This window comes from Oenanthe melanoleuca, chromosome 4, assembly GCF_029582105.1.
Source record: "Oenanthe melanoleuca isolate GR-GAL-2019-014 chromosome 4, OMel1.0, whole genome shotgun sequence".
In the NCBI taxonomy this organism is placed as follows: domain Eukaryota; kingdom Metazoa; phylum Chordata; class Aves; order Passeriformes; family Muscicapidae; genus Oenanthe; species Oenanthe melanoleuca.
Window position 1 is genome coordinate 657,693 of NC_079337.1, and position 109,225 is coordinate 766,917.

At 45.5% G+C, this 109,225-nt stretch overlaps 3 protein-coding genes and 1 long non-coding RNA gene across 8 annotated transcripts; 1 reads left to right on the plus strand and 3 right to left on the minus strand.

Moving 5' to 3' along the window:
• Positions 1 to 31,334: 31,334 nt before the first annotated feature.
• USO1 (USO1 vesicle transport factor) lies at positions 31,335 to 56,758 on the minus strand. 2 transcript variants are annotated; one of them, XM_056490585.1, is made up of 25 exons: positions 56,610 to 56,755; positions 56,285 to 56,371; positions 56,100 to 56,164; positions 51,833 to 51,912; positions 48,600 to 48,700; positions 47,580 to 47,682; positions 47,368 to 47,423; positions 47,024 to 47,144; positions 45,572 to 45,750; positions 45,040 to 45,180; positions 44,329 to 44,417; positions 43,076 to 43,230; positions 42,625 to 42,836; positions 41,515 to 41,535; positions 39,716 to 39,826; positions 38,953 to 39,071; positions 38,580 to 38,761; positions 37,626 to 37,747; positions 36,487 to 36,625; positions 35,625 to 35,788; positions 35,029 to 35,118; positions 34,209 to 34,295; positions 32,824 to 32,922; positions 32,145 to 32,360; positions 31,335 to 31,782 (listed from the first exon to the last, which is right to left on the minus strand). In XM_056490585.1, exons 1-25 carry the CDS (start codon positions 56,673 to 56,675, stop codon positions 31,675 to 31,677), a joined length of 2,913 nt encoding a protein of 970 aa, XP_056346560.1. In that variant the 5' UTR covers positions 56,676 to 56,755; the 3' UTR covers positions 31,335 to 31,674. The 2 variants fall into 2 exon arrangements, with proteins under 2 accessions (XP_056346560.1, XP_056346561.1); XM_056490586.1 differs by lacking the exon at positions 41,515 to 41,535 and having other exon boundaries at positions 56,610 to 56,758.
• A 1,171-nt stretch (positions 56,759 to 57,929) lies between these two features.
• Positions 57,930 to 58,419, minus strand: LOC130252561 (uncharacterized). The gene is made up of 2 exons (XR_008840381.1): positions 58,236 to 58,419; positions 57,930 to 58,106 (listed from the first exon to the last, which is right to left on the minus strand). It is a non-coding gene; the product is annotated as an uncharacterized LOC130252561 (long non-coding RNA).
• Positions 58,420 to 58,552: 133 nt separating this feature from the next.
• G3BP2 (G3BP stress granule assembly factor 2) lies at positions 58,553 to 79,345 on the plus strand. 4 transcript variants are annotated; one of them, XM_056490530.1, is made up of 12 exons: positions 58,561 to 58,786; positions 65,952 to 66,070; positions 66,852 to 66,933; positions 67,940 to 68,113; positions 69,011 to 69,101; positions 69,985 to 70,087; positions 71,606 to 71,786; positions 72,752 to 72,850; positions 76,519 to 76,621; positions 76,867 to 76,995; positions 77,180 to 77,298; positions 78,015 to 79,345. In XM_056490530.1, the coding sequence occupies exons 2-12, from the start codon at positions 65,976 to 65,978 to the stop codon at positions 78,282 to 78,284; spliced, it is 1,446 nt and encodes a 481-aa protein (XP_056346505.1). In that variant the 5' UTR covers positions 58,561 to 58,786; positions 65,952 to 65,975; the 3' UTR covers positions 78,285 to 79,345. The 4 variants fall into 4 exon arrangements, with proteins under 4 accessions (XP_056346507.1, XP_056346505.1, XP_056346506.1 ...); XM_056490528.1 differs by having other exon boundaries at positions 58,569 to 58,786; positions 76,864 to 76,995; XM_056490532.1 differs by lacking the exon at positions 72,752 to 72,850 and having other exon boundaries at positions 58,553 to 58,786.
• Positions 79,346 to 85,164: 5,819 nt separating this feature from the next.
• On the minus strand, positions 85,165 to 95,143 carry ALB (albumin). Its single transcript, XM_056490537.1, has 15 exons — positions 94,801 to 95,143; positions 94,031 to 94,091; positions 93,087 to 93,219; positions 92,067 to 92,281; positions 91,364 to 91,496; positions 91,094 to 91,191; positions 90,196 to 90,325; positions 89,475 to 89,689; positions 89,213 to 89,345; positions 88,309 to 88,406; positions 88,012 to 88,150; positions 87,173 to 87,396; positions 86,549 to 86,681; positions 85,566 to 85,626; positions 85,165 to 85,346 (listed from the first exon to the last, which is right to left on the minus strand). Exons 1-14 carry the CDS (start codon positions 94,883 to 94,885, stop codon positions 85,576 to 85,578), a joined length of 1,848 nt encoding a protein of 615 aa, XP_056346512.1. The 5' UTR covers positions 94,886 to 95,143; the 3' UTR covers positions 85,165 to 85,346; positions 85,566 to 85,575.
• Positions 95,144 to 109,225: the final 14,082 nt, after the last annotated feature.

Consider the following 109,225-nt stretch of genomic DNA (forward strand, 5'->3'; position numbering starts at 1 on the left):
ATTACATTGTGGCACAGCTGTGTTTCCTTAATACCTTCTATCAGCTGCCTGGCCTTTCTGGCCTCTGCCCGACACTGTGTAGCAGGAGGGAGACATGCTGCGTCCAGGCTGCACCGTTTTAGGAAGGTCTTTGGGGTTTACAGCCACAGCCTGATGAAACTGTAAAGGAAGGACAGTTAAAGCTTTGGCATCTTGGAGAACAGCAGTGTCTAAGGGCAGAGAGAATTCTATTCTAGCATGACATTTGGGTGAGATTCACAAAGGGAAGGAGTTAAAAACTAAAGGAAGCCTCCTTGGCTTGGGCTAAAGTGGGGGCTGAACACAAGAGCTTGGACAGGAATCAAAAGCTCAAGTGTACCTCGGGCTTCTCCAGAGGCCTTGACTAGAAGCTGCCATCCCAAATTGTCCTGTCTAGACTATTGCTGCCAGAGCACAGCTTGGGCCAAAGAGTAAGGAGTCAGCAATCTCAAATCACAAGTTACATTTGCATTTCTTTGCTTGTAAATGAAGTGTATTTGATAGGAAATTTCTAGAACAAGATGTCTTAACAGCACAATGTAACTAAAACCTCACTTAGAAATCACAAAAAACTCTCAGGCTTGGTATAAACTTGTTATAACATGGTATCTTAGACTAAATATTTTGTATTTATTTGCTAATCATTATTCAGAATTCAGGGGTCAAGCAGTTCAATATCTTTCTGAAACTCTGTGGGCTACCAAGGTATTTCCTTTTTCTTCTTTAAAATGAACAGTGATAGTGTCATATAATTGCTGGAGTTAACGTTGTAAGAGGGAAGGGCTGCTCTAAGAGCACTGTCACCATAGCCAGTGACACCACAGACTGTTCCCTGGGAAGTGCTGGACTAGACTCCCCCTCAGCTTTCTGGGAAACACAAGTTGTTGGTTCCTTTTTGTGGTTTTGTTTCATGACATTTCTCTTGTGTGTCTGCAGCCTGTGTTTTCCACCCACCCCTGAAACTGGTGACAGTGCCAGCCTGAGATGTGGGGAGCAGCAGCAGCAGGCTCCGAGCAGGTAAGCAGACACCCTGATGTATGTTCACCAGCTCTGTCCTCTCTGGCACAAGGATGGATTTTTTCCTGAGGGCTGCAGCATCCCTTTGAGCTGCATTGTACATTGATGTCCTTTAAACAAGTATCATTGCTGTCATTGTGATGTGGCCCTTCAGCCCCATACCCAGGGCAGGCATGTGTCTGTCTAGGGCTCCTTCTCTTGGAGCAAATGAAGCTCTGGCTCTATCTCCATCCCAGGGAGATATCACCCTCTGGGAAGGACAGCTGAAGCTTCCCTGGTCATTGAGACAGCTGTCCTCTTGTTCCTTACCCCTCCCCAGCCACACAGGATGAGAAGCTTGTTTCCAGTTCCTCTCTGTAGCAGAGATTTTGAGGAGCATGAGGTGGGTTGTATTCTGTTGTCACACATGCTCAGCACCCTCTACAAATGGGCAGAGTGAGAAGCTCTGGGGGCCTGAGGCTGGTTTCTCTGCACACAGACAGACCTGCAGTCTTGCAGAAGAAAACTCTTCTCCCTGTCCTTTCAGTCAAACCCGAGCTTTCTCACTCAGCTCCAGCTTTCCTTTGTATAGTCAGAGTGACCTCTCACCAGGGGCTTGCCTGTCCAATTTGTAAGCCCTTTAATAATGGTAATCCTTTATCCTGCTTTGCACATCAAAACACATGCAGGCTCCTCCCAAACAAGAGAACTTGGCAGATGAGCCGTGGGTAAAAAGCACAGTAATTTATACAAATTATGCTGTTCAAAGGTGTAATTTCTTTTTCTCCCTAACAGAAGGAAAAGCTCCTCCATCCCAATGTTACAGAAGCAGTGTTTATAATTAATCACTGCAGTATTAGGTTTATCAAGGCACAAGACCACTCTGCTGTGGATGTACCATGCAGTAAGGGTGCACTGGCAAAGCCTCAGTGTGTCCCAGTGCCTCTCCAAACCAGGGCCTGGAGAGGGGGGCTGGGTCAACATTTCCCTTGCTGCAGTATTGCCTGTGGTTGTCTGCACTGCATCACAGCCCTGTAAGTGTTGCATTTTGTTCCTCTCTAAAGGAAGCTCATGCTTCCTGTGATTATGGAGCATCTCACGCAAGAAGTCTCTAATTTGAGCTGAGGATTATCTATATGTCTGTGGCAAATTCCTCTTGGAGAAAATGAAATCATTGTAATGTGTTCCAGTGTCTCTTAGAGGTGATGGCTTCTGGTGTCGTTGCGGAGGGGGGCAGTGAGTTTGTACACTTTGCAGTCCCCCATGAGCCACAAAAAATGTTTATGAGAGCTCCTTCACTCCTGGGAGTGCAGGAGATGCAGGCAGAGCATGCAGTGGAGGTGCTGTACCCTGCCCAGGACTGTCACTGGGAAGGATTGTCACTGCAGACACGTGGGCCCTGCTGCACTGTCCCTCTTCAGGGCAGCAGGCCACTTCCATTGACACAGCTCCTCATTGCCACAGAGAACCTGTTGGCATCTTTTAGACCTATGTAAATTCTGGTGTTAATGAATTCAGCAGCTTCCTCTTGAAAACCTTTATTGGGTGACTTTCACACTGCCCCCACAGAGCCCTGCTCCTTGAAGTCACTGGGAAATCTGGGTGTGGTGAGAAGTCAAGATCAGACCTGTAAATCAGATGATAAAGAGAAGTGAATCAGTAGGAAATGCTTTTAGGAAGCAGTATATTTCTCTCCTGTCAACTAAAAGCACAGAGAATGGCCCAGAAAGGGGTTCCCTCTGACACATAAGGGGCTGTATTTCAACAGCATAATGATCTAATAGGGCTTTCTGGTAGGCTGAGGGCATAAAAGCACACTAGTGCCAAATACATTGGTCAGGCCATCTAATAAAATCCATTTCTGAAGATGGATTTGCAGATCTGTGTGGTTCTTCCAAGGATTCATGGAGACCACTTGTGCAATATTCACATACCCCATGGCAGAGTCCAGTCCCCAGCAAATAGGCATGCTGTCTGCTAAGGCCCAAAAATGCCTGATGTGACTATTCAGGCTCGGCTCTAGAGAACATACTCTGCTGTGTACAGATCTCTTAGGTACCCTGAAAGCCTTCCTTATTCACTGGCTCCTCCTGAAACATGTATGGCACCTCACTGTGAAATTATGTGCCACCTCTGTCCTTTGGGTTGCTGAGTTTATTTAATTAATGTTATTCAAACTTTCTTCCTGACTTTCTTCTTCCTTCATTGTTTCATAAGCCAGTGGTACCTAGCATTCTGTGGGTCATAAGTCATCAAAAGGTTGCCTCTGACATCATTGCAAATAAAACAAAAATGCATTAAAACAAGCCTGTGCTTGCGGAGAGCCCGAGTGGAGAGACAGCAAGGGCAAACAAAGGTGCCAGCTCTCAGTGCTGCCAGCTGCAGTGCTCCTGGTGCCAGGCTCAGGCTCAGGTGAGCTGTGCTGGCACAGGGTGAATCCTAGCCTTTGTCCCCAGAGGCTGGGGAGGGCTTCCCTGCAAACACAGGCTGGGAAATGCGGCTGCCAGCGCTGGGCATCACCACTGCCATTGTCCGTGCTCCCAGCATTTGCTGTGGTACTCCCTTGCCCCTGCACCGTGGCTGTGCTTCTGCCACCACCCACCCTGGCACTTGCTGTGCTGCTGGGGCAGTGTTTGGGAGCTGAGTGCCTTTCGTGAGCTGTTCCATCTTGTTGCTTCAATCACGAACAGCAGCGGAGCTAATAAAAGAACTTTGGAGTGCTCTGCAGATGGAACATGTCATACTGGGAAAATCAATCCACAGATCTGCTCTTTGATGGAATCTAGCTGCAGGCATATGCTTTCATGTGAAGCAGCATCTTCCCAGACAGATTATTTCCTTGCTCACATTGTGTACAGACGTGCAACTCCTGGCATAAGCAGCTTTGTGCTGCAGCACTTTTCTAAGCACAGTTAGAGCTCCTTTCTCATGCAAGCCCCTTCCCTTTGGGGGTGTTTTGGAATGGACAAAACAGAAAACTGACTGGCAGTTCATCTGACTGGATAAATGTAATGCCAGGGTAGCAAGTGGCAATGCACCAGGGGATCACAGTAGAGCTACAGCCATACCTCCAGCCAGCCTCAGCATGGGGCACAGTAAGGTAAAGGAGAAGAGAGAACAAATATCTGGCACATCCAGTTGCTCAGAAGAAAAGGCAGGAAGTTGGTCTGTCAGCATTTCCATCTCATTTCCTCAACGTTTTTAAAGTGGGAAAATAAAAGTACAGCCACCTCCATTGCAAGGAGCAAAATTACAAGGATCAGCTGGGAGCTCTGTTCAGACAGCTGTGCAGAAATGGTCTAGAGTTCTCAGCAGACAAGGAGACGCATGGGAACATGTTGTGATACTTTTTTCTATTACTCGGTATTGCATTTGTACCTAGAAGCAGCATGAAACTCCCAGCAGGCCAAGTGTCCCACATGGCAAACTCCAAAGAACCTCCGTAAAAAGAGAAAAGGCTCCTTTTATCCGTCACTTCTCTTATTGCCCACTGAAACCTCAATAAACCCAACCTGTGAACTTGTTACATTTTTATGAGCCTACATTGGGGCAGGTGTTTCTTTTTAGTGAGGTTGTGTTTGGTATCCAACAACTAAAACTAAAAATAGTAAATTGCACCTAATCTAACCTTGCGTGACTGAGCTACTTTCTCCCAGTTCTATTTGGTTTTTATCTCAATGTCAATTATTGACTATTAACAGCTCTCCACAGGACAACTTCTGGCCAGATCCAGGGTGAGCACAGGAAAATGCAGTGGAGTGTGAGAGCTTGAGAACTTTGAGACCTGAGCTGACATGACCTCTTGAAGCACGTCCCCACCTTTCTGCTTTTGTAACCCCCTCCCTTCCACACACCTTGTGGCAATAAGAGAAGCCATTTATTTACACGGAAAAGCACCACTGGAATAGTGCCAGTATGTTCTACCTTTGGTAGGAAAAGCAAGTGGGTTTTGCCCTTAAAAAAAAAACCAACTTTTTTTTTTTGGCTTTTTTTTTTTGTTTTACATCTCATCACATGTTTTTCTCCCTCCCTTGCAACCCACAACCCTAGGAGCTGGTTTCCATCAGAAGGGGCCACTGTGCCTTTCCTGAGCTCTGGCTCTGCTACACATCATGCCCCAGAAGGATGGCTAAAGAAGAAGAGGCATAGTGAAATTTCACTCAAAGCAGTTCCATTCAGCCATTCACAGATCTCCCTGTAAGTCTTGGTAAAATTTACTATTTGGCAACTCTGGCTGTGGGGCATGGCTCTATCTATCTATCTATCTATCTATCTATCTATCTATCTATCTAATCTATCTATCTATCTAAATATCTATCTAAATATCTGTCCATTTTTTCTACACAGAACTTCAGTGACTTCCTCATAACAAATTGGTCTCTTAATTGTTCTGCTGTTCATTCTTCCGAAGTGGAGAAAGATTATTCTGCTTCAGATCTCAGAGTTAATGGCAGACAAAAGGAAGTGGGTGTGAAGTAGCTTATATGTGCACTGTGAAAGACTGCTGCTCTTTCTATTTATAGCCCTGCTTGAACTTTCATTCATTTAGTTGCTATTTTGGTATGATAAACATTCCATCTCCTGGGGAAAGTACGTTAGCAGTGCACGTGAGCAGCAGGGAAAACACACTGGTCATGCAGGCAAATATTGAATGGCCTGGAAGCCAGTGCCATTCCCAGAAAGCATATAGAACCAAAGTGATACTGAAGAGAAGCTCACTCATTCAGCTGACAGGCACAGCAGTGCTTTGAGGTAAACCCAAACCTTTTATTGACTTCCTATCTTTAATTCCATTTTAAATCAAAGGAGTTGTTAATGTATCTGTTCTCAGTGGCATAGGTTTGATAAAATGAACACCCTTGGTCACTTATCCCATGCTCTGCTTTCTGGGTAGAGAGCTGGCTGATGAGCACTAAAAAACCTCAGGGGGCTTTCTAGTGCTGGCCAAGGGGGTTTCCTTGGCTGGTCAGTATCTCACATCTGTCTATTACAGAAATTGTTTATTCTCACCACCTTTTCTCTTTTTTATCTAACATGAGTTGTACCCACCAATACAGACTTTGTGTACTAAGTCAAATGAACCCCTTTGTGGATGATGTTTACCTGCTGAACAGGTGAACAGTCTGGCCATTGGCTTCAATTAAAGCAAATTGATGAAGGAAAATTCTGGGCATGGCCAAGTGTAGCCTGTACTGGGAGGTCTTCCATGGGCCACATGTGCAAGGAGGCAGAAGGAAGGTTCATTATGGATTGGGAGTGCTTGGTGTGACAACTTCAGTCTTGTGGAAGGCTGTTAATAGTCAATAATTGACGTTGAGATAAAAAACAAGAAAATGTGTGTATTTACACACATAGTTTCTTCTGGTTAGGGAGGCAAATTGAGAATTCTTGGCCTAGTCCTGACGAATACCAAGGACACAGATGGAAATGGTATTTACTTCAAGCTATTAGGTGTTTAATGAATAAAGAAGTTGGATTCACTCAGTGATTTTGACCCAGAGGAGCTGCTTTCTGTTTAGAACAGGGAAGGTATCTCAGTCATTCCATGGTACAGAGTGGATGTGCTCAGTTCCTATGACCACTGGCAACAGTGAAGCCACGAGTCTCATTTTGAAGGAAACAGAGAACCCGTTACTTTGACCTCCCTCTAATTGCACATGAGTTTATCTGAAGAGATGGAAGGTCTTCCACAAGATGGAATAATAAAAGAGACTTTCCTTAATCCTTCTCTGCATTTGGTTTGCAGAAGCAAAGAACTTTGCAAGCTGGTTGTTCGTCAGGCATGGTGCTTTCCCTCTGTTCTGGGGTTAAGATCTGAGGGCAGCAGCAAGCCTTGAGGAGAGTCCTGTGACTATGAAGGAAGATGTGTGTATTGATACTGACATCTCCTCTGGCTTGGGTAATCCTGGACGTGGGGCGAGGTCATTCACCCTTTCATGTGCTAGCCAGCAAGTTGGATTCTCACACCCTTATCTATTATACTGGCTAAGGCGTCGCTCTGTTTTCTCTTCTATCTGCATAACCGGGTGTTGAGCAACTGGAATGTCATTCCAGAAATTCTGACTGCCTTGGGTGTGTGCTCCTCGCAGGAATAACTTCTGGGAATCACTTTGGAGGGCCAAACAATATATTTTCAAAAATTCTGTTACTCTACAGTGTGCATTTGAATGAATTACATGACATAGCCAAGCACGATTCCCCTATTGCAGAGTGGCAGACTCCTCTGCCTGCTGCTTCAGAGGGTGATCCAGCTGCTAGGAGCTGTGTGCTGTTCGCATAGTTATAATGTTTATTCATACTGCCTATATGTGCCAGCAGGGAGTTCAAATTGATTTCATATTTTCTGTTGTTTCATATTTGTAGAACCATTCTTCATCCTCTCACAGCCTCATGTCTTGGTAATTCAGCTCGTCATTTGTTTCACTCAGCTCCAACCAGGACACATTCCCAAATGGAAGTGACACTGTAGCTAGCACAGAAACTGTGAGGGAGCAACTTTCAACACAGCTAAGCACTGTTTTCTATGGCTCTGGGCAAGGAGTCCCCTGCCAAGGGCCACAGTCAGGGCAGGCTCTGGCCTGAGTGGGGGGCAGGATATACCGCACATCCCACCACAGTGGCAGCAGAGCCCCCCAGACAGGGGGAAGGCAGGGAGCATCCCCGAGCAGCCGAGTGTGTGTTGTGTGTTGTTGCTGCATCGTGCCAGGTTGGTATGGTCAGTTCAAGGGGCAGGGCACAGAGAAGTGTCTCCTGAGGGCATTACCCACCACAGTTCTGCTGGCAGGGGGCAGCTGGTGGAAAACTGTGTGCTATAGAAACTAAGGGCTAAGTCCTGCTTGTATATAGCGAGCTCCATTGGCTGTTATCTGATGGCCCTAGGATACAGACAGCCTTGGATTTTAAATATGGTCCAGAGCTTGTTTGTCTAAAGACTGTCAAAAGCATTTCAGTGAGGCTATGGCAGAAGAGGAGAAACAGGGCCTTAAGAAGGCACAGTTAATATTCTCATGGCAAGCCAGCTACAGATGAGACAGCTGCTCTGAGTCATGGGAACTGACCAAAGCTGCAGAATATGAAAGAAATCAATTCTGCATCTGTGTGCAGCACACCAGGCTATAGCAGTTTTTGTAAAAGTTGAGATTTCCATTCTATCCCAGTGCTTCAGGGCTCCTAATGATTAAGGATTCTAATCCCTTTCAGTTAGATGCAGTGACTGACCAAGGCCCTTGTGGACATCTCCTGAGGTTCTGCTCCTGAGGTTTTGCACAGAAAGTGGTGTCAAGGTGAGCTCACACCTCCTTCCAGACCATGGCCACTCATGCAGCGTTTAAGCAGAGAATTATGCTAGAATTGGCAGCAAAGCTTTTTGATATCTGGAAATCTGGCCTTTTCAGAGCATTTATAATCAGGGATAAATTCAGCTGTGAAGGCAAAGAAAGCTGTCCATTAGAAATTTTGCCTGGCAATTGTACCTTGTGTACCTGGGATATGTTCTTTGCTCACTGTACAACCACATTTCAGCTGTGCGTTATGCAACTGCTATTAGCATTAATGAGTTACAAGGCTCATGTACTGGTACTGTTCCTAGAAACAGGCTGCCCAGGGATGCACTCCTTTGGATTAGTTTGAGGAGTTAGATGGAGCAGAGGGGCCCTGTGTACTTGGGTTCTCTCTTGGATACCTGGATCCAAACCCAGACAAGGGTCTGGTCTTCAGCTCTGGATTTCAAAAGTTAAAAAAAAAAAAAAAAAAAAAAAAAGTTGCCTCTGGGGTCAAATTTGGATTAATGTCTCCCAAATGCTTGTGAGTTTGATATCCAGCCTGATATAAGGATCGAGGGGACAAAAGCAACTATTTAAAACTTACTAACTAAAAATCAAAATAAAATTCATCCCCAGACCATGAAGATAACCTACTATGGAAACCTCATTAAATTCTTATTTTGAGTAAAATGAAAATAACTGTCAAATACTAATATTTCTGACACTGATATATAGAAAATGCACTTAGAAGCAGGCAGAAACATCTGCAGGGCCGTGAGTGCAGCTTTGCCCATCTCTAATAGGTCATTGAAGTCAAGAAATTAGCACTGGTTTCTAGTGACTGAATTTCTTACTTGTTTTTGGGCTAGTGAAGTAAACTCCGCTTTTCTGGGCTGACAGGCATGAAGTTTAGTGCTGTCTCCCCAGAGGTGTGGTTGCTCTCACCAAGGGCTATCTGCATGGCCAGACTAGGCAGTGATGCATCCATGGGCTGAGCACACAAACTGGAACTGACTTTGCTGGTGTAAAACACAAACCCCCTCAGTTACCTGTCAAAAATCCTGGCCAAGGCTTGAGATCTGAGGTCTGCTTGGATGTGGCACTTCCTGCCACGTTCCCTGGCAGCTGTGCAGGGCTCCCTTGGGAGCCTGGAGGAAGGCAGGGGGAAGATGGTCGGTGCAGTTGAAAGGAACCGGATCAAAGGCGGGTGATTAGCATCAGGACGGGGTGTCTGAGCACAGCCTTCCCCGGGTGGCACCCAGAGCTGGGTCACTCCTGTTTGCACGAGGCCTTCGGGTGAGGGGCACACGTTAAACAGCACAGGCTGGAGCCAGACCAGCAAGTGCCGCTGGAGATTCCCGGGATGCTCTTGGCCAAACGCCAGACCTGAACGACTGGTGGGAGGGAGGTGGGCAGGGAACCAGGGAATAAAAGCCGGGGTTCCCAAGCACCTGAACAGTAGAAACCACAGAACAGTCACACCTGCTCTGGAAAATGGTACTGCACTTTTGGGGCTGACAGCTGGCCAGATGCTCGAGCTTGAAAGGCAGTGACACAAAGCCAGTACCAGCCTTGGATTCACCATCTTGCGTGGAAGAGCCACAACATCCTCAAAGCTGCCAGAGAGAAGTGTTGAGGAGAAAACTGCCCTGTTGTCTGCATGCCAGGCTGCAGTGCTGAGCCTAATGCTGATCTGTGGATATGGATCAGGAAGAGCTTGGGTAGAGTAAACTATTATTCCAGAGTAAACTGGGAACAAGGAAGAAGTCTGCAGACTTCATTCTCACATTCTCACGGTGTTTTGCAAGCCTGAGCATTCCTGTTCCATAGCCAGACGGTAGAAGCACATTTAGCTGTGTACACATAACTTAGTCTGTGCCACCCAAGGACCCTGGGCTGTTTTGGGATGTTTGTAGAGATTTAAGGGTGAAGGAATAGCCAGGAGATTCTTTCAAGCACCAAAGCAGGTGAGGCACTTGGGGGCTCATGAAGGGCTGTCTGCCACATCATGCTGTAGGAAGTGGTGCTTAGAGGAGACTCCCTGGGTATATTCACTCCTTCTTGCCTGTTCCCCTGGGTTAGGAGGAACATCTTTCAAAAGCCACACTGTAAGCATGGCCCCCCAGGTGTGCCTTTCTCCAATTACCTGCTTTAGACTCTGTAGCGACAGTAGTCTTTTCCAGGTAGATATTTAGCTGCTACTGTAAACATGTTGTCAGCCTTAGCTACATTCTGTCACTGTTGTTGTCACAGACTGCTCGCTTTAGGGGGCTTAGGGCTGGACCACTGCAAGGATGGAGGGAACTCTGCCCTTCATCATCACTTCTCCCAAAGTTGATGACCAAAGCATTTAGTGGACAGCCAATGGTTTCTATACCTGGCAATGAGGAGCCTGTTCTGAGTTGCAGCTTTGAGTTTACCTGTGGTGGCAATACAGGGATCCCAGGCAAGTCCTATCACCTCAGGTAGTTACCAGTCAGGCACCTCTTCACAGACATCTCTTCCCTAAACCTTACCCATTGCTTGAATTTGTAGTCTTCTAGTATCACCACTTTGGGGCCTGAGCAAAAGCCCTGGCTTAAATAACAAATGCCCTGTGACTAAGCAATCAGCTGCAATTCTGGAGTGAAGGTGTTTTAAAGATTAGGACACGTTTGACTACACGGAACAAAGACAAGTGTCTCCTCACTCATGGATTTAGCACTTAGAGAGCTGCATGTGGCAAATTCTTTTGCTTTGTATCTCTTGTTTTCTCTGTCATGGGCATGAACTTGTCGGTTTCCTTGTTTGTTTTTAAAGGCAGTGGATGGAGTTGGCAAAGGTTTTCAGTTTAGGAGGCCTGAGCCTATTGGTTTAGCTCTGAATAAGGGGATTATAGAGTCAGAAACTCAGAAACATGGGGAAACCCTGTTCTGGTAGATCTTGTACACACTCCTTCAGACTTTGGCATCTCCCCAAAAACAATGGTAATACAAATTATGTAAGATGCTGTGAGAGAATAGCAGGAGTGTGAGTATGCATCTACCTTTGGGTAAGAGGGGAAAATATGTTTGCTATTTTGTTCAAGCTCACTCAGGCAGGCAGGCGTAATGCCGAATACTAAGGCAGGTGTTGTCAGTGTGCACTGAGGAAACCAGGGTGTTTTCTCATATTAGCACTGGCTCCTTCTCATTTTCAGCTTGACAGTGCCTGAGACTGAGAGCTTTGGGCAAGCAGTCCAGTGTCATAGCACAAAACTACAATGCTTAGGAACACCTTGGGTTTGCGGGATGCAAAGGCTGAGGCCAGGATCAGCTAGACCATTCCAGCTGTACCATGTGAAGAGGCTTCTGCCCCTATCACTCAGCCCTGTCCTGCTCAGGTGGAGGATGCTGGTCCTCACCAAACTGTTCCCTTGGGGCTGGCTCCTGTTCTTGGCTCTAGGAGGAGGCAGGCTGAAATCAGCGACTTCCTTCGTGGTCAGGAGTGCCTCACCTCTTCTGTGGCCAGATCCCACTCCCCTAGTTTCTCCTTTCACCTTCCTCAAAGACTGAATGTTGACTTGCATGATAAAGGTGTTCCCCTCTTTGTGGGCTTGTGAGTTACATCCCACATAAAGCTCTGCTGGATTCTCTTCTCTGCCCAAACTGTCCCAAAACACAGCTGTCATGGGTTCCATTTTCATCCCTGTACCAAATTTGCCCCTAAAAAATAGGGAAAGACTAAAGACTACACTGCTTCTTCTTCTTGCTTACACTATGAATGGGCAGTGATTCTGTTGATCCAAACCACTTCCAAATTGCCAAACCCATTCATTTTGTCTTTTTAGTTACACTGGTTATGATAAAGATCCTTTGGAACACACTGGAGTCAGAGAGGCAGCACCTCCTGGGCTGTCAACTGCAGCCAGCCCACCTCATGTCCTCAATGCCCAGTGATCCCCCAGCACCTTTCTCAGGGTGAAGACTGCCACCTACTGAGTCCCCAGAGCTGGCTCTGGGGACACCTGGCTGTGCCTTTGAGGTTTCCCAGCTGGCACACTGCTGGAGGGGAGGATCTCAGTCAGGGTCCCTTGGATCTGAAGTTTTCACAAGTGTCATCAATCTCTTGCACTGTATTTATATTTAGACATACTGCGTTTAGATACCAGGGCTTTGGGATGAGTTTGCTCCATACAGTGTTTTCTTGTAAGGAAGATTCACCTTCAAAAGCAGCCCAAGGATGTTTCTCTGTATTACCCATTCATAGCATGGGGCTCCCCCATGAGCTGTTGAAAACTGCTGCTGCTGGGAGCAGCCAAATTGGGTTTGGTGCCTGTCCATTCACTCACTGGGTCAATATGGGGTGGATGAACATGTGTTAACTTCTACAGATATTTCAATACTTCAGAGCCCACTGAAATAAAAAAAGACTTCAAGGGATGGACTGACTGTGTTTAGCAGCAAATATTAGCAACAGAAGTCTCTAATAGGAGTGGTACTAGAGGCCAGATTTACTAGAATCACATTCTTAAAGCAATTAAGATCCGATTGTATAATGAATGAATTGGAGGTCACCACAAAGCTGCGAGTTTCCCACCCTTAATTCAAGTTGCAAAGACCTGGGATCATCTCATTTAGGCATCTGTTGGAAGTACAGTTTATCGTGCTGTTGCTGGGAGGATTATGATAAGGGAACAAAGCTGCAGAGTTAATTAATTAGTGGAACTCGGCAGTGGGTGGGGAGGTTTGGAGGCCACAGGGTACCTTTCACAGGGCTCTTGTTGCCCTGGAATGTGCTCGTGGCTGCTGCTGTGAGGTGGGATCAGCTTTGATGTGCAGTCACAGGCCTGCTCACAGCCAGTGGGTGTCTTAGTGCTCCCCTGTCAGGCCTGATGGCAGAAGCAATTAAACCCCATGTCTGTAGGAGAGAGCCTTGAAAGGAGAGAAGCCAACACCCCAAACTCCGCATGGCATGGCCTGTGCTGGACTTGAGGGGTGGCTGGAAAGGTCTTGGTCTGCAGCTCCCATCCACTGGGGGAAAACACTCCACTGCTCTTTGTATTAAGGTAACGTGCTCAGGAAAAGGTTGCTGTCCTTGTTTTATCCAGTGCCTGTTTTTAATCAATGATCGCATACGCCCAGATGAGTTTTAGATTTAGTTGAATGCAAAGTTTAGTCTGACTACCTGCTGACACAGGCAAGGCTTCAGAGCTCTGAGTGACAACACTGAAAGGGAATGATAGTGAGGTACTGCCTTCAAAACTTCAAACACGTCCCTTTATCACAGTGTGATATAAGGCATCACTCAGCAAGTTGCTCCAGGTGTAAGTTATCATTTGAATACCAAGCACATTCCAATAGCTGCCTCTGAAACCAGGAGAATACATTTCTCAGTATTGGTCAATATTACATCCTTCCCCTTTTGAACAGATGGGAGAACTTTTTCTTAGCAGAGATGATAGTTCTGGGATCCTCAAGTTCGGGAGCTAGCAGCAGTGTCTAGCAAGAAGAGCTTAGCATTTAAATATGTGCCTAGTTGTTCAGAAAAAGAAACATGGAATATTTCCAAAAGCTCCAGCAGTCCAGTGAAGAGTCTGGAGTTCCAGAGGCAGAGGGGAGCCATGGGACCTGCCTCCTCACGAGTGCATGTGGACTGGTTTACTCCCTGCTCCCTTCAAGAATAGTTTCCTTGGATTCAAAGCTGAACTGCGCAGAGAGGGAACTATGTTGGATGGAATTGCATGAGCACTGCAAGCTTGCCTCAGAGAGCCAGCTCTAGCTCTAGCTCTAGACACCAACCCAGAGGAAACCTGGCATCATGGGTTCCTGGGGAGCAAGTCCTTTAAACAGGCATGGAGGGGACAGACAGACAGAGTGGAGCAGATAAGAAAACTGTAGGATAAAGCCTTTCTAAAGCTCAGCCCATCCTTCCTTAATTCTCGCTCTGATCCCAGTGTTATGCAAACAATGATAAGCCTCAAGAAGCTGAACCGGTTGGCTGCTGCCATAAGCAGCTGTCAGCGCCTGGCTGAGGGGTCAGTGTGAAACCAAGGGCTGCTGTCACACACCCGGCCTGTGTGGGCAGCACAAACCAGAGCCAAGGCCAGTGGTCACCTGTGTTATTGACAGGGGTCAGGAAGCTCACCTCAGCTGCAGAGCACCATGGAAAGAGGTCAAGAGGGCATTTAGCTACTGCTTTATGTTATGGATCACACCAGGCATGTGAAAAATAAATGACTCAAAATATTGCCAAAGTAGCAACACCTAGATGTTCTTCGTTTAATACGTTGGAAAAGTTTGCATGCATTGTGCATCTTTATAGTTAATGCTATGCCAAATATTTTATCTCCTGCCCTGCTTAAAATTTAGTGATGCCTGGAATAAAGCTGCCTGCTCATTTCAGCAAATCTGCTTCAAACACGGCTAGCAAGTCCTGGGCACCCAAGGCCTGTGAAGGCCTGGCCAACATCCTCTGGCTCTAGAAGCAGACTGCTGTGAGGCAATTCACCAAGCAGCATTGGCTCTCCAGTTGTCTGGAGAGTGTACTGGAGCCTTGCTTCTTCCTGGTAACATACATGGGAAACCTTGGATTCCTTGACTTTGCCACTAGAGGCAAATTTTCTGGATCAAGGCTCTTGTCTGTTCTTCTTCTCCTTCCGATTTATGAATAGCAGAAATCAGCAGCATTCAAACTATGCATTTGGTGGGTGTAAAAGAATGACTCATTAGCTTAATGGAGAGTTATCTGGGCAATAAATGCATGAATAAGGATTGTGACAATGAGTCACTCTTTTATTGTATACCTTGGTGGAACAGATTCAGGTACCATTTTTCTAGGGATTGGTGTAGGGCAGAGTTCAGGATTGGTTCCAGGGAGGCAGGATGCTTTTCTCAGAGCTTATTAAACTTTAGCTGTAAGAAAGTTGTCAAGCTTCACTGGGTTCACACTTCCTGGACAAGGGTCAGTCTCGCTGGATGGAAAGGTCTTGGAGCTGCTTAGCTAGGTGTGCCCTGCAGGGACTATCTGCAGGATCCCACAGAGAAAGCCCAGTCTTGTCCAAAGCATGTCCAAAACAGAACTGGCTTCCGTCAGTCTCTCAGTGTTCAGCCCTGCCCTGTGTCCATGTCGCCCTCACATGTTGCCAGCTGGTTTTGAGTGAGAGCTTCAGAGGCTGGCATGAAGCTGAGAGTGGTTGTGTTAAGCCTGTCAGCACTGCCAGGAGTTGTAGCCTCTGCCACAGCCCTCCAGCATTCCTAGGCTGTGCCCCTTGTGCCTGTGGCACCGCTGCACCTAAAGCTTGGATGTGGTTCCATAGCTGAGGGAAGGGTACATGTGCTCCCTGATGGGATCCTGGGCAGGGATCTTCATCTGGGGGCAAGGGCTGGCATTTTGGTTCAGGAGAACTTTTGTGACTCATCTTGAACAACTGTTAACTCCACATCATAGCCTGGGTAGGGTTTTGATGTCTGTTCTGAGGAAGAGGTTTAGAAGACTCTGTATGTTTGCCAAGGTGCTTCAGTTGAAATGTTTAGCAGTCATAAGATACTAAGTCATTAGTTGCTCTTTAAAGCTCTGGCATGGAATTTCTGATGGATGGTAGATGCCAGAAAGTGAAATTGCTTTTTTGATCAAATGAATCCTCCCAGTGTGTGAGGGAGTTACAAAACTTCATTGGCACCATTACACAACAAGCAATTGCCAGCTGGGTTGGGGAGAAGAGTCTCCACCCTGAAGTATGGTCTGTACAACTTGCTCCACTCACGTTTTTCTAGGGACTGAACTGGATCTGCAGGTGCTTCTCTATGTGAGGCCATACAGTACAAGGGACTGCAGTTGGCCTGGCTGAGTTTGTGGGTCTTCTGAAGAGAGGGCAGCCTAACCTGGTGATGCAGATGTGGATGTAGCACTTCACTCCTGTAAGGTTATGAGGTATTTCTTCCCTCAAGCTTACAGCTTGTCTTCTATGTGTCTTCCACGACCCCACTGTGGCCAGTACCAGGGGCCTGGGGTGTCTCCTGCAGTGGTGGTATTACCCAGAATCACTGTGCTCCCCACATTAACCCCGTATCATTTCTGGAGATCCTTCCCATCACGCCATCATCTCGGAGGGTGATCTTCCCCCAGAGGCCCGACCTGCCTGGATGGCAGCAGGGAGCAAACAGGCAGCACAGTCCCCGTGCGCCTCCGAGCGCGGGTGTTTGATGTGGCTCCCTTCCCCAGGGCCAGCCGAATTCCCAGCCACCACAGCATCGCAGCAACAGGACAAACAAGCACTACCAACGTGGCAGCCCTGCCAGGTGTTTTGACACCAGGGAGATGGGGGATTCACAGTGGAAAAACAAACAGCACCACCTGGAAAAAATATTATCCCCTCTGTCTAACAGCTCTGGAAAAGACAACGGACTGTCAGTCCAAAGGGCCATGAGAACATTAGGCTTTGGTAAATGCATGAGATCATATGGCATCCTCATGACAGGCCACAGCAGTCTAGGGGCACAGTGATCAACCCTCCTGACATCTCTCTAGATCTGGAGTGGCTCCTTTTCTAGGCCAGATCTGCCAAAGGTGTCTAGCAAGGAAATGGCCAAGCTAATATGGCTGCCTTCAATTCAACCTCAAAATGCAGGTCAGCATCTACATAGAGCAGTCCTGTAAGTTGTAATGTTAGTGTAAATATCTAATGAGTTAACTTTGCATACAGACAGTCTGATTTTTTCCCCTCTGTGCCACATCCATGGAACATCCAGGGAGATCAGAGAGCACTTTTATACAAGACTGGAAAGTAATTCAGTGCATCAACTCCAGACACTGACATGGCAAACTAACACTTTATATAATCCAGTTAATTCATTTATCATGCTCCAGTTTAAACCCACTTAGTTTTCCTGCCTCAGCTTCCCTGACTGAAGGATCCCATCAGGATGTCAATGTGCATCCCTGCTGAGTGCCTGCATGCCTCTTACTTTCTGCTGGACTGGCTTTGGGCACAAATTTGGTCCTTAGCACATTTCGCATCACCTTGCTGGTTTATTATGGACTCAGAACCTTGGAATATTTGAGCTTAAGAGTTCGGAAATCCCTTCTGAAAAAAAAAAAACCAAAAACAAACCACCCAAACAAATGAAACAGAACTGTACAGGCCACAACAGCCTGTAAAATTTGACATTGATGTTTGTGAGAGATTCCATTCCAGTTCTTGATTCTGGTTTTGTATTAGTCTTATACTTCAAAAATTAAAGAAGCCTCATGGTGAAAAATGAAAATCCTTAATTTCTACCAAGCCAGTAGTCGGTGAAGGTGAAACAGTTTCTGGCTTTTGTGGTGCTTTGCATGAGGCAGTGCCATAAACAGCATTTAGTCTTTGGGTGACAGAAGCCACCAACAAGAACCTGCAAGGTAACATACCAATTAATGGAAAATAAGCTTTTCCTTGTCCCCTGGGACTGTGAGCCTGAAAGCTCAGTAAATGTGGTTCTTATTTAGAGTTTTGAATATAAGAGTAATGATTCCCCTGTAACAGTCTTGTTCTCCTCTCCAGATCTGATTTTCTAGCTGCTTTATGTCTGTCTTTCATGATGATCCCTTGTTCCCTTTGTTCGGCAGATCACGAGTTAATTGTCTGTAAGATGCTTGGTCCTGAAAACCACAAAGGACATGAAATGCTCTTCTTTTGGCAATTATTTGGGAAGGTTTTTTTGTTGTTGTTTTTTGGTGGTGGTGGTTTTTTACCTGTCTTGATGTACCACAAGAGACGTTGTGGTTTGTCGTTGTGGGATCTTGTTTCTGACTCCTCAGAGGAACAGTGATAACATCAGCAGGCTGCTAGGGAACAACAGCATTTGATGTGTGCCACGGGGCTGGTGGAGTGTCAGGGTACAGCTCTCCTGGAAGTCGGTACAGAGGTCCCCACTCCTCTCCATGAGGATCGGAGCAGGTGTTTTGTTCTTTTCCCAAGGACCGGGCTGAGTGTTTAACGTGCAGAGCCAGCAGCCATGGACAGGCCATTTGTTTGTGCACACAGCTGCAGAGCAGACACGTGATGGCACAGCTAATTACGGGTTCAGATCCAGCTGCTCTTCAAGTGGGCATTTTCCACTTAGATTGAGCCTTCCTTGTGTGAGCCAGCCTGAGTCCAGCAGGCAGCATCCCATCCACAGCCCATTTCATTCCCCCCTCTGCCCTTCTCATGTGCCACGGGGAGGCCAAGAGAAGGAGAGAGAGGCACAGCCACTGCTTGTGCTGCGAGCATGTCCCGAAATCTGTAGCAAACCCCAATGACTTCAGGCTTCCCATGGTGTCAGTCAGGCCCCTCTCCACTGAGGTTGGTGGGCACACATCAGCCCTACAGTAGCAGATGTAAAATAAAAATCAGGGCGCAAGTCTGAGGATCAGCACTCTTCCCAGAAAAAAAAAAGAAAAAGAGCTCTCCCAGTGCTACGCCCTTCCTTTCCAACCTCTCCCCTAAAACCAGGTTACCCAATTCCAATATGATTTACCTCACAGCTGCCACTTTGAAATGCTTTCTTCCTGTCATCCTTGTCTACCCCTCACTATTAACCACCCTGTCACATGCCTTGCATTGCATGACTTAATCATTTGAGACTTTGGACTCAATTTACATATATAAACAAATAAAAAACACACACCTGCATTCGCTGTGGCCAGCTGGCAACTGCCTGAGCAGTAGCTGCATTCCTAGATCATGACATTGAACAGAGACACAGATGGGACTTGCATGAGGAGCTCTTCACTGAGATCCGTTGGCAGCAACCAGTGCCTTTGTTCCCTGTGGACCTGCTCCCAGGAAGATCCAAATTCAGCCAGGTCTGCACCTTCTTGTGCAAGAAGCTTGCATCTGCTCCAGCACATGGCCCAGGAAATCCTGCCAGCAGTGAGGGAGTGGCTGGGAGTCTCCACGCAGGAGCTGAGATGCAGCTGGATCCTGGTCGTACACACAGGTAGCGCACCAGGCCTGGTCCTGACACCTCTCTGGCTCTGTCCGATAGCTTGCAATAGGAAAGGAGAGCTGCAAGGGCAGGATGGGGGAACGGATTCATGTCAAACCCTGTCTTCCTTTAAAGAATCAGCAAGCCTCCCTTTGCCTTCTGCACATGAGCAAACGCCTCAGCTCTGTTGTCCTTGCAGCGTGAGCCAGGTGCAGTGGTCGCCCAGGCCGCCCACTTTGTGCCTAGCACGTAACCTGCCGGAGCCTGGCACCTCAGCTGCAAGGCCTCTACAGCTTGTTACTGCTATGTGCACTGTCAAACATCCTGGTAGTTCAGTTTCATGTGAAAGTGTCCAAGCTTATCTCCTGTCTTGGAAACTTCAGCAAAAATAGTATTAGTTCTTGATATTAGAGACCCCAGCGAAGGGTGGCTCAGAGAAACCCAAAATCTCTGGATACCTATTGCCCTGACAGAATCCGGACATTTCTTCCTTTAAGTCCTAAGGGAAAGAAAGATGGAGTCAAAGCCCTGCTTTGACTAAGGGCACATTAAATGTTCATGTGAGGAACTAAGGTTAATAAATGATCAAACATGGTTTTAACAGTTAACATTTCTTGGCGTTGCATGAAAACCATTGGTAGCTCCTGTGGCAGGAATGAGAATGCTGGCATGTTGTAAGTCAGGCATGTGTTTAAACACTTGAGTCAATTAAAACTCCAGGGCAGCACAAGTTTCATCAGTAATAATCCAGTGTTTCACCACAGGATACTGTAATTGTTCCTCATCGGGATCCCAGGGACAGAAGATTAACCTTTTAAGAAGCTCAAATGATAACATTCAAAGCACTACTCGAAGTGATAATGGATTGCCTGCTCATCTTGTAGACTTTGATGAGAGCAAGCAAAACAACGTACGTTGGATAGCTGGTTTGGGGGCAGACTTCCCCTACATTACAACAAATTTTTGGGATAACAATTTATCACGGTTTAGGACGTCATGATACCTCGCTTTTCCAATCCAATATTCATGAGACCCTTGGGAACTTTGCAACCCAATAATTAAGCCTCTCTGCTCTATTGGGAAATAAGCAGGTAGGAGCAGCACAGCATCTCAGCATAAGCCAGGAAAAACCCAGATGATTGATGTGATCTGGGAAATCCCATGTTTAGATGGCCTTGGTGCCTAGTCCCAGGAGGGGAACTTTATCCACCTTGATCCAACACGGGCCTCCTTGCCACGTGATAACTGTGCAGGAGGCACTGCCTGTGGAATTGAAAACAGCAAATTAAAGCAACAGAGATCACCCAGAGAGATCAAGACTGTCTCACAGACACCTGAGGAACACTTTGTAAGTCTGGATTTGTTCTCTTCACCTAACCCATAGCCACCCTGGCCTTCTCTCCACACTCTGCCACTTGTGACTCAAACACCTTTAGCCAGGAACCATGCAGCAAAGATGTCTGGAGCCAGTGTGCAACCACACGAGAGACCAGTGTGTGGAATCAATGGAGCACTCGCCAATCTGTGGCACCAAGAGAGCACTTGGTGTGGCTACAACTGGAGCTTTGAATCTTAGCAAAGTAATTAACTCTTTCCAAAATTCAGGATTAACACACGATAGAAGCTGATAGGAGCATAGGTGACAGAAAGCAGATGAGGAGACAGATGCAGCCTAGGTGAAGGGTGGTCGTGGGATATACTCGGAGGAGTTGGCAAGCAGTACCCTTTCCATGTGCCCTGTCACCCTGAATAAAGAGGCCTTCCTGTCCAGCCCTCCTTGGGATCTATCTTTATTGGTGGGCAAGACCAGGAGCACTTTAATCAGAAGCCATCTCTGGAGCACTTGGGCTGCATCCAGCGGAGGAGCAGCTGCCTGCTGGGGTGCTCGTAATGGGAGGGGCAGCCCCTGGAAGCAGCACCGGCAGCACCTCGGCGTGTCAGCACAAAGCACGCAGGCACCTGGCTCTGGTGACTCACTGTGACAGCAAACGTCCCTTGTGCACTGAGAACCGAGGGCATCAGCCCCAGAGCCCAGCGGCTGCTGTCCCCAGGGCCACTCGCCCGCTCCCGTCCCTGCTCCCTGGCAGGCAGGAGGCAGGAGCTGCACGGAGCCGGGCACTGCACGGGGCTCTGCCTGGGAGCAGAGATGTTATCCCAGGGCGGGTTAAAGCCGGACAGAAAGTCAGCACTAAAGACAGATCCACAGATAAAAAAGCTCAGATTTCCATCGATTTGCTTGGCCACATCATTCGCAAAAGCACTTTGATCTTGAGTCATCTGTTGCTATAATTACTGAGCGACGGTTGGTGCAAACACACTTCCCACTGCGGCTGGGTCACTGCACTGAGGACTCTCTTGCTCGAGCACTGACCCAATCCTGTGTTCCCATTCCCTTCTCTGCTCCAAAGGCTTCACACTCAGGGTTTTCTTTTCTTTGGAGATCAGAACTTGCTGGCTGCCGTGTGCGTGGAGCAGTCACCATGGAAAGGGGCGCTGGTACAAGGGCGGGCTGTAGAGAGAGCTGGTGGCGGGCAGACGAGATGCTGAGCTGTGCCTGGGGATAGCTCAGGATCAGACAGTTGGGGTGCTTATCTGTGGGTGATCGCTTCACCTTTTGATGTTCCCCGGCTGCTGTTTGGACAAGCCCATTCGGGAGCTGTTCCAGAAAAGCCACTCCACTGTACGGTTTTAGCAGAGTGAGGCAGGATCTGATCCTTGATGTAAACACGCCTTCAATAAAACAGGTGCATTTTATCTTCTGCAGTTCCCTGCCTCCAGCAGCCAGGTCAGTCCTACGAGCTTCCCGCTGCTCCCTCTGCTCCCTCTCCCTGTGTATGGCATTCCTAGGGACAGGCCACAGCTTGCCTTAGGTTCCTTTGATGCTGCCTGTGCAGGGTGCAGAGGATGAGTCGATGCTGGGGACAAAATGATGCTTCATGGAAAAGGGAGAGGGGAAATCTCTGGGAGCAGGGATGACAACAGAAAAGCTCCTAACCTCCTAGGGACAGGAGAGAAAGGAGGGACTTTAAAAATGATGTCTCCCCTGAACTTGCTTGCAGACATTCAGGGGCAACTGGGATGCCACTGCCTTCCTCCAGTCTGGTAGGTGACATCCCATCCTTTTTAAGTGAGAAGCTGCCTTGGTCCTACGTGAAGTTTCTACCCTTTCTTTCTTTTCATGCCAGTAGCAGGAATGAACTCCGAGGCCCTGAGTCACGGACAGCCACATCAGCCCAAACCTGTGCCCTCTGGTCTTTAAAAAACTCTTCCTAGGCAGGTCTCTCATCCATATTTAAAGGCCAGTTGAACCAAGTAAGCTGTTGCCAGCTGGAAAGGACTTCTTATTGGTTTACCAGTTTGCACTTTGCCATATCAGTGATTTCCATTTTCACTTACTTGCCCTCCTCATCCATGGAGTTTCACTTGCTCCTGGGGCAGTTACAGTCAGCTTCCATATCTTAGCAATTGCCACACGGTGATTTGACTTAAACAATTAACGTAACAAGTAGCACACAGGAAATGAGAGGAGAAAATATTTATGGGAAATGGAATTTTTGAGGAACAGGCCACTTAGTGAAGTTTGTCTCAGATGCTCTGCTTGGAGGTTCTTTCGCTTATATGTCACACAATTTCTTAGGCAGGAGATGGAGCAATTTCCCTGTGTATGTAACTGTAAGTTCTTTATAATAGAACTACAGGGGGGGGTCAAATGGGAATGCTGACTTTGAGAGGCTGAGCTTTCAGGAACTGAAGATCAGTGTGGGAAGTTCCAAGATAAGCTTTGCTGTTGCAGTGGAGATACAAATTTAAAGAAGAGGAGGCTTTCCACGTTTCCTTTGCAATGGATCAAAATCTGACGAGCTTGTTCCAGTAGGTCACAGTCCAAAAAGCCTGCAGCTTGTCCCAGGCCTCCAACATCCTTGACATCCTCAGCCCTGAGCACCACTGGTGCCCAGGCTGGGTGTGTCTGCTCATCAGCCAGCCTTTTGGCTTCCCAACCACACTTGTGTGCAGGCCATTCTCCCTCTTCCTTCCCTTCCAGCTTCCTTTACAGAGGGACTGCTCCCCTTCCCTTATCCTAACTCCAAAGTAATACCCGTAATTTTCATTCATTTCTTTGTGTTGAAATTTGCTTTCACAGTTACATTTATTACCATCATATCTTATATGCAATACATCATTACTGCCTTTTGACAATGAAAGTATTGTCGCTATTGTCAGATTGAAACACACTCATGTTATGGCAACAAAGCAATTGCTTTGCCCAGACAGCAAGTTCATGTTCTTTAGGATACCTGTTCTGTGGGAAATTGACAGCTCTGGCATTTTGCTCCTACCTAGCCATAGAAAAAGCTTCAAAATACTGCTGACTGGAAAAAGGTTCAAGTGACTATTAATTCAAATCATTCCCCAGATAATGGGAAGTGCTTTCTGGAAGGAAGGAACACCTGAGACCTCTCATACCTGAGAATAACTCAGTGTTAGCATCACTGAAGCACTGAGGGATTCCAAGCTACATGTGACCTCTGTCCCATCAGCCTGGTTACCAGCTCCTGGGTGGGAAAGCAAGTGGAAAAGTACTGCTGAGGTGGACTTCCTCACCTCCTCCTCAGGAGCCAATGGCACGGCGTAGCATGCCTGGTATCCTGCATTTCCTAAGCATCCCTGTGCTAGGGAGGGACCTCGGATGGCTGCAATAGATGGAGCTGATAACGTGTGCCCACAGCACCTACCAGCAGTAGGTCACATGAGGCATGGCTCGGGATGGCAGCACCAGGAATTCTGTCACGTCTCTTGAGCCACCTTGATTGCAGAAAGGATCAAAGCATCTACAAGTAGCTTAAGTAACCTGTCCCCTTGTGAAGCACTGGAAAGAATACTGGGGTTTAGGTCACAAAACAAGCAATTATGTGCCAAGAGGAAATTGTCCAAATATTCACAATGCATAGTTGCTTTTCTTAAGTTCACCTTCATGGTGTGTCAGTTTCAAAGGGTCAGTCATATTTCCAAAAGACACACATTTCTGAATGACAGTGTGTGTCCAGTTAAACCAGGATGTACCCTGCAATCTGAGCCTGACCTGGGGAATGTGGTGGGCACAGGGACAGCAGGCCAGGAGCCCTTGGGCATCCTCCTCGAAGGCCTGACTTCCCTTGCAGTAATACTGACTGGGACAGAGGTGAGCAGCTCACTCTAAGCCCCCTCCCCAGAGCCTTTTTGTATTTCATTAGGCTTTTCTGGTAGGAAACAAAGGAAAGAGAAGCCCACCCATGGGGAGACTCCTGATGGCAGGAAGGAAGTGATCAGACTGTGACATTCAGAGCTCCCACTCGTAGCCAGCCCTTCCTTACCAAAAGGAAGTGCTCCTGCTTTGAAGTTTATTTGGAAAGCTTTAAAAATACTTATTGATTGAGGAACACTTTGCAATGTAAATATGCTCCCTTGGTACACTAAGAATTAGATAACAAGCTCGTTTTAGGAGCACAGCTTGTCACTGCCAGAGTATCCCTCAGAGGCTTGGGTTATCCTTTTCCCTTTATTCACAGTGAGTGGTTTCTGTGCTGAAAAAATGCCACGTGGAAGTGCCTGTGCTGGTGTCTCTCTGACCAGTTTAATGTCCCATCTGTAGCAATAGTCAAAGAACTCCTAAATTTATCCAGCACAGGCTGCCTTTGCCAGCAGACAGTTAAAATGAGTTCCCATTTCCAGCAGAGGCACACCTGTGAATCCAAAGGAGTTACTGGCCAGTGGGGAGGCAAAGTCCTTCCCTGCTGTGTTGGAGGACCTGACTGAGTTGTTGCTGATCTGGGGATGGGAGCAATGGCAGTGTCTCCATGAGGACAGGGAGGTCACGTAACATGACAAACCATAGTAGAGCCACGTGCCAGGTGGAAGAAGGTCAATGAACCACAAAATGTAAGTGATGGATTGCTTTTGTGGCATAAATACATGTAGAGTTGGCTGGAGCCTGTGTGAGCTAACGAGGGCATGCTGGGGCAGGGGGAGGGGTGGAATAGGGAAATGAAAAATTGACTACTTGAAGGGAGGAGTGCTCAAGCAGAGATTCAGGCCTGGTGAAATGGCAGGCCAGGGAGAAAAGAATGGGTCTCGTGTCCCAGCCAGCTTCCTCCTTGTGAGTATTGTCCATATTTGCCTTATCTGTAAAATACCCACCTCTAGGTGTTGCCCTGTAATCTTTCCAGCTTTTGGATCGCTATGGAGGAATAGTAAAGGTGGGAGCAAACATGTTTTATGTAAGCAGCAATCCTTGAGACATCCCTGTCTAGTTCTGCCAACTGAATTCCCTTTGCACATCCCTCAGCCAGCCCTGGGTGCCCCGTGTGAGACTGTGACCCAGCTGTATGGAGAGAGGCTGGCTGGCAGGAGCGCTCCTTTGGCACTTGCGTCATGACCAAGTGACTCAAGGAGGTCAGGAGCAGGTCTCGAGCACCCAGGGAACCTTGTGCTCAGAGGAAACCAGCACAGGAGATACCGAGGGCTGCCTTTTCACTCCTTTGATAGTGCCACTGTAGAGCCAAGCATGAACGTCACTCGCAATCAGTCATTTGCAAATAATCCATCTAAAGTAAATCATCCAGTTACTTTTCCTTCAGGTGTAGACAGCTTCCAGGTCCTGGCTGGGTGGGGGATTTCCTGTCTGCGTTTGGTTTGTACCTTTTCCAAGGCCTGCGGTTTGCCAGCTGGTTCGTGCCTCCCATTAGCACCTGCTGCATGTTTAACTCATGTCTAATTTTATGACTGGGGGAGTGAGGCCTGCCTTCTGCAACTGGCAGAATCTATCCTGGCAGCTGTCTGTGCCTTATTCTGCCTGCTGTAAAGCCACAAAGTTTGCTCAGTTTTGTTTTGCCAAAAATTACCTTGAGAGTATAGAAAGGGAAACGAAATAGAAAGAAAGGGAGCAACACGGAAGCACAGCTTCCAGGTTATCTCTGCTCATCTGCCAAAGGGTTCCGCAGAGCCGTGCATTCCTCTCGAGTTCCCTTTGCCCCTTGGTCTCTTGGTCTGACACCTTCTTGAGAGAGAAGCCATCTGAAACGGGGATTTCCATCCCTTCTTTCTTTCCTGAGGAGTCTAGGATTTGAGGGATTCTTTGGGGGCCTAGACAGGTTAAACAGCGTGTACCTGAGAAGTAAATATTTTGGCTAATGTCCTGTTTTATTCCCAAGCAACAGGGAAGGAGGAATGTGACAGTCACATTATCTGCTGAATCAGAAGTCTGCTCCTCTGATGAGGAGCTGGGAACACCACTAGGAATATTCAAGCAGGAGTTGAAGGTTGAAAAAAATTTCCACATAGCCATGCCATTGTAAAAGCTGCGCTGAAGGGTAAAAGCAGAAGTAGGGGGGGATTTCTCCCTTGTTCTTTTCTGCTCTCTGTTGAGGTCAAAGCTGGAGATTGCTAGAGCAAAGGGCAGAGTGACTCAAGTGTACATGAAACTTTGCTGGGAAATTGTCTCAAGTGCCACAGTACTGACATCAGAGCACTTCCCCTGAGCACTGGGCCCAGCTCAGGCCGTCACACGCTCTGTGTGCAGGGCAGGGGCACTCACTTTAGGTGGCCAGTCAGGGATTGTCGGGGTGATGCACCCAGAGTGCCTCAGAGTGCACAACCAGCACTCAGCTTCGGGTGAAGGGCACCCGATGGAGCTCACTGGGACCAGACACTGCTGTGGACTTGAAGAGCACATGGTAGCTGAGGGCAAGGGGAGCCCCCGTGGCTGCCTGCTCCCCTCTCACAGGAAGGGAGCATCTTGCTGGGTGTTTCCAGCAAGAGCAGGGAGTGATGGGGTACCTGCAGCTGAGGGTGCTCCCAGCAGAAGTTTGTATCAGTTGCCCAACAATTGCCCCCGTCGTTCCCAGTGAAGTACATAGCGTGTAAGATAACATCAGCTGCAGACAGCTGATGACAAGGTGAGTGGAGGTGTCTAAGAGGTTTTAAAAAAAAACAACAAAGAAAGTTTGTTCTTATCCAAGCGGATTTCCTGTAACGATGAGTGAGCCTGGCATGTTTCCACTCTACCTTTGGCATATGCCTGTACATTTGGCAGGCTGACACAATCTCATTCATTTCCAGTGAGAAAGGAGCAGTTAAAAATTCTGTGTTAAAGCCTGCTCTGTCCCTGCCTCTGCTGCACCAGCTCCTGCCCTTGTGCCCTCTCTGGGGCAGCTCGGTGGGAGGGAGCAGGGGAGAACTAACCTCCATGGAGAGCATCTTGCTGCTGCCATCTTGGCATGCCATGCCTGCTGTCTTTGCTTGCTGCTTTGCGCCAAAACTGCCTCCTACCTCAATCAGATCCGGTAAGTCAGACCCTTGGTAGCCCCTCCTATTCCTGTACTCATTTGTGGCTGAGACAAGGCACAACAGCCTTTTGCCCCTTTGCTCATCACCAATAGATCTTAGTTTTATCCACCTTGGAAAATGTTTTTCCCTTGTTTTCAATAAATTTACATCCTGACACTGAGCCAGCTACTAGAACTATTTTGGGATGAGGATTACCAGGATTAGATAGCAGGAGAGTAAATTATATTATAGCTGTTTGCTGACAGCCCTGTTCAAAACCAAAAGCAGCCATCTAGTCAGCTTGGAAACCACTCCACTCCTGTCCTCTCCGCATCCACAAGGCGTCCATTGCAGCCCGCAGGCGGCTGGGCTTGGTCCATCCGTGAGTAAACCCTGACATCTGCTGGCCACACCCGAGCTTGGCAAGCGCTGGGATCCCTGCGAGCAAAATCGCCGGGGCAGGCCGTGATGGATACAGAACCATGCCAAGGGAGAAACAATCCCCGTGGCAGCTTCCTCGCTCCCAGCTGCACACATGTCCCCGAGCCACCGGGAGAAGGGCAGCCTGGGGCAAACCTGCTGGCCTGCTCTGTTTAGCCTGAATGTCATTGTGAGTGTTCAGTGGTAAGAATCTGTCCCTGCTTGAGGGCCAGGAAGGCCTGCATCAATAAGCTTTAATCTGTGCTTGTCAGGACTCCCCTGATTAATGTGAAAGCCCCATTTCTCCTTTGCCTTTGAACCATATGTCTGTCTGGGGAATAAGTTCTTAACCCAGTGCCATGTCCAAGTGTGGGATGGATTTACAGGTATAAACACTCCCCAGAGAAGGAACCTGCAGAGTGAGAGATGTTGAGCATGCAGTAGCCTGGCCCCACTGTGCATCTACTTCGTGTCTTAAGCTGCAAATAGCAACTCTGTAGATTCTTTGTTCTGAGAGAGAAGGTAGGAACAGACAGGGCAGGCTGAAACTTGGACTCCTGATACAGAATGATTCAGAATGAGTGAGGTCTTTCAGGTAACATCCATAGAGATATGTTAAGGTAGAGGCAATAAATATGTCTGCAGAGGAGAAGTAGGTGACTTGCAAGTTCAAGGAACAAATTTAGAGTCATGCAAGTGCTGACAAAGCTTCTCCTTAGACTTGTGTGCTTCTGGTTGGATCCTATTTTGTTGGAAATCTGGGGTTAGCATAACTGAGAAGGGTATAAGCACCAGGTCTGTCTTTGGCCCCAGCATGGCTCCAGTGTAGAGCCAAGAAGCCCAAGAGGAAGTTGGTTTCCTGTTGTGGATGCAGAACTTGCCTTCCTTGGGCTCACCACATGGCTCCCTGGTATAAGACAGGGTGTTCAGGATTTCCTCCCTTGCCTACAGCCCTGCTGCACCTGACAGCTGAGGGAACAGGGGAGCAGGGGAACAGGGAATCACAAGGAGCACGTCTCTGCCCTGTCACGTAGCCTGGCCACCCTGTGTCACGCAGAGATAGCATCAGGCTGCAGGGGCTGCACCTGCTGACAGGCTGGGGGTCCCAGCTGTGCTGTGCCTCAGCTCTCACCAGGGCTCAGGGCTCATTCATCTTTCTTGGTCACTTGCTGTCCCGGGGCCGTCCGAGGCCTCTCTGTGACACTAAGCCTGGAGCACGTTTTTTCTCATGGACCTTCCCGTGTGTAGAGGCTCCGGCCTGAAGAGCCACATCCCTTCTTTACTGGCACTGGTGCTTCCCTGCAATCAGCGGGCTGTCTGCCCCGGGGTCTGTTCTGCCGCTCCTGGTACAGCACGTGCTGCCTGCCAGCAGCGTTAACGACCCCGACTGTCCCCTCCTTGCCCAGCAGTGACACTTTCAGCCTCAAGGCACAGCACTGCACCAATGGCCTGACCTTCACATCAGCCTCAGCCGATGCCGTTGCAAAGCCATTGCATCATCGTTTGCTCCCAGTAGGATGTCCTTTATCAAGAAGTGTCATTAGGTTATTGGTTTCTTCTAGAAGCAATAGGACTTGTGATCAAGCTTGTTCAGACCCAGTTCTTGCTTCTGAAATAAAATAAATATCATGCTCTAGCATCTGCTTCATGGAGAAAAGGAGCTGGATATGTAGACTAAAACCCAGAGCCTGCACAATGGGGCTATAAAATGAGGGAAGAGCAGCTTGGAAGTACCATAGCTACCTAGGTAGTGGCAGATTCACCACCTGCCTCCACAGAGAGGGCCTGTGGGTTTTCAAGTTGTTTTAGCTGGGTCAGCATACCAGGTGAGCATGGGGACTTGAGCTGTAGAGGCCACTGCCCACAGCCATTTCTGCAGAGGGAGGCTTTGAGGCTGTTCCTCAGCGGTGCCATTGGGTGTGAGGTACAAATGGGCCAAGTGGCATTAGTCACACCTTCAGGAGCAGCAGCCCTGCTGTTAGCACATCCTCACAATTCCTCTCTGCCGGTGCTCTCTGCAGCTCAGCACCTCTTTCTGTTTCTCTGCATCAATGTAAGCACATGCAACAAGCAAAGCAGAAAGCTGAGATGGATTTCCCTTCTTGCTGGCAGCAGCTGCTTGCTTTGACAGAGACCCTGTGCAAGGGATCCAGACACTGTGCAGAGTGAGGAAAACCACCTTGTGTTCATGATATCCCAGTCACCATAGGACAAGAAAAGATTTCAAAGAACTAAGAATAAATCTGATTTTCCTAACACAGCCGAGAACTCAGACAAGTGAATACCTCTATTTGACAGTAATAGAGTTATCATCAGACACATCTGCTACCAGCAGGAAGACAGACCAGTAGGATGGTGCAATGAAATAATCCACAAAACAGGTTTTCTAATTGGGAAAGGCACTTTGAACAAGCTTTTTTACAACCTGTTTGGAACCAGTTTGTCTGTCTCCTGAACTGCCTACCCCCCACCTCGTTACCTGCTTCCTGAGCCAGCTGCCAGTGATGGGGAATGGGCTCCAGCAGCCACAAGTGCCTGTGGCTACCTCGTTCAGGGACGGGTAAAGCAGCAGCAGCTCCCTGAGGAGGACACTGCTGCCAGCAAGGAACAGCCAGACAGCACCACTTGCTGCAACCCACAGGCTCTAACTACTATTTATGCCAGTGAGTCCTGATCTTCTTCAAACTAGCTGTTGATTATAGAATGATTTCATTTAACCTCCTTGGAGCATTCTTAAAAATCAACCATCAGTGAGGACAGCAGTGTTCCAAAAAACAAAAACTGAACTCCCATCCCTCTCTACTCACATAGTGAAAGCATCAGTATGTGGTGTATTATTACCTTTAATCCACCTGAGTAGACTGATAGTAGATGGTCTTAGGCAGATTAAAATGTAGGTTTTTAAATTAGGACAAGAGAATTAAATGAGGACAAAGTAGACATATTCTCTTTATTACCAAAAAAAAGAATTTTATGCATTTACCATTCTCCTTTCTTTTAAAATTTCATCTTTTATTTACTCATAAAGAGCCAATAAGTTATATAAATCAGAGTAGTGTTCATTTCTTTGCTGAAGTAGTCAATAAGATTTTAACTTATATTTATGCTGACTCAGTAGCACCTTAGATCTTTAGAGTGTACTGGTCTTTGTTTTCCACAGCAATTCTTCACCCCAAGGCTATGTTTGTTGCACAGCTTCCAATGCAAACTCTTCCATGGTATTAGCAGAGCACTGGTTCCCTGGGAGGTTCCAAGTGCAGCCAGGGCAGTGTCCAGGCACACACCTGTGTGCAGGGCCCCTGGCACCCCCAGAACCACAGCCCGGGCTGGCAGAGGCCACCCCAACCCTTCTGCCTCCCTCTGCTCCTGAGAGGAAGCCAAAACTACACTCCATGCTGAAGGCAGGGGGAATGACTCCATGTGACAGATGTTAAACCAAATACTTTTGTATTTAATTATGTTATGAGCTCAAGGAAGTTAAAACCATAGACAAATGCACAGAACTGCAAATGACAATGAACCGAGGCAGCAACATTGTCATTTCCTGCTTTAAACAGTGTCTGAAGCAACTTCTAAACAAGTACAACCTGGAATATTCATGTAGAACTGAAACTGTGGTTTTTGTTTGCTTTACCTAGTACAAAGGATTTTCCAACACTTGAGTAACTTATAACTAGGCCCATGGTTGTCATTTCCCCATCTGCTTCCCACAAGCAGATGTTTTCCTTTGTACACCAGTAATAGATTTTCTCCCCCAAAAACAATGCGATCTAGTTTTCATGGTAACACACAGCAGCAGTCTCATCTTGTTCCTCTTCATCCCCATCCTCATCTTCATCCCCTTGATCTCCAGATTCAGTATCATCTTCATCTTCAACCTGAAATACAAGATCTGTTGTGAGGAGTCTGTTCTGTTCCAACCTTTACAAGGCAAGACATGCTGAGATCAAATAACCTTACAGATCACCTAGAACAACTATGACACATCAATTAATGCTCAGTAAATGCAGCTGTCATCTCTTAATGTCCATTACTCCTCTGCTGAAGATGCCTGACTACTGGGGACAGCAGGCAGTGGTCAACTGTCATTGATGGCCGCCAGAAGTTGAAAAAGTAACTGATACATTCAACTCCCCTCTACTTAGAGGAAGGGGCCTCCCCAGACTTTGTGGATCAAGTATTAGGGTGCCCAGACCTGTCTCAGACCCAGGAACTCACTGGATCCCATTCCTTGGCTTACCGGTACACCAAGGTCCTTCAGTTTCATCTTCAGTGCAGATATTTTCTGATCCTGGTCAGCCAAAAGCACCAGGAGATCATCCTGTTCTTTCTTGGATTCTGCAACTTCTCGCTGCAGTTTACTTTTCTCATCTTGCAATATAGCAACCGTGCTACTGGATGAATCCAGCTGCTGCTTTAGGGATTCCTTCTCCTCAGAAAGGGCTTTGACTTCACTCTGGCAATAGGGAAATCCCACATCAAATTACATACAGCATATACAAGCATAGGTAAAAATCTAAAGCCCTGTATCCTTCCAACACACTCTACACACAACCTTTAGCAGCTCCAGCCCACCGTTGTTTCCTATAGTCTTGTTCCCACACACACCTGCACATTCCTACACAAACTATTACAGCTTGGATAAAGTAGGAACAGGTTTATTAGTGGTTACCTTCCTCCCAGTCCAACTGGGCTGTCTGTGTCAGAGTAAAGTACCACCCTACACTGCAATTCAAAGGCAGACAACTTTTCATTTCCCAAGTGAAAAATGAAGGAGACATCCAGCTTCCCTTCCAGAGCCTGAAACACTGTGGATGCTGAGGAAACAAACCACTTCCTCCAGCCCTGGCTACTGCAGAAGCCTCCTAATTGAAGGCTGACTATCCAGTGGCTTGGCTTAGTGCTCACTCACTACTCACCTTCAGTTCTTTCATTTCTTGCTCCAGTCGTCCCTCCAATTCTGAGCTCGTTGCTGCTGTTGCACCACTGTCTCCTAACGCGGGATCTGCAGTTGCATTCTGTGGACAAGGAATTCCCTCTCAGTGCTGCACACAGCGAGACAGCAAGCTGAGACATTACACAGTCAATTTTAAAAAGCATATCCTCTTTTTACAGCATAGCCAAGGTATGGTGATTACACACACCCCATGCTGCAAGGCATCAGCAAACAGATCAGCAAACAGATCTCGGGTCTCAGGCTCGTACACACCAAGAAGAAGACAAAGTGAAACCTTTATTTCATAGCAGCTGCAGTTGAAAGACTTGTAGGTTTTTTTCCTAGGCAGACCCTATTTCAGGCAATCCACCTCTGCTCTGACACTTCTGAAGTGCCACAGAAGTCTTTTTATTAGGCTAGATATGCAATTCTTTGCATAAGACTACTAAAAGTAGCAACAGTTTCATCTCAATCAGCCTTACACAAAGTCATTTCCAAAATGTGCAGCTGCCTGTCAGCTACAACTGCCGCATGGCACAAATTTGAGACCAGTGCCTCTCCAGCTGGAGCACACTTAAGCCAGTCCTCCAAGCACGGGAGGCAGTGGGATGTAGGATGGCAGTGACAGCTGGAGGGACACTGGGACACACCTCTGCCTCAAAAGGCATCCTCACAAGCACACATGGCAGCACCTGTGCAATGGCATCTTCCTCCAGCAGCTGAGTCTGCATCTCTGAGCAGTGTACATTGAACACTTGATTGTCAGCTGGCTGTGGGGCCCTGTTCCTGCAGCACCATTTGTTAGCTCTGCTGGGGAAGCATCTGGAACATTTTCAGACAACTTGTTCAGGGTCTGTAGCCCAACATTCCCTTCCTACAGCTGTTCATTAGTTTTGAAGATACTCACATTTATTTAGCCACAAGGCTTTACTGCCTCACTGGTTCAGTACACAGCCAAAAAAACCTCTGCAGCATTTGGAGGCCTGTACACACAGATGCCCCTATCATTTGCCCTTCAACTACACATCACCTTTTCAACTAGTATCCTCAGCTGCTTGTAAGAATAATGATCTTGCTCATGTGTATGATGTCACAGCTGTGTCTCACAAAGACTTTAATTAGAGCATAAGCTTGGAACAGGCAATAGTTTATAGTTGTTTAAAAATAGCAAGGACCAGTGGCATTGACTAAAAGTCCCCTGTATGCTCATGAAGGATTTGTCTGGGTAACTCATTACTGAATCTGAAACCACTTGCTGATGTGTGCACTTAAAACAAGCTTGGTTTAGGAAATCAGCTACAGACAGTAGCAGGAAGGCAAGTTTTGAAGGTTTAGTTCCAATAGAAAAAAGAAACAATTCACTGGTACCATTACTTGGAGCTTTTGATTCTCCATCTGAAGCTTAGAGATTTCCGCAGACTGGAGCTGTATCTGACTCCTGAGCATTTCCAACTCCTTCGGGAAACAGAGACAAAACTTTGCAGTTAATTTGATCAAACAAAACATTCACGTGAAATTCTCCTGGTGTTAAATGCTCCCAGACTAACTGCTTCATACTAGCAAATCTAACAGGAAAGCTGCCTCTCAATGAGGCCACAACAGCTCTTTCCATAAATGACAAGACTTGACAGCAATATTGCACACCCTATTCTTCCAAACCCTTTCTGTGGAATGCCCAACCAAGGCACCTGTCTGAGCCTCAGTCACTTCTCTAAAGGTGTTTCATACCAATTGCACTCCCACTGGTGTCTTCTGCACATTGCCCCTCTTGGTGCAGAAACCCACAATGACTTACTGATCCAGGCACCATTAGTTCTCCAAAAAGAGAAACTCTGCTACATATTTTTTTGAGCAACAACTAGCTTAAAGAACTGAATCGCCAGTTATTTATTCTGTGCTGTACATCTAATGCCTGGAAACTTTCATATCAACATTTAAACATATGTTTTACCCTGGATAAACACATTTTGCAAGTCAGTCTAAGTGTCTTCTGCTGGTTCAAACCTGCTTAGTGAAAACAACCATTTTTTGACAAATGACCTTGATGCTCCAAGATTAGGACCATCACAAAGATATCTGGTATAAAACAGCAACACTTTCAGGAATCCCCTCCCTGAACAGTAAACCTCCCTTCCCATCCCAAGCTACCCCTGTTCACCCCAGCTGTGCTGAAATACCACAAGTTCACCTTCTGTATCTCATTACTGTGCTCCAAGCCACCCAATTTGCTGATCTGTGAAGCCTGCTCTGTAGTTCCCATTTCCAACTGGGAAGAACTCTGTAAGAAAAACAGGGGGAAAAAAAAAATCAGAATTCTAGAATTCTAAATGTAGTCATGTCAAAAAACCCTAGCTTGCATGATCCAGTTCCCATCAGAGAAGTGGTAAGCAGGCTGAGCAATGCACACCAAGGCTCTCTGATGAGAGCAGCTGCATGTGTCCTCTGAGGGGGGTGCAGAAGGACCTTGCACCAGAGAAATGCACCAGATAAACCCTGCATTGTGACAAGGCACTGAGCTCCCAGCAGATCTCTACCATTTATTCCCCATGCTTTGAAAACAGGCTAAAAAATGATTCTACGGCTGCAATGATTGTTCCTGGCAACTGTGCGAGGCAGACAAGGCTGTGCTCAAGCCATCTCCCACCACATTCCCTATTTCGGGCATGCACTCAGCACGAGGATGGCTTGGCTGCCACCACAATGGGGACATGCACAGCTTAAGGCAAGTTACACTTGAAACCAGGAATTGGCAGCTGGATCAAGTTCTGCTGAGACAGCACTTACCAATTTTTCTATCACAGAATCCTTTTCCTTTAACTGTCCTTGCAGCAGCTCATGCTTGTTTTTCCACTCTTCCAATTCCTCTTTCAATTTGCTCACTTCTTCTGTCTGAATGCCATTCATCTGAAATGTGTCACCATGGGAATTATGATGCTGGGTGTCCTTTCCTAAACAGCAAGAGTTTACAATCAAGGTCAAACAAGCAGTTCTACAACTTAGTTTCCAGCACACCAGTCAAAGTACTTGCTAGACATCCTGCTCCTGCCTCACAAGGCAATACAAGCCCTTCTCATTCTAACTAAAGGAGCAAAGTACAGTACAAGAAATCTCTGCCTATAAAACAGAATAAACAATGAAGAGCTCTCATTTGTCATTCTTTCAGGTATGCATGCTGCCTGAATAATGGCACAGACAAATACTGAAAGTAACTGATTCCTTAGATGTTTTTAATCCTAAGTAATTACAAAGGCAGTTTGGGTATTTTTAATCATGTCATGTGCACCTTACCAGGCATTTTGACCTTGGGATAAGGAGAACATACTGCCCTGATTTACACACTAAATTAGCAATTTCTCTAGTGACAGTAACAGGCTTCATCTTCCACATCTGCCATACAATCTTCCCCACCTTACACTTTCATTCCAGCCCACTCCAGGGCCCATCTGGTCATGCTCTGAACCTGGAAGGCAGCAACTGGTTTGAATTAACTTGACCCAAGGCAGAGGCAGCCTCCCTCAGCAGTTCCCACAGTAAGTGTGAGCTCTTACACCCACAAGGCAGTCTCTGCTGGAGCTCTGCTGCAGCTTGCCAGAAATCACAACATCTTTGCACAAGCAAGATGATTTTCTATTGTCGTGAAGCCCACCTAGCTGTACTTTCAGGAGATTGTATTGGTCCTTATGCTGCTGGATCTGAGACACTTGCTGTGTGACTGTAGCCTGGAGCTGTTCATTTTGAGATGTTAAAGTGTTGATTCGTTGTTTTAGTTCTTCAAGCTCCTGGTCCTATGAAAGAAAAAAAGGCACCATATTATATACATACAGTAGTCATATATATATACATATACATATACATATACATATACATATACATATACATATACATATACATATACATATACATATACATATACATATAATTATACTAGTAACTCTTGAATACAATTGTGTCAGGAAGGTGAAGGAAAGCAGCAAAACCTGAGCTCCACCACTCGGTGCTACCTGGGGCAGATGAGCAGGAAAGCCCCCTGCAAACCTAGCTAGCTATGCCTAGGAAAATCACCTGGGAAAGACAGCAGCAGCCTGTCACACCAACAACAGGAGGAGAAGGGGAAAGGTGGGAAATGTGCTGATTGTAATTTTTATCTAGCATACTACAGCCTGCATTTGTTTAGTCTACTGCTTCAGGAGGCTTTAAAGAAATCATGGTAGCTAGACATCACATGTTCAGTAAAGCCTCTAGTTGTTCCAAAGCATCCCTAATGCCTCATGTACCCCATGCTTTGATTTCAGAACACAAAACACCTGCTTCAGTTTCCCTTTAGCAGTTTAAGTTAATTAAACTCTGTTTCATTTGTTCCTTCATCTAAGCTGCAGCAACCACACAAGTTAACTACTCTGGAAAAAGGTTCTGAGAGTTCAATCCCAGCAGGTATAGCCAAACTTCACCAACAAATAATTTCTTCATTCGGCCCCATTTCATCTGTCACCAAAGTGAGAGCACAGAACTAAGAATTGCATCTCTGGAGGGTTGCGAGTTCTCTGCTTCCTCATTTGAAATGAAACAGGTAAGAGCATGGAGCCCAGGGGAAAAAATACCTTAACTAGAGTTGCAAACTCTGACATTTCAGTTGAACCTTGACATGAGTGCTGTTAGAAACATTTCTGCATTGCTAGATTCCTTGTTACTGTTATGGAACCAGAGGGATGGAAGTGCACAGCAGTGCCTCCAGAAGACACACCCGACAGCTTTTAGAGGCATACCTATGGTCCAGTTCCCTCTTACCTGCTCTCTAATGACTTTTTTGTAGTGAGTCACAATGTTGTCATGCTGTTCCAATGTCTTCTTGACCTCCTCTTCCTTTTTATCTTCCTCACTGGACTTGTAAATGGCTTTGCTTATGACACCTGTCAAAAACAGTTTCTGTCAACTTGAGCCCAGTTCACATCTTTGTCCTCAAAACAGTCTCACAGCCTCACAGTTTGAGTTCACCACATTACAAGCTCAACCTGCACATTAAAAAAGGGATTGTCACAAAGGTTCAATACAAATGGTGACTTGATTGCACTTTGCACATTTACTAATTTTTTGTTTCAGACAAGTAAATGTGTGAACTGGGTGTTTTGAGTACATCCTATCAAAAAAGCTGTGTTCTACTTGCACTATGGCTCCACTACAGCTGCAGCCCAAAACTTTCTGCAAATAAGTGAAAGACTTAGGATTGCAAAGCAATGTGCAGATGAAACTGCTTGGGCAAATCCATTTTTACCATTGCTGCTTTAAGGTTTTTTTCTTTCTTTCTTTCTCTAGAATGATTTAAGTTTAGAGCAATATTAATAACCAGGACACCAGTCAGATGTTAGACTGATGACAATCCCTGCAGCACAGACTAAATCAAGTGTGCATTTCCTTAAGCCAAGAATTTCAGCATTCACCTTTTTAAATTTATCAATTATAAATGGCAAATATCTGGATTATGTACTTCAACAAATGAAGTTTCTATGTCCATTGTATGTGCTCGATACTTGAGTTTCCGTGTGACCTCTTGGCCAGTGTGATAACGCACAGAATCTGTTGATCATCATCTCCTACACTTAAAAATATTAGGTAATCCAGTTAGAGTATTACCATAACCTTTAGTATCATCACACTGCTTTCAAGAGTAACACAACATGTTTGTGATGGTAGCTCATCCATCAGTTTATGACAAAAACTAGAGAAATGTGTGTAACGTCTCACCTTCCAATTCCTTTACCAGCTTTGTAAATTCATGGTCAAACATCATGTGGTCTGGGCTAGAGAAACTAGGCTGTGGTTTCTGAGCAGCTCTGGAATAAAGTTCATGTTTGCTAATGAAGCCAAGCTTCTCAATGAAATTCTCCCTGCCAATCCTCTTCTCAATCAGCTGCTTCAGTTTCTCTCTACAAGGAAGAGAAAACAATGACAGTGTAACAACTGGACAAGAAGCGAACCCATCATTCCATCGAGGTGAGTTCTGTATTCTCTGTCTCAAGTCTTAATCCCACTGCTGTCTCACTTAAAAGCCTCTTGAACCACCATCTGCCTTTCAGAGAACTTTCCCTATAGCCCTTTATTTCTCTATCGTACTTACTTCCTGTAATTCTCAAGGGAATTGTCGTTGTAGTAGATGGAGATGCCAAGCAAAAGTGCACACAGGCCTTGGACAAGCTGCTCCTCTTCTCCAAGGTTTTCAGCTATCTGCCCTGTGAGCTGGAACTCTTGATAAGGATACTGGATATTTGATAACCACAACATATGTAACACTTGTCCCTGTATACATTTCCCTTTTATTTACCCACAAACCCAAGACTGTTGGGAATTAAGACAAAAGAGCTGACAAAACCCTTGCAAAGTTAACTACTGTTCTGAAGGACTGATCAGTGGTTTCCCATATATTTCCCAGTAACTGTCTGTTTAACCTGAGAGATTTACTTGCTCCGAAGCACACCTGCAGTGTAGATAAAGGTGCCAGTTTAGCTTTATATGCTCATGTATGTGACTAAGTTTTTCCTGAAAAGCAAGCACAGAAATTAACAGAAGCACAAAGCATTCTTCTTGCCTCTTGAGTATAAGTTTAATTCTCACTAAAAATACCAACAGGCTTGTTGCACTAAAAACTCACTTGGCTGGCAGACTTGAGACAGTTTTCCACACTACTCTGGTATGTGCCTCTTACACACAGCTCAGTGCACACAGAGCACTGGCAACAAAAGACCAATTTAGCCTCTTGGCCCCCTGCATTTTCTGTTATGCAGATGCCCTGTAAACTGATCTAAACCAACATTTAACTTGACACAAATAACCCAAGTCATGTCTAAGCGAGGGGTTCCACTCCACAAGCAGGTCAAGGATACAAAAGGCACATTGGCTGGATTGTGAAGGAAGTGGGTGACAGCAATGGAGCAGTTGCTCAGCCAAGTACAAAGCAACATCAGTAGTCCAACCCTGGTCTGGACTTTGCTGCCCTGTGAAGAACAAACACATCCATCATAACCTTTCCACAGAGAGAGCTAAAATACAAACCCAAGCTGTATTGGATCAGAACTCACCTACTTCCACCCTGTCGTTTTATAAACTACAGGTCATGTCTTTCCAAACACCCATTCGTTAGTTATACTGAACAGCCTGAATGCTTGGATAAAACAGGATCAAACCATTCGTGTCAAACTGTTTTCAGAGCAAACCAGCAAGCAGCACAGATGTGAAATATTACTCCACACAAATCAGCACCAATATAAAACCATACCGTGTTAGTTCTGCATGTTTAATACAGGGTGACATGAAGGAACATACACAAAACCCCTTTAAAAGAAGGAACAAGGTGTACATTTAGTCACCTAAGGATTCCCTGGAAAAGATGCATCACCAAGACCTACCCTGCTGACTTAAAAGTGTCAGGTCTTCCTAGTATTATTTTCTGAGTAAAAGAACAATAATCCTGTAGTGGCCTTTGGTTCACACATTAAGGTGGCTGTGCACATTAAGCCAGCAAGGCAAATGCTAACTGCAAAATTTATTTTTGTTAGACAAAGTTTTCATCTCCAAACTGACTCTTACCAATTGCATCTCTGCTGCAGGTATTTGGGCCCAGCTGAGCTAAGACAAGCATCCATCTCTTCCAACAGTCAACATTCAGATGGCAACCAGGGAAAGTGTTCCCTCCCCCATGTGCAAACACTGGCTCTAATTGTCCCAGCAGGATTGGCCAGCCCATGCACACTGGGAATAATCCCTGTATCTGGCAGTGGCCCTACAGCACGTGGCCATACTTCAGCCTTCTCCAGCCTTGGTACCAGTGGCCCTTCCCTCCTCAGAAACATGGAGTTACTTCTGCTTGTGCAGCCCAACACTTCAGCACACCCATATGCTGGGAGCAGCTGCAAACCACATTTATTCTCAAGCACTGCTTGCTGTTCAGAGATAAAATTGATGTGTTCTGCCTAAGGATTTTCACACAGCCTAAAACATCCTGTCTAAAAAATGGCTATTTTCTAGGCATACCATGATAGTAACACCTACTCTGACAGATGACAGCTCCCCATTGCTGCTGTTCCATGGTTCAGAGCTGGTAAAAACCCTCAGCTGTGATCAACAGGGTAAAATACAACACAATTCCACAGCAGAAATACTTTTTTTTTTTTTTGTGCCACCAATACCCAACTCAGCTGTGTTTTAAGTAACAGCCTGGAAATCAAACAACTCTTCAGGGGTCACCTGCTCATAACAAGATCCCTGCTATTCACATTTAGGCAGGCAGGCAAAACAGTTTTTCCTCTAGCACTCCCCACTTCTAATGGTACCAGCTGTTTGCTCCACACCTTCAGAAAACACTATTTCTAACAGTTTGAGTTTTCCTCAGAAGAAATCCCACCTCTTATGTGAACAGATGGTCCATTAGTCTGCCCCCCAGGAAAGCAAGCACCCGTGCTGCCCAAGATACGTGTCCCATAGTTTTGGGGAGCATCCCCAGAGATTCCCCTGGAGGCACCAAGAGTTTGTTATGCCAGGGAAAACCCAAACCACTGCAACACAAAGCTGTAAGTGGAAACACATCAAAAAGCAGTTAAAGAAATCCTCCCCAGCAGACCCCAGACAAGAGGGAAAGGCCTGCTTTTGGCAGGAAAATGCACAAGCTGTGCCAAAAAATACATACCCGTCTGTCGATCTTATCACCCTGCAAGTTACACACATAATACTTGAGAACCTTCAAGTGAACGTGTCAGAAACAGCCCCCCATATCCAAATCCCTTCTATCACACAGTGCTGAAGAATCACAAGCATTTTTACCTTACACAGAAACACCAGGAATAGGATAAAGATGAATACTGGCTATTTTTAGCTAAAGCAGGAGAAAAGTCATAGGAACAAATTCAGAATTCCAGCTGTTATTTTCACTTGCAGCAAAGTCTAACTGCCACCAGAGTTAACTAACTCCCTACTACTACACAGGCTTTTTCCCTGGAATGGTTCCAACACAGGTTAGTGTCACAGGGAGGCATGGGCCAGGATGTGAACTTCACTCATTTGACATTTGCCAAGCAAGGTATTAACATGTTGAACAAACTCAAAAAAGTTTTATCTTTGCATAGCAAAGCCAACCATTGGTTCATGACAGCCTGTTTTTTCATGATGTTTCCAGTTAGCAGGTTCAGGTTAAACACCAATCAGGCACTTTAGCGAAAAAATCCAACATGAGTAGGGATTCTGCCAGTCGGCCTTGTCATTTAAACCAGGTTTAAGGCCTGGATGCTTTGGAGCCAAAGAACAGGCAGCATCAAGCAGGAGTCTGATGGAAAAGCAAGATTTGCTGCTATTCTCCTCCTCTCAAAGGAGCTTCAAACAAAGCTTAAAAAACAGCCTGCAAAAGAGAACCCTCCATCTCATCAAGCTAATACTAGTGTCCCCATGATGGCCCTGCCCAGGAGGGACACTGGTCCTGCCAGGAGGGACATTCCCCTGCACACCTGGGCTGTGTCCCCAGGATGTCCCTGCCAGGAGGGACGTTCCCCTGCACACCTGGGCTGTGTCCCCAGGATGTCCCTGCCAGGAGGGACGTTCCCCTGCACACCTGGGCTGTGTCCCCAGGATGTCCCTGCCAGGAGGGACGTTCCCCTGCACACCTGGGCTGTGTCCCCAGGATGGCCCTGCCGGGAGGGACGTTCCCCTGCACACCTGGGCTGTGTCCCCAGGATGTCCCTGCCAGGAGGGACGTTCCCCTGCACAGCCCTGCCCTGCAGCGCCAGGCCGCCTGCCTGTGCCGTACCTGCGAGAGGATGTTGGTGCACTGCTGCAGCAGCGACACGGGCGGGTTGCCGATGCTGGTGGCCAGCTGGACCCGCAGCAGCTGCTCCTTGAGCGTAGCATTCTCCTGCAGGGCGTGGGCCAGCGCCACGGCAGCACACCAGTTGGACAGGGAGTCCGTGGAGAAGAGGCCCCCGCAGAGCAGCTGACCCGCCGAGACAGAGTTACCTGTAGCTGCCAGAGCGGCCAAGAGGAACGAGGGAGATTAAAACAAGCCACATCACCAGCAAAATATTTCAGACAATGCAGCTAAAACACAGAAGAAAAACTGATGAGGTTTGAGACAAACAGCCAAACCACCCTGCCCCAGAGCAGTCACTGAACAGCAGGGAGATAGTTCTCCATGAGACACCGGGTGGTGCATGGAACAGGCGCCAGTTCAGAGCTCACGGCAGAGGCGGTGCCTGGCCTACCGTCAATGGTGGATGGCAGGAGCGTTGAGACAATCTCTCCTTGTCCCTTCTGGTTTTTGTACAGGAAGCACTGGAAGCAGTAGAGAACAGCACAGCGTAGCACGAACGGCTGCCTCTCGTTTACCATGGACATGAGCAGCACTACGATTGCAGGCCTGTTGGGAAAGCAAGGAAAACCAGGGAGCTAAGAGCAAGGAGAAGCGGAGAGCTAAGCTGCAAATGAAAACAGCTGCAGGTACATGATATGGATGTGTTCCACAGGTAAGGAGAGGTACTGTGGCTATCACTGCATCTATTACTATTTCAAACAAGGGTGTTAAACCCCAAGGTGTTGCCAGTTTATCAGTTATTGAGACACAGAACAAGAGATTGATTATCAGTCTCCCTTGCCTCCAAATCCTCCTTGGACTGCAACAGCAGCTCATCCTGATGGAGGAATTTCTCAGCCATCGCTCATTTGTTGTTCAGGTGCCACATAATACCAATTCTAGCATTATATAATATATGACATCTGTTATATATTATATTATATATATCATATACCAGATAACATATTATATACCATATACTATATTATACATCATTATATGTAATATATAATATAAAATGTGATACGTGATACATGAAATATAGTATGTGCAATATATATAATATACGTAATATATCCTATTATATAAGTAAAATATGTATTATATGCAATATATAACATAGTGCATATATTACATATATCATGGTATATATTATAAATAATATATTTATCATATAATGTATATATCATATACCATAAATTATCTATTATCTATATATATATTATACATTATTACATAATATATAAGTTATATATAATATACATTATATATTAGATTATATATAACACATATCATAAGTGATATATCACATGCCCTATATATGTGATAAATAAGGTATTACTAATCACATATGTGATAAATACAATTACATATCACGTAATAAATATTACATGTGACAGATAAAATATTACATATGTGATAAACTATTATATACGTGATATATTAAATGTACTATCCATAATCTAACATAATCTAACACCAGTTCAAGGCCTCGTCTCTCTGCAATCACACCTGACCCCTTAATGCTGTATCCAATACATCCTACAAGAACTTGAAACTGTTACTCCAGATCATAATCCCAGGTGTAGAATTTAAAAAATTCTTTGGATTGCCCATACCAATACCTCATCACCCAATGGAGTTAAAACACTTTTCTTCCTCTACCTTGGTGGATTAGAAGGTGCATTTACAGAGGCAAAGTAGTCTTGATTTGTCTGGCATCCTCGGATGACCTCCGATACAGTATTAATGGTCTAGGGAAAGGGCAGAGAAGACAGTCAAATCCATGGTTAAATCTGAGCCAGGGTCTACCACCTAGATCTTTCCAAGTGACTCCATTTACCCTGGCAGTTCAGTATTGCAAAGCACGAAGTCTCAGCTCAGAGACTTAAGTAAAACCAGTGTGCATTAAATCAAGGCATTTAACAGCTTTCAAAGATGCTGAACAAAGGTCAAGGGACACATAGCTCAGTCCTCTCCAGCTTCATTTTGTATGCCAGATCAGTTTTTCTATTACAGCAAAATAACAGATAAACTGGACATTTTTGAAATGTGGAAAGGTGAAACCTTTTAAGAAGTTAAGAACTGGTATAGAGCAGTCCACACTCAATCCAAGCACATGGTTTTATCAAGGGAAAAACCCCTTATCCTACAATGCTGGCAGGGCTTTCCAGAAGCTAAAATCCCTCGCCACTGGAAGCCTATCGAATCAGAATATTTGTAGACTCTCCCAGAAAATCGGAACAGCAATAAACCCACCCCAAACCAGGAGAAGTCATTGATCAATGACTGTCCCCACAGCAGCTGGCTGGCCCTGCAGCCTGCTCCCATCAGCCACAGGGTCACTCCCACCCCTCCCACCCACTGCCCACTTACTTCAGTGAGGATATCAGCAGGAACCCCGGTTGCCATGAGGATGGTGCAGAGCTGCTGCAGCAGCCCACAGTGGAACATGGCCTTCTGACAGCTGCTGGTGGCACCAGGAGGGTTTGTGGGGGACACCAGGACCCGCACGAGCTGCAGAGAAGGAAACACTGCTGTGTGAGCAGAGCCTGGCACCTTCTGAAACCAAACCAAACTCATTTATGGTTTCACTATAAAACAAAACTGATTCTTAAAATAGAGACAACAAACAGAATCTCATTTCTCTCACTGCTACATATGGCTGCTTGATTTTATACCAGGGGATTCTTTACATAGAACAGCCCTAATCATGCTTTTAGTTTAGATTTCTGTTACATCTCAGGTAATATCAAGTTATGTGACAGGGTTTGTGCTGAAAGCAGCACAGCTCCTGAGCACAGGTAGCTGATTCTGAGCTGAAGAACTGGATTGCACAGTTGTGACACGACACTTCTCACTGCACAAGAGCTGGCATCAGCAATTAGGAGTTGTAATGGCATCTTACCTGCAGCATCAGGTGAAGATTAGTTACTTTCTGTGCAGACCACCCACAGTTGTCATCTCCAACCTCAAACCAAGGCTTCATACGCTGAATGTATGAACCTTCCTTGAAGAAATTCTGATTGGAATTATTATTCTTCAACAAGTTTTGCAACAGGAGGAGACAGTCTTCCACCACTATGCCTGATGAGAAGGTATCACACAGTGAATCAAAATATGCCACATGGAAACAAATTAGTTTTTCCATACACTGAGAATGTTCTAGATGGAACAGAGCACGCATTTCTGAGCTCTTCATTCTTAACACACATTAGGCTTGGATCAATAACTAGGAACCTTGTGAGCGAAACCATAGCTGCTTTTCTTCCACAAGCCCAAAGCAAGTTTCCAAAGCATGTACAGCTCCTATCAATCCAGTGGGTAAATGGGAAAAAACTGCCAACAAAACCTCACCAACACTTTGTGTTCACCCGCTTCACAATGAGACTACACTGTCCCTATCAAAAGCAGTCAAATGAAGTCCCTCCTGAACTGCATCATGATTTCAAGGCAGCAACCCTTCCTGGCTCACATATTCATTCTCTACAATTACTGGCTACCATCTTCAACTTATTTCAAAGTTACTTTTTAGTTTTCAAATTACAGTCAGATCAAGGCTGCTCCTATCAGAGGAATGGATAAGTAGTGGGGGGTAAAGCAGAGAAGTCTTAGCACACAGGAATTTACATAACAAGTCTCCTAAGAATATTAACTGCCTAAAAATAGCAGCTTGAAACCAAAGATTTGCTGAATATTTCCATGCCAACATACCTGGAATAATATAGCTGGGAGAGGAGCAGTAACTGCTCCTGCAGCCCACAGAAAGGTCATGGAACAACAACCTGTCATACTACTGAAATAGACTGTAGTAAACTCATCACATATTGCTAGTAAAAAAACCCAAGCCCTCAAGTGCTGCATTGTTTTTTGCTCCTTTTTAAAATTCTTTTCTCCTCCCAATAGGTGACTGATGTGTCAAAAAGCTGACCAGAAAATTGAAGTTGTTGGTGCAGCTGAAAGAGCTCAGCAAGCTGTTACTTCCAGCCACTCCAAGCATTCAAGGATCTTGTGGGAAGAATGCAGATGCTTAACTGGGTAAGTGACAAATACAGCACACACATCTGACACTGCCATTCCAAGCAGACACATGCACAGGCCTAGGTCAGGCAACAACACAGGAACCCATGTGCACATGCTCAGAGGAGTGCCCTGATGTTTTCACTAAGTAGGCCAGTTTTTCAAATGACATGAAACACAGCTACCTGGTCCATCTGGTTTTGCTTATTTTGTTACAACCAGTCTAGAAATTGTAATCCTTTTACCCACTGACAGAGCTCCAACCACCCACTAAGGTAAGCCTGGAAACAACAGCTCATAGTTGCAGAAGCACAAGGCTCAGTCTTAGATTGCACTGTACCTCCATCACTGTTTCCTTCCTCTGTTATGATATCCAGAAGTCTCTCAAAGGCATTTTCAAAGGCAACAATCTTCTGTATGGCTGCATTACTTTTGGTCAATTGCTGTAACAACAGGACTCCCTGGACAGGTGGAGGAGAAAAGGCATCAAACCTGGGTTTTAATAGAAGCCCACTGCTTTTTCACAATTCACATCTGCTGGGAAGATGCTGAATCAGCAGCATAATCCTCAGGCAGGAGCACAGGCACACCCCATGCCCACCCCCATGGAGAGCAGGCTCTGGCTCCCCAGGCCCTGCAGTGACACAGAGGCTGCCAAGGGACCTGCAGACCCTCAGCACTCACGTCATTGCGGATCACCTCCCTGGAGTCTGCTAGCAAATCCATCAGGCGGGAAACACCTGCAACAAACAGGTTTGGTTTTGTTTAAAAAGTGAAAAGGTGCAGCTTCTCATGCTGGAGGTCTTTAAACATCTTGCTCAAGGCTCCTCTAGGCCTCTGCCATGTCTGCTGAGCATCAAGCTCCAAGTGTATCAGCAGTGGGTTGGAGCACTTACCCATGGGGCTGACCAGAATGATCTGCTGCACTTGAGGCCCTTGCTGCTTCAGGAGAGATGTCAGGAGCTTCACTCCAGGCCAACGAACATGGAAATCAAACTCCTGAGAGGATGGAGAGCAGCATGTTCAGTAACCAACTCCTCAGTATTTAACTCATACACTGACAGTTCCTTTATACTGCTCAGAGCACGACATAGGTTCCACATGGGAAAAGTTGAATGTCATGTTTTTTACTGAAGTTGGACCCCATAAAGGGAACAAAGAAGAGAGTATTGTATTGTTGTCTCTCTCAAGCACAGTCATATTCTTAGTTTGGGAACAAAAATTTTAACAGCTCAAAGTAAAAAGGCAGCTCATGAGGACCAAGCCATTGGAAAATGAGTTGTGTATGATGCTGCTGGAAAGCAATCATCCTTTCCACTTAAACTGCATCTCAGACATAACTGTCTCTTGATGATTTCATGATCATCTGAAAAATAAACCTTGCCCAAGGAACAAGCACAGCTGATTGGGGAGCAATAATTTTATTGTTTCTAATTAACTAACTAAACCCCTTTCTCAAGCAACAGGATCAGAGAAAATGGCCACTTCCCCACCAGGGGAAGTTCAGATCAGATATTCATGGAAATCTCATCACTGAACAGGTGGTTGGGCATTCTAAAGACTGCCCAGGGCAGCAGTGGAGTCATCCCTGGAAGTGTTCAGGAAACGTGGATGTGGCACATTGGGACACAGTTTAGCAGTGAACATGGTGGTGCTGGGTGAACAGCTGGACTCTATGACCCTGGAGGCTTTTTCCAACCTAAGTGGTTCTGAGACTCTCTTCCACGCTGCCCTGCTTTAAAAGCTGCACCAACAGTGTTGAGCCAGGTCAGTCCTGGCTCAGCTGCAGCCCCACCTTCGCTGGATCCTGGCACAGCTCACCCCTGACACCAGCCTCACTGGACAGAGCCGTGACTCTCCCATTAGGGAAAGCACCACCCATTTCCCAGCAGCCTGAACATGACACAGTTACTCACCTCCACCAGAGTCAACAGCAGAGTGATATTTTCTTGCTGTTTAATGAAAATCTCTGTGAACTGACTCCCCAGATCATCAACTTGTTTGGCTGAGTTTTCTTCTGCAACAGCAAAAAACAACATATTACAACATGACTGGAACAACTTCAGTAACTGTGATTTTTATTCTTACTAAAATAAGGCCATGGGTGACCGTAAGATTCTGAGTCACTGTTATAAATGTTAATTGAATTATTTTCAAAACAAACACCAAAACGAGCTTTTCACAAAACAAAACCCATACATTCTTCCAAATGTAACTTTTGAATCTCAGCAGTTACATCCCCATATAGTTCCACTAATCCAAGAGAGCAGCCCTTCATGAGTACCCTGCACTGATGGGCAAAAGCAAAGTACACTTCACACCAACAGCCTTGAAGACTAAGGAAGATAAATCATCTAAAGCTAATTGGTCCAAGTATCTTAATTATTCTATTGGGTTTATCAATAGAAAAAGTCCTAAACATCAGGAAGGGAAGAGTCACACAGATAAACATCAAAACCTCTCAGTCTTGGAATCTGAATTGATTTCAGAAGTGCCAGAATTTAGTGCCATTTCGTTCTTCACTCTACAGTTACACAGAATGGGGCTAGCACATTAATTGTCTCACCTAATTATTTCATGCATCACTGTTGCATGAACAAAAAACAAATGCAAAAGTATCCCACAAAATGACCAAACCCTATGCAAGCAACATCTCTGCACCACTGCAATTTTTCTAGGCTGTGAGAATTTACATAACTGTTCCACAAAACAGTGGCATGTAGGTACTTCTGGTTGACATAATTAAGGAACGTCAGCTGAAAAACTGAGCAAGAGCAATTCTAACTCAAAGGGAAAGGGTTTGTTTTAATAGAAATAAACAGCAAAGCAAATGAATTTTAGGACCAAATTCAGAAGTCTTTGGATCTTCTCTGCCAAAAAACTCTCTGCTCTAAATTTCTAGCTGCAGAAATAATGATCCATCAGAAAAAGTGTTAAAAGGGAAGACACATTACATGCAAAAAAAGCTCTAGCCCAGGCACGTAGCACCTACAGGACAGAAGTCCTACTGTGACTTCTCTGAAGCTGAGGGTCTTATCAAGTCTAGGCCATTCCTGAACTGACAGATATTCATTTACAGAAATGAAGATTTAAAACTCCACACAAGTTCAGCTTCTGCACTTGCTGCTGTAGAACAAGAGGCAACTCAGCTGGGAATCAATCACACATGGATTGCACATCCTGTAGCTGGCTGCAGGCCAAGGAGAGAGAGCCCAGGAAACTTCAGCATTTTACTTTCAAAGTTCAGTCTAAAAGTTGGACTTTTCCATGGGCTGTGACTGAGCATCTTGTCCTTGTCCCACCCTCAGCTGCAAAGAGCAAGTGTTCAAGCTCTTGATGCCAACTGCTGCCCTCGCACAAGCTGCAGGTTCCAAGGCAAAACCTGAGCAGCATACACAACTGGCACAGCCTCTCCCAGGCTGCAGTTAGCTTTTCTTACTCTGTATTCTTCTATCAAAGGGCCAAAGCACATTTTTTCTTTTCAAGTATTTCTTCTATTGTGCTTAATATAAAAACAAACAGGCAAAGGGAAACTGTTCTCCACTTACACCAGAGATCTTGCAACCAGCCTTCTACCCATAATTGTTCCTTAAATCATTGCCAGGGCTATCTCAAACCAAGCCAACAGCTTCCACCTAGTAAGATCAGCTCTTATCAATTACTACCAAGCAGCAGTGCAGACTAGAATTTAGTTTTGAAAAATAAAATCAGTTTTAAAAAGGGAACATGCAAAGCATTAGTGGTAACCTACGGTAGAAGTGAATACTGTATTTTAACATGCATTGCTTAAAAGAGACACTGTGAAGGATGCTCTTGTGCAGCTCATGCACTGGTGTCCAGCTTCAGGGCTTCTTGCAAACAGAAACTGCTCACAAACTTTGGTCTCTTAGAATCCTACCAGTTTGGGGCTGCACATCTTTGACAGCCTTATCAAGAACTGACCATCACTGCAACCTCTGGGGATCTGCTGGCATTCAACATGCCAAGTCACAGGAGAATTCAAATTGGAAACACACTGGAGCTCCAACGAGTAAGGATGGAGCAGAAGGCAAAACACCTTCCCTGAGTTCCAGTGCAAGGTTTTACAGTGTCCTTTTTAAACAGCAGCAAGTGTTACCAGCAGGAGTAAACTAGGCTAAAACAAAGTGCCATATTTATATAAGTAAAGGTTCTTTTACCTTCAGAGTCATCTGTCAGTGCAGGTAAAATAAAAAGAAACAAGAGACAGGTTTACCAGTTGAACAGCTTGCCACACAGCACAACCAATTATAGCATAAGCTCAGTTCCCAAAGCAGCCATCCCAGCTTCCTACAGCAGCTGCACTCCTGTGGGAAGTGCTTCTGGAAGGGCTCAAACTGAAGCACACCATAACCCTTACAACTCTGGTCATCTCTCACACACAATTGCAGCTGGACAGTTCTTTGCTCTTTGGAAAAACTTGCCAGCTCTTCTGTCCAGTCCATAATCAAGGCCTCTACCACAAAAATGAATTCACCAGCACTATCAAGTTCTGATCTTGTCCTAAACCTTTATAATCAAGATGGGGAACTGGAGGAACATGGGAAAGAAAGTCAAGTAAGCCAAGCACAATTTGAAACATGGTTTAAAATAACATTCACTGGCCTTGGAGACCAGTTTAATGGCCTTCAAAAAATGGATTTTCACAACCCAGCTGTACAAACATAAATAGAATCTTTCTACATCTCTTTCTCCACTGCCACAGCAGGGTTGAAAAAGGCTTTCACACTTACATGTGGCACCTTACCACTGGTACCTGAGATTTTACATCTCAACATCCTTGTTAAATCATGAGATGGTAATGTCTCATTTGACAGTTAGAGCCAGAACTACCCTTTCCCAACAGCAGAGAAGGACTTGATGCTTAATTTACAAACTAGAAAATAGTTATCACATTCCAACCTGGCTCCTGTTCAGAGAACAAAGTTTTTTTAATTAATAAGCAAGAGGTCCAGTGTTACTTTAATGCAAGCTGCATACAAGATCTTTAGCACTATCCTAAGAGCTACACACAGTAACAAAGCAGGTGTAGGTAAGTGTTAGTAAATCACAGCATTACAGATGAAACTTGAACAAAGCACCAAGGAAAGCAATGCCACAGTTAATACAACTATTACTACCAAGTGCTTACCTTGCTCCTCCTCTTCTAGGTCATTTGATATAACATTGTAGAGTGTGTCCAAAGCATAGCCAATTATTTCAGAATCTGAACTGCAAATGAAAGAACCACTTGTTTTTAATGACTTATTTCCAACTACTCTTACAACATTGCTCTTCTGCCCAGGCAGTTCCCTTTGCAGCACTAGGCCAAGTAAAAAGCACAGATTTACTGCAGCACCACATGACCATGAGCTATCTGTCCCCTGAACAGAGTCCAGCTCCTTCTCCCAGCTCCATGCCCTCAGGTGAGCCTCAGGAAGTCTGGTGAAAGCAGATGATCACAGGACTCTTCACTGTAGGTGTGTCTTTAATTTTCTGAGTCAGTCCCTCCAACCTTCTCCAATACCAGCAGAAAACCCTAGGAATGCTTCACACTTGTCAGATCACCCAAAGAAGCTGCAGACAAGCTCCAGCACTTCCCAGGTGGGACCCTCTGTGCTACAGTCAGACAGGACCAGAGCCAAACCTCAGAGCTCCAGGGGAATGCAGCAGCAGCTGTGGATTCTCCCAGACAGGCAGCCTCTGTGTCACCAAACCCACTAAACCTAATCATTGCAGGGGTTTGAACCCAGCATCCCCAGGCAGCTGCAGGGAACCCCAAAGCATGAGCTCACCTGCTCACACCCACACTCTCCTCTCAGGAAATACCTGTTTCTTCTGCATTACCAAGGCTGAACCATCTGTAAACCCTGTGCTACTAAGACACAGCACAAGAGTTCATGGGGCAGAACCCAACCATTTCTGCTACTTGCTTTGTTGCTCTTACACCAAAAGAGAATGAAAGCAGTTGGTTAAAAAAAAAAAAAAAGAAAAAAAAAGAAAATAAAACATAAAACCACAGAGAAAGGTATATCCAAGTGCAGAAGGACACCCCTTGCAGCATTTTCATGACTCTATCAAGCATCTGAAAAAAAGACTAACAAAAAAGGTCTCTCACTCCAGCTTCTAAGTATTTACTCCCACTGATCTCCAAGGCATTCCAAGTAAGGCCTCCACACCAAAGATAAATTTGCATTTCACGAGGCTGCTAGGCTGGTTCAGAGCAGAGGCTGAACAACCACCTAACCTTTCAGCCCACAGAAACAGTCTCATCTGGCAGCTGTGATCACATCTCCAGCCTGCTTATGCTTTCCCTTTACTGTCAGTTTAGTTCTTCAGCACACTACCACAAAGTCTGCACTTCCCTTTTCACAGAAACGAAACTGATCCACATCTAAAAACACACAGACTCTTTTTTGGAAACTTGAAAAGTAAGGCTGCAGCTTGGTGGGTTTCTTAAGGTCCCTTGTTAGGGAAATGACAGCAGCTCTGAAAGAATAAGGACATTTCATGTACACATGATAAAAAGCAGGCCTTGTTTCTCTGGCTGAAAGATAAGACATCTCAAAATGAGGACAGCAGCATCCCACCTCTGCTGTTCACTGCCTTGCCACCATCTGCTCTTCAGCACATCCCACATCTCATTGATTATTCTGTTCAAGCTGAAGCTGTCCAGCTCTTACTCTACAGTAAAAACCAGTCAAGAAACAAGACTTCTCAGGTATCCATAAGAGGCAGCCTATGTGCAAGGCAACAATCCAGCACAATTCACCTCAGCCAGCCTGCCTCTGCTAGTGGTGATTTTCCACAGCATTCAAATGAGATGTCAGGGGCCCACAGTTCACAAACAACAGCACAGCAGAACCACGAGCAAGTGAGGGCACCTGTGCATTGACTGTCCTGCACGTGGATAACTGAGGTTTGTGCCTTAGGGGAAAAAAGGACACCTCTTAGGTGTACATATTAACCACCAAATTCTTTCAACTGTCACACTGAAATTCAAAAACCTTCTAATATATGTAGAAACAAAGCAGTTAACGATCAAGTTGACTCCTTACTCCAGTGCTTTCTCTCACACCAACAGTTGAGTGGTATTGCCCTGTTCCACAGTCAAATGCCAAATTTTTTTCAAAATAATCCCTGGTGGGATGTAGCAACATCTCAACAACAAGCCAGTAGAATTCCTCTACCACATCACTACTTCATATTACAAAATAAACACATGGCATAGGAGTTCTAGTGTATGTAAGTCTGGAACATGTAAAAGCTGACTAAGGCTCCAGGATGCCCAATTCACAGAACTGGAGAACTTAAAGAAATCAGTTTTCTATAGAACAAGTTTTAAGCACTCAAGCAGGAGACAGAGCTTGAGGCAACCTACAAGTAAACTTTAGCAACTGAAATGATGTCTTCCACTTACTAAGTGGTATGTTGCTGTTCCAGGGTCAAGGCTCTAACTAATTCAAAGGAAAACCCCAGGATGCAAGGAACTGAAAACTGAACACAGACAGCACTTATATTTTTCTAATCAAATCAAACCTGCTGTCATTTTAAACTTCACAGCAACACAGCCAACAAGGCCACAAGCCAGCACATGTGCATGGTTTACATGAGTACAGTGACATGTGAGAAGACAACTTCAGTCAGTCCCTGACCTCTCTGCTAAAGCAGCTGCAGTGGAAAAAAAAAAACAAAAAACAAAAAACAAAAAACAAAAAAACAAACAAACAAACAAAAAAAAAACAACCCCAAAATCCAAACAGGTGGAAAAGATCAAACCCTTGGGCACACACCAGAAGAGCAGCCTCTGTCACACCAGCAGCCTCCCAGTTCAACAGACCCATCACACCAGGCCCTGGGGACAGCTGAGCCTGTCACTCCTTTATCAAGCACTTCATCAGTTCAACTGGTTTTGATTTCCATTGAGAGAGTTCAGGAAACTTCACCTCTGACTGACAGCAAGCAGTAACACCAGCTCCAACAGGCAACACCTGCACTGATCACACAGAGACCACAGTGTCTCTCCAAGGAGCCACAGCACCCAACACCTGGCCCAGCTGACATGCAACAGGAAATGACCCTAGCAACACCTCCTAGAAGACAGCATTTCTTCAGCTGAAAACCCAAAACTCCCACCTATTTATTATTTTTAACTGCAGCCTGAGTCTCACAAGCTATGTGTGCAGAACCCCAGCACACACAAATCCCAAAGGATCACCTGGAGCCCAAGAAGCACTAAAAGGCTGAGTCCCTGCCCTAAAGGGTTCAGGCTGCCTTCAAGTGGCTCAGGAGAGCCACGCCTCCATTCTCAAAGTTCAGCTCTGCCCTCAGAGCAGGTAAGTGGATGAAAGTAGGCTCCTTAACCCAGTTGTTTAAAGGGCTTCCCCTTCACATCAGTGACAGTTAAACCCTTCCTATACCTTCCTTCCCTTTCACTGTTTGCACCAGGTCAGACATTTCATTTGAACTACCCAGCCCACAGAATAAGCTTAACATGGACTTGCCTAGACAGCAGGCTCACACCTTCCTCCCAGCTGGCACAACTGGCCAGGCAAGAAGGGCCTCAGTCAGCAGCCTTTGGCTGAGCACTGAAGAGTTTCATGTCCTAGATCCATAACTGGAGCAGGAGGCCTCCTTGCAGACACTGAACTGCAGCTTTCCTCATTCTCCTTGGTACTGGCATGGAAGGACATGCTCCTCCTTCCAGTGTATGCACATCTAGGTATTCCACAGCCTAGTGACTGTCTCATAAATTTACCAGCTTGATGTTCAAATCCAGGCTGAATGACTCTCCCCATACATTTGCCTACCTAAATACCAGTATTTGAGGCTTAAATCCAAGGACTAAAAAGAGATTCTACAGTACAACATGGACGCACTATCAGGCGCAGCAGTGATTGCAGGGATGGATAATAAAGATATTCCAAATACTGGATTGTGTAAGTACTACACTCTAGTCCACACAGCACTCAGACTTGTGCCATCTGTCTTAGCAGCAGCCTTGGAGTCCTGCTCTCCTGTTCACCTGAACCCAACTCGTTTTTTAACACACATGAGCAAAAACATACACCTACTGACTTCATTCTGTCTCACTCACCTTTTGCCAATAATATCTTGATCTGGGTTGTTCTAAACAGTGGATTTAGTTAACATGATCCCTTTGGACTCACTTTTCTACAGTAGTGGAAAGATGCCCCTGAGAAGCACTATGACTTTGGTAGCACCTTCACTCTAGAGCTTGTCTTTCTGTCCCTCATGCTGGAATTCTGTTCTTTTCACCTCCCAATAGGCTCTGAGGACGTTTGCCAGCATAAAAAGCCGGGGTGGCAGAGGAAGGAGCTGGCAGAAACCCAGCTGCCCTCCCAGCTTTGCCGGCGCAGGGCAGCAGGTGTGCGGGCGGTGTCAGCAGCCCCGCTTACCGGTCTGTCTGGAGAACGTGGATCAGGTGTTCCATGGCTTGTATGCCGACCTCCAACCGGTATTTCTGTTCGGACAAGGGACAAAGGGTGAATGGCAGAGCCCAAGCACCAAACAAAGCCCTTTTAACACTGCCTGAACAAGCTACTAGAAACTCACACAGCTACTCAGGGAGCCGGCTACCTACCTTGGATAATGACTTGAGAGCACGGACAGCATCCCTCCGGTCATCCAGTAACGTGGACGATGCTACCCGGTCACACAGCTTCTGGATCTGGAAGGAGGCACAACAAACACGGGATGAGGCGGCACGGCGGGGCTGCAGGCGACACTCCCGGCGCAGAGCGAAGGTCAGGAACGCGGGGCAGGGCTGCTCCTTCCCCGCTCCAGCCAGCGGCTCTGGGCCCCGGCCAGCACCGGGCACACCGGGCCTGTCAGCGGCGCGGCCGGGCCCCAGCGCGGCCCAGCCGGGCCGTCCCGGCCCTGCCCCGGCCCGGCCGCTCCCCGCTCACCGTGTCGGCTCCCGAGGGCTGCGGGCCGGCGCTGGGGCCGCCCATGACGCCCCGCAAGAAGTTCATGGCGGCTCGGCCGGGCCCGGCGCTCGGCTCCCCCCGCGCAGCGCCCGCCGCGCCTGCGCTGCTACGTGGCACGGCCGGGCGGGGCGGGAAGGGGCGGGAAGGGCGCCGGGAGCCGCCGCCTCCTGCCAGCTCCTCCCGGCGGACCGGCCTGCCTCTGCCGCGGGGAGACACCCTGGAACGCGGCTCCCCTCCGTGTCTCGGGGTCTGCGCATCCACGGCAAGCCCTAGGCAAACGCTCAGGCTTGGAACTCCGAAATTGCATTCGCCTCTAGTGAAACAAGAAACAGCAAGGTGATAGCTACTCTTGACTGCAAGTAGAAAGTGGCCAAACACTTTTGAAACTGAGTCATCTCAGTGACAACCAGAACACCTAGATAAGACTGATGGTTCAAGGCCAGCAGAAGAGCACCACGAAGTACTTAAATCACTCTGAGATGTTGAATGCCGCCATTGGATGCTACTGCAACGTACTCTGGATTCCTGCTGAGGAGCAACAGCCAAGAACCAGAACTGCAGACCTTACAGGGACTGCACCCACACAGCTCCCAACCTGATGGTTACTGGTACGGTTGGGCACTGTTTGGCTTATTCTATACACGCGGTCAAAGCAATTTTAATTGCAAGCACAGCACACGGGTACAGAAAGTGCCAGGATGATCAGTTCCAAAAACTAGTTCATTTCATTCCAGGGAGACAACCCCTCTTACATCACAATTTAAATCAAGAACTTCGGGGATGTAATTTTCCCTATCAACTGGAAAATAAAATTGAGTGGTTTTCCCTTGCTGGGCAACAACGAACCTTTCAGTCAGATTTGGTCTCCAAACAACGAGGTGGTTATAGCAACCACAGCCATGTCAGCAGTTTCCTGATCCACAGGAGGGCACCTCCAGCCCCGCTGAGACAGCCATGCACACCCGGGCTGTGCAGCCCTGGCTCTGCTTGTCCCCTCAGCCTGCTAGTGCTACAAAACTGAGCTGGAGCGCACTCACAGCAGCCGTAAATGCACAGATCCTCTTTCACCTTATTGCCCACTAGCAGCAAAACAAGGCTGAGAAAAGGAAATTCCTCTTCTCCTAAAACAAAGGCGTTTAGTGATTCAAAGGTTAGGAAAGGCTCCCCCTTCCCAGCAGTGACAATTCAAGGCCCATTCTGGGCCAGTGCAGACAGACACCAGAACTCACCTGATGTGTTCAAGCCGGCATAAAGAGATACTGGTCCTTAGAACAAAACGGGACATAACCAACACCAGACTCTTCTACAAACAAAACTTTATTTCATATTTCCATCCTCACATACACAACCCCGAGAAGGAGAGCGAGCTGCTTCCAAAAGGGGTGTCTGACACACCCCCAGCTGTCCTCTCGGAGACACCAAATACCCCAAGAGACAAATTCCGCCACCCTGTAAAGGAGTTATCGGGTATTTGACCTGCAATCATGGAGAGATTTTTACTTCAGCATAACTCAAAAAAGTTTCAGTGAGAAGCTGCAAACTTCGAACTGAGTCAAGGACGGGCGCAGAGCTCTCTGCAGACCCCTGTTGTATCCCAACACTGACCGCACCATGCCTCTACAGGCTAGACACCTCCGTCCAAGCGAAACGGCTCCGGCGGGCAGGAACCAAACTCGCCCGGCCATGCTCTGCGATGGGGCCTTGACCCCACGGCACGGGCCGGGCACCCGGGCACAGCGAGTAAAGACCGGGAAAAGTCAATCCAGGGACAAGGAACGTGCCCCGCCCGACCCGGGCCCCGCTCCCGCCCCGCCCCGCCTGACGTCACCGCGCCAGCCCGGTGCTGATTGGCGGAGAGCGCCGCCGAGCGCCCCGCCCTTCCCCTGGCTGCCCCGCCCGTGCCCCCGCTCTGCGCAGGCGCGCGCGAGCACGCACGCACGCACGCACGGGAGCCGCGGCCGCCCGCCCTCCCCCGCCCGCCCGGCTGTGACACCGCCGCCGCCGCCGCCGCCGCCGCGCCCCGCTCGCCCTGTGCTGCCCGCGCCGCGGCACGCGCCGCCCGAGGCACACGCTCGCCGCGCCAGGCTCCGCGCAGCTCCTGGCGCCGAGGGCGAAAACGCGCCCCGGCCCCGCGCTCCGAGACTTTTGTCCCCTAGGTGAGCGGCGCGGGGGGCGGGGGGCAGGGTAGGCCCCGGCGCGGGCTCTGTTTGTGTGCGGGGGGGGCGGCTGCTCAACGGTCGCTGAGGGCAGCGGCGGGAACGGCGCGCGCGGCGCTGAGGGCAGCGGCGGGAACGGCGCTGAGGCGCCGAGCGGGGCAGCGCCCTGGCTCCCGGCTCTGCCCTTCGCCGCCCGCCCCGGCCGCTGGCTCCTAGCTCGGCTCGGTTCGGTTCGGAGCGGGGGGGTCGGCTTTTGTTCTCCGTCACCTTGGCGGCTCTTCCGCTTCGCCCCGGGCGGCGCGGGGAGGCCGGGGAAAAGCGCCCCCCAGCCCCGCGGTGCTCGGTGCTGGCTGTGGTGTTGGGCCCTGCGGTCGCCGCTTCCCGTCTCGCTCCATGGATCGATCCCTGTGCAGGGGCCTCCGGAGGTACGCGGGCTTTGGCATGGGCTGAGCGCTGCTGCGCCGGCCTCGGGCGGGCTGCTGAGCTCCGCTAGCGCCCCATCCTCGGCTCAGCGGGCCCGCTGCTCTCTGCAACTGCGTACGGCCGCGGCAACCTGGCTGTAAGGGCTGCCCCAGCTCTGCCGAGCTCACCTTTCTGCGCTTCCCTTTCCCTCTGCCGTAACCCGGGCTGCTCTGCTTGCGCACGGAGTGATACCGCAGAACTTGCTAGCACCCCTTATTCTGCAGAGCTGGATGCCTTGAGTAGATCTTTTCTAAGCTGTTCTGTTTTTCACCTGAGTTCAGCTCACTGGGTTCTTGGGCTTCTGCCTCCCCTCACCTCGGAGGTCGCCGCAGTGCCAGTGTGGGTGCCCATGAGCATCTCCACAACAAATCTTTTAAATCCCTTGGGTAGCTGGGTTAGCCTGGGTCTTGAACTTGGTGCCAGGTACCGCGGCATAAAAAGACCATCACGGGAGAGAATGAGACAATAGGAGATTATTGTTTAATTTCGACCAGAAAGTTTTAGTCAATCATATAGATATTGTGGCCTTCCATGCTGGTTTGGCAACTCCTAAGCTCTCTGTGTGTTCAGTTCAGTGTGCAAATGATCTACTTTCATTCAGAAAGAAGTGTAAAGATGCCCAATGTACTTTTGAACAGTTGAGAAATGGGGGAAGTTATCTCAATCCATACCCAAGTTTCTCAATGTAATGTGGTTCTGTTATTGTAGCACTGCAAGACAGTATAGGATTTGTCAGCTTGGATTCTGAGGTGAGAAGTGGTTGCTGATAAACTGGTGTTGATTTATTGTTCAGGAGGCATTCTGCGTCAGTTGTGATTGTGGGTGTGGGTACAGGGCCACATGAAAGCTTGTCAGTCTTAAGGATTCCTTCTTCTTGTGGACCCTGGTTTGTTGGATGTCAGAAACGTAGTCTTGGTTAGCAGTTGGAAGTGTTCTTAGAATACTCTGCTTGGCAGATGTGGGCTTGCTGTGTGAAATTATGATCTGTATCTGATGATTTTTCATTAGGAGTGTAAAATCTTTTGTGTGAAAACTGGCTTCAACTGAAGAGAAAACCAAAAGTCCATCATCCACGTAGCCGCTGATGTCCATATGAATGTTTTCCTTTATGGAACTGAGGATTCAAATGAAGCATCTATTTTCACATTTAAGATTATTTCAGAGCACTGAAAATACAGTGAGGAACCACTGTACCTTAAGGCACAGGGTTGGATTTGAGTCTTGTGCTGTGGTAGGTACAGTCCTGGATGTCACTGCTTTTGAGAGCATTTAACAAATAAAGAACTGTGCTGCAACTCAAATAACACGGAAAGGTGAATATGTGAGACTAGCAGATGTATCTGACACGACACTGGGAGAAAGATGCTGGACCTGGTCTGGGATGATGACACACAGGTGGAGTGGCTTCCCTGGAGCAGGTCAGGTCACTGTTGCTCTTTGGGTGGCTGTTGGCCCTTTGGGACAGCACCAGTGCAAGCTTAATTGCCCAGAGGATGGTCTTTCCCTGTGGCAGCTGTGTGCCCAGGATACAGGGTGCTATTAAACTCCCAGAAAACCCCAGCCACAAACCAAAACTAAACCAACCTCTCAGGAGAGCTTGATTTGAAAGAGCTGTGTGCTGTGCCTTTGGGCTCAGCCAGTTCAGAATGTAGCACACGGGTAAAGGAGATCACAAAGGGATTCTAATAGAGTACACACGGTTGGTGGCCCTTGTTGCAGATGGAGGATGCTCTATGTGCTGACCTTGCAGAGCATGACAGAGAGATGGAGCTGTCACTAGTGGAGTCTTGTCTGGGACTTTTGATTGCCCTCTGGGGACTTTTTTCCTAGCAGTTTGTGCTACTTTGACATCCCAGGGGGTATCCCTAGCCTCTGCAAGGCTGTGTGTCGGATGTCTGCTGGGCTCTCAGTTTGGATTTTTAGCTTTATTCAGGGTGTGGCTGCTCACACGATGTGTGGCATCTCAGTCGTGCTTATGGACTGCAGGAGCAGGCATCCCCTGTAAGCATTATTTTTAGCTTGTCTACAGTAAGAGACACCGTTTCAATGGGATGATCTGGGTTCAGGAGAAATGTGTCCGAGATTGTGAAAGCTGCTGTCCCCTTCCCTTCTGTTTTCCTTCAGCTCCAGAGGTGTGCAGAGTGGCACAGTGTCCCTTGTGGCTTTGCTTAGTGTGTCTGCTGTGTGGGGGACACCTTCCCCATTTGCACGAACATTTTTCTCAAATTTTTCGTTTTAAGTGGTATATTCCAATCTGATTAATAGCTTGGACAAGAGTTGCAAACTTGGGGATGTACAAACAAGCCATGTTGTTGTAGATTCATATAAAATGATAGCTTGATGTCTGAGTGTCTATAGTTATGGACAAATTGTTCTATGGATGACTTGTTCAGAGGATGAAATTTGCTTGTCAATAAAACAAAACTTCATTTGCTTACAGTTTTTTATTAAAACAACTGATGGGGCCCGCAGCTCCCTTGCAAATCTTAAAAATTTCTCCTGATGGAGGTTATGTCCAGGTGATGATTTCTTCAGCTACTGCCAGAATTCAATTCAGCTTTTTTTTCTCGTTTGTTTGGTTTTTGGGTTTTTTCCCCAAGTAGAATTGATGAAATGTCCAGGCAACTTCACTATTGTTAGTCTGTTTTGAAATAGAAGAAAATGGCTTTGGAATACCTCTTTGGGCACAACCCAAGACTTTGTGCCAAAGTTTGTTCTCTGGATACCTAAATTTGAGGATGTAGGCCACCATTCTGTAGCTCAGTCATGGCCTCGGGTAGCAGTGCTTTGCCACAGATGAGGAGTCATATTTCTGCTTTCTGCAGGGCAAGGAAAATAATAATAATAATAATAATAATAATAATAATAATAATAATAATAATAATAATAATAATAATAATAATAATAATAATAATAATAATAATAACAGTAATAATAGTAATAATAGTAATAGTAATGCTTACATATATTATAGGGGGAAAAAAGCTTTGCTAATGATGGAGCTGCCTATTGAGCATAATGCCAGGGAACATTTCACTCCTTAACATGTAGTAGTCTTCACCACTTGTTCAGAAATAAATTGCTGCTGCCCTCTTGTGCAAACTGATGGATGATGATTTAGGGTTTGGTTTCTTTTTTTTTTTTCATTCAGTTAAAAAAGGGACAAGCACAGCTTAATAGAGTTTTTGTATAAAGACAATTACAGGTTGAATGATTTTACATGACCACACTTGAGTGTGGACATGGGAAATGATTGCAGGTGATTCTCACGTCGTTGAGCACAATTGTCTCTGTGTGGGCTGTACCTCATCCCGTAAGCCCTCAGCAGCTTCAGCCTGTGGCAAAGGCTGGTTCCTTTCTTTGTTTGTCATGGCCATCAGAAGGTGTTAGGTGAATTTCAGGACTGTGCAGCTGTTCTTTGCAGGAAATTAGCTTTTCTGCTTTTGTTTGTTTGCTAATTTTTGCCTGCAAATAACAAATAATTCCTTTCTGTGCCAGTTCTCTCATTGTTTTTGTTTTCTTGGAAGAAATCCTGCCTGTAGGCTGAAGTTATTGTTACGAGCTTGAGTCACACCAGTTGAAGATGCAAGGAGTATTTCACTGGTACTTGTGCGTGTTCTGTACTTTTGGAATTGGGTTCCTCACCCCTGAGTCTTGTCATGGGTAGAAAGAGATTCCGTGTTGCATTGTGCCTTTCAGCTTAGAGTATACTGCAGAATATTTTGTGTGGCTCCCGATTCTCTTTGGTTGAGAAAAGTGTTGGAAACTCCAGTGTGCCTTCCTGGTAACAGGAAGTGGAGATAGTGGATAAGGTGGAAATTAAATCTTGGTGGTGAGTTGTTATGTCAGCTGGATGTAGGTAGGAGTGCCTGTGGATGAGCTGCAGCTGGATGGGTGTTCCTGTTACCCTGCCCGTGTGGCTTATGGTTTTTGGCCATTGTGCATGGTGGAGAGATTTTTTAACAGTACAATTGCACCATGAAGAAGCCAGCAGATGAGTATGGTTTCTGGTGATTGCCACCTCAGTGCTCGGGTCTCAGACTAACAGCAATATTTTCTTTCTGGCTGGTGTGTATACATGAGTGCCTCAAGCCATAAATTCTCATTTCTCAGTGGCTTTCCAGGCTGATCTAAGAATGTGGCTCATTACATTCAGCTCAGAAGGGCACTCAGAGTCTTTCTTAGTCTGTTATTTACTGGCTTTTGGGTGTGTACTGATGGAAACTGGAAACTGCTGTTATAGAGTATTGATATCGATGGGGCTTCCCTTGGTGCCTGGTAAGCCAGGGAGATAGCAGGAGTTCTTTGTAAATTTGGCCTGTTAAATTGTTGATGCTCGTGCCCTGACTTTTGGCTTAAATTTCACTGGTGTCTTTACCAAACCCCTTGGGCTGCTAAGGCTTGGGTCCTTGACTTTAGGGAGGTGGTATTCTAATCGGGACACGTGGAGATTTTAATCTTTTGAAAACCTGTTTTCATGGCACTCACACTGCTAGCAAGGAGTACCTCTGGTTTTATTTCACTGCCTTTTAATGACCTGGGAGACTGAACATTAAGTTCATTAAGGCTCTGCTGTCCCTACTGAGATCTTTGAAGAAATAATGGAAGGAAGTAATACTGAGACAGGTGAAGAACTGTACTGAGACATCCTCTAAAGTTACATGATGGGGTCATGTAAATCAGTGGTGCTGTCTCTTGAAATATGGAAGAGGTGCACAGTGAGGAAATAGGACAGCCTCCAATGAAGAGGAGATGTAGTATTATGTCACAGATTATTATGTTTTGTACCCAGAGACGTTTTTCAGTGTTCGCTGAGGTATGCCAGCAGTTTGTTAACAAGTATACTTGGCTTATTGCTGTATTCATAAGGACGTGTGGTGGCTATCATCTGCTTTTTAACAGGTTCTTTAAAAAAATCCTAATGAGGTTCCATCTTTGTGTATTCTCCCAGGTGCTCATGGTGGAGATCCTGTCACCAGTTTTGTGTTCATCACCTGCTTGTGAGGCAGGGGAACAAAAAAAAAGGATAGTCTCACATGTAAAAACAGAGATGTCCTTCTTTTAAGGCTGCTTTCTAAGTGGAATTTCCTAGTGCATGCCGTTGCTGTAGTGTGAGCTGTGTTGGGAAGATCCTCAAATTGCTCATATTTTGTTTTTTTCCTTTGCTCCTGCTTTGACCATGCATAGGGCTCAAATCTTTGATGTCCTTTGGTATTTTGACATTTGGCTTTGTGTTTTATAAGCATAATTACTTCCTCTGGGGCTTCCTGTGAGGCCAAACTAATACTGTGTTCCAGAGTTTTGTTGAGTTGTACCAAAAGGTTTATTTAAAAACCCTGTATTGCCATAGGGATTTGGATAACCCTGTCATAAGTTTGCTGATTTCTTATCTCCAGGCTCAAGGCTTATGTTTCAGGTTTTGCCTTCTGCGTTACCTGCACGTTTTTGAGACTGTTGTTTCAGGTGTGATTCCTGACTAACTGCATTTGGGAGCATTTCTTGGTATTGTCTTGTGGCTTGGATTGCTGGCTTGAAATAATTTTGGTTGTCCCTGAAGTGTAAACTATTTGAGCCAATCACGTGGGTTTTTCCTTCAGAGTTCCATTGCGATGCAGGATCTGAGATTTTTTTGGCATTGTTCCTGTGTGTGTTCTGCCTTCATTAGAGGCCCTTCTTAAGCTGAGGTTAATCTCCCAGTTTTACTTCATATTCTTTATGTGCCGTCTGGCTGTAATTGCAAACAGTCTTTTGTTTGGTCATTGGTTTAGATTGATGGGTCAAGGTTATTTTGGTGAAATCTTGCTCTATGATTATTTCCCTAGCTGAAAACTTGGATTTTTAACTTGATCTTCTTTGCCTGTTGCCTTGCATACACATTAATTTTTGGAGAGAGAGAAAGTAGATGAAGCATCTGTGTGAGACCTGGAGGGAATTTCATGATCACAGACAGTGGTAGCCTAAAGCAGAAGTAGCATGCTGGGTATTGGCAAACCATCAAAAAGTGTTTCAGGATACTGAGGATTATTTTCTGACATGGATGATCTGCAGGACAGTATAGATAGCTAGGAGTGTGTAGCAGGTTGAAGCAGGTGACCCCAGGAAGCCCTTTCCAACTGAGATGATTCTGACAAAAGTGAAATGCAGTTAGGGTGGACAAGTAGTGCCTGAGACTTGGGTCATCTCTGAGGCACTAAGGTTTCCCTTCCCTGTCTCCATGGAATGTGAATCCAGCCCACATGGTTACTTCGTATTGGTGCTCCCCTCTTCACCTTACAGACGTGTCAGTAACCTTTTGAAGCAGAGGCACCAGCTGCCCTAAGAAAGTGTAATCCTGTTTGCTTTGCAGGGCTGTTGAACTGTGTTCTTTAAATATTCATCAGCCAGAGGTATAGAAAAATTGTGCAAGAGATTTGTAACAGTTTTTGCTCGTTTGTTTCAGGGTGTGTTTTTATTGTTTTCAGAGCACCTGTTCTATAAGGGACTTTGTATCCACTGTTCCCTCTTCATCAAAGTGATAAATGACTGAAATTTTCTTATTTACTCAAGAGAGGTGGGAGAGGATGTCCTGAACTGATTATTTTCTAGTGAATTAAGGCCCTGTATGCATAATTGTTTCAATTCTAATATCAATGTTTATCCTTTTATGGGGAAGTTGTGATACATAGGGATGGCTTCAAACTAACGGGAATATTTGCAATTGCAGCGTGTGACACTGAGTACCAAAGAAATGGTGATGGAGAAGCCAAGTCCCCTGCTCGTAGGGCGGGAGTTCGTGAGACAGTACTACACGCTGCTAAACAAAGCTCCTGACTTCTTGCACAGGTAACATTTGCGCTGGCTTGCTCGAGTAGAGAGAAATACTCTGTATTCTTGCCACTCTGGGTGACACTGAGATCATAGAAGTAATTCATGACAATTGTATTTCATATTTACTGTACAAGGGTGGACAATAAAGGTGCATATTAGCATCAGGACCTCATGGCATCACCCTCAAGGCAAAGCATGCTCCTAAATAAAAACACAGAATGATATGATATTTTTTTCTATTAATGTAAATGTCCTGAAAATATAAAGCATTTGCCACATGCTTCATAAGCCAGCAGTAACAGTCCAAATCAAATCAGACTATTCTAGGCTGGAAATGGAATTTCTAGGTGGAAATGGAATGAAAGTGCCAAAGGATCTCTGAAATGTCGAAAATATTGGAAGCGAGTGTAAGTATTTAAATATCAAACCCACGAGCTGGGGCTGGCCGAGGCTGTGAAAAGAACAGGGTTCAGAGGAGTGGCAGGAGGGTTGCACCTCGCTGGGCTGATCCTCTGTCAGAGGCAGGGGATCCTGAGGGCGAGGAGCCTTCCAGCCAAAATGGCCACTTTCCCTAAAGGACGCAAGCCAAAGGTTGAGGCTGATATAGGAGTTTGCTAATCCTTCTCGGGCAAACTGAACTGCTGAATATTGAGTTTATTTGCTCCTGTATTCTCGGAGCCTCTTGAATCTGGGAAAATTCGTGAAGCATTGAGCTCTACAACTTTAAGCTAAAACATTTTTTTGGATTTGGTTCTAATTTTTCACTTCTGTGACTTGTACATCTCTTTGCTTGCAGGTTTTATGGCAGGAATTCTTCTTATGTTCATGGAGGACTGGATGCCAGTGGGAAACCACAAGAAGCAGTGTATGGTCAAGCTGTGAGTATTAAAATTTGTCTTGTAATCTTCATTAATGTTCAGAATAAATCAAGGTTTTTTCTTTGGTTTTCTTCCCTGCTGAGTAATGGATTGTGATACTGCTTCCTGTTCAAAGATAGATAGGATTTTGTTAGCTTGAGGGTTATTGTTTGCTTATTTCTGCTTTCATGGGCAGTTGTGTTTGATTCTTCAACTTTGCATCTGGGCTGCAGAAAATATCTTTAGGATGGGAAACAAAATCGAGAGGACCTGATAGATTTGGGCTATAAATGTATCTTGTTTCAGTTAGAAGTAGTTCCTGAGGAAAGGACTGATCTTTGTGAATTTCATGAAATTCTGGTGCGATTGGATTTTTGTTCAAGTGGAGCATAACTATCTGAAGAAATGAATGGAGTGAACTGAGGATTGCTTGGTTGTACTGCATTATCAGAATTGTCTGTCACCTAGGACATCTCTGCATGTGGCAGCTACATCTTTGAGTGGTGTGGCTTTTTGTCCAGGGCAGGCCTGGTGTCTTCTCCCTCCACGGGCAGCATCTCATTTGCAGCACAAAAATGTTGGCAGTGCAAATGTTCCCTACTCCTGTGATGTTTGCTACTTCCACGATGTGTAAAGGGTTGGTTTTGGGGATGGTAGTTTTTGTTGTTGGGTAAATGTGGAGGTTTTCTTTATTTTTGTAACACAAGCTAAATCCTGTCCCTTTCACAGGCCCTTAAAAAAATTAAAGCCGTAAAATAGGTCATGGATTTTAAAACAACTGGAAAACTTGGATAGCAAGTCATATCCTGTTTGACTACTCTGAGAAATACTTGAATACCAGTGAAAAATTTCAGCTGAAAAGTGAAGTGAGAAAAGTGAAGAAAGACTGTTCTCAGAGAAAGACACTTCTTGGTTCCTGTATTTATCCTTTGAGTGCTCTTTGGGGCTAGTTGAGACTCGGGTAGGTGAAAGGTGTAAAGCTCAGAACAGAGGTCACTGCAGCTAAAATGTATCTGTCTCCTTGTAGGAGATACACAAGAAGGTGATGTCCCTGCAGTTCAGTGAGTGCCACACCAAGATCCGGCACGTGGATGCTCACGCCACTCTGAGCGACGGGGTGGTCGTGCAAGTCATGGGAGAGCTGTCAAACAACGGGCAGCCCATGAGGAAGTTCATGCAGACGTTTGTGCTTGCTCCAGAAGTAAGTATATGCAAGATGGTGTCAAACTTCAAGTGAAGATGGAAAAAAACTGACCTTACCTGTAGCTACAGTTTGACATATTGGGACAAAAAATAGGATCTGGCTTTAAAACTTGGTTGGGAGGGTATCATTAAATGTGTCACAGTGTGTGAGTGCAGAGAAACTAGTGTGTTGGACCCGTCCTGAGCTGTTTTGTTTCCTTGGACTTGAAGTGTTGGGGCAGTAGTACAAAGAAAATTGAAGTCTGCATTTGGGAGCTGCCAGTGGCACAAATAATTTTTTTAAATAATAAGGTTCAGCTCTGTAGATCAAATCTCTGCTGTAGTTGTGTAGTTTCAAGTCTAATGGCAAATGTGAGTATGGGTTGCACAGGCTTGAATGTAGCTCTTGGTGAGAGCAGAACTGTGCACAGGTAAAAGGTGTTGTGTGTTCTTTCTACTTCTTTCCCCCTGCTGTATCATGAACTGTTGTGTGGTTGGAGATTAATGTTTTAGGTTCATGTCGAATTTCTTCTTTGTGTGCTTCCCTGCACAATGCTGTAAGCGTACAGCCGCCCTGTGGAAGGTCAGGGTTTTTATTGTAAAGTTTTTGTAGTAGGGAAAAATGAAATTCCTCAATGAAACTGATGGGCTGTGCGCTTAGTTAAAACCTATGGTTGCTGTGACTCAGAAAAATTAGCAGATTTTATTCTGCTTGAAACTTCCTTTTTCAGTTGGGCAGAAGCTACTGTTCAATTCTTTGCTTAGAGAGAAAGAAAATAACTGAGAAGGTAACTTTAGTGCCATAGTCCTATTGCAAAATGTCAGTGTGTACCCCAAAACTTAGGTCAGTAGTCTGTCCTTTTGTTGCCTGCTGATACTCCATGTATGCTAAACACTGCATGTTCCTCTTTTACAGGGATCTGTTCCAAACAAGTTCTATGTCCATAATGATATCTTCAGATATGAAGATGAAGTATTTGGGGATTCAGAGGGAGAACTTGATGAAGGTGAGAAGGACTGCATGTCTAGGGTTTGTCATTACTGTTCCTCTCTCCTGTGTTGCCTTCTCATGGGGCACAGGGCTGTTGTTACTCAAGCTCTGCTGGTTTACAGCATTCTGGAGAATGAAGGTCCTGTAGTAGTGCTGTGTTCCCTGAAGGGCTGAACTGGCTCACAGAGGATGAGGCTTGACAGAGAATGGAAGCAGTGAGCAACAGGACTCCTGCTGCCTTAGCTGCAGCAGGCACACTTGTGTTCTGTGATCAGTCAAATTCGTGCACAATTTGAAGAAAAAGTCTAACTGGCTTTAAAATATGAAACAATTCACTTTCACATCATCATCATGATACTCAGTGATTCATTGCTACTTGAGGGCTGAATTGGACCTGAGTTGGGTTTTTTCCCCCTCTGTTCAATGAGGCAGAGCAAATCAGAGTTTAGCCAGAACGAATGTACATGTGTTCACTGGATGGTTTCTGGAATTTGTTCATCTTGAGTCTGTGGAAGAGGGCATTTTAGGCAATCATCCTTGTATTTGAGGTTCATCTTCTTAGTCTGAGGCACTGAGATTTATGAGGTAATAGTGCAATCTTTCTCTTTCACTGCCACCATATGAAAAGCACCTGCTGCTTTAAAAGATCCTCAAAACCTCCTCCCAGAACCTCCTAGCAGTAATATGTCTCTGGCTTCCTCTTCTTTGTGAAAATCATAAGCAGCCAAGCCTCTTGACTGAATGGCAGGCTCTTCCATCTTTTTTTGCAGCTAATTTTACCATGTTTTGTTGATTAAGCTTTATTTTGATTGCTACTAATTTAATATGCTTTTATTGTAACTGCTTATGTACACTTGTGGAGATCTATAAGAGATTACAAGTTTTTTTAATTGTGTCAGAGTCTGAGGAAGAGGTGGAAGAAGAGCAGGAGGAAAGACAACCATCACCTGAACCTGTGCAAGAGAATGCAAGCAGTACTTACTATGAGAACCATCCTGTAACGTAAGAAGTCCTTTTTATTATATTAACTTGCTTTTTTAATAAACATGACAGACAGAATAGCTTTGGCTTTAGGTTCTGGATGTAATTTAACAGGTAGTTTAGGAAAATGCGCTTAGTTTGATAGGGATCTGTGTTAATATTACATTATTTTGAGACATTGCTTCTTTATTGAAGAGAGGAAATGGATATTTTTTAATGTTTGTCACTTATTTTCACTTCTGGTCTGAAAAGTGAGATGAAAAGGGAGCGACCCACGTGTACCTACAGACTTAATGGAATCTTTGTAATTCAGACTTTGAACAGTGTGTCTGGTATGGTGTTACATGTCACAGGTGCATTAACAAAAGGCTGGTGGAGCATAGAATAGTTTGGGTTGGAAGGCACCTTTCAGAGGTCATCTAGGCCAGTCCCCTGCACTGAGCAGGGACATCCTGATGTGTTACTCAAATTTGGATAGCACTTGGAACTGAGAGAAACGCGTACTTTTTGGGAGGCTGCTGTACGGCTGTATTGGAAGAATAGGTCTCTGTCCTGAGTGTCTGCACATCTCAACAAGATTAAAGAAACAAAATATTTATGATTTTGCAAGAAAAATACAAAAATCAACCAAATAATGCCCACGAACACAAAGAAACAAAAAATACCAAGCCCTGTGCTTTAACTGAAACATAGCAGTGGCATAATGAGGGCCAGAACCAACTTTCTGGCTCTCCTGTGAAAAACCATGTATGACATTACTAGACAATACCTGCTGAGTGCATCAGGGATAGTACTAAACAAAAGTCACTTAATGCTTCTCATAAGAAATCTGATGGAAAAGTGGAATCTGCTGGAATTCTGGTAGTGGCTTGCTCAAGATAATGCAGCAAGTTTTGGATGCCTGAAAGCATGAAGTCAGGTCTTGCTTTGGGGTTACTGTGTCATTTGGAAAGAGGCTATAAAGGCATTGTTCATCACAGAGTCACTTGGGCAGATGGTGACCTGTGGCAGGAATTGTGCAGACTGATGGTAAGGTAGAATTTTGGGGTGGCTGAAGAGAGAAGATATTCAGATCCCCTACCTTTCAACCACACAGAGCAAAGAAGTAAGTGGGACTCACAGCTGCTTTGGTAAGGAAGCTGTGTAGTGTTTTGGTAAAGAAACAGTAAGTTTCATTCCAGAATTGGTTTTGATTATGTGTGTAGGTTAATCATCTGTTGGTCCTCACTGTGTTTGTATTCTTTTAGAAGCAGCAGTTGTTGAGTTGAGCACCTCTTCTCCAGGGTTAAAAGGCTGTGTGATTGTCTGCAGAGAACTGTAGGACATGTTTTTGCTTCAGCAGAAGTAAAATCTGGTTTTGTATCCAGCACAGGAGTGCAGCTTCACTTCTCACTGTATTGTATAGGTACAAGCCACGTTGTAGCAAATGGAGACACAACAATCTTTTTCATAGCAGAGCTGTTGCCATAGCACAGCTTACAAAAGGTGGTAAAGTGCAAAGCAATTGATAAGCTCATAAAATGCATTTGACTTTTGTAGCAATGGGATAGAGGAGGCACTGGAAGAATCTTCTCATGAACCTGAGCCAGAATTGGAATCTGAAACAAAAGCTGAGGAGCTGAAAGCTGAAGTAGAAGAAAAGACCCTTGAGGAGCTAGAAGAGAAATCTCCATCTCCACCTCCTGTAGAACCTGTTTCACTACCGCAAGAACCACCAAAGGTTAGTTACAAGTCGTATCTGTGCTACTAAGTGCAGATGGAAACCAGATTGGCCTTTAAACTTCGCCTTTTTGGGTGGCTGAACTGGTACCTCTCTGTAGTGTCATGCTGAATGAACAGCTAGTCTTGGACCTAGGCTTGACCTTGGAACTTGTAAAAATGCAAAGTTTCACTAAAAAAGGGAAAAATGGTATTTTTAAGTGCTGCTCATCACCTACCGTAGATTTTAAGCTCTTGTAAAGTGTGTGTGTAGATATATGCACGTGTAGACATTTTTAAATGTGCAGTTAACAGGTTAAGAAAACACCTGTAGCTACCACTACTAGAAATCTCATACAATGGGAACCGCTGCTCTTTCCTTGAAAAGAAATGGAACACGCTGATGCTTGCAAAATTGCTGCAGCATAGGTTCAAAATCAATCTGGGGGCATTGACTGTCTCCTTAGAGGCAGGATGCCTAATCTTAAAAACCAGAGTGCACACTGTACATCCTCTGGTGTGGTTACCCCTGAGAGCTTGCAAAGTGCTGGGAGCAGCCAGGGAGAGCTGGAGCGAGGTCATTTTCTAGCTCCAGTGCGTCTCCTGTATTTTTTTTCCAATCCTTATTCTCTTCTCCATTTTTGATCGTAACTTCAGGCATATTCTTTCTTTCTTGGTGCGAAAGACACTTAACGCTGCAGAGTTTTCAGTCCTAGGTTTGGTTACCTTGTGGAAAGCAGTGATCTGGGAATGCTGAGGGCTCTGGGTTCACTCGAGTAGCAGTAGTGGGCACGCTTGTTCCGTGCCATTGGAATCCACGGGCAGCTGGAACTGCAAACCCTTCTGTACCTCCACTGTAATGCTTGCACAGCCATTATTTAATAGTCAGATATGAATCAAAAGCGTACTTTTAGCAGATGAGTTTCCCTGTAGGAATGTCAGTGGTTTGCCATGATTAGTAGCCTAGGTTTGTTGCATTTCCTGCAGGCTTTCTCTTGGGCTTCAGTGACCAGTAAAAACCTGCCTCCTAGTGGTACTGTTTCTTCCTCTGGAATTCCACCCCATGTTAAAGCACCAGTCTCACAGGTAACCCATCTGTGAACACCTTGGATTGTCTCATTACTTCTGCAAACTGCTTCAGTTTTTTAAATTAACAGATCTACTTGTTTGACTTAAATTGCACAAAATAATTGTGTCTTAAATGTTAATGCACTCACCTCCTTGTCGCAAGTAAAGGCACGAACATGTAACTGGTGTGACTTTGGGTGATGGTAATGTTAAAATCTGTTCTTGTGGAAACAGGAAATCACGCCTGGTTTTTTACCTAACTTAGTGGCATATGGTTTGGTTTAAAGGGGAAACACCAATTCCCCAGAAGATGTGACTTTTCTGAAGTGTCTTTGGAAAAGGCGTTGGTGGAAGTGGCCCAGCAGTAAAAAGAGAGTGCACAAATTCTGAGGTGCAAGGTTGCCTTGTAAGGCTAACATCCACAAGACTATGCTGGATTTCATTATCCATGGATAATTGGCTTGTCACAGAACCCTGTACCAACTTATGACTGTGTGAGGAATGGAAGGATTCACATTTCCTTGCCAGGACAATGCTATCTTCCCATTCCTAGGTTGACTGGGTGAGGAGGGAAGAGATCAAGTTTGACCCGGTAGCAGCTCATGTCCTGCTCATGCCAAGGTGGTGTGAGACATTCTGAGACTCTCAATTCAGCTTCCTCCACCTGTGGAAAAGTGCTCAAACCAGAAAATGTGTCTTTTACCCCCATGCATTGATAGGGTGTGCAAAATGCTGTATCTTGAGTTGCTCCTGCTTCCAAAAGGCTGCAGTTTTCAGTAGAATAGCTGGGTTGGTGAAGCTCTTGTTCTTGCACTGGTTTCTTCTCAATTTTGTGGTAACAGAGAGATCCCTGTGTAGGACTTGGCTTCAGCCAAATGCATGTTAAAAAAGAAAAGGGAAGAAAAAGAGAAAAATGAAAGTAAACTAACTTAAACAAACCCCAACACCTTACATGGTGTTGCTTCTGGTCTGCTGGGACTATCATGGACATCCAATCAAGGCTATGTAATGAGTTGGGAAGTCTGTCTTGATCAGCTTAAACAGGACTTTGAACACTTAAGTGGTATTTAACCTCTAAAAACTGTGGGTTTTCTAGTGCAGGATAGATTTTCATTGCACAAAACCAAAACTGATTTTTGTTTGCCACAGAGAGGGTGGATGAATTTAAAATTATCTGCCCAAGAGAGCAGGAGATAGCTTGGAGATGTCTCCTAAAACTCTTCTGTGTTGCCTCTGTTGCTTGTCGTGCTTTGTGCCTTTTGATTTCTTTTGCTCTAACTTTGTGTTTTAAGTAATGGTGTGTGGATGTTTCTGAACAATACTGACAGGGCAGTAATTTCAACTCTCAGCTCTTCTGTAGCCAGTCAATTCTGAGCTCCTTTTCTTGAACATATTTTAGACATAGTGTGTAGAAATCTGGTAGAAAAGGCATCTGAACAAGTAGCAGCTTTTTCCTGCTCTTGTGCCATCCTCTGGTGCCAGACACTGTGCATGTAAACAAAGACAGAAGATGCCCTGGTGGGTGGGTGGTGGCTCCTTTGAGATGCTGTTCTAGCTGGTGTCAGTGATGTTACAAAGAAATAACTGCCCTGCTCATTCTTTCTCTGCATCACTCCAGTCCCCCCCTCTTCTATACAGTTCCTGTAGTATTAACTCCTCAAAGAACTGCACACATACTGTTCTGGATAGAAAAGGGTTCAGGGCTGTTTCCTTACAGCTGTGGTATGAAACAGGTCAGCATTTCTTGCTCTTTTTCTAGTTGTAGATGATTAGAAATCAACTTGCCTACATCAATAAACTGGGACTTTTCCTTATGGCATTTGCAGTTATTTTTATCTCCCATTTGTTTTACTTCATTGTTTGTCATAGGGCTGCAGAGGAGCAGGGGTAGGCAGGGCCTGATTCTTGTCTTTTGGGATGAGTTCCTTTCCCTCCCCACAAGAGCTCCTGAACAGAAGAGACAATGCCACCTTTTCCTTAATGGTTGTCAAAGCTCTGCCAGGCTGTGGCATACTTGGCTCCTGTGGTAATTTGGGTCTCTTGAACTCCTTACTCAGTGCCCTTCCATCCACTCTGTGCCTGCTGGGACATGCTGCTGCTAGGGCTTTAAATGGCAGCCCTGGTCTCTGGAGTCTTGTGCTGCTGCCAATTGTGGCAGTGTTTTGGGGAGCACAGTTCTGTACAGGGGCTTCCTCTTGAGGTACTGAGGCAGCCTTTTCCTGTAAAAAGGATGGTACTCCTTAGAAAACAGCCAGGCATATCAGCTGTTTGTGTGCTGGGTGAGAAGTTGAGGAAGCACAGAGCAGGCAGGTACAAGGTCACTGTTATTTGGGGTTTAACAGCAGCACATCAGTGACTTAGCAGGTCTGGGAATGACGAAGGGGGGATAAGCCTGATAGCTAGCAGTATCTAAGAAATGGGGGTCGGAAGGTACCAAGTTTTGCTTTTGAGCTGTAATTTATGATGTGCTCGAGATGTGTGGGTGAAAGATGGCAAGGAGCTCCAGTGACTCAGGAAATACAACAGAACAAGATTTAGCAGGAAGGCTGATTTTCCAAGCTCCTTCTCGGAACTGAAAAAGTGACCCTAGAAGTGCTGTGGGGACAGGCTAATGCTCAGCTGCATAGAGCACAAGTCATAGGAGGGCTAAGATGTTCATTTGGTGTGTAATACTTGCATGTAAAATCCAGTCTTTTTTCCCTGGGAAGTACTGTCTCTGGAGCCACCAGTTGTCCTGAGTCCTTAAAGAAAAATAAGGGAGATGTTTAATATAAACTGCTTCTCCCCAGCAGTCTGGGCCTATAGGTGTTCACCTTTTGTGTTATCTTACTTGCAGCCTACTTGTGTATTTCTGTGCTCCTAAGGATAATTTTGTTTTTCTAAGACAAGAACCCAGCACACTAACAGCTGCTTAACTGTTGTACAGAAAATGCCATTTAAAAAATCTTGGGAATCGCTTCAGTGACCAGCAGTCACTGAATAAAGTTTTTATTGCATTATTTCTCATAGAGCAAGTTTTCTGCTTGCAAAAAATTGGAATGGGTGCTCTAGTACCTGAATTTGCAGGGTGTACTTTAAGCATCATGGTCAAGACATGAGCAAAGTCAGGAAATACTACACTTCTGAGGGCTTTTGTTCTCCTCTTTCTTTTTGATAGTTTCCATATAGTTGTTTGGCACGGGAGGAAAATAATTCCTCGGGGATTTGGCAGAACATGTGATTTGCCCATCTCTTTGTGTTCATCTTGGACTGCCTCCTAGTCCATGAAGTTTGAGCTTGGCTTGAGGAAGCTTTATGGTCTCTAGGATTTAAGTCAGGCTGAGGGATTTGTGAATAGCAGAATGTTGGGGTCTCAATGCCTGGTCAAACATGGAAAATTTGCCTTAGCCATGTTTTGGGGAGATGCTCTGATTGAGAGATATTTGCTTTGCAACTTCTAACAGTTATAAATGAATACTGCAGTCCTGGATTGGTACAGAGGAATTTAGACAGGTGAAAAAACCACTCCCAAACACATTGACATTGATGTCAATCTTGCAGAGTTTGTTTTGTGCATGCCACTTACCCATGTCTTGTGTGGTGGGGGTTTTTGTTTTGGTGAGTTTGGGGGTTTGGGTTTTTGTTGTTTTTTTTTTTTTTTTTTTTTACCTGGCCAGTGTTAAATAACACATGTTCTCTTCTTTTAGCCAAGAGTGGAAACTAAACCTGAAGCTCAGTCTCAGCCTCCTCGCGTTCGTGAGCAGCGTCCCAGGGAAAGACCGGGATTTCCACCACGAGGACCTCGGCCAGGTAACGTGGGGGAGCTTGTGTCTGCTCGGAGGGGTTAATGAGAGGTGTCTTCTGTGCCTGTGTTGTGTTTGGCTGGCCATGAACTGCCTCTGCCTGCTGCCTTCAACTGGAAATGGGGGAATCTGATTTGGAGTCCAGGCTGGCTGGAGAGAATGTGCTTGTTGCTGCCCCTAGGTGTGTTCATCCAGATTTACACACGTCTTTTAACCTCAGTGCTCCTGCCTTCCTCTCTGTGTTGACAGTAGGAAGGGGAGACATGGAGCAGAACGAGTCGGATAATCGCCGCATAATTCGCTATCCAGACAGCCACCAGCTCTTTGTTGGGAACTTGCCACACGATATTGATGAGAGTGAGCTGAAAGAGTTCTTCATGAGTAAGTAATGATTCCAGCTGCAGGGACTAGGATGGAAAACTGTGTTAAAAAGTCACGTAACACTGACTTGGACTACCTGGGTAAGCTTTTACACAGTGCCACACTACAGATGTCTGGAATGAGCAGAGGGTAGAACCGGCACTGCGGGTTTCGATAAAGTCTCTCTTCCCTTGTCTTTCTCCAGGCTTTGGCAATGTGGTAGAACTTCGCATCAATACTAAGGGAGTGGGAGGAAAGCTGCCTAATTTTGGTTTCGTGGTATTTGATGATTCTGAGCCGGTCCAGCGAATTTTAGTTGCAAAAGTAAGTATTGCCATTGGGTACTGACTATCCCCTTCCAGGGACGGACCAAAAGCCCTAAACCACGAGTATTGTGGGCCATCCTAGTTTACATTGCCATTGGCTCCTGGCATTCAAAACACAGCTGAAAGAAAAACAGTTTTGGCATAGCCTTTCTGTCGGGAGTGCTGCGTAGCTTCAAAAGCTGTGCCAGCGTTCCTCAAACTGCATCATGTGCAATTTGAGTTTTTTACCTCAAATACTCCACACAGAGCTCAGAACTTGAGTTTAGAGATCCTTTAGCTGGAAGTGGAACAGGTAGCCTTTTGAAGGGCATCCCATGGATCTCCGAGTGCTGCACCCTGGGGTTGAGGGGGACAGCAGAGTTATTTGCAGTTTTGCTTTGAGGAACTGGAGGGGAGGAAGCAGCAGTTTTCATTTCTGCGATGTGGGAGTGAGACCTAGTACAGCAATTCTTCAGGAGCTTCAACCTTGAAGTGGAAAGACTAAAGCTGGCAGTGAAGAGGTTAAAGTGCTGCTTTTTCTTGGGACCAACACTTCAGTTCCGCCTGCCCAAGCGAATGTAGGAACGGTGTTGTGTAGGGCTGCAGGGAGCCCTCAGCAGGGCACGTTACCTTGGCGTTGGTGAAGGGGGCTGGGGCGCAGGCAGCGCGGAGCTGCCGTGCGCTCGTTCGGAGCGCCGCGGTGACTAACGTGTGCCCCGACTGCTTTTCCCCAAGCCCATCATGTTCCGCGGGGAGGTGCGCCTGAACGTGGAGGAGAAGAAGACGCGGGCCGCCCGCGAGCGAGAGACGCGCGGCGGCGAGGAGCGCAGGGAGCTGCGCCGCAGCGAGAGGGGCCCGGGCGGGCCCCGCGGCATCGTGGGCGGCGGCATGATGCGCGAGCGGGACGGGAGAGGGCCCCCGCCGCGGGGCGGCATGGCACAGAAACTGGGCTCTGCGCGGGGCAGCGCGCAGATGGAGGGCCGCTTCACCGCACAGCGCCGCTGAGAGCCCCGCGGCCGCTGCGGCTGCGGCGCCGGTAACCATCGTGTTTGCATTCTTGTTCTTTTTTTTTAGCTTTGGAATGTGACACAGCCCTTCTGATCGTTTCTTTGATGTGAAAACATCCTTTGGTTTCCGGTTTAAATTGAGGTGGACGTTTTTTCCCCAGTTTCACAACAGGAGTCACACTCTTAATTTATAAATGTATACTTGGAGAATTGAGGACTAAAAATAAAGAAAAAAGAAAAAGAAAACAAAAGACCAGTTAACTATCTGCAACAGAAGCTGAACTAAAGGACATGCCCAGTAGAATTCAGGTCCTTTCAGTCAAAAACCCTCTGCTGCACATTTGGTGTAAGTGTTACCGTTTCTGCCTACTACTGTTGGAAACACAAATAGTGCAATTTGTGCAATTGGAGAAGCTTGCCTTTTTTATTTTTCCTTCTTAGAACACTTGGCTCCAGACAAACTTGTGTTTACGCACTCATCTAAATGCACTAATGGGTCCTCTGAACTCATTTATACTGACAGCTGCAGGAGGCACCGGAGGGAAAACCTTCATCCTCTTACTCAGACAGAATAGCTTGGGGAACGATGCGGGCATCTGCTCTGCTTGCTGTGACCAACCTCTGTACACACACAAACCTTAATATGACTACACCTCTGTTCCAGAAGGAATGCAGTTAGCCGTAACCAGAACCCAGAGTTTCCAAGTCATAGCCCTGAGTACGCAACAGGTTTGATAGCTCACGTCAGATTTTTCTATCTGCCCCTCTTCAGTGCAGGGATGGCTGCTCAACACACTCCTCCTTCCCCTTCCCCTTCGAGAAGCGTTGTACAGTGAAACTTGTCTTGACTGTATTTGAGTTCTCTGGTAATGTAATTAGCATGATGGTGCCTTCTATGAATACATCATTCCAGTCTTGCTGGTGATTTTGTACAGTATAGTGTATGAAGTACTGTGCTGCAAAGCCAAGCGGCTGCAAAGCATTTAAAGGAAATAATTGGAAAATTGTATTAAAAAAATTGCAGTATCTTTCAATGAGTAAACGTTGCTAAAATGATCATCCACCTTGCTCTTCAATTAACAAGTTCGCCTGGTTTTTTTGCAGTGGGGGGGGAAGGGAGGATGAAGGCATCCAAGTAGTCTCCAGGTTGTCTCTTTAATCAGTGTCAGAGTTAAAGAAAGTGGAGTTCTGATCTCTCTTGGACCTGAATTTCAGAAGTCAGTCCAGGATGGTGGGCGCTTCTGGCCAGCTCGTAATGGGTAGACCTAAGCATCCTTTGTGAAGGTGAGCTTATCAAACGGGGATACTGCAATTTTCAGAGAACTAAACAGCAGCTCTTAAGTTCCTGCATTTTCCAGTTGCACTTTTTAAAAACTTGTACTCATTTTGCACATACCTCTCAGCTGCAGTTGGCACTGCTGTGGCTCTGGGCCGGCGGATCCTGTGGTGCGGCTCTCCTGGAGAGGTGTGTTCTGGACCATGTCCCGGAGCGTGCTGCGTTCCCGGCGCCACTGCAGCAGGCGGGGCCGTGCCGGGAGCACAGGGGTTTGTGCACAAGTGCCACCGCTACAGCTGCTGCTGAGCATGGAAGACTTCAGATTGTGGAAGGCAAAAGCAGGGAGGGCGTCCTGGATTATACAATCATTTGCTGGTTTGGAGTAACGTGGAAGATTTTGCACATCTTTTCTGATGCTTGCTAGGCAAGGGCAAGTGGCATCTGTCTGTTCTCTCCCAGACTTGAGGTCTTCTGTGTTCTGTGGTAAGTCTTGCACTATTTTCATACACTTTTTTTTCTGGGACACATTTCTGCCAATTGGCATTTTCATATTTCAGTTTTTTTGTTGAAGGTCTTGCAATTTCAGCTGTTACCTGGAAATCTGTAGTACTTGAACTGCTTGCCACACAGCTCCACTCCTTAGGTTTGAAGCCCTCGGACAAATTGCTGTCATCAGTTAGCAGTTTGCCACCAGTGTGGTTTGTGTAGCCTGGAGGTTTGTTTTTTTTCCTTCTGTAGTGCTGTGGTGTTTTGCTGCCACCTAATTCATTTGTATGGCAAATGGCACTGGGAATAATCAACAACAAAAACGGAGTAGTAAAAAGAGCTCCTGAGCCATTTTGCTTTTTGGCTTGCTTCTTGTTTAAGTGACACAAACCCTTGGAACATCATCCAGAGAAGTTTACATGGTGATAGCTCACCTGCTGTACTGTGGACTCACATGTTCTTGACCCTCTGAATAGTAAATGTACCTCTTAGAGCAAAGGAAGGGATTCACTGACCATTACTGTTAGTCGCTGATTTGTGAATGGTGGGAGTATTTTGTCATTACGGTTCTACTTCAACAAACTTGGCTGACCATCTTGACTTTAGTAGGTATTTGAGACAGTGGATTACCATCTTATTGCTGTAACTTGTCAAGCATTATATGCTAGTAGATTCTAGTTTAATTGTTGCAGGTGGAAAGTATTTTTACTTTTGAGTTTCCATTCTGAATGTGTTTTGACTAAACATACCAATAAACTACTGATGTCTGCAGCATTTATCCATGTCCCTAATTCTCTTGCATGCAGGTGGCTGTAGAGCCCTGGCTCACAGTAAAGATTGTAAGAGCATCGTTGCTGACCTGGCCGGTGACAGTGGCAAGCTGCAGCAGCACAGCATCCTGTGCTTTGAAGGGTTTTACTTTGGTGGCCTCTCTCACCTTGGGATGAGTGTGGCCCAGGGAGGATGTCAGCTCCTCTCAGGTGTGTCCCAGCTGGGATTCCTCCACACCCTGCCAGGCTGCAGCATCTGGCTGCGGGATACAGCTTAAATGGTATTGCAGTGGTGCTGGGAGGAATGGGAGCTGAGCGGTCTTGAAAAAAAAAAAAACAGGCTGGAGTTGCTTGATATCCACTTTACTGTCATTGACTCTTGATGGTGCAGAAGTGATTGCCTGATTTCCTGTTTAATTTACTTGTGTTTGTTGGCACTTACGCAAAAAGGTTGGTAAAAGGGTTATTCTTGCACTGCTCAGAGGTATGGTATGGTATGGTGTGGCCAAATGATGGAATCTCTGAAGTTCCTGTTAGCTGCTGTTGGCTGTGTCTTGTTGAGGGCATGTCTTGGCTGTAATACTTCTTGATTTTTATCAGGCAGTTAGGAAGTGACTGAAAAGTAATACAGCTGTGTGAGTTGGAATACTGGAATGAAAAAACTGGATCCTGTAGAAGTCCCAAAGCCAGAGTCTCCAAAAACTCCTCAGAGGAGCACCCTCCACAGCTACAAGATGTGCTGATCTCCAAGGATCTCCAGAGAAACGATCCTCTCTGCCACCGACGGGAGCCTGCATTCAGATCTCGGTGCTCTGAGCTGTGAGGTAAATTGTGCTGATTCCTGTCACCTGGGCTGAGGGGAAGGGCAGGAGATAAAGGCATCTGAAACCCCACGGGGTCAGCCAGGACCTGGTTTTACTTGTGCCTTGAAGTCTTGTGTATTTCAAATTGCTCAAGAGCACCTTCTGTCAGTTGACAGCACGGCTTGTAGTGGAGATAGAGGGGAGAGGCAGCACAGCTGGGGAGTGTCACAAAGCAGAGACCTGCTCCCCTGGCAGTGCCCACGCTCTGGTACCTTTACAGAGCCCAGTGGTTCTACAGAAGCCTTTGCAGTACAGCCAGTGCTGGGCTTTTGCCTGTCGTGTGGAGAAGAAGAGCTTGGAATGGTGAGTGACTGGACATGGTAGAAGATAGCAGTCTGCCTGATAATCCTAGGGAAAGCCATTGATGTCTGGGTAAAGCTTGGCTTCCTGCAAGGGCAAGAAAAGCAGTTTAGGAAGCCATTGTCCCTTTGGCTTGTGCTCTGCTGTGTGTTCCCTGGGCCTGGCTGAAAGGAGACACCTTGGTGATGGTGCTGCAGCAGTTGCTGTTCCCTCGGAAGGGTGGAGCAGTGGGAAGTGCAGTGTCTGTGTGTAGGAATTGAGGCTGAGAGGAACTTCTGCCTATGCTGACCTGCTGTTCCTCTTGGCTGCCTTGTTGCAGTGCAGGCTTCATTGCCTGCCTGTCCCTAACTTTGGGGTCCGTGAGTGCCCTGAGGGCACTGAGTTAAATCAGCAGTGGTGCAATGGGGCACCAAGGGCCTGGAATTCCCTGCCCACAGAAGCCACATGGCTGTGTGCCCACCCCACAGCCTTCACAGCCAGCAAGTCCCCAAGTGCAGCTGCACAAGTGCTGCTCTGGGCAACGTGTGGTCACCACGTTTGTCCCAAGGGCCTGAGGACACAAATTTGGCTGCTGTGTGACCTGCTGACCCCTGTGCCCTGCCAGAAGCCGGTGAGGAGGGGTGTGCTGTGCCTGGAGCACACATGAGGGGTTGTCTGTCTGGGTTAGAGGGTCAGCGTTTGCGGGATCAGGACCGAGTCCCCTCAGCAAAGTGAAGAAACACGAGCCTGTCGGGGCAGGTGCACAGCACGGCAGCTCTGCCAAAGCCTCTGCTGGAGCACGGCAGAGGCAGCAGGAGCTGCTGTTGTTTTCCCGAGAAGGAGCACTTGGATTTTTCCCTGGCACGTCGGCCTCTGCTGATCTGCTCCTGCCGTCTGCACACAGGCACTGCTGTGCTGGGGGCACCGGAGGGGTGCTCTGTGCAAAGCTGGCTCAGCCCCTCCGTGCTGCAGCAGGTCTCCGACTCCATCGAACTGCTTAGGGAAAAAAATAAAGAAAAAGGCTCTGGGTGTAAAAGCGTCAGCCAAGGTTCATGTTCCTCCACTAAGACATGCTGCAGAAACGAGCCTCTTGGCCCCAGAGCTACGGTGTGTGAGAGCCGTGTGTTGCTGCAGGGACAGAAAGGGCACTTCTGGACGGGAACTGTCTCGAGCGGTGAGACGGGACTGGGCCAGCCCCTCTGCACGGGAGCCTCCGTGACAGCAGCGGCCGCTCGGGAACGGGGAAGAGGAGGGACCGCTTCGCACCGAGAGCGATCGGGGACCGGACCTCGGTGCCCCTGCGGTGACAGCGGCGCCGTTCTGGGAAGGGCAGGGCCCTGCAGGGACACGGGGCTGTTTTCGCTCCGCCCGCGGGCTGGGGCTCGTCACGGGCAGCGAGCGAGAAGCAGCCGCGGCTGCGGTGGCTCAGCGGGACATCGGGGCCGCTCGGGAGGCGCCGCTGAGGGTCCGCGACTGCGCCTGCGCCGCGCGGCCTTTTCGAGCATGGCGGGGCTGCGGCCGGGCCGCGCCTCGGGAGCGGCCTGCGCGGTGTCCGCGGCGGTGACTCGGCTGTAACGCGGTGCCGGACGCTGCCCGGGCGAGCGGCTGGGGCTGCCCCTTGAGGCAGAGGAGCCGCTGCTGGTAAAGGGGCCGGGTCCGGGCCAGGACTCCTGTGCTGTGCGCCGGTTCCCCGCCCGCCCTTTCCAGGCTCTTGCCTGCCGATCCATCGCCCTGGGCTCGAGTAGTCGTGCTGGAGATCTGGGGGATGCTGCTGTACCTGGTTGTGTCCACAAGGGAGCTGTACACCTGGGTGGGGGATGCAGTGCTCCTGGCTGCGATCGATTGCTCGGTACTTGATTGCCAATTCCTGCCGATCGGTTGCTCTGGGCTCGATTTTTCAATGCCTGCCGAACCAGGAACTCTTACTCGAGCCCAGAGCAATCGATCGGCGGGCATGGTTAATTGCTACACTTGGCTACACTAGTCTCTTCGGCTGAACTCGCTGCCGCTCGGCTCGGTTCGGCTCGGCTCGGTTCGGCTGAGCTCGGTGCCGCTCGCTGCGCTTGGAACCGAGTTCGGCGCCGCTCGGGGAAAGCGATCCCGCCTCACGTTAAACACACCGAGCTCGCTGCTTTCCTGGCACCGAGTCCCGCGGGCGGCCCGGACATCGCAGGGGCACGGACGGGAGCGCGGGGCGGGGCAGGAGCTCGCTGGGCAGGGATTGCACTCGCGCTGACCAATGGGCACGGGAGCTGCGGCTGGGCCGGGCGGAGCTCGGCTCGGCTCGTAAGGTTCTCCCGAGTTCGGCTGAGCAGGGCCCGATTCGGCTCAGCTGCGGCCTACGGGCTGGTCTCGTTCAGGGCGCCGGGAGCGCGGCCCGCGCCTGTGCCGGGGCAGCACCGAGCTCGCGTTCTCGTACGCGGCCCGGCTCGGTGAAAGCGGCGCGCCGCACGGGGGCTCCGGGGCGGCACCGGCAGAGGCGGGGCGGTGGCCGGGGCGGGCGGTGGCCGCGCCGGCCGCAGAAGCCGCAGCTGCGGGAGGGCGCTCCTTGTCCCGTTCCGCGCTCCCCGCGGAGGCAGCGGCAGCGGCAGCGGTAACCTGGAGCAGGTGAGCGGGGGCGGGGCTGGAGAGAACACGGCCCAAGCCTGCCCGGGCCGGTGAAATGAAATACGTCCTAGCAAATCACACGGGTTTGTTGGCGTAGGTCCCGGAAATGTCTTTCCGGGGAGTTTCCTGCAGTGAGTGCATGATTTAGGTGGTGAGCTTTTCAGGAGAAAATTTAAAACACATTTTTAAAAATTAGTTAAGACATGAAAAGCGTCTTAAATCAGGGCTGTTTGCAACCCGTTGCAAATGAAGAGATGCTTGCTTTGTGGCTGTTATAACAATAATTATTTTTTTTTCCTTAGAAGAGCTCCTTGCTTATGATCTTCTTTATCGAGCAATACATTTGAAACGTCTCTTAATATGTAATTGTAATGGCTGAAGTAAAGCCTAGAATCAACATGCAATTGAATCAGGATATTAAAGTCTAGCTAAATGTCTTACAGCTTTCTTATTCTTTCATAACAACTTTCCAAGAGCAATAAACAGAATGAAACCCAAAATGTCGACTCTGTCCATGAATTCTACTTAGAACACCGACTGGTGCAGGCAGCACTGCAGAGCTTTGCCTCGTGGTGGTCACCAGCAGACAAGGACAGGTGCAGTTTTATAAAGCCTTTATTTATTTTTTTGGTTTTCTTTAAGTAAAGGAATTGAAAAGGACATAGTGTGACAAAACACAGAAGATGCATGAAATATTCATTCAGTACCAAAAGAAAAAGGGTAAGGGGTGGGAGAAGTTACACGAATAGTTTGTTCTTCATGTTTTTCCCGCTGGCAACCTAGATGGGAGAGACAAAAGGGAGTATTTTGTAAAACGGCAGTGTACTGGCTTTGAGCCCTGTGCAGTGGCAGATGGTAAAACAATTAGGGAGAGCGGAGGTGGTGGTGGTTGAAGGAAAGCTGGATGCATTTTGGGGATAAAGAATGAAGTGTGTGGAAGGGTGGGCAGGAAGGGGCAGACAGACTGACAGACAATGTTTGTGCATTACTGCTCTTACCTGCCTTGGGTTAAATACCAATTCCCAGTGTGGCTCTGCTCTGGACTATTAGGGCAGCACCCTAGGAAAAGGAACACAGAAAGTTGTGAGAGAGAAACCAAGGAGAGAAGTAGGTTGTGCTTAAGGGGGAACTGTTAGTAACTTAAACTTGTGCCTGAGTTATGGTTCAAAGGATAATTCTGATGGTACTTCCTGGCCCTAGAACCCAGTGCCCCTGGATGTTGTGTATCCTCCAAATTTACCAAAGTAGAAAATAAACATTTGGAACTGATTAGAGACAAAATAACTATTTCCTAAGTCTTCCCAATATATTTCACTATGTAACATTTTGGTTAGAAATAAAAAAATAATTCAATTAATAAGCAGTTTAAGGTATTAGTAATAGCTCTACATTATAATGAGGCTGGTACTGCAAAGTGTCATTTTTACTTTCTGGCAGTGCAGTGTGGCTCCAGAGAACCTTTTTCTGTGGCATGAACTCCCAATAAATCTGTATTTGCTGGGCAGTTCTGAGAATTGACCCAGATGCACTTTTTACTGGTCATCCCAGTTTTGTAAGGATCTGTAGCACAAAAGGAAGTGCATGTATGCTAGAGATAGTTAAATTCTACCCATGGATATTCTTCAACTGTGGCTTGATAACTTCTCTTCTGACAGAACTTCATCTAATCTAGGATTTAGATGTGCTTTGAGCAGGTGGTTTGACTAAATTACCTCCAGGCACCTTTCAGTGTGAAATTGTTCTTTAAGTGACTATAATCTGTGCTGCCAAGCTACAGAATAAGCTCTGGCTGTTTATGGTAAGGGCACGTGGACAAGTGACCACAGCAGTTTGCAGAACAGCTCTCTAGTGCACAGTTTCCAGGTTCCTGTACACGTGGTCTGGGTGTTTTTCTAGGGATTTTTTGGTGCTGTTGGTTTTGGGCTTTTTTTGGTGTGTGTATGGATTTTTGTTTTGTTTTAAAAAAGGAGACAGAAAGTACCTCTTCTCCAAGGCATAACTCAATATCTGCCTGCTTGCAGCACTTCTCCATCATGGCAGTGAAACCCTCACCAATTGTTTTGAGCTGTTCTTCTGTCATCTGGGGCTTGCGCTTGATGAGGTTGATGAGCAATCTGGAAACAAAGGCACAAGACGCAGTGAGTCTTGCCTGCTGTAAGGACACCATTCCCCCCAGGCACAGCTCATTTAGGAGGGGTTTTTGTCATGCCTAGATGAGCCTGTGCCTGTTGGTGGCTCCAAACTCCCAGTCTAACACAACTACCTGTTTGTTTTCTGTTAGCTCAGTTACAGGTGGGGAAAAACTTAGGGAAATGAACTGGTAGTTGTCCTAAGTACATCTCATGATTTGCACTGGCAGTGGACCTACATGAAACTGGTCAGTTAAAAGAGTGATTTTAAGTGAAGACAAAATTCTATTTCGTTTCTTCCAAACTTCCGTGTTATGTGCTGACCAGGTCAGTGCAAACACATAGTTCTGAACATCTGGTTCTCTCTGCCGCTAGTGGAGCCCAGCCAGTTGACAAAACAGGGTGTGGCTTTTTTCTGCACTGCCCAAAGTGCTACACTTGAGAAGCTTCCCTGCAAGCTGTCTCCTGGCGCTTACTTCAGCTGCCCTGCTTCGCGCTCAGCCGGAGGAGCGCTGCACATTTTCGCTTCAAAATTGAACATCATGGGGTCGAAGGGCGGAGGCACGTATTTGGTGTCGACGCCCATGGCAGTGAAACATGGTCTCCTGTAGGAGTAGAGCTCGTTGCAGCACTGTGAAACCTGGTCGTTGATAGGGGTGGTCTGCTGCCTCTTGCACATGTCTTCGATGACGATGCTCAGCTGAAAAGAGAAGGGCAAAGGTGAGTTACCTCTCCCTAGAAACACAGCAGCTGGGTGATGCTCCTACCACAATAGCATAGGTGGAAGTGGAGCCTACTGAATGTAACACCCGCTGGGAAATGGCAAGTGTTTAAAATTTAAAATATGTAGGTATTCCTGGAGTAAGGCATTTCTTCATTGGGTATTGGGCTACAGTCAATAGGTTTGAGGGTTTTAGGACACTGTTTAGCTTTTCCAAATGCCACAGTCTCAGACATGGAGCTCTGGGTAACCTGGTCCAGTGGAAGGTCTCCTGCTCATGGCAGGGCGTTGGAACTGGATGATCTTTAAGGTTACTTCCAACCCAGGCCATTCTATGGCTCTATGATTCTTTGAACTTACTTTTCTTTCTGAGGGAGAGCAAGGTTTAACTGAAATTCTCACAAGCTACCATCAGATAGCTACTTAGGCTCTCACATTAATTAAAAAATGAACAGACTTGGAATTCTGCTCGGTGAATGCTTAGCATGCTGTTTATGAAAAATCACTGTTTGCCATCTCACCAGAACTCAGTTTTTTTGGAAACAGGAAACATCTCTAAGAGAAGAGGGGAACAGAGTAAATCCATGTACTCACATAGTGCTCAGAACAAGACATGCGTTTCTGCTCAGGAAGGTTGCAGCACTTGCTGCCAACTGCTGTCATTTTCTTCCCGATTTCCAGCAAGGTGTCAGTTGATACCTGAGGCATCTTCTTAGTGTAGCGGACCAGGATTCTGACAAAGGCAGATCAAAATGACTGTTAGTAGAGCATTCCTCAAATATGAGCACATCTAGCCCACTGAAGAGAAAACAGAAGTGAAGACAAATCAATCTGCCCAAAGCAGCCAGTGTGAGTCATTACACTCCAGAATAGTTATCAGGATTTGCTCACCCTTTAAGGAACTCTTCCTCTCCATGGGTCTTGAACAGCTCACAGTTCGTTTTCACAACATCCTCAGTCTCCTTGACATGCTTGTTCAGTTCCTCTTGCTGCAAACAAGTACAAATGTATTGGTAATATTAGAGCAGGACTTGCTGGTACCAGTCATACAAATGTAACTTCTGACCTCTTCTAAACCTTACCTACAAAACACTCATTTTGCAAGGTTCATTACTTCCATATAGCCAGGATTGTGTAGGCAGGATTTGATTCCCTAGTGAGTCTCAAGTTCGAAGAGAAATTTTCTTGAAAAAAGCAGCCATGTTTTTAAAATTTAATTTAAATTAATTCCCTGTTGGATTTATTTTCTAAACAGTGGGGGTTTGTGTTTTATTTGTTTAAATCAAGTAAATATTTCAAATTATTATGAGCCACAAAGGGAACATGTCTTGGCCAAAGCTTTCAGGAACTCAGCTTATGCTGTGTCTTGTGTGTGGCTGAGTTGCAGCTCAGACCTAAGTTGAGGTGTCTCTGTGTGCTGGTCATGCACATTCCCATTCCCGTGCAATCCACGAGCAGCCGTACTCAGCGTAGGCCGTGGAGCTCAGAGAATAACTGAGCTGTTAATTGTCAGCCTCAGGACAAGCAGAATCACATGGGAGATACAGAGACATCAGACAGTGAGACTAGCCTGAAATACTGAAATGTGACAAATGGAATTACTCTGTCACCTGAGATAACCCTGTATCCTTGCCATGGGCTGTGGACTGCTTCATCTCCCACCATTAACTTCCCCTGCAATTAGTATCTCTAAAAGGTTTCTGTCTGCTCTTCTGTGGGAGCTTCTCAACACAATTCTTTCATGGCAGGGACCAAGCAAGCATTGTAGGATCTGCAAACAAAGCTTTGCACCTACAGCATTTCCGTAGCACTCAGCAGGGTTGTCTGTCTTGCAGCACTTATCCAGGAGTGTTTCATATCCCTTGGTAATCCTCATAATCAGTTCTGTGGAGAACTCGGGGTGTCTTCGTGAATATTCATAAACAAACCTGAAAGGCACAGGGGCAGAGAGAGCTCCTGAGTAATGTGCTGCTTTCATCAAGCACTGTGCAGTAATAGCAGGGGCATTTCCTCAGGTGGACTATGAGCTTGGCTGGAATGCTGTTGGCACTACTTACTCTGACAGGAATGCATCATGGTTTGGCTCATAGCTTTTACACACTTCCTTATCTTGAATGTATTTTTCAACTAGTGAAGGAAGATTGTCAGGCTTCTCATCAAAATCTGCCTCAATGATGCACCTGGTCTGTTCCAGAACTGGCAGCTCGCAGCAGGGCTTGATTTTGCTTGAGAAAATATCTTGTTTAGAGCACAAAGAGGCCACGAGCTCTGACTGTAAAATTAATACATAGTATCAGACAGACTATGAAATAATAACTTAAAGAGGGATTCATTAGCCTGCTCTCTCTGCTTCAGACTCTTCCCTTTTCACTCAGGTCAGCTATTTACTTAGCACTTTCCTAAAAAAATGCTGTCTGCACACGAAGAGAAATGACCAGGGCACGAGCACATCATAGAGTGTTCTGTCACAGGGATGCCTGATGGATCTTGTCAGTCCTGACAAGATGCCAGGCTGTGAGGGATGACAAAACATGATATAACCCCAGTGCACTGGAACCAGCTGGTTCCACAAGTGTGTCCAGGTTTCAGTCAGCCAGGCAATATTGAAATCATCTCATTGTTGCAGAGGTTTGTTAATCTGATCTCTAGCAATCACTGGCACTACAGGAAAGCTGGATTAATGGTTTGACAGGCAGCCTTTTTGCCTCTGCTTTCTTTTCCTTTATCTATGATTGAGTTGTATGCAATGCAAACATTGTTTTGAAATAGGGAGCTCACCCAGTCATCCACGCATTCTACCATGTCCCCTTCACAGCACTCTTTGTAGACATCCTTCACATCGTGGACCATCTTAATGAGTTCTGCAAATGGAGCCTTGGGGTATTTCTGGCTCATACGAGCAAGTTTACTGGGCAGAAAAGGAGAAAAAGACACTTGTTTTAAAGCACTGTAGGGAGCACAAACCTTGCAAGTCACTAACACATGGTGGGGTAGATCAGGATTGTTTCAAGAAAATACTCGTTTTTATCTAATTTCTGGTGGCTGAAAACAAAAGGGTATCAACACCTGCACCAGAAAAGCCAGAAAGGAACAAGTCTGTGATTCTTCTGCCTGAACTGTAAGAATCCCACCCTAGTATTCCCCATCACTCTTGAGCGACGGGCAGGTACTCCAAATTACTTGACACAGGTAGATATAGTCCTGATTATACCTTTAAATGAAAGCTGACTATGTCTCTAAGATAATCCTGGTCAATTTTAGTGTGTCAGACTGGCCACAGAATGAAAGCACCTCTCTGTGCTCAGACAGGTGATACGCTTATTAATTGTAACAGCTTTTCTTTATTTTACAAAGAAATTTTTTAACAACTGTGATTCTGCCCAATCTGACTTTTTGGTTGGCATAAGGTTCAGACTAGCACCTTACTTTGCTGATTAGTGATGTGTCCATCACTGAAAGCTGTAGGCACTGGAACAGGGTACAGCTTTGGCAAAAGTGTGGATTAAACACACTGTAATTCTGGTTCTCAGTGACACTCAACAGTTAATTCTCCATCTTCTGGACTGGCTCCAGAGATGATTTAACTGCTCTGCAGCTCTCAGAGCTGAGCCTTTGCTAGGTCTCACTCACAGTTTGACAAACCTACATTGTATCAAAAAAAGTGATTGGAACTTACCTTGCTTGGAAGGTCCTCTCACCATACTTCTCGAGGACTCGACAGGAATGCTTCTGCTTCACACCAATATGCTTGGCTCTCTCCTTGATGACAGCTGCCTGTGGTAACAGGACACACATTGTCACATTAAACTGATTACATCCCATGGATATGATCAATCCTGGCCTGTCTCTCCAAGTCCTTCATGCAAAGATTTGCATGAACAGGAGAATTCTGCTTGTCTCTCACTCAGTTGCTTAGTGTTTATCCACAGAGACAAATTTGCCGTACCTTTGCATCCAAGCAAGAACCAACATCACTCTCTGGACAACAGCTTTTGAGTGCATTTTCATACTCAGCAGCCAGACCCAGGATTGCTGGAGCGTGCAGGAAGGGGTTTCTTCTTGCAACAGTATAGACGAAACTATAAGGAAAAGGAAAGCCTAAGTTCCATGTTCCAGTGACACAGCAAATGGCCTTAGACCTCTTGCAGCCTCTCTAACTTTTTTCCTAGTTTAGAAATCTACTTTAGTAATCTGCTTTTGAGACATAGTGCCTGCTGATGGGAAACACTCTGCTAAATCTCACTCTTCCCAAGGCAGGACTCAGTAACTGGGAGTGAAGGGTGAACTCCAGATGTTGTCAGCCATCTGGTTTGATGTACATCTGCTTTTTAAAAATGTGTTGTCAGATATTTGAAAATTCTGATTTTCAGTGTGAAAAATTCATCTATGGCCCTTTCACCATGATTTCATTTCCTATTTTTCTTATTTTCACTGTTATCTTTCTTCATTCTTGCCAGTTACACCAAGAGTAGTGGGAAGCTGGAGCAAGTAGGTTATTAAATCAGTATTGGAAACACTGTGAGTTTCCAGCAGGTTTGGGGAAGAAAGGTCATCCAAGATTTATAAAATGTGGTCCTTAATCCCATGCTCTCACATGAAATGGGAAAATGTGATCAGGATGAGAAAGCAGAAGTGGCCATTGTCCTTACTTTCCCAGGAGCTGCACCCGGTGGTCCTTGTACTCGTTGCAGATGACATCAGCAGCTGGTCTCTGGTAGGGTGGGATGAAGTCTGGCTGGTGAACTTTGTAGGACAGGAAGCACTGGTTTCTCTCGGGGTCAGCTTTCCCACAGCAGTCAGCCATGTCACCGTACGAGTCACGGAGCTTGTCCACTTGGCAGATTTCATCCAGGAAAACAGAGGGCTGTAAAGGGCCAGAATCACTGTTTATATATAGACAGTGCAATCTATTGTCTGTTTATCTGCAGAAGAAAAGCCAGGCTGAATAGTAAATACATTTTTACTGAGTAAGATTTAGACCATAAATCAAAATAATCTACTGTTTTCCACATAACTTTATGAAGTTTTATCGAAACTGTTCTAGTGCTTTACTGGAAGGTTAATTATAATTTAAAATACTCTGTGCAAGATACTGATCTCCTTTTACTTATAATCTGACTAAACCGAATTTTCAGATTAACTGAAGCAGGATTTGATGGAAACCTTTAGGGAGAACTATCTCTAGCTGAAACTGTTAGATGCCCAGGGGTCCTAAATACCTGCAAACTTCCTTTGTTACCTGATTTTAGAGGAATTTTTTTAAACCTTCATACCCTACGTGCCTTAAATTAGCACACACACCTTTTCAAGTCATCCCAGTGTGAAAATCCACCCACTTGGGTCGCTTGAATACCCAGAATTAGGCCTGAACTTCACAGCTGGGGTTTTGTACGAAATGCTAACGTTTATTTTCAGGCAATGCTAAGGTGAATGTGTCAAAGCTTGGTATTTGGTCTCCAACATATGGCTCCATGGATCATTTAGGCACTTCTTAAAGGCAGTTTTAGAACCTGACAAAACCAAATTCTTTTGTTTAAGCACTAATATCTGAGCATTGGCCTGTGATAACAGCTGCACCTGGAAGGTTCAGGTATAGGTCCTCCAGGAGGGTGATCCTGGCAGCTGCACAGAGCAAGGGGAAACAGAGTATTGAAGGGTTCACTGCCTACCAGTGGCTTGGAGCACTCGGGAGCATCCTCGTTGGCCACACACTTGTGTGCCAAATCAACAACATCCTTCACCAGCTTAGACAGTCCATCGTAGGAACACTTCTGCAGGTACTGGGCAAATGTGATCATAGTTCTGAAACACAAAGCACAGTGTGGAATATGAAAATGAGAAACAGCAGTCTGTATTTTCAAATGTGCCTCTGAATTAATCTTCTTTGTTCAAATGACATGCACAAAAGTTAACCAGAAAACCGTGCAGAGCACAGTGCCAGATCCCACATCTGTCTTGTGGGATCCACCTCCTTTCTGAACATGTTTTTAACCTTCCCGTAACCGTTTTAGCTTCCCAATAATAAATTAGAAGCAAGCCAGAAAAGACTGTGATTGGAATTTTCTGTCACTTTTACCAGCAAACTCATAAATGGCATGACCTAAGCTGGATTTGGCCACTGTTATAAATTATGATCTTCAGGCTGCCTTCTCTCAGTATTTAGATGTCTGTCAGGGCCCTCCGTCTTTCCCAAAACCAGTTTGAAATGAAAATCACTGAATTGTCTCAGAAAATCTGTCACAGGCTTTTTTTTGAGGTTGATGGTTTGTTTGTGTTTTTTTCTGGCAATGTCTCAATGCAGTATTATTTTTATTCATTCTAAGGATAGCAAACCTATATTCCTCATGCCTGTTTTATTTTCAGAGAAGGAACAGAGGCTTTTTCACAAGGTTTGCAATGAGTTCTTTCCCAGAGAGCGAGCATGTCATTGTGACGTTTGCAGGTCTTAAAGTGTTTCTAGGTTTTGCAGTAACAGTAAGGGGCTAAGTCAGTGTTTCAGTGAGACATTCACACTCCTTGTGAGCTCATACAGTGTGTCTTACTTTCCCTTTTGGGTACAATATGAAAGAGGCATAAAAACCAATCAGAAGATGGAAGGTGAGCGTTCACTTACACCGCCTTGAATGTCTCTTCCTTCAGGTCGTTGAAGCGGTGGGCAATCGGGCTCTTGTGGTCTGGGAAGAAAAACAGAGGGAGCAATGATGCTCACTGTCACTGTCACACTGAGAAATATATGCTGGGCACCACGGGCCAGATTTGCACAAGTGTTCAGCATTCACCCAACTTCTATACTTGAGAGCATAAGAACTTGAACGTTTTCCTGTTCATCTGTCTACAGATACCTACAGATAACTCTTAGGCTTGCTTGTCTTTCTGAGGGAACTCAAGTGATTATTATGATTCTATTAGAATATTTACCTCTGTAAGCAGCTACTTAATTCAGATATTCAAAATGACTGTTGGGACTTTTTTAGGGTTAGCAAACATGTCCTTTTTAGATAAAGCAATGCAGCTGCAGTTTGATTAGAGCAAACGTTCTTCTTCTGAACACTAAGTTACTAACTTGTCAAAAGACAGAACTTCCAAAAGCATAGTGCACCGGCTTTTTCCATGCTGGAAAGGAACAGATCCTGAGTCACTGACATCTGTTCATGCACCACACAGGTGTTGCAGAGGGATGGCACCACACTTACTGGCCCAGTTAAGTTGTCCTGAGTGTCCTACCCATCTCCCCACTGTCCCTTAATTTGGTTGCCTTTCAAGTCAATCCTATTTTTCTGTTCAATATAGATCAGGCTCCCACGAATTGTTTGTGAAACTGTATTAAAGACATTAAATTGACAGAATGGAGACATCCAAGAGAACTAATTAGTCCTTTCTTACCTGCATCTCGTGCAGTCCTTTGCAGATTCCTGGATCTGGCAGAACTCAGGAGAAAAATAAATGAAATTAATGTTAACCACTTCATGGTTTCAGATTATGGTGTGAGCAAAATTGCTCAAAAATGCTAGGAAGATTGAAGGAAGAGCATTTGCTTATATACCCTTTACTACCCAAGCTTGTAAAATATTAACCCTTGAGCTGGCATCTGTAGATTTCCATTTGGCCTGAAGAAGATTACAAAACTTCAGCTGCCCTTGTGAAAAATTAATTTGATATTATTTATTCTGTCTTGTTACTATGGGCCTTTTCGTCCTGAAGAGGTTGAACCTCCCAGCACCCAAAAAAGATAAAGTTTTGCGTAAATTTCCTTATCAAATGACAAACAAGGAGTTCAAGGCATCAGACAAAAAAGTCATCAGGGCTAATCCTATAGCTTTTTTTTTGCTAGTATTTGTTCAAAAGCAAAGCATGTTGGTACTGTATAGCAACAACTGACCCAGAGAGGGCTCAGTCCACTTGAAATTAGACAATTTTAATTTTAAATCACTTTATTAAGATGAGATGGCTAATCTAGACATCTGTTGCTGATTAGAGCACCTGAATTTGTTAGGGCCTGCTCTGGTTTTCAGTGGGTACTGATGTTCACCAATATTCAGAAAACAGCCAAACAGGTGGGTAAACATTTGCAAGAGCTGCTATTTCAGAATTTTTGCAATTTCTCATTTGCACTGACATCCTCCCAAGAGTAATCTCTTAATTAAACATTGCTCTTCTCTCTGAAACATTTCCCATTGATCAGTCAGTAACTTAAGAGATCAGACACAGGAAGAAATGTGCACTTCGCACAGAGGACCAGGACATGGAATAAAATCAAAATTACTTTTCTAGGACCCAGTGAGATGCTTCAAAAATTCCCAAACAAGTGCAAGGTTGGATCCTTGCTGAGTGCAGAGTAGCTTCCCAGTGGGAGATGCTACAATTTATTTTAATGAATTTATGTCCCCAGTGTGTGGATATCAACCCACACAACTGGAGGCTGTGTGCTTCCTTGCAGCTCTTTGCTTTGTGAGCACCCACGTGCTAGAGCCAAGCAGGTGATCTTTAAACACTTCCTTAGTCTTTAAGGTTCCCTTTTGGACTCTGTTTCTCTTCCTCAGGTGGGGAGTTTGACCATAACTCTGTAGTATTCCTCATGGGAATAATAAGGACAATTCTATTATCAGTTTTCTGGAGATTTGACTAAGTGCATGCACAATACTTCCTTTTGTTTTTGAGTGTGAACTTTTAAAGACATTTGAAATAAAGCAAATGACATGTCTAATCTCAAAATATTTGCAGGCAGTTTTCATTCAGGAAAATGCCAAGGTAATGCTTCTTGTGTTCCAGGAATAAAAACTGAGATGAAAAATAAAAACCACATAAAACTGAGGTGAATTCACAGAATAGTTTCATACAATGACATTTCTACAGGCTGTTGCTTTTGCAAAAAAATTTCTGCGTTTTCCCGAGTCTGCTCCTGATTTTTTTTGTAGGTAAAAGACAGCATTATGTCTCTGATTTGGGAATTTATAGGTTATTTGGATAACTCTTACGTGAAGGATGGTGCAGGAAAGCCAGGTTGGCAGAAGAGCAATATTAGAAATGTCATAATGTTAGACATTGGGACTGTTTTCAGGTGGTTGTAGCAAAATCCCACATTTCTGGGAAATGATGGGAATTGATGAACAATCTGTACCTTTCAGACCTGTGCTGCTTTAGCCTAACAAAATCTGAGGAAAGAGCTTGTTAATTTGGTCTTTAATTATTTTACTGACAATATCCCCCTATCAGAGAAGACCCATCTCCTTTCAAATCCTAAGAGAGCATTCAGTGGGACAGAGACACATGTTTAGGTATTTTGTGGACAACTATAGGGTGGTAAAAAACTGATGCCTTAGAAAAAAAAAAAAAAGTGATGCCTTAGAACGGCTCTTGAGATGCTCTCAGGCTGTACCAAAGACGTCTCCAGAAAACTACAGCTAAGGGCTGGGAGGGCAGAGCTGAAATTCAGCACAGTGAGTGCAATGTTGCTTCTTGAGAGCTCTCTGGAATTTTCCCTTGCAGCATTGTGCAGTGTTAGCAAGAACTCTCCTGGTCCCCTGGAGTTAATATGTAAGTTTGGAATACAGGGTCCATGTTTATTTCTAGATATCTTCTGTTGTCTGTCCTGTACTTCATGCCAATGGTTCATATAACTGCTGAGAGCTGAACTTCAGTGCTCATGTTTGTTTAACAATATTAAATATTATACTGAGTTTTCTCCTACTCAGTGCTTTCATGCTGCTTTGAGTTCACGCCAACAAAGTTGTCCTGGTATTAAAAAGAGGAATTTATCAATGGCATTTTAGGATGATCCATTTTCATACTCATTTATTTCTAAATTTACAGGTGAAAACTAGTTTTACTCCAAGTGTGGGGATGCAAGGGACATTAATTCCGAGAGTAATTGACCTGGAAATGAAAAGAATGCACAATTTTAAAATATTTCATCCTACCAGCCTGTGCAAAGTGGAAGAGTAGAAACAGAGTGGACCGAGATGTACTAATATGGCATGAGGCTCCTGAGAAACACATGTGTTGCTCATAAGAACAACTATCAGAGCCCTTTTGGGAAGTAAGTACTGTGCTAACTATTTCAAAACCCACAGGACATCAAGAAACCCTTTACTTTTGTGGCCCTCAGGTTTATTTCCTGCTGTTTCTTCCTTTTTTCAAGACCAATCAATCTGTTTGAGGGACTGGACCATGAGACACACCAAACCTAGAGACAGACATTCCTGTGCCAGTAGCTGCAGTGCATAGCTATTTTTTAATAACCATAACGATCAGTATATTTCTAAATAAAAGTCTGCAGCTCGGGACACATGGACAGATATCAGGTATTACTTTTTTCCTGCCCTGATGCCTCATGTTTGCCATTCTTATCTCTGATGTTTGGCTCCTGTGCAGAATGAGCCAGACATCTCAGATATATGGCTTTTGTTTGAACAGAGATGGACTCGCTGATAGAAAACAAGCAAACATGAAGACAGAAGGGGTTTGGTCACTGTGGCAGAACAGGCAGAGACCTGCTCAGGTGGAGCTAACAGCATTGCATGGCAGCTGTCTCCCCCTCATCGATGAGCTCTGATACTCAGCTGTTCATCTTCTGGCATCAGGCACTCACCTGCTGTGTTAGTGAGCTCTTGAGCATTCAAATAAGGATTTTTCACTCGACAAGGATGACTATTATTGCTGGTCCTGTACATTTGATCCCTTTGTCTCACAAGTCCACAATGTAGTGATGTAGCTGCTTTCCTTATTAATTACCATTTGCCAACATCATTCCTTGGCAGCAGGTGCAAGAACAGCTTTGCTTTGTCTATTAAGCATTCAGTTGCTTGCATAGATCTAAATTTACAGCCTCCAGTGCTTTTTGAGGGTATCAATTATGAGTCATCTCAGAACTTGTCTCTATTTTCCATGTCCCTGTGACTTTTTTCTCTGGAAGTTCATGTAGGTAATCCACAAAATAGCTGAGTATTGCCTATTATCCATTTCTAAGGTCCCTAAAAAAATTCAGTGTGATATCTTGGTATGGGTGTATCTAAATTTTGTATCTAAATGCAAAATAGATGTGGGTAAGAAATACCCAAGGTGCAGCATTGCTCTATTCAGGAAATATAAAATTTCCTTTTCAGGAGGATTTTTTTCTTCAAATGCCTTTGATAATTGTCTCTGGAACGGAAATCTTTGTGGTGGTGTGATTGGTGTTTGGCTTGTGATAGCACTATCAGTGGGGATCTTTCTTCCTCTTACAAAAGTCCTGGAGGCCTTTGGAATCCAGTGCATTCACTTGTGCCCTAGAATCATTTTGGCACTCTGTTTCCAATTTCTGTGCTGCTCTGCAATGCTACCTGATGGCCTTTGGCAGGAGAGAAGAGCCATTTAACGTGGTACCGTCAAGAGCCAAAGCTGAAAGCTTTTGTTTGGCAAGAGACTGTTAATATTTCCTCCCTAACTTTGATGTACTTCAGCTTTAGCAATAAAAAAAATATTAAAAACTTTTGAGGAACAGCAGGAAATGTTTGGAGCATCTTTTTGTTTTGAATTTCTTTAGGCCCATTGTCTGTAACCTCCAATTTTTATAAAAATATGGCCACAACTTTTTTTCTAAGTGTGAGCAGGTGTATGTGCTAGAATGAGAAACAAAGCATGTGTAAAATTAACTAATGATTCTGGGAGCCACTGGGTTTGCTCTCCACTTGAAACACTTTAAGAGTTGAAAAAAATCCTGTATGCCTAGAGGGGCTGTAGGACTTGTGGAAAATTTTTGCAGTTCGCAGCTGCCCCCCACAATGTCACTGCATCACCTGGCTGTGCTGACACTCTTACTAGCCTTGTTTTTCTTTTGTTTTGTTGTAAACTTATGGTTTTCCCATTCTGGCCTAAAAACTGCCAAGCTGATAAATATTTTCTCTTTCATGTCCACCTCCATAGAAACAGGGTCTGTGTTACTGCTATAATTGTTCTCTTCTGCTGTTAGGGCCTTGAGAGTTTTTTTTGGTTGGTTTTTTTTCTTGGGAAGATCCTAGTTCATCTGTTTAAGACAATTTGTAAATGCTCAAGTGTTAAGGAGATAAATTCTTTTCTCAGCCTTTCCTCTATTCCTGAGTAAACAATTTCTTAAGATAAAGCCCTAAACTTTGAAAAATGAAAATATAGTCATTTTAAATGGCAGTTTTCTTTAGAGTAGTGCTTATAAATTCTGATTTTGGAAGGAGTGAATAATCGGGGTTGGAAATTCAATCTCTGAATTTGAGGGCCTTCAGGAAGACCTGATTTTAGAAAGTTCCTCAGTACTTCATTCCCAGAATCAGAAATATTTCATCAGAGAACAAAAACTATAATTGAGCTTAGCAAAGAACTGTATGGTTCTTGTCGTTCTCTTAACTAAGTTATCAAAAGATTGGTCCATACATCTGAGGAACTAAAGAGAAATATCAGGAAGATCTGTGGCTGTGCAAAGCCTAAATAACTGTCACATTTGGTTTGTTTTTTTTAAAATCTGAACACTAAACTGAGAATCCTTCTTAAGTCATGCAAAGAAATATTAACAAACTCTTTGCACATGAAGCTTTTGGTGCTGTCTTTTGGATCAATTGGGCAGAGGCTACACTCGCAAGGGCATTCCTCTGTGGTGCCCTCCAGCCCCATGCTGACAGTCCTTGACATTTGCTTTCTGCCCAAAGGCCCTTTCTGCTCATACCAACAGCACTTCAATAGTGCCAGTCAGGCAGATCCACAGCCTGTCTGCAGGTCTCAAAAACAACTCAGAAAATTCAATTATAACAGTTAATGTAGTAGTGCCCTTACCTGGCACCTTCAGTTTAGGGTGAACTTGGGTTTCTGTCTGTCCTCCTTGACTCTGGGTGCTGGAAACACAGAGTGGGTGTCTAGGCCCTGGAGCTATTCCCAGTGCCAAGAGGCTTAAGGCTTCCCTTAAAGTCAGTGCAGATCTAGGCAGATTCCTGGCTCCCTGGACTGGGAGATTGGAAGGTGGGCAAATTGTGTGTTGAACCCAATTTCTCCCAGTTCCTCCTGGCAGAGAGCACAGCCTAGAGCTAAGTCAAGACTGAGGAGACTGTTCCTGGTGAGCCCAGGAAGCCTGAAAATGCTGAGGGCCTGATATTAACACAAGTCTCACGGTTTGCGAGGTCCTGCTGCACTGTTGGGCACTGCTGCCTTTTTGCTGTCAGCAAGTAGGAGTTTTGGGATGGTTCCTTTGATATCCCAGAATACGAATGTCCTTGCATCACTTGACAGAAATCTCTCAAGTACAGAGCCTGCTCTCCCTGCAGGTTTGTCAGAGCCAATATGGAAATATAACTGTGGATTTTATGAAAGTTTAGCAGTTTATCAGTAAAACTGCTGTTTCCAGTGAAACATTTTGGATACAGTTACTTTACATGCTTTGTTGGTGCCCTTGCCTGTGCTGGGTTATTGGTAGGATTTGATGATCATAAGGGGACCAGTTTGGTCAGGCACAATGTGCCCTCAGTGAAGCTGTGATGGCTGTCCTGGATCACTTCTCTGTCTGGCATGTGCCTCAACATTGCTTCCATTAAGATCTGCTCCAAGGTCTTCCCTGGCACAGAGGTGAGCCTCACTGGTCTATAGTTGCATGGGTCATGCTTTCTACTCCTCTTATAAAAAGTTTCCCTTTTCCCAGTCACTGGGGACAACATCTGGTGGCTGTGACTGTTCCAAGGTGATGGAGAGTGGCTTGTTGCCCCAGGACCTTGGGATGTGTGCTATCAGAGACTCATGGCTATAGTGTTCCATGTCATTCCCACTATCCCACTATTATAAAACAGAAACTCCCCTGACGTGGGCTTAGGTTATCCTACCTGTCCACCCACAAGAAGAAAACTTCACACTCAAGCTGGTCATAAAATTCAATCCAGAACAATGTAACATTGGAATTAAAAATTATTGTGTGGAGAAGTTCAAATTGAGACTAGGCTTGCCAAGGAACTTCAGTGTATGAGTTAGTTAGTTTTCAAAGAAAAGCAAGATTATTTTATTTGATTCTTTGTTATCAGCTAGGCAACCTATCTGCTTCCACTTCTGAAAGGAAAAATCAAGTTTTCCTTTCTTCTTTTAGTATGGAACTGCACTTTAGGCTGAGAAAGGACTGACTTAAAGCAGGACAAAGCAGAGACTCCTGTCTCTTGGGCACTGATATTGCTTAAGGAGCTCTTTGGCAACTCACAAAAGTTACCAGGTCCTCTATGCAGGATTTTGAAATACATTCAGCATTGACCTAATTCTGGTCATGTCAAAGTCAGTGCCAAAACTTGCCTGACTTCACTGGAAAGTGAGCTTGATAAAAGGGAGATTGTATCTTGGACCTTTCCATGCAGATTTTAAACCCTCCCTACAATATTTTAAGGAAGTTATTTCACACCAAATCACAGAAATGTTTTTAGATTGGTTAGTGGAAGAGTAGGAAATGTACTTGGAAAAAGCAGGTCTAGCTCAGGTAATACTGAGATGACTCTAAAACTGATGTTCAAGCCTAATCTTTTCCTGAAAGAGAGCTCTGGCCAGGAAAGCTGCGGTGTGTCCTGAATAAACAAGTATCAGCATTCCATAATAACTAGCCCGATGATGAGAGCTTTTTGTAAGCTCTCAGGCAGGAGAAATCTGCCACCTACTGTTAATAGAACAATTTGCACGAAGAGGCCATGGACCTCAAAACTGAGTAAAATGTAATGTTCCTGTGGGCAAAGAAAGTGACAATCGTAGGGAATGGCCACAATGATGTGTCTGAAAAAGAGATCAGTCCTCACTGGGGTTGGATTAATAACGGAGAGAAAATTTTATTGGATGATGAGTAATGATATGCAATTTATTTGGTGCTCTGATTTGTGTAAGGCTTATGGAGGCATTTTTCTTGAAGAATGTTTGTCCTTATGTGAGTCTTTTTAAATTAAAGACATGCATCAGAAATATAGAATGTGAGAAGTTCCTTAAGATATGAGGTAATGCTCATAAAGCTCTCCAGTTCCAGTGTTAAGTACTGGAAATTAATGTATTGTCTGTAGTTGAAAATTACACACTTGAGAAAACTGCGCTGAGGCTGTGCAGCAAAATTCATGAATGAGAATAAAAGATGCAGATTTACCTTTCAAGACATTCATAGGTTCGCTCACCAGGCAGTTGTAAGTTTGACATTGATGTATTTTCTCATTTAAAAAATATAAATGAACTCAGAATCATCGAGAAGAAAATAAGAGAATGACAAGTGACCAAAAGAAAATTCATCCCACCAGCAGTTTTTCTCCTTATTGAAAAGGTCACTGATTCAGGAACACAAAGCTATTCAAGGCAGCTCCTAACTTTGTAACTAGCTAGCAATAAAGTCAATGGCATTGTAAATGCCACACACAGACAGAAATGCTTGTTTAGCCTGCTGGAAATAAATTACACACAAAAACCCCCACTTCATCTTTATTACTTCATAGTAATATGAAATTTTCAGGACATACATATTTAAGAAATAAATGCTTTAGTAAAAACGAATTTCCGAAGCATTGGAGAGAGTTAAAATCAGACTAGTTTTAGCTGAAGGGGTGTTGCCGGCTTTTAGCTCCACCTACTGAGTCCAACTGAAATAACAAACATGGAGCTCTCTGATTTTAAAAACCTGTCCCAAGGGCCCCTAAAACTGAGCAGGAGCCCACAATAAGTGAAAGAGCATGCAGTGAACAAGTGAGGGCAGGTTCTGTTGAAAACAGAGGCTCCACGGGACCTTGGGGGTTAGGGAACTTTAGACCATCAAAAACTTGTAGACAATTTTCCTAGTTCTAATTTGAACTTTGTAAAAATGTTCTTCTTCCACTTTAAGTGCCTTGCTGAGATATCAAAGGCATTTCTTACACTGCCTTCAGTGAATCCAAGGTCTTACCCAGTTTTACATAGAGATTCCTACTCCCTTCCTTATCCAGAGATAAAACTGCCCTGGGAGGATAAATATTTTCAAGGCACACTCTATATGAGGATAGAAAAAAAGCCTGATCCTTGTTGTTCTGCATGCCAGCAGAAGGCTGCTTGCAGTGAGATCTTCCAAGCTGCTCCAGGAGAAGCTGTTTCAAGGACTAATTTCAGAACTAATCAATTGTTTACTTAAAAAGTGGTTACTATAGAAATTATCATTTTCCATATCATTATGGATTGGTTGAACCCAGGCAAAACACAAAGTGTAAGAAATGTTTAACCTTCTAGCTGACTCCTGTGCAGCCCACAGCCGATGCTGCCTTAAATGTCAGTAATAAAAATTTTTTAAAAAACCAACCCACCCCCCCTCAAAAAAAAAACCAAACCCAAACCCAGAAAAACATTACTTCGACATGTAAACTTTGATATTCAAATATAGGTGATGTGGCTTTGGCTTGAGAGGTGTAATTTACAGTTTTGGATTACATATCCATTATACATGAAATACACAAAAAAATTCACTTTATCTTAGGATTTATTTTGTCTTTGTTTTATTTTTGCTTTGACCACACTTGAAGAGAATAAGGATGAATCCAGAATTTTGTCCAGGTGCCCTTTGCCTCTATTTGCCATTATATTTTTCAGTTTTGTACTCAAAAAGGATAATTTTGAAAGCTTATCAAGCAAATTAGGAGCCTGAAACACATCTTCAGAATCATTTACACATGTTAAAATGTAAGGCTCACAGAGTACTAATGCATTTTAGGATTTCAAGTACTTAAGCCATTTCTTCATTAAGACTCCCAAAGTACTAAATATATAGTAGAACAAATGTTTTGTTTTTTAGCAGAGCACATGGGGATTTCTTCATTGAATAAATTGTTAAAATGTTTTGCTTTCTGGACTTGTTTTTCCCTTCACAATTCTCCCTGGCATGCTGGCATGCTGGCAGGATGTTTTAAGAGCAACTAACAGAACATGCAACATCAGTATCTGAGATCGAATGCAAATTATTTGCAAGACACTTGAGCAGGATATAAGTGTGTATTTCTAATTAAGAACAGCCAATGGCAAAATCACCAGACTTAGTGCACCAAACAGGCAGAAGTTGATCCCAGAGGGGCTTTCAGAGTAGAAGGGTTTGAGTGTTAACAGTAATGTAAATTTACCTTCTGCTGTAACTCTGTGCACTTCTCCTGGGCTAGTGCTGCTCCTCTTTAATTCTCCATCTGTCTGGATTGTCTTCATTTTCTTTATTATTTATTGATATTTTACCTGCTGTAATGAAGAAATGGAGATAGTTTAAAAATGTAATTTAAACCAAATGCTATGACTACATAAAATATGTTTTAAGTCAGTCTTTTCTATGTGCAATTTACTGAGATTAAAACTGAATGGTTGAGACAAGGCTAAAAATGTGTATAACATAAAACTGCACTTTTCTAAACGTGCAAACATTTGTGTTCTTTTCCTTCTTTCTCCCTTTGCCTTGCACAGCAGTCATTGCACACTTACTGAACAGCTCCAATTCTATTATTTTTGTTTAAAACAAGTTGTGGTGGTCTAACTTTAATTTATTTTGCCTCCCATTTCAGATGAATCTCCCATGCTGTGAGCCAACATGGTCAAGTGAGCCAGTCCCTTTGCTGTGTGTGTTGAGACAACACAACCTGGGGTTCACAGTTCCCTGAAAGACACACATTCCAGCACTTATGGAAGCTGCAGCAATGGCAAACCTGTACATACCAAAGACAACCAGAGTGTTCACTGGTGAAAAAGGCAGGACTGGGGGTTTGGATTAATTTTAAAGTTTATTTGGATGGTCAACTTTTTAGCCTTGTGGAAGTTGTAGGAATCCTGAGTGTGGGTTAAAAATTCAAGAAGTTATAACTTTTTTCAGTCTCTGTATTAATTGAAAACAAAGCCCATGCTCCCTGCTTCCTGACCTTGACAGTGACACTGCATCAGCAGCTATAAATGAAACTGAAAGCGGATCCATGAGGATAATTATACCACAGCAGAGGTGTCAACACATTGTTTGTCCTGTAGAACTTTGTAAGGAATCTGGCACACACGAGGCAGTTCCTGAAACTATTCACTGAATCCAGATCCCAAGCTTTCCCACTACTCCTATGGAGTGCTCAGTGGAATGATTCCTCTAGTAGCCTGGAGGAAACTGAATAAATACAGAAGCAGTAGTCACAAATGAAAGAGATAACAAAGGATTATAATTTTTCTCAAGATTTAGGAGGGTGGTGAGGCCCTGGCACAGCTTGCCCAGAGCAGCTGTGGCTGCCCCATGCCTGGAAGTGTCCAAGGCCAGGCTGGACAAAGCTTGGAATAACCTGGGCTAGTGAAAGGTGTCCTTGCCCATGGCGGGAAACTGGAACTGGGTGATCTTTAACATCCCTTCCAACCCCAACCAGTTTGTGATTCTATGATTCCACGATTTCCTGCAGCTTTATGCTACCAATAAATCCAAGTGTCCAAAGTTAACTGACTTCACAGACTCACCAAGGGAAGGAAATGTGTTTTTTAGGTATTACTTCCCTAATTAGAGCCTACACTGACTTTTCAGTGATATGCAATCCATTCCCTAAGAGCCCTATGAACAGGAAACACAGCTATGAGTCATATACCCTTGTGGAAACTGGGACACAAAAAAAAAAGAAAAAGAAAAAGAAAAAGAAAAAAAAGAAAAAGAAAAAGAAAAAGAAAAAGAAAAAGAAAAAGAAAAAGAAAAAGAAAAAGAAAAAGAAAAAGAAAAAGAAAAAGAAAAAGAAAAAGAAAAAAAAAGAAAAAAAAAAACCCCAACAAAAAAAGCCCACCTAAATAAAAAAAATCTTAATTATTTACTCCTTTGTTATGTCTTGATGATTATCACAGTATTTACATGAATGTTTTAGTTTGGGTTTCTAAAATATAAAATGCTGGAGAAGTGTCACCCCTTCCCAAGGCATTCAAACCATCCCAAGATTAGGAGCAGACATGTTAGCAGCTTTTGCCCACAACAGAATCAAATCTTATAAGCCCTATGGTTCTAAAACCAAGTTTCTCTGAAGAACTCAAGTGCTTTGATTGCTGTTGCACTCACAGAATCTCAGGGTCATTTAGGTTGGAAAAGACCTTCAAGACCAACCTGTGCCAAATCCCCAGCTTGTCAACCAGAGCAGAGCATGAGTGCCCTGTCCAGCTGTCCCTTGAACACCTCCAGGGATGCTAACTCCACCACTTTCCTGAGCAGCCCTTGACAGCCCTTTCTGCAAAGAAATTCTCCCTCATTTCCTACCTGAACCTCCCCTGGCACAACTTGAGGCTTGTTTCTCGTTCTCTTGCTCATTAACTGGCAGCAGAGCCCGACCTCTTCCTGGCTGCACGCTCCTAGAGGGAGTTCTAGAGAGTGAGAACGTTCCCTGAGCCTCCTTTTCTCCAGGCTGACCCCCCCAGCTCCCTCAACCATTCCTCGTGAATGCTCTAGACCCTTCCCCAGCTCCACTGCCCTTCTTTGGAAAGGCTGCAGCACAAAAGGCTGAAGCCAGGATGGCAGGGAGAGCGGGGATAAACTAAACTGGGTGCTGTGAAATGGAGGAAAAGGAGCTGCTCTGCAGTGCGACATGAGGAGGCACCACTCTTTGATCAGAACAGAGGTCACCGCCATAAAAGAAACGGAACAAACAGTCTCCGGCAGGCCACTCTGCCTGTGCCAGCACAAGTGCTGCTGCTAACTGCTCCGTCTGATCCTGGGCTTGGGAGCACCACACCGGGAGATAAAATACTAGGGCTGCCTCATTGGCAAGGAACTGGCCCCTTTCCAAGTCTAACAACCGGAATGGATACTTGGAATAAGGTGCAAAGGCGCCCAGTATCAAAGGCAGGGCTGGGATACAACATAGCCGGGAGTAGCCGCAGCCCGAGCTCTGCGGCCGAACGTGCATTCCAGGCCATTCCCCGCCCTCCATCCTGGGGAGGGACAGAGGGAGGGCAGCTACCAGCTCCAAGGGTAAAATCCAGCTCTGCAGCCACCCTTCCCGGAGCCACGTGGGTGACTGTGCTGCATCTGGACAACCTGTGCAGCCAGAGCAATCTCAGATGTATTTTGTTTAAAAACAGTCACCTCTCGCATCAAACCATGAAGATCAGGTCACTTTTCCAAGCTTATCCATTGGAAAAGTGACACCCTTGTCACACCACACCACAAATCTCAGGCTGTAGGACTGAGATTACCTATATTCACTCAGCAGTTCTCTTTTCTGCCTCCTGTGATGACAACAAATAATACTTAACATAAATGCTAAATAATGTTACATATAATTGTATCAAATAACAAATGTTTAATCTGTGCTTGCACCCCAATAGAAACCAGTAAAAACCAATGCATTTGCATGAATTTTAACGCAAAAAAAAAAAAGTATATAAGAGGACAAAAGTGTTGTTGTCATTGATCTGCCATCACACATCTCGTGCTGGTGTGGTTTGAGATTTCTGTGCAGTCACACCGGGAAGTAGGAAGTAGGTGGCTCAAGTATTCGGTTCATTCCTCCTGGATCACCTCAAACTATCACCTGCAGAGCTATTTATAAAGGTATTGTTCAGTTTAGACCTTGTCCCTGAAGATCAGAGGCTAATCTTCTGAATTGGGAGGTTAAGAGTCTGTGTCAGTGTTTTCCAGCTGAAATAATGTAATTTAACACAGGGCTCTTACAACCAAGGCAGTCCTTTTATTAAGCACATCCAGAGGCACGTATCCAGAGGATGTTTGGGTGGGATTTCAGTAACGTGAGGACTTGGGGGGAACTGTGCAGACTCCATGATGAGCACCAGTTGAGGATTTATTTAAAAAGTAATGTGTCATTTCAGACCTGACCAGTGCTCTCCAATGTCAGCCAAATAAAAGAAACAACACCTAAGCAGTCAAATAATGACCATCTCTTTTCATTTCTGTAAAATAAAACTGGAATAAGCATTGTTGGTTTGAAACACCAATTCCAAAACATCCACAGTGTACCAATGCATAGAGCCATCACTGATCTTTACAATCACGTGTTTCGGTGGTTAAAATAATTTTTATTTCCAAAATGGAAAAAGCCAATTTCTCTAATGAGGAAGCCACAATTCAAATATTTAACGTATTTAACCTAAATTTATACTTGTATTTAACGTACATTTAACTTTGGTTACTGCAGGACTTGGTCTGCCCTAATGGAGGCAACAGTATTAGTATCCCAAGTACATTCTGGGGATGAAAATCTGGGGTTGGGGGCCTGAGGGCTGAATCAGGGCATGATGACATTTTCAAAGGGTTTAATTTAAAAAATGTGGTCAAATTGACATGGGCATCTTAATGTTTGTCATTTTTAGTGAAATTGTAATTAAGTTGTTGTAAAAGAGGGGTTTGGAGGTGACTCTTGAACACGGAGCACCTGGTGGGAGCTGTGTGGAAGAACACAATCCCAGAAACGCTTAGGTTGAAAAAGACCTCCAAGACCACTGACTTCAACCTTAGATAGATCACCACCTTGTCAAGGTGACCAGCGCCCTGGCTGCCATGTCCAGCTGTTCCTTGGACATCACTTTTGACTGGAATTCCGTGCTCTGCAGTTTCACTGACCACCACTTTCGGTGATACTATAGCAATTTATTTTCTGACCCTTTCGCTGAAATTTTTTATTATACGAGGCGTTTGGAGATTGCTTTTTCATGCCTACTGTCCGCAGAGTACGAGCGACCATCGCTTTCAAGCGGAGTTCTGAGGGCCGCGGGCTCTCTACACGGCCCTTCCCTCACGGGGGTTTCCCGCCCTGGGCGCGCTCCCTCACGCTCTGAGGGCAGCGCTGCCCCACGGACCGCGGGGCCCGCCGGCCCTGAGGGGGTAACTCGGCACCCCTGAGCCCACGGGCGGCTCTCG

What these genes read in the sequence shown, in the direction of transcription:
- USO1 (XM_056490585.1), bottom strand. Translation starts at nt 56,675, where the DNA reads ATGAACTTCTTGCGGGGCGTCATGGGCGGCCCCAGCGCCGGCCCGCAG. An exon ending in GTGATAAGATCGACAGACGG is followed by an intron (nt 39,827 to 41,514) that starts GTATGTATTTTT and finishes TGTTCTTCACAG; the next exon opens with GGCAGCAAAGTCCAGACCAG. An exon ending in TCTCCTGAAAGTACAGCTAG is followed by an intron (nt 35,789 to 36,486) that starts GTGGGCTTCACG and finishes CTTGCTGTTTAG; the next exon opens with GAAAGGACACCCAGCATCAT.
- G3BP2 (XM_056490528.1), top strand. Translation starts at nt 65,976, where the DNA reads ATGGTGATGGAGAAGCCAAGTCCCCTGCTCGTAGGGCGGGAGTTCGTG. An exon ending in AAGCAGTGTATGGTCAAGCT is followed by an intron (nt 66,934 to 67,939) that starts GTGAGTATTAAA and finishes GTCTCCTTGTAG; the next exon opens with GAGATACACAAGAAGGTGAT. An exon ending in TTAAAGCACCAGTCTCACAG is followed by an intron (nt 72,851 to 76,518) that starts GTAACCCATCTG and finishes CTCTTCTTTTAG; the next exon opens with CCAAGAGTGGAAACTAAACC.
- ALB (XM_056490537.1), bottom strand. Translation starts at nt 94,885, where the DNA reads ATGAAGTGGTTAACATTAATTTCATTTATTTTTCTCCTGAGTTCTGCC. An exon ending in AAGGACTGCACGAGATGCAG is followed by an intron (nt 94,092 to 94,800) that starts GTAAGAAAGGAC and finishes TTTTCTTCCCAG; the next exon opens with ACCACAAGAGCCCGATTGCC. An exon ending in CATGATGCATTCCTGTCAGA is followed by an intron (nt 89,346 to 89,474) that starts GTAAGTAGTGCC and finishes TGTGCCTTTCAG; the next exon opens with GTTTGTTTATGAATATTCAC.